Source organism: Pseudophryne corroboree, chromosome 4, assembly GCF_028390025.1.
Source record: "Pseudophryne corroboree isolate aPseCor3 chromosome 4, aPseCor3.hap2, whole genome shotgun sequence".
In the NCBI taxonomy this organism is placed as follows: Eukaryota; Metazoa; Chordata; class Amphibia; order Anura; family Myobatrachidae; genus Pseudophryne; species Pseudophryne corroboree.
In genome coordinates this window covers 208653386-208797564 of record NC_086447.1, presented here as the reverse complement: position 1 = coordinate 208797564, position 144179 = coordinate 208653386, and the positions used below count along the sequence as shown (strand labels likewise).

Here is a 144179-nt window from a genome sequence, read left to right as displayed (position 1 = left end):
TCATGTCTATTTGAGGTAACCCCCAAATGTCTATTTCCTTGAACACCTCCAGATGGAGACCCCAATCCCCTGGATGGAAATCGTGTCTGCTGAGGAAGTCTGCTTCCCAGGTGTCCACTCCCAGAATGAAGATTGCTGAGAGCACCAATGCGTGTTTCTGCCCAGAGGATGATTCTCGTCACTTCCGACAATGCAGCTCTGCTCTTCGTCCTGCCTTGTTGGTTTATGTAGGCTACTGTCGTTACATTGTCCGACTGCACTTGAATGGCCTGATTTCTTAGAAGATGGTCTGCCTGAAGAAGACTGTTGTAAACGGCTCTTAGTTCCAGGATGTTGATGGGCAGGCCAGCTACCAGACTTGACCACCTTCCTTGGAAAGTTACTCCTTGAGTGACTGCTCCCCAGCCCCGAAGGCTCGCATCCGTGGTTAGAAGGACCCATTTCTGAATCCAGAACCTGCGGCCCTCCAGAAGGGGAGGTAACTGTAGCCACTAGAGGAGCAAAATCCTGGCCTTCGGCGACAGACGTATTCTCTGGTGCATGTGGAGATGAGATCCTGACCACTTGTCCAGGAGATCCAGTTGGAAGGCCCGATCATGGAACCTCCTGTACTGGAGAGCCTCGTAAGAGGCCACCATCTTACCCAACAGGCAAATGCATTGATAAATCGACACCCGGGCTAGCTTCAGGACATCCCGGACCATTGTTTGTATCACCAATGCCTTCTCCGGCGGAAGAAACACCCTCTGCACTTGTGTCTAGGATCATTCCCAGAAAGGACAACCTCTGGGTTGGTTCCAAATGTGACTTTGGAAGGTTCAGAATCCAACCGTGGATCGTGAGGAAGTAGGTTGTGAGAAAAATGGACTGCAGCAGCTTCTCCTTGGACGATGCCTTTATCAGCAGATCGTCCAGATATGGAATGATGTTCATCCCTTGTTTGCGGAGAAGAACCATTATCTCTGCCATCACCTTGGTAAACACCCTCGGTGCTGTGGAGAGGCCAAATGGCAGGGCCTGGAACTGGAAATGACAGTCCAGTAATGCGAAACGGAGATAAGCCTGATGCGGCAGCCAGATCGGAATGTGTAGGTAAGCATCCTTGATATACAGGGATACCAGGAATTCCCCCTCTTCCAGACCTGATATCACCGCCCTGAGAGAATCCATTTTGAACTTGAACTCCTTTAGAAAGGGGTTCAATGATTTTAGGTTCAGAATGGGCCTGACTGAACCATCCGGTTTCGGTACCACGAAAAGGTTCTAATAGGAAGCTGTGGTTTGCGAATGAGGAACTGGCACAATGACCTGTGCTTCCACCAACTTTTGGACAGCTACTTGTAGGACAGTCCTGTCTGCCAGCAGAGCTGGTAAGCCTGATTTGAAAAAACGATGAGGGAGACTTTGAAATTCCAGCCTGTATCCCTGGGATACAATATCCATCACCCAGGGATCCAGGCCGGACGATATCCAGACATGACTGAATTATCTGAGTATCGTTCCCACTGGACCCACCTCCAGGCCGCACGGTCCACCATCATGCGGAGGACTTTGGCGTACCTGAAGCAGGCTTTTGTTCCTGGGAACCTGCAGCGGCAGGTTTCTTGGACTCAACACGACCTCCCCTAAAGAAGGTATTGGACGGTCTGGCCTTTCTAGGCTTGGTAGGCCGAAAGGACTGTGTTGCTGATGAAGAGAAGGATTTCTACGGAGCAGGTGCAGCTGAGGGAAGAAACGGAGACTTACCCGCTGTAGCCGTGGATACCCACGCATCTAAAGCTTCCCCAAAGAGAGCCTGACCTGTATAGGGTAGGGACTCCACACTCTTTCTGGATTCCGCTTCGGCCGACCACTGGCGCAGCCACAGTCCCCAACAAGCGGAAACAAACATGGAAGAGATTCCCGCAGCCATGGAACCCAGGTCTTTCATGGATTCTACCATAAAACCTGCTGAATCGTGAATGTTGGGTAAATATAATTCAACATCACCCTTATCCATCGCATCCAAATCCTCTAGTAAGGTAGCCGACCACTTTACTATAGCGTTTGCAACATGCACTAGCAATAGTGGGACGTAATATGGCCCCTGAAGCAGTGTACATTGATTTAAGTGTGTTATCAATCTTTCGATCAGCCGGCTCCTTTAAGGCGGTAGATCCTGGAACCAGTAAAACCACCTTCTTTGAGAGTCTGGACACAGATGTGTCAACAATCGGCGGGTTTTCCCATTTTTTTCTATCCTCCTCAGGGAAAGGAGACGCCACCTGTACCCGTTTAGGGATCTGAAATTTTTTCTTGGGGTTTTCCCATGCTTTCTCAAATATAGCATTCAATTCCTTTGACACAGGGAAGGTTAGCAAGGCTTTTTTATATTCAGTGAAAAAAAGCCTCCTCAACCTGCTCAGGTGTGGTATCATTAATATAACACATCCCTGATAGCCTCTATCATCAATTGCACCCCCTTTGCAAGAGATGCGGACCCCCACAACACATCCCCATCACAGTCTGTGGTGTCAGAATCGGTATCCGTGTCATCCTGCGTGACATGCACAAGGGAGACCCCTTTTCAGCACTGGATGTGTACCTTAATAGGATACACAGTCGTACTGCAGCCTCCCCCCCCCCCCCCCCTTCTACAACCCCCTGGTACCGTTTGCAGATAGCTGGAGTTGCTGTGGAGGGACCCGATTCTCCTCGTCAGCGCTGTGCAGGCAGGAAAATGGCGCTGAACGCTGCTGGGTCTGCTCTTAGAAGCTCCGCCCCCAAAATGGCAGTGTTCCCGCTCTTCATCAGATTATATTGGCCTGAGGATTTAGTGCTGACTGAGATCCGGGGACCCCTACAGGCTTCTGGACCAGTGTAGGGTGTCGAGCTGGCTCAGGGCGCCCCTCATAGCGCCGCACCATGTACCACTGAGCCATCCCCGGAGCAGTTAATACTTCGCTCCTACCCTTCTGCTGCCATCTTCACACCGACCCCCCGCTTGCTAGGGTGGTCGGTGGCTCACTTGACACAGATTCTTCAGCTCTGCAAGGGGGTGGCGGCATGCTGCTGGAGCGAGCGGTCCCCTGTGGCGGAGAATGATCAGACCTCTCTGGAGATCAGTGTCCAGTCAGCTGAGACAGTGGCTCAGACCCCGCAGGGCGGACACTGCTCCCCCCTCAGTCCCTCTCTGCAGGGAGGCTGTGGCCAGCAGCCTCCATGTAAAACAATAAACTCTAAAAAATAACTTTTACCAGGAAAACTCAGGAGAGCTCCCCTAGCTGTGACCAGCTCCTCCGGGCACATTTTCTAAACGGAGTCTGGTAGGAGGGGCATAGAGGGAGGAGCCAGCCCACACTCTCAAACTCTTAAATGGCTCCTGATGGACCAGTCTATACCCCATGGTACTAATGTGGACCCCAGCATCCTCTAGGACATAAGAGAAATATATACAATGCTCAAAAAAATAAAGGGAACACTAAAATAACACATCCTAGATCTGAATGAATGAAATATTCTTATTAAATACTTTGTTCTTTACATAGTTGAATGTGCTGACAACAAAATCACACAAAAATTATCAATGGAAATCAAATTTATTAACCCATGGAGGTCTGGATTTGGAGTCACCCTCAAAATTAAAGTGGAAAAACACACTACAGGCTGATCCAACTTTGATGTAATGTCCTTAAAACAAGTCAAAATGAGGCTCAGTAGTGTCTGTGGAGTCCGTGTTCCACAGCTGTCAATGTATATTGCTGATTTGCACCCAGTGTTCTTTCTTGTGCACAATGTATGAACTCCCGGGTAAATGACTGTGTATCACCAATTACCGTTCAGTTGTAAGTACTCTCAGGTGGGCTGGTCAGCGTACCGGGCGTCCCCGGTCGGATGTGCTGCGGTGCCCACAAGAAGCTGTGCAGCAGAGAGATGTGTCGCCGTGTATTGGAAGACTGGCTGAAGCGGCATGAATGGTGACCGCCGTTGTAGGCGGAATAGTAGTCCGAGATGCACCCGTCTGGGTGTGATGGAGTAGCACCGGCGTGAGACACATGAACAAGGTGTGTTGAGAAGGCGGGTCCTAACGCGTTTCGTCACGCTCCATGTGACTTTTTCAAAGGCCTGAAAAAGTCATGTGGAGCGTGACGAAACGCGTTAGAACCCGCCTTCTCCACACACCTTGTTAAGGTGTCTCACGCTGGTGCTACTCCATCACACCCAGACGGGTGCATCTCGGACTACTATTCCGCCTACAACGGCGGTCACCATTCATGCCGCTTCAGCCAGTCTTCCAATACACGGCGACACATCATCTCTCTGCTGCACAGCTTCTTGTGGGCAACGCAGGACATCCGACCGGGGACGCCCGGTACGCTGACCAGCCCACCTGAGAGTACTTACAACTGAACGGTAATTGGTGATACACAGTCATTTACCCGGGAGTTCATACATTTGCACCCAGTGTTCTTTCTTGTGCACAATCAGCAATATACATTGACAGCTGTGGAACACGGACTCCAGCTCTATATTATAGCTACAGCATAGTAGAATTTTTCCATCTGTCAGATACCCTGCTACAAGCTCTGTGGGTTATTTTAATATTTATTGTTTTGAACTGGTATTATAAATTTATACTCAGTTTTATTATGTAATACATTTTTAAATGATAAACGCTGGCTCTCTCTAAATCATTATTTCTGACATTCAGCGCAGCCGTTTTTTCTTGTTATCTTCCCCATTACAACACGACACATAGTTGTTCGGCAAGCGCAGTATCTCAGAAATTTGTTTTTATTATATATGTTTATTGCATGTTACATTTCCCATGTTGAGGCGCTTTTCCAGCAGTTAAGTTAAGTGGTTAAGTAATACCTCACTTAATTGGATTAAACCGTCTGTGTTGAGCCATGCATATATTTAATGCAGAGGTTTCCTAACAGTCCAGGTTTTAAGCATTACAAAATAATGTCACAAAATACACAAAATGTCACAAATATGCCAGTTATATTATTTGAAATCTTTTAATAAAAAGAAAATTACATAAACGGTAAAGGAAAAAAAAAAAAAAAAAGCAAATGGCTGTCTATCCCAAATAACTAGCGCACATTTCTCATAAGATTTTGAGCTGTTTGCAACTTAAAAACAAAAACACAAGGAGCTTTACTTATACAAGTTTGTACTTTTGTGTGAAATTAGATGAATGTAAATATGGCATAAGTGGTAAATTTCATAAAGGGCAACACTCAAATGACAGATAAATAACTGCTGATATAACTCAGCTTTACAGACACAATTACGTAAAATAAAAAATGCATTTTTATGGTACGATGTGATAACCAACCCCTAAAACAGACATTCTGATGTGTATCGCAATTAAAGAAGATAGCTGCTGAGGACTACCATGAACCATGGGCAAATCGGACACTGTCTCTGGATGCAAACGGTGAGGATGTGGTCTTCAATACTGGAAACTTCGTTTTGTCTGAATATCATCTAAAATTTGCTGGAGCTCCTCTTCTTCAAAGCGCCCTTCCAGACTGGAAAAACATAGGGAGCAATGTTGGAGGCTGTACTTCAATCAGCAGGAATATTAGGTTAGCCAAGAATGGGACATGAAAGGGGGAACTGCCAGCTGGAAACATTCTTATCAATTGTAAATGACTGTGCAAGGGTATTGGCTGAAGCAGAGGAGCTTAGGACTTCTCAAGCTGCAAGTCTAGAGGAGTACGGGAAAGTAAGAGCTTGCTGGGGTGAGTAACTCCTGACTAGTAAGGACGGGGATTCAGATGTGCTCGGCATAAAAAACAAAACAAAAAACAAAGCAGTCAGTTCACATACCTTGGGATTAGAGCTTTTGCCTCATCTGCTGTTTCTGGACACAAATTAGCTAAACAGGCCAGCTCAAACCTGTGCAGCTTTTTCTGCAACAACAAGCTGCACAGAGGAAGAAGAGTGTTACTACTGCTTTATATAGTTAAGTATTAATTATATAGTCATTATTAAAAAAAATATTTTGAATATAGCTATAAATAAAATAATTAGGTTGAAAAACATATCAGGACGGGGTCTAATTCGAATATCATTAAATAGATAATTTTATACTGTGTAAATGAGTGACTTGCTCACACTTCTACTCAGACATCATGTATGTCCTGGCAGCACAAGAGCCCTCCTGTAGTAGGTTAATCCAGTGGTTTGCATACCGGGTGCCTTGGGATGGTGGTTCAGGACCGATTCAAATTATTTACGGCCCATGTAATAGGCAAAACCAGTGCTGGTGGCTGCTAACCATAAAATGTGTAGGCAAACAGAAGTGAATTTTGTCCCTCACCACATAACTGAAACTAATAGGCCCTACATACTGGGCGATTTGACTGCAAGATTTGAATGATCTCGTTCATTAATGAACGAGATAACGTTCATATCTTTCAGTGTGGAGGCACCAGCGATGAACGATGCGTGGCCCCAAGCTCGTTCATCGCTGATGACCCCGTTGGCTGTGCATGCAAGCCAATATGGACGATCTCGTCCATATTTGCCTGCACTTCTATGGAGCCGGGTGACGGGGGGAGTGAAGAAACTTCACTCCCCCCGTCACTGCTACACCGCCGCCGGGTTGCCCGTATCCACCGGACAGCTCGGCGGCGGATCTTTAAATGTATAGACAGATAGCTTCAGTTAAATAAATGCACAAGATTCTTATTATTATGAGAGAATGCATTTATGGATCAGGGCTCTTATTAAGTCATACTTGTGATAAGAAAGAGACATCACAGTAGATGTTTAGGCCTAGGTATGCAAAAACTTACACATGTGCGACCCGAACCACAGCTACATGTAACTCTACAGATGTATACATTTATCAATTCACAGCAAAACATGTGCCAGGTTATTATATTAAGTACCAATTATTCTGCAAAGTGATTTAGTTTTTGTTACATCAGCATGAAAGGACATGACTATACGTGTAAGAGTTGTTAGGCATGAAGGCTACCTGTAAATAATAAAATGTGTAAAAAAATAAAAAGATTTTACTCACCGGTAAATCTATTTCTCGTAGTCCGTAGTGGATGCTGGGGACTCCGTAAGGACCATGGGGATTAGCGGCTCCGCAGGAGACTGGGCACAACTAAAGAAAGCTTTAGGACTACCTGGTGTGCACTGGCTCCTCCCACCAAGACCCTCCTCCAGACCTCAGTTAGGATACTGTGCCCGGAAGAGCTGACACAATAAGGGAGGATTTTGAATCCCGGGTAAGACTCATACCAGCCACACCAATCACACCGTATAACTCGTGATACTATACCCAGTTAACAGTATGATAACAACTGAGCCTCTCAACAGATGGCTCAACAATAACCCTTTAGTTAGGCAATAACTATATACAAGTATTGCAGACAATCCGCACTTGGGATGGGCGCCCAGCATCCACTACGGACTACGAGAAATAGATTTACCGGTGAGTAAAATCTTATTTTCTCTAACGTCCTAAGTGGATGCTGGGGACTCCGTAAGGACCATGGGGATTATACCAAAGCTCCCAAACGGGCGGGAGAGTGCGGATGACTCTGCAGCACCGAATGAGCAAACTCTAGGTCCTCCTCAGCCAGGGTATCAAACTTGTAGACTCTTGCAAGAGTGTTTTAACCCGACAAAGTAACAGCTCGGCAAATTTGTAAAGCCGAGACCCCTCGGGCAGCCGCCCAAGAAGAGCCCACTTTCCTCGTGGAATGGGCTTTCACAGATTTAGGGTGCGGCATTCCAGCCGCAGAATGTGCAAGTTGAATCGTGCTACAGATCCAGTGAGCAATAGTCTGCTTAGAAGCAGGAGCACCCAGCTTGTTGGGTGCATACAGGATAAATAGCGAGTCAGTTTTCCTGACTCCAGCCGTCCTGGAAACATATACTTTTCAGGGCCCTGACTACGTCCAGAAACTTGGAATCCTCCAAGTCCCAAGTAGCCGCAGGCACCACAATAGGTTGGTTCACGTGAAAAACTGATACCACCTTAGGAAGGAATTGGGAACGAGTCCTCAATTCCGCCTTATCCATATAAAATACAGATAAGGGCATTTGTATGACAAAGCCGCCAATTCTGATACACGCCTGGCCGACGCCACGGCCCACAGCATGACCACTTTCCACGTGAGGTATTGTAGCTCCACGGATTTAAGTGGCTCAACCCAATGCGACTTCAGGAAATCCAACACCACGTTGAGATCCCACGGTGCCACTAGAGGCACAAACGGGGGCTGACTATGCAGCACTCCCTTAAAGTCCGAACTTCAGGCAGTGAAGCCAGTTCTATTTTGGAAGAAAATCGATAGAGCCGAAATCTGGACCTTCATGGAACCCAATTTTAGGCCCATAGTCACCTCTGACTGTAGGAAGTGCAGAAATCGACCTAGCTGAAATTTCTCCTTTGGGGCCTTCCTGGCCTCACAGCACACAACATATGTCCACCATATGCGGTGATAATGGTTTGCGTTCACTTCTTTCCTAGCTTTAAATAGCGTAGGGATAACTTCCTCCGGAATGGCCTTTTCCTTCAGGATCCGGCGTTCAACCACCATGCCGTCAAACGCAGCCGCGGTACGTCTTGGAACAGACAGGCCCCCTGCTGCAGCAGGTCCTGTCTGAGCGGCAGAGGCCATGGGTCCTCTGAGATCATTTCTTGGAGTTCTGGGTACCAAGCTCTTCTTGGCCACCCGGAACAATGAGTATAGTTCTTACTCCTCTCCTTCTTATTATTCTCATTACCCTGGGTATGAGAGGCAGAGAAGGGAACACATACACCGACTGGTACACCCACGGTGTTACCAGAGCGTCCACAGCTATCGCCTGAGGGTCCCTTGACCTGGCGCAGTATTGTAGCTTTTTGTTGAGGCGGGACGCCATCCTGTCCACCTGTGGCCTTTCCCCACGGTGTACATTCATTTGGAAGACTTCTGGATGAAGTCCCCACTCTCTCGGGTGGAGGTCGTGTCTGCTGAGAAAGTCTGCTTCTTAGTTGTCCACTCCGGGAATGAACACTGCTGACAGTGCTAACACATGATTTTCCGCCCCTCGGAGAATCCTTGTGGCTTCTGCCATCGCCATCCTGCTTCTTGTGCCGCCCTGTCGGTTTACATGAGCGACCGCCGTGATGTTGTCTGACTGGATCAGCACCGGCCGGTGTTGAAGCAGGGGTCTAGTCTGACTTAGGGCATTGCAAATGGCCCATAGTTCCAGAACATTTATGTGTAGGGAAGTCTCCTGACTTTTCCATAGGCCTTGGAAGTTTCTTCCCTGTGTGACTGCCCCCCAGCCTGGAAGGCTGGCATCCGTGGTCACCAGGACCCAGTCCTGTATGCCGACTCTGCGGCCCCCTAGAAGATGAGCACTCTGCAGTCACCACCACAGCGACACCCTGGCCCTTGGAGACAGGGTTATCCGCCGATGCATCTGAGGATGCGACCCGGACCACTTGTCCAACAGATCCCACTGGAAGATCCTTGCATGGGACTTGGCGAATGGAAATTCTTCGTAAGAAGCTACCATCTTTCCCAAGGCTCGCGTGCATAGATGCACCGATACCTGTATTTGTATTAGGAGGTCTCCGTCTAGAGACGCCAACTCCTTGGACTTCTCCTCCGGGAGAAACCCTTTTTATCCTGTTCTGTGTCCAGAACCATACCCAGGAACAGTAGACGCGTCGTAGGAACCAGCTGCGACTTTGGAATATTCAGAATCCAGCCGTGCTGTTGTAGCACTTCCCGAGATAGTGCTACTCCGACGAACAACTGCTCCCTGGACCTCGCCTTTATAAGGAGATCGTCCAAGTACGGGATAAGTACTTCGGCCATTACCTTGGTAAATACCCTCGGTGCCGGGGACAGACCAACGGCAACGTCTGGAATTGGTAATGACAATCCTGTACCACAATTTTGAGGTACACCTGGTGACTAGGGTAAATAGGGACATGCAGGTAAGTATCCTTGATGTCCAGTGATACCCTGAAATTTTTCCAGGCTTGCAATAATCGCCCTGAGCGATTCCATTTTGAACTTGAACCTTCGTATATAAAAGTGTTCAAGGATTTCAATTTTAGAATGGGTCTCACCGAACAGTCTGGTTTCGGTACCACAACATTTTGGAATAGTAACCCCGGCCTTGTTGAAGGAGGGGTACCTTGATTTCACCTGCTGGAAGTACAGCTTGTGAATTGCCGCCAGTACTACCTTTCTCCGAGGGCAGCAGGCAAGGCTGATGTGAGGCAACGGCGAGGGGGAGTCGTCTCGAACTCCAGCCTGTATCCCTGTGATACTACTTGCAGAACCTAGGGATCCACCTGTGGGCAAGCCCACTGATCCCTGCAGTTCCCGAGACGCGCCCCCACCGCACCTGTCTCCACCTGTGGAGCCCCAGCGTCATGCGGTGGACTCAGAGGAAGCGAGGGAAGATGATTTGATCCTGGGAACTGGCTGCTGGTGCAGCTTTTTCCTTCTTCCCTTGTCTCTGTGCAGAAAGGAAGCGCCTTTGACCCGCTTGCTTTTCTGAAGCCGAAAGGACTGTATCTGAAAATAAGAATTTACTTACCGATAATTCTATTTCTCGGAGTCCGTAGTGGATGCTGGGGTTCCTGAAAGGACCATGGGGAATAGCGGCTCCGCAGGAGACAGGGCACAAAAGTAAAGCTTTTACAGGTCAGGTGGTGTGTACTGGCTCCTCCCCCTATGACCCTCCTCCAGACTCCAGTTAGGTACTGTGCCCGGACGAGCGTACACAATAAGGGAGGATTTTGAATCCCGGGTAAGACTCATACCAGCCACACCAATCACACCGTACAACTTGTGATCTAAACCCAGTTAACAGTATGATAACAGAGGAGCCTCTGAAAGATGGCTTCCTAAACAATAACCCGAATTAGTTAACAATAACTATGTACAAGTATTGCAGATAATCCGCACTTGGGATGGGCGCCCAGCATCCACTACGGACTCCGAGAAATAGAATTATCGGTAAGTAAATTCTTATTTTCTCTATCGTCCTAAGTGGATGCTGGGGTTCCTGAAAGGACCATGGGGATTATACCAAAGCTCCCAAACGGGCGGGAGAGTGCGGATGACTCTGCAGCACCGAATGAGAGAACTCCAGGTCCTCCTTTGCCAGGGTATCAAATTTGTAAAAATTTACAAACGTGTTCTCCCCTGACCACGTAGCTGCTCGGCAGAGTTGTAATGCCGAGACCCCTCGGGCAGCCGCCCAAGATGAGCCCACCTTCCTTGCGGAATGGGCCTTAACAGATTTAGGCTGTGGCAGGCCTGCCACAGAATGTACAAGTTGAATTTTGTTACAAAACCAACGAGCAATCGACTGCTTAGAAGCAGGTGCACCCAACTTGTTGGGTGCATACAGTATAAACAGCGAGTCAGATTTTCTGACTCCAGCCGTCCTTTAAATGTATATTTTTAAGGCTCTGACAACGTCCAACAACTTGGAGTCCTTCAAGTCGTCTGTAGCCGCAGGCACTACAATAGGCTGGTTCAGGTGAAACGCTGATACCACCTTAGGGAGAAAATGCGGACGCGTCCGCAGCTCTGCCCTATGTCGAATGGAAATTTAAATAAGGGCTTTTATAAGACAAAGCCGCCAGTTCAGATACTCTCCCGGCCGAAGCCAGGGCCAGTAACATAGTCACTTTCCATGTGAGATATTTCAAATCCACATTCTTTAGTGGTTCAAACCAATTGGATTTGAGGAAATCTAAAACTACATTTAGATCCCACGGTGCCACCTTAGGCACCACAGGAGGCTGTATATGCAGTACTCCTTTGATAAAATTTTGGACCTCAGGGACTGAGGCCAATTCTTTGTGGAAGAATATTGATAGGGCCGAAATTTGAACCTTAATAGATCCCAATTTGAGACCCATAGACAATCCTGATTGCAGGAAATGTAGGAAAACGACCCAGTTGAAATTCCTCCATCGGAGCACTCCGCTGCTCGCACCACGCAACATATTTTCGCCAAATACGGCGATAATGCTTCGCGGTGACTTCCTTCCTTGCCTTTATCAAGGTAGGAATGACTTCTTCTGGAATGCCTTTTCCTTTTAGGATCTGGCATTCAACGCCATGCCGTCAAACGCAGCCGCGGTAAGTCTTGAAAAAGACAAGGACCCTGCTGAAGCAGGTCCCTTCTCAGAAGTAGAGGCCACGGATCGTCCGTGACCATCTCTTGAAGTTCCGGGTACCAAGTCCTTCTTGGCCAATCCGGAGCCACTAGTCTTACTCCTCTTTGCCGTATAATCCTCAATACCTTTGGTATGAGAGGCAGAGGAGGAAACACATATACCGACTGGTACACCCAAGGTGTTACCAGCGCGTCCACAGCTATTGCCTGCGGATCTCTTGACCTGGCGCAATACCTGTCCAGTGTTTTGTTGAGGCGAGACGCCATCATGTCCACCATTGGTTTTACCCAACGGTTTAATAGCATGTGGAAAACTTCTGGATGAAGTCCCCACTCTCCCGGGTGAAGGTCGTGTCTGCTGAGGAAGTCTGCTTCCCAGTTGTCCACGCCCGGGATGAATACTGCTGACAGTGCTATCACGTGATTCTCCGCCCAGCGAAGGATCCTGGCAGCTTCTGCCATTGCCCTCCTGCTTCTTGTGCCGCCCTGTCTGTTTACATGGGCGACTGCCGTGATGTTGTCCGACTGGATCAACACCGGTCTTCCTTGAAGCAGAGGTTCCGCCTGGCTTAGAGCATTGTAGATTGCTCTTAGTTCCAGAATGCTTATGTGAAGAGACTTTTTCAGGCTCGACCACACTCCCTGGAAATTTCTTCCCTGTGTGACTGCTCCCCAGCCTCTCAGGCTGGCATCCGTGGTCACCAGGATCCAATCCTGCATGCCGAATCTGCGGCCCTCCAATAGATGAGCCTCCTGCAACCACCACAGAAGGGATACCCTTGTCCTCGGCGACAGGGTTATCCGCAGGTGCATCTGAAGATGCGACCCTGACCATTTGTCCAACAGATCCCTTTGCATGGAATCTGCCGAAAGGGATTGCTTCGTAAGAAGCTACCATTTTTTCCCAGGACTCTTGTGCATTGATGTACAGACACCTTTCCTGGTTTTAGGAGGTTCCTGACCAGGTCAGATAACTCCTTGGCTTTTTCTTCGGGAAGAAAAACCTTTTTCTGAACTGTGTCCAGAATCATCCCCAGGAACAGCAGACGAGTTGTCGGCATTAATTGGGATTTTGGAATATTCAGAATCCATCCGTGCTGCTTTAGCACCTCTTGAGATAGTGCTAAACCCATCTCTAGCTGTTCTCTGGACCTTGCCCTTATTAGGAGATCGTCCAAGTATGGGATAATTAATACGCCTTTTCTTCGAAGAAGAAATATTATCTCGGCCATTACCTTTGTAAAGACCCGAGGTGCCGTGGACAAACCAAACGGCAGCGTCTGAAACTGATAGTGACAGTTTTGTACAACGAACCTGAGGTACCCCTGGTGTGAGGGGTAATTGGAACGTGGAGATACGCATCCTTGATGTCCAAGGATACCATAAAGTCCCCTTCTTCCAGGTTCGCTATCACTGCTCTGAGTGACTCCATCTTGAACTTGAACTTCTTTATGTATAGGTTCAAGGACTTCAGATTTAGAATAGGCCTTACCGAGCCATCCGGCTTCGGTACCACAAATAGAGTGGAATAATACCCCTTCCCTTGTTGTAGAAGAGGTACCTTGACTATCACCTGCTGAGAATACAGCTTGTGAATGGCTTCCAAAACCGTCTCCCTTTCTGAGGGGGACGTTGGTAAAGCAGACTTCAGGAAACGGCGAGGTGGCTCTGTCTCTAATTTCAACCTGTACCCCTGAGATATTATCTGCAGGATCCAGGGATTTACCTGCGAGTGAGCCCACTGCGCGCTGTAATTTTTGAGACGACCGCCTACCGCCCCCGAGTCCGCTTGCGAAGCCCCAGCGTCATGCTGAGGCTTTTGTAGAAGCCGGGGAGGGCTTCTGTTCCTGGGAAGGAGCTGCCTGTTGCTGTCTCTTCCCTCGTCCTCTGCCTCGTGGCAGATATGAATAGCCCTTTGCTCTCTTATTTTTAAAGGAACGAAAGGGCTGCGGTTGAAAGGTCGGTGCCTTTTTCTGTTGGGGAGTGACTTGAGGTAGAAAGGTGGATTTCCCGGCCGTAGCCGTGGCCACCAAATCCGATAGACCGACCCCAAATAACTCCTCTACGCATCGCCTGTCCACTGTCGTGTCCATAAAGCTCTTCTGGCCGAAATGGACATAGCACTTACCCGTGATGCCAGTGTGCAGATATCTCTCTGTGCATCACGCATATAAAGAAATGCATCCTTTATTTGTTCTAACGACAGTAAAATATTGTCCCTGTCCAGGGTATCAATATTTTCGATCAGGGACTCTGACCAAACTACCCCAGCACTGCACATCCAGGCAGTCGCAATAGCTGGTCGTAGTATAACACCTGCATGTGTGTATATACCTTTTTGGATATTTTCCATCCTCCTATCTGATGGATCTTTAAGTGCGTCCGTCTCAGGAGAGGGTAACGCCACTTGTTTTGATAAGCGTGTTAGCGCTTTGTCCACCCTAGGAGGTGTTTCCCAGCGCTCCCTAACCTCTGGCGGGAAAGGGTATAAAGCCAATAACTTCTTTGAAATTAGCAGTTTTTTATCGGGGCACCCCACGCTTCATCACACACGTCATTTAATTCTTCTGATTCGGTAAAAACTACTGGTAGTTTTTTCACACCCCACATAATACCCTGTTTAGTGGTACCTGTAGTATCAGCTAAATGTAACATCTCCTTTATTGCCAAAATCATATAACGTGTGGCCCTACTGGAAAATACGGTTGATTCGTCACCTTCACCACCGGAATCAGTGCCTGTGTCTGGGTCTGTGTCGACCGACTGAGGCAAGGGACGTTTTACAGCCCCTGACGGTGTTTGAGGCGCCTGGACAGACACTAATTGAGTGTCCGGCCGCCTCATGTCGGCAAACGACTACTTAAGCGAGTTGACGCTATCCCGTAATTCCACAAATAAAGGCATCCATTCTGGTGTCGACCCCCTAGGAGGTGACATCCTCATATTTGGCAATTGCTCCGCCTCCACACCAATAACGTCCTCATACATGTCGACACACACGTACCGACACACAGCAGACACACAGGGAATGCTCTATACGAAGACAGGACCCACTAGCCCTTTGGGGAGACAGAGGGAGAGTCTGCCAGCACACACCAAAAAGCGCTATATATGACAGGGATAGCCTTATGATTAAGTGCTCCCTTATAGCTGCTTTTATATTAATATATTGCCATTTATTCTGCCCCCCCTCTCTGTTATACCCTGTTTCTGTAGTGCAGTGCAGGGGAGAGACCTGGGAGCCTTCCTGACCAGCGGAGCTGTGACAGAAAATGGCGCCGTGTGCTGAGGAGATAGGCCCCGCCCCTTTTTCGGCGGGCTCGTCTCCCGCTATTTAGTACATTTAGGCAGGGGTAAATATCTCCATATAGCCTCTGGGGCTATATGTGAGGTATTTTTAGCCTTTTTAAAGGTTTTCATTTGCCTCCCAGGGCGCCCCCCCCCAGCGCCCTGCACCCTCAGTGACTGCCGTGTGAAGTGTGCTGAGAGGAAAATGGCGCACAGCTGCAGTGCTGTGCGCTACCTTAAGAAGACTGCAGGAGTCTTCAGCCGCCGATTCTGGACCTCTTCTTGCTTCAGCATCTGTGAGGGGGCCGGCGGCGTGGCTCCGGTGACCATCCAGGCTGTACCTGTGATCGTCCCTCTGGAGCTTCATGTCCAGTAGCCAAGAAGCCAATCCATCCTGCACGCAGGTGAGTTCACTTCTTCTCCCCTCTGTCCCTCGTTGCAGTGATCCTGTTGCCAGCAGGAATCACTGTAAAATAAAAAACCTAAGCTAAACTCTCTAAGCAGCTCTTTATGAGAGCCACCTAGAATTGCACCCTTCTCGGCCGGGCACAAAAATCTAACTGGAGTCTGGAGGAGGGTCATAGGGGGAGGAGCCAGTACACACCACCTGACCTGTAAAAGCTTTACTTTTGTGCCCTGTCTCCTGCGGAGCCGCTATTCCCCATGGTCCTTTCAGGAACCCCAGCATCCACTTAGGACGATAGAGAAAATACGGTGCTTTCTTAGGCTTTTGTGAGGAAACCTGAGGTAAAAATTTTTTCTTCCCAGCTGTTGCTGTGGATACGAGGTCCCAGAGACCCTACCCCAAACAATTCCTCACCCTTATAAGGCAGAATCTCCATGTGCCTTTTAAATGCAGCATCACCTGTCCACTGCCGGGTTTCTACTACCCTCCTGGCAGAATGGACATTGCATTAATTCTGGATGCCAGCCGGCAAATATCCCTCTGTGCATCCTTTATATATATATATATAAGACAACGTCTTAAATATGCTCAATGTTAGCAAAATATTATCCCTGTCTTAGCGTATTAATATTATCTGACAGGGTGTCAGACCACGCTGCAGCAGCACTATTTATGCTGAGGCAATTGCAGGTTTCAGTATATAACCTGAGTGTGTAAATACAGACTTCAGGATCGCCTCCTGCTTTTTATCAGCAGGTTCCTTCAAGGTGGCCGTATCCTAAGACGGCAGTGCCACCTTTTGACAAACGTGTGAGCGCCTTATCCACCCTAAGGGATATCTCCCCACGTGACCTATCCTCTGGCGGGAAAGGGTACGCCATCAGTAACTTTTTAGAAATTACCAGTTTCTTATCGGGGGAAACCACGCTTCTTTACACACTTCATTCATCTGATGGGGGAACAAAACAGTGGCTGTTTTTTCTCCCCAAAAATAAAACCCCTTTTATGTGGTATTTGGGTTCATGTCAGAAAATGCGTAACACATTTTTTCATTGCCGAGATCATGTAACGGATGTTCCTAGTGGATTGTGTATATGTCTCAACCTCGTCGACACTGGAGTCAGACTCCGTGTCGACATCTGTGTCTGCCATCTGAGGTAACGGGCGTTGTTTGAGCCCCTGATGGCCTTTGAGACGCCTGTGCAGACGCGGGCTGAGAAGCCGGCTGTCCCACAGCTGTTACGTCATCCAGCCTTTTATGTAAGGAGTTGACACTGTCGGTTAATACCTTCCACCTATCCATCCACTCTGGTGTCGGCCCCACAGGGGGCGACATCCCATTTATCGGCCTCTGCTCCGCCTCCACGTAACCTTCCTCCTCCAACATGTCGACACAGCCGTACCGACACACCGCACACACACAGGGAATGCTCTGACTGAGGACAGGACCCCACAAAGTCCTTTGGGGAGACCGAGAGAGAGTATGCCAGCACACACCAGAGCGCTATATAATGCAGGGATTAACACTATAACTGAGTGATTTTTCCCCAAATAGCTGCTTGTATACATATATTGCGCCTAAATTTAGTGCTCCCCCTCTCTTTTTAACCCTTTGAGCCTGAAAACTACAGGGGAGAGCCTGGGGAGCTGTCTTCCAGCTGCACTGTGAAGAGAAAATGGCGCCAGTGTGCTGAGGGAGAAGCCCCGCCCCCTTTTCGGCTGACTTTCTCCCGCTTTTTCTGTGATACTGGCAGGGGTAATTTTACATCTATATAGCCTCTGGGACTATATATGATGTATATTTTGCCAGCCAAGGTGTTATTTCTTGCCCTCAGGGGGCCCCCCCCCCCAGCGCCCTGCACCCATCAGTGACCGAAGTGTGAGGTGTACATGAGGAGCAATGGCGCACAGCTGCAGTGCTGTGCGCTACCTTGGTGAAGACCGAAGTCTTCTGCCGCCGATTTTCCGGACCTTCTTCGTGCTTCTGGCTCTGTAAGGGGGACGGCGGCGCGGCTCCGGGAACGAACACCAAGGTCGGGTCCTGCGGTCGATCCCTCTGGAGCTAATGGTGTCCAGTAGCCTAAGAAGCCCAAACTACCACCTGTTAGGTAGGTTCGCTTCTTCTCCCCTTAGTCCCTCGCTGCAGTGAGTCTGTTGCCAGCAGATCTCACTGAAAATAAAAAACATAAATATACTTTCTTTCTAGGTGCTCAGGAGAGCCCCTAGTGTGCATCCAGCTCGGCCGGGCAGAAGAATCTAACTGAGGTCTGGAGGAGGGTCTTGGTGGGAGGAGCCAGTGCACACCAGGTAGTCCTAAAGCTTTCTTTAGTTGTGCCCAGTCTCCTGCGGAGCCGCTAATCCCCATGGTCCTTACGGAGTCCCCAGCATCCACTTAGGACGTTAGAGAAACAAGTATAAATTATGAATAGCATTCCACTGCTTAAAGTGTACACCATACTTGCCTACCTGACCCTCTCCATGAGGGAGAAAATGCTCTGTTGCTGGCCTTTCCTGGTAATGTATGATTGCCATCACCTGTGGTGAGCTAGTTAATTGATAAGAAAGGTATCTCACCACAGGTGATGGCATTCATACATTACCAGGCAGAGCATTTTCTCCCTCATGGGGAGGGTCATGTAGGCAAGTATGGTGTACAGCCTCATGAAAGATATTCAGACTACCACAAATGGTGCAAAACTCCTGCGTTGGTGTGATATTTACAATAAGATGATGACAGGAGATGTAACCTACAATGTAAGCAAGACATCACATTACATTACATTTCTGTGCTATACACAGGAGTGACGCAAAGTACCTTCGGACACTGGCGATTGTTTCTCTGTTCTTGAATCGGCTGAAACTTGCAGTGTAGCTGAGTGTTTTCATAAAGACTTCAGACAACTCCTGTTCTTTCTCTGCACTTTCATTCTGTTGTTTTCTATGCTCCAGTAACATGTTAACTTCAGAATTCAGTAGTGTCTCCGCACTTTCAAACTCTATGCAAAACAAAACATTTTACTGCTCAATTCTACAATTACAATAGATAATAGCTACAAACTCTTAAATTAGTTTTTTTTTTGTAAGACTACAAGTCGTTATCTTTTTTTCATTTTTATTTTAAATAATGTTTGAAAGATATATGGGGCCAATTCAATTGTTTTGGGCATCTAAACATTGTCTAAACAGGACTTTTTAGCAGCCTAAACATGTCTCAATTCAATTGTGTCTAGGCACCTAAGCACATCACGCATGTCGCACCAAAACAGATCAGGTTTAGCCGCCTAAACTAGGCAGAGGTAAAACAATTCATTTGGCCCCAGCTCATTGTGATTACCCTATCGGGTGTGAATCATAGGGTCGACCGTAACTAGGTCAACAGTCATTAGGTCGACACGGTCATTAGGTCAACAAGAGTTCTTTATATTTTTTGGGTGTCGTTTTCTTTGTAAAGTGACCGGGAACCCCAATTAGTTCCCCGTATCCCCTCGCACGGCAAGGTGCCTTGCTGCGCTCGGCACAGGTTACTATTCCCAATCGTAGTCCATGTGGATCGTAAAGTATGAAAAAGTAAAAAAAAAAAAATTGTGAAAAACACATCGACCTTTTCATGTGTCGACCTTTGCCACGTCGACCAATAGTGGTCGACCTAAAGTCCGGATACCACCCTAACACATACGTGACAAAATGTAGTGATCCAAAGTGCTTTGGAACCCTGCTATTCTTAGCTTGCACATTCACACTACAAGATCCTCCGTCACTTACTTTTTATGCTATCACGTCAGCACCAAGAAAATTGGTGTTTCGCTGACAGGATGGAATGTAGAAGTCATCCTCATTACACCCTTTAACGAATATCTTATGGAGACACTTTATAGGGGCAGATGTATTTAGCCTGGAAAAGTGATAAAGCAGTGTTAAGGGGGGTACACACAGAGATCCGTGCTTAAATTCTAAGCAATCTGACTAGATTGCTTAGAACTTAATCACGGATCTCTCCTCGTGTATGCCCCACAGTGAAATCGATGCGCGTCGCTATCGCCGGTGCTAGATTGGCCTCCATGCAGGCTCAATCTAGCACATCGCTCATTTCACTGCTGGGTGAAGTGAGTACCCCCCTCCCTCAACACACATTGCGCTGTGCTGAGCGGGGGGAGAGGTGTGTGCTGAGCAGTCTGTGACACATTGCTCAGCACACATCTCTCTGGTGCGTAGTGTTCACGCTAGGCAGTTTTAGCAGGATGCCGCGCCCTGACCGATTTTTTAAGGGCAAAACCGGCCCTACCCTTTCTGCGGCGCCCTGCTAAAACTGCCGCCCGCTTCCTGCCCTTACAGCGTGTAAAGATGCCGGGAAGCCCAGCACCTCTGTAGGTGCTGGGCACACCCCCAACAGTGATGCCGCCAGCCGCCCTCGCCCTCTTTTTTTACGTCTGCGGGATGAACCGCCCACTTTTATTACCCGTAATGACCACGCCCCCTATTTTGCATGACCGCGCCTTTTTGCCGCTAGCGCCCCTGTAGGTCCGGCGCCCTGCCCAGATTCTAGAGTGAACACTAGGTGTGTACTGCCCTTTACTGGTCATATCTGTTAAAATCTGGAGACAGTGAGTAGTCAAAAGGGGCCTGAATAAATACAGTCTATATCTATATAGATATTTCCCCTTATACAATGTCCAAAAACAGATATAATCCCCTACTGCAATAACGAAAGCTGAGAACCCACTAGCCTCACAAATTACTTATGTAACTGTGAAAGTATAAGAAAAATCACAGTGACCCAGCCAGAGCTAGAACAATACTTGCTGTCAGCCGATCCCCGCCTGAAACGAACAGGGTTAGAAGCTGATGTCCCCTTAATTCTGTGTGTGTGCGTGTGTGATGAGCTATCAGTAGCGCAGCATCCACCGCAGTGTCTCAGCAGTGTGGAGAAGATGGCGCTTGTAGTTCTAGTCCGCCCCCACAGACTGAGGTAGGCGGCACAGAAAACATCACCGGAGCGGAAGCGCAATGCGGGAAGAGATCCTTCCCCCTTCTGTGTAACCACTGCGGTTGGCCATTCCCCTTCAGCAAGGGGACCTAAGTGTCTATATGTAAAACGTGGTGCGAGACCGAGGCGGAAACCGCGTCCAGGGACAATATCCGCTTCAGTCACCGTACCGCTGGGGGAATGTCCCAATAACCCCTTCAATATTCGGGTGGCCGGAGAACTGTACCGCTGTTTCCCTGTTGCCCATCCAACCTGTGCGGCATGGACACAGCCGCGGTCTCTGTCAGACCGCCGCACACAACACATAGCGCGCGCCGCCGCTCATTGCACATCACAATAGTGAATAATAGGGGAAGAATAGCCCAACACTGCCTAGCCAGGTTGTGGCTCCCGGAATAACTATTAGGTTATGGAGCTTGTGCTACCTTCCAGTTGCCTCCTCTGATCACTTGTCCGGATAGAAGAAAGCCCCAGTGACCTCAGTATGGTGGCTTCCTCTGAGGCTGTATTGAGTGGGAATGCTCTATCTATCTAGCCCCACTCTAAACATACTTGTCACCTGTAAGACAGGGTAGATGCTAGATTCAAGTGGCCATAGGGCTGTAACACACACTCCGGTTTTTCCCGGATGGCAAAAAGCCGGACAAACTTTGTCCGGCTTTTTGCCATCCGGGAGAAACCGGCAGTGTCTGTCACACAGGACGGCTTTGAGCCGTGTGTGATGCTGTGCGCATGCGCAGCATCAGACACGGCTTCAGAAAAAAACGTTGTGTGTGAAAGCTCCCCTTCACACACATGGTTTACTGGCTCCAAAGACGGCCCAGCGGACGCCCGGCCGCCAGACCTTCCAGTGGTGAGACCCGGCTGCAACCCGGCAGCCAGGCCGGGGCCGTGCAGTGTGAAGGGACCCTAGCCCTCACACTGTTAACTACAATGCCGGCACGGAAAAAAGCCGTCCGGCTTTTTCCCGGCCGGCAAAAGCCGGGTAGTGTGTTTCAGCACTAAGGGACCTTTTACATCAGGGGGTGGAGCCACAACACAAGGGGGAGGAGCTAGGCCAGCGGGATAGCTCCTCTACTATCCACGCCACCAACTATTGCGAGCCACCGAGCCCAAAGCGTGGCGAGCTAAACGAACCCGCGAGGGTACATTTCAGGTACTCTGTTCGGCTGTGGCTCCTCCCCCTGGTGATGTGACTCCACCCCCTGGTGACGTCAGAGGTCCCTTACCCCACTTGGATTTAGAACCAACCCTGTAGACAGGGACTAAGTATATACAAAAAAAGTAAATAAAAAAAACCTAACTAAAAGCAAAGAGAACTGTGCCTACACTCTCCAGGAACATAACTAAAACTGAGGTCTTGATAGTCAGGCTGGAGATGAGGGGGGGGGGGGGGGGGGGGGTAGTTAGTTTTTATAGGTTCTGTGCCAAACTCCCTTCCGACACACTCTAACCCATCAGTAAGTGCACAGCGTCCCCCAGATGGATAAAAGAGAAAGGTTCATAATTTATGCATTTATGCGTACAAGTTACTACACATACAGAGAACTTCAGGCTTACACAGCTGGGTGCTCATTAATGAGATACAACTAATTATGCAATTGGATACCTCACTGAATTTAGACTCCTCATCACTGATCTCATATTCCTCTAAGACAGTGGTTCTCAAACTCAGTCCTCACGACCCCACACAGATCACGTTTTCCAGATCACCCAGCAGGTGCACAGGTGTAGTCATTGCTCACTGACATATTGTAAAAGATCCACAGGTGGAGCTGATTATTTAACTTGCAATTCAGTGAGGAGACCTGGAAAATATGAACTGTTTGGGGTACCGAGAGCTGAGTTAGAGAGCCTGTGCTCTATGAAAAAGCCTTGCTTCAACAGAAGATACACAGTCAGATATTAAAGGAGGAATAATTCTTTGCCCTACACTGTCAGAGAAACCCCAAGTATCAGCAATGTTTCGTAGGACGAATGGGTTAAGGGGGGCTTATCTGAAAACTGGTCCCACCCCCAATAGAACGCTGCCTACTACACAATGTACAGCTATTATGGGGCCACGTGTGTGCCAGGTACTGCTAATAGTGTGGACTTATGCTGCACACATCTTCTTACAGGACTGGGACATTGTACAATATCACTTTAAGAGACTGGCTTTCTCCATTGCGTGAGGCGTGGACTGACCAGGCGCTCACTATTACATTACACTAGAGAGGGAATAATTGTTGAAGCAGTTTATGTATCTATGTGCTTACAAAGCAATGTACTGCTCCCAAAACTGCACATTTAAATGATATTAGCCCAGCGGTATCTGATATATGGCATCATATGGATTATTATGTGATAGTTACATCGGATAGTAGGTTGCTATATAATAATACCGTTAGCTATGGGATTACGGTTTATATGTATACATTTAATCTTAGCCAATCTCTAGTAACAGTATACTGTATTTCCTTCCGAGTATACACGGCGCTGTGCTGTACGGCCCAGGGGTGCTATTTATACAAGTGAGGGAGAGTGTGGCTGTACTCCCTATTAGAGCAGCTGCTACACACACTATATTATATATCTCCAGTATATGGCCGTGTGTGTTACATGGAGGCATGCTAGCTACATCACATAGAGCAGACCAACCCTGATGCTGGGTCTTCCACTCACTGCCCCGTATCTGTAAGCTGTCCGGTGTCTATACCCACGGCGGCGTTCTGCTGCCCCCACATCTCCTTCCCCCGGATCTGACCTTTCGGGAACAGCAGCTGAGACGCGTCCTCCTCCGCATCACCGGCACGAGCCTCCGAGCCGCCTGCCGCCATGTTTGTTTCCTAGGCGGCGGAAGCGGAAATACTAACTATAGAGTAGCTGCGAGCGTTCGGACGCCGTCATCTTGGCGTCGCTTCTCGGTGCCGTCGTTCGAGCGTTGTTGAACGCTCTATGGTAGTTTAGGCTGGCCTGCCCGCCTGGCGTAACATCGCCAAATTCAAAACATGACCGATATTCGTCTGTGTTACTAGTGCCCCAGCCAGGCCGGTGGCAAGGCCTCCCAAGTCCTAATCAGCCCCTTGTACAGGTATCCCTGATTGTGAGACTCCCTGAGATAATAGCAATAAGTAGTAATCCATACCTCCCAACATGACCCTCTCCAGGAGGGACAGCATGCTCTGTTCCTGGACTTCCTTCTTAATTTATGATTGCCCTCACTTATGCTGAAACACCTTTCTTATCCATTAACCTGTTCAAAACAGATGATGGCAATCATAAATTAAGAGGAAAGTCTAGAAGCAGAGCATTGTGTCCCTCCTGGAGAGGGTCATGTTGGGAGGTATGGTAATCTCACCTATTGATTGTAAACTTGCGAGCAGGGTCTTCCTACCTCTGTCTGTTTTTACCCAGTTTTGTTCTATTACCATACCTCCCAACTGTCCCGATTTTCGCGGGACAGTCCCGTTTTTTGGGGACTGTCCCGCTGTCCCACCCGCGGGCCGCAGTGTCCCGCGGTGGGGGGGGGGCAGTTGGGAGGCTCTGCCTGTCGCTGCCCTGCTTAGCAGAGCAGCGGTGAACAGACGCTGTGCGCATGCGCACAGCGTCTATTCACTGAAGTCAGAGGGAGAGGGGGCATGCCAGCGGCTCACAGAGCGCTGGGTATGCCCCCTCAGTGACGAAAACGGGGGCGTGGCTCGCGATCGCGGGTCCTCCTGCGAAGCCACGCCCCGTTTACTTAGGCCACGCTCCTTTTCGGGAGCGCGCGCGGCTTCGCCGCGCGTGTGTCCCTCTATCAAAGGGGACAAAGTTGGGAGGTATGCTATTACTGTTCTAATTGTAAAGCGCAACAGAATATGCTGCGCTATATAAGAAACTTAATAAATAAATAATAAAGGTGAAGTCACCTTACCCTCATTATGTGTCTGTTATATTCTTTGGAAGTGTTTTTCAGAGATATGTGTATAACTTCAAAGGGGATCATCAATGCCTGTATTGGTTATAGGGCACAATGATATATATGGCGCTCTGCATACTGTACTTTCTCTAACGTCCTAGTGGATGCTGGGGACTCCGAAAGGACCACGGGGAATAGCGGCTCCGCAGGAGACTGGGCACAAAAGTAAAAAGCTTTAGGACTACCTGGTGTGCACTGGCTCCTCCCCCTATGACCCTCCTCCAAGCCTCAGTTAAGACTTTGTGCCCGAACGAGAAGGGTGCAATCTAGGTGGCTCTCCTGAGCTGCTTAGAGTAAAAGTTTAAACAGAAGCCCTCCCCCGCTTCTGCCAAGTCCTCAGCATGACGCTGGGGCCTTACAAGCGGACTCAGGCACGGTGGGGGCCCGTCTCAAGAATTTCAGCGCGCAGTGGGCTCACTCGCAAGTGGACCCCTGGATCCTGCAGGTAGTATCTCAGGGGTACAAATTGAAATTCGAGACGTCTCCCCCTCGCCGGTTCCTGAAGTCTGCTTTACCAACGTCTCCCCCCCGACAGGGAGGCGGTATTGGAAGCCATTCACAAGCTGTATTCCCAGCAGGTGATAATCAAGGTACCCCTCCTACAACAGGGAAAGGGGTATTATTCCACGCTGTTTGTGGTACCGAAGCCGGACGGCTCGGTGAGACCCATTTTAAATCTGAAATCCTTGAACACTTACATAAAAAGGTTCAAGTTCAAGATGGAGTCACTCAGAGCAGTGATAGCGAACCTGGAAGAAGGGGACTATATGGTGTCTCTGAACATCAAGGATGCCTACCTCCATGTCCCAATTTGCCCTTCTCACCAAGGGTACCTCAGGTTTGTGGTACAGAACTGTCACTATCAGTTTCAGACGCTGCCGTTTGGATTGTCCACGGCACCCCGGGTCTTTACCAAGGTAATGGCCGAAATGATGATTCTTCTTCGAAGAAAAGGCGTCTTAATTATCCCTTACTTGGACGATCTCCTGATAAGGGCAAGGTCCAGAGAACAGTTAGAGGTCGGAGTAGCACTATCTCAAGTAGTACTACGACAGCACGGATGGATTCTAAATATTCCAAAATCGCAGCTGATTCCGACGACACGTCTGCTGTTCCTAGGGATGATTCTGGACACAGTACAGAAAAAGGTGTTTCTCCCGGAGGAGAAGGCCAAGGAGTTATCCGACCTAGTCAGGAACCTCCTAAGACCAGGCCAAGTGTCAGTACATCAATGCACAAGGGTCCTGGGAAAGATGGTGGCTTCTTACGAAGCGATTCCATTCGGCAGATTCCACGCAAGAACTTTCCAGTGGGATCTGCTGGACAAATGGTCCGGATCGCATCTTCAAATGCATCAGCGGATAACCCTGTCTCCAAGGACAAGGGTGTCTCTCCTGTGGTGGTTACAGAGTGCTCATCTCCTAGAGGGCCGCAGATTCGGCATTCAGGATTGGGTCCTGGTGACCACGGATGCCAGCCTGAGAGGCTGGGGAGCAGTCACACAGGGAAAAAATTTCCAGGGCTTGTGGTCAAGCATGGAAACGTCACTTCACATAAATATCCTGGAACTAAGGGCCATTTACAATGCCCTAAGTCAGGCAAGACCTCTGCTTCAGGGTCAGCCGGTGTTGATCCAGTCGGACAACATCACGGCAGTCGCCCACGTAAACAGACAGGGCGGCACAAGAAGCAGGAGGGCAATGATGGAAGTGGCAAGGATTCTTCGCTGGGCGGAGAATCATGTGATAGCACTGTCAGCAGTGTTCATTCCGGGAGTGGACAACTGGGAAGCAGACTTCCTCAGCAGACACGATCTTCACCCGGGGGAGTGGGGACTTCACCCAGAAGTCTTCCACATGATTGTGAACCGTTGGGAAAAACCAAAGGTGGACATGATGGCGTCCCGCCTCAACAAAAAACTGGACAGATATTGCGCCAGGTCAAGGGACCCTCAGGCAATAGCTGTGGACGCTCTGGTAACACCGTGGGTGTACCAGTCAGTGTATGTGTTCCCTCCTCTTCCTCTCATACCAAAAGTACTGAGAATCATAAGAAGGAGAGGAGTAAAGACTATACTCGTGGCTCCGGATTGGCCAAGAAGGACTTGGTACCCGGAAATTCAAGAGATGCTCACGGAAGACCCGTGGCCTCTACCTCTAAGAAAGGACCTGCTCCAGCAGGGACCATGTCTGTTCCAAGACTTACCGCGGCTGCGTTTGACGGCATGGCGGTTGAACGCCGGATCCTGAAGGAAAAAGGCATTCCGGATGAAGTCATCCCTACCCTGATCAAAGCCAGGAAGGATGTAACCGTACAACATTATCACCGTATTTGGTGTAAATATGTTGCGTGGTGCGAGGCCAGGAAGGCCCCTACAGAGGAATTTCAACTGGGTCGTTTCCTGCATTTCCTGCAAACAGGACTGTCTATGGGCCTCAAATTGGGGTCCATTAAGGTTCAAATTTCGGCCCTGTCAATATTCTTCCAAAAAGAACTGGCTTCTGTTCCTGAAGTTCAGACGTTTGTCAAGGGAGTACTGCATATACAGCCTCCTTTTGTGCCTCCAGTGGCACCTTGGGATCTCAATGTAGTTTTGGGATTCCTAAAATCACATTGATTTGAACCACTCACCACTGTGGACTTAAAATATCTCACATGGAAAGTGGTAATGCTGTTAGCCCTGGCTTCAGCCAGGCGTGTCTCAGAATTGGCGGCTTTATCCTATAAAAGCCCTTACCTAATTTTTCATACGGACAGGGCAGAATTGAGGACTCGTCCTCAATTTCTCCCTAAGGTGGTTTCAGCTTTTCACTTAAACCAGCCTATTGTGGTGCCTGCGGCTACTAGGGACTTGGAGGATTCCAAGTTGCTGGACGTAGTCAGGGCCCTGAAAATATATGTTTCCAGGACGGCTGGAGTCAGAAAATCTGATTCGCTGTTTATCCTGTATGCACCCAACAAGCTGGGTGCTCCTGCTTCTAAGCAGACGATTGCTCGTTGGATTTGTAGTACAATTCAGCTTGCACATTCTGTGGCAGGCCTGCCACAGCCAAAATCTGTAAAAGCCCATTCCACACGGAAAGTGGGCTCATCTTGGGCGGCTGCCCGAGGGGTCTCGGCTTTACAACTTTGCCGAGCAGCTACTTGGTCAGGGGCAAACACGTTTGCTAAATTCTACAAATTTGATACCCTGGCTGAGGAGGACCTGGAGTTCTCTCATTCGGTGCTGCAGAGTCATCCGCACTCTCCCGCCCGTTTGGGAGCTTTGGTATAATCCCCATGGTCCTTTCGGAGTCCCCAGCATCCACTAGGATGTTAGAGAAAATAAGAATTTACTTACCGATAATTCTATTTCTCATAGCCCGTAGTGGATGCTGGGCGCCCATCCCAAGTGCGGATTGTCTGCATTACTTGTACATAGTTATTGTTACAAAAATCGGGTTATTGTTGTTGTGAGCCATCTTTTCAGAGGCTCCTTCTGTTATCATGCTGTTAACTGGGTTCAGATCACAAGTTGTACGGTGTGATTGGTGTGGCTGGTATGAGTCTTACCCGGGATTCAAAATCCTTCCTTATTGTGTACGCTCGTCCGGGCACAGTATCCTAACTGAGGCTTGGAGGAGGGTCATAGGGGGAGGAGCCAGTGCACACCAGGTAGTCCTAAAGCTTTTTACTTTTGTGCCCAGTCTCCTGCGGAGCCGCTATTCCCCATGGTCCTTTCGGAGTCCCCAGCATCCACTACGGACTATGAGAAATAGAATTATCGGTAAGCAAATTCTTATTTTTTAAAGTAAAGGGGGGTACACACAGAGTGATGTTCAGCTGATTTCTAAACAATCTGACTAGATTGCTTAGACATTAACTGAACATCGGAGGGGGGGGGGGGGTGATGCAGGCACAATCTAGCTGGTCGCTCATTTCACCACTGGGTGAAATGAGCACCCACACCCCCCTTCCAGCACATCGCGCTATGCTGAGTGGGGGGATAGATGTGTTAGACCGCTCAGCACACATCTCTGGGAAAATCTCCCCGTCAGTATGGCCCTTAAGGTTTCTTGTGGTCAGTTAGGTGGAACCACTTAGTGGTAGCATACAATACAAGCGCAAGCCCTGAAAAGTATCTGAGTCTTTTCATCAACAAGAAGATCTTACTAAAGGGCCGTACTGACGGGGAGATTTTCCCAGAGATCTAGCACCGGCGATAGCGACGCGCGGGACCAAGCACCGCTGTCGCCGGCACCCCTACACACACAGTGATGTTCAGCTAATTTCTAAGCAATCTGGTCAGATTGCTTAGAAATTAGCTGAACATCGCTCCGTGTGTACCCTCCTTTAACTGCTTGCCTTTAGGCTCATTTACATTTGGATGGAAGTGTTTTTTATGACACGTCTCTCAGACGTAGAAGTGTGCGACCACTTTAACACTGCGCTTATTGTTGTTGCTTTCAGAATCTCCCTATAGTGCTTTTTTAAATGTAGTCAAGTATGTAATCAGCCCCATGTACAAGTCTCCCAAATCCTCCTAAAAAGCCCCATGTACAATTCTCCTGTGTACAAGCCTTCCAAGTACTCCTAATCAGCCCCATGTACAAATCTCCCAGGTGCTCCTAATCATCCCCATGTACACGTCTCTCAGGTGCTACTAATCACCACCTCCGATTTCCAAATCTCCCAAGTGTTCCTAATCAGCCCCATGTTCAAGTCTCCCAAGTGTTCCTAATTAACCCCTCCCCTCCCTCATGTACAAAGGCCCGTACACACTGGTCGATATATCGGCCGTTCTCCTGAACGGCCGATATATCGCGGGACCGTCGGCCAGTGTGTACGGCCGATACGTCTGTGAACTCCGTTGTTACATCTCCGTCGTTACGTCGTTATATCTACCGATATATTGGCGCGTCGCTGTGTGTGTACGGGGCGGTCGGCCGACCGCCCGTACACATGCTGCGGCGGCCGGCGGTGATTGACAGCTGAACCGGGCGGGCTTGTGTACATGCCCGCCCAGTTCATGACGTCAGTCCCCGACGGATCGGGCAGTGTGTATGCTGAACACACTGCTCGATCCGTCCATAGATATATCTGCAGATCAATTGATCTGCAGATATATCTATTAGTGTGTACCCACCTTAAGTCTCCCAAGTGCTCCTAATCAGCCCCATGTAGAATTCTCCTCTGTAGAAGCCTTCCAAGTACTCCTAATCAGCACCATGTACAAGTCCCCAAGCCTCCTAATCAGCCCCATGTACAAGTCTCCCAAGTGCTCCTAATCAGCACTGTGTACTAGTCTTATTGTTCTTATGTTCCTCAGAAAGAGAACAAAAATGTCCATGCTATGGAATGTTTTCAACAAAGGTGTAATGGTTTCACCAAGTGACACAACTCCAAAGAAAGCTGTAGCATAAAAAATAAAATATGCATAGCATAATACTGCTTAAGTTTTATTTAAAATAAACATAAAACCAAACACCCATTTGTTCAAATGCCAACCAGCTAGCTAGTAGGACTGAGCAAAATCAGACAAGCATATATGAGTGTCCCGGTTACTACAAATAGTTGAGTCAGACAGTGCTCAGCGAACTCCAGGCATTAGAATCCAGATAGGGTCCCCACCAGCAACGCATTTTGATTTTCCTTCCTCAGGTTGTGGGTGTTTTGCTCTTGTCTTATACAATATTTATACCCCTCTAATTCACATCAAAAGATTATCAGCTGTGAGACACGTTAAATTGTTTTTGGTAAGCTGATAATGCTATCCTGTTTACTTCCAGTTTCTGGCCCACAGTGTAATGCAGGGTATGCTCCAAATCTCCACAATATGCGCAGCATAATTTCTCATACGTCCTAGAGGATGCTGGGGTCACTTCAAGAACCATGGGGTATAGATGGGATCCACAGGAGACATGGGCACTTTAAGACTTTCAAAGGGGTGTGAACTGGCTCCTCCCTCTATGCCCCTCCTCCAGACTCCAGTTTAGAATCTGTGCCCAGGCAGACTGGATGCACTCTGAGGAGCTCTACTGAGTTTCTCTGAAAATACTTTAAGTTAGGTTTTTTATTTTCAGGGAGCACTGCTTGCAACAGTCTCCCTGCTTCGTGGGACTTAGGGGAGAGAAGTCAGACCTACTTCTGTGAGTTTAAAGGACCTGCTTCTTTTGCTACAGGACACCAATAGCTCCTGAGGGTTTGGAACACTAGGTACGCCTAGGGGTTCATTCCCGGAGCCCGCCGTCACCCCCCTTGCAGAGCCAGAAGTCAGAAGACAGGTGAGTAGAAGAAGATCAGAAGACTTCAGTGACGGCTTTGAGGTACCGCACAGCGGCCGCGCTGCGCGCCATGCTCCCACACACGGCAGGGCGCGGGGGAGGGAGGGGGCACCCTGGGCAGCATATAAACCTCATTTATCTATCTGGCAACAGCGGACAAGGTGCCTGGGCACTGTCCGGACCCCCGCCAGTGTCAAAAAGTTTAAAAATGAGCGGGTCAAAAGCGCGACAGTAAGGGGGCGGGGCTTAGCCCTCACAGCACACAGCTCTGCGCCATTTCTCTTCACATGGCTGCAGAGACGCTGGTCCTTCCTCACACTGCTGTAACAAGTGACAGGGTGGAAAACGGGGGGGCACAGCAATTTTGGTGCATTATACTAGTTTATAAAAGCGCTGCAGGTCTGGGACATTGTCTGTAATGTTCAGACCGAGTTTTGGGCGCTGGGGTGTGGGCTGGCTATATCTCCCTCTGTGTCTCTCTGACAGGCTTTGCTGTAGGTCTGTCCTCTATAGGCCCAGTGTGTCTGCGTGTGGTAGGTGCACGTGTGTCGGCATGTCTGAAGCGGAGTGCTCCTCCCAGGAGGAGACTGTGTTGGGGACACAAAAGGCTGTGGGAGTGACCCTGTCGGCACCGCCGACACCGGATTGGGTGAATGTTTTGAATGCTTTTTGAGTGCTTTGAATGCAAATATGGCTCTGATTAATAAAAGATTGGATAAATCTGAGTCTCAGAACCAGGCTTGGAAGAAATCCGTAGGGAATGTGTTGTTTCAAGTCCAGACCCCTTCGGGGTCACAAAAACGTTCATTTGCCCAGCTGGCAGACACGGATACCAACACGGACACTGACTCAAGTGTCGACTATAGTGATGCCAGATTAGATCCAAAACTGGCAAAGAGCATTCAGTACATGAGTGTGGCTATAAAAGATGTATTACATATCACTGAGGACCCAGCTGTTCCTGATACTAGGGTCTGTATGTTTAAGGGGAAGAAACCTGAGGCAACTTTTCCTCCCTCTCATGAACTGAACGCGCTTTGTGAAAAGGTTTGGGAAAATCCTGACAAAAAGTTTCAGATTCCCAAAAGGATTATAGTGGCGTATCCGTTTCCCTCTGGGGATAGGGATAAATGGGAGTCACCCCCCATTGTGGACAAAGCTTTATCACGGCTGTCCAAAAAGGTGGCTCTTCCGTCCCCTGACACGGCAGCCCTAAAGGATCCTACGGATCGTAGGCAGAAAAATACATTGAAATCCATTTATATCTCCACGGGTACACTACTCAGACCAGCCATTGCATCTGCGTGGGTGAGTAGTGCTATCGAAAAATGGGCAGATAACCTGTCATCTGAATTGGATACCCTCGATAGGGTTAACATTCTCCTGACGCTAGGTCATATCAGGGACGCTGCAGTCTACCTAAAGGAAGCTGCGAGAGATATTGGCCTCTTGGGTTCACGGGCCAATGCCATGGCAGTCTCATCTAAGAGAGCATTGTGGATTCATCAATGGAATGCTGATGCGGACTCTAAGAAAGCTATGGAGTCTCTACCGTATAAAGGTGGTGTATTGTTTGGTGACGGCCTCGCTGAGTTGGTATCTACGGCTACCGCGAGTAAGTCATCCTTTTTACCTTATGTGCCTGCACCACAAAAGAAAGCACACCAGTATCAGATGCAGCCCTTTCGGCCCTATAAATACAGAAAAGGCTGAGGGTCTTCCTTCCTTGCTACTAGAGGAAAGGGAAAGGGTAAGCGATCACCGGCCGTGGCCGGTCTCCAGGAGCAGAAGTCCTCCCCAGCTTCTGCCAAGTCCACCGCATGATGCTGGGGCTCCTCTGCGGGAGTCCGCACCGGTGGGGGCACGTCTCAGGCTCTTCAGTCAGTTCTGAGCTCGTTCGGCCCTGGACCCATGGGTTTTAGAAATAGTGTCCCAAGGGTACAGACTGGAGTTTCAAGACCCCCCCCCCCCTCACCGATTTTTCAAATCAGCCTTACCAGCTTCTCTTCCAGACAGTGAGGTGGTATGCGCTGCAATACAAAAATTGTGTCACAATCAGGTCATTGTCAGGGTTCCCCCGTCACAGGGAGAAGGCTTTTATTCGAGCCTGTTCGTGGTCCCGAAGCCAGACGGCTCAGTCAGACCAATCCTGAACCTGAAATCCCTCAATTTCTACCTAAAAAAAATAAAATTCAAGATGGAATCTCGTCCCGGGCAGTGATCTCCAGTCTGGAGGAGGGGGATTTTATGGTGTCGGTAGACATAAAGGATGCCTACTTGCATGTTCCAATTTATCCCCCACATCAGGCTTACCTGAGGTTTGCAGTTTGGGATTGTCATTACCAATTTCAGACGTTGCCGTTTGGTCTGTCCACGGCTCCGAGGGTTTTCACCAAAGTAATGGCCGAAATGATGGTTCTCCTGCGCAAACAAGGAGTCACAATTATCCCGTACTTGGACTATCTCCTAATCAAGGCGAGATCCAGGGACCAATTACTGCAGAACATTACGCTCTCCCTGACAATTCTGCAGCAACATGGTTGGCTCCTAAACTTGCCAAAATCACAGTTGGTTCCGACGAGACAGCTGTCAGTTTTGGGAATGATTCTGGACACAGAATTACAGAAAGTTTTTCTTCCACAAACAAATTCTGAAACCAGCAAGAGTATCAATCCATCAATGCACTCGGTTGCTGGGGAAGATGGTGGCGGCCTACGAGGCCATTCAGTTTGGCAGATTCCATGCCAGAGTGTTTCAGTGGGACCTGTTGGACAAGTGGTCCGGGTCCCATCTGCACATGCACCGAAGGATAATCCTGTCTTCCAGGACAAGAATATCACTCCTGTGGTGGCTGCACAGCTCTCACCTCCTAGAGGGATGCAGGTTCGGGATCCAGGACTGGATCCTAGTGACCACGGATGCGAGTCTCCGAGGCTGGGGAGCAGTCACACAGGGGGAAAGCTTCCAGGGAAGATGGTCAAGCCAGGAGATGTGTCTACACATAAACGTTCTGGAGTTAAGGGCCATTCACAACGGCCTTCTGCAAGCGGAACATCTTCTTCGCAATCGGGCCGTCTTGATTCAGTCGGACAACATAACAGCAGTAGCGTACATAAACCGCCAGGGCGGAACAAGGAGCAGAGCGGCGATGGCAGAGGCCACCAAGGTGCTCCGTTGGGCGGAAAGGTATACAAGCGCTCTGTCAGCGATCTTCATTCCAGGAGTGGACAACTGGGAAGCAGACTTCCTCAGCAGACACGATCTCCATCCAGGAGAGTGGGGTCTTCATCAAGAGGTCTTTGCAGAAGTGACAAGTCTTTGGGGAATTCCTCAAATAGACATGATAGCGTCTCGCCTCAACAAGAAACTTCAGAGATATTGTTCCAGGTCGAGAGACCCTCAAGCAATAGCAGTGGACGCTCTGGTGACACAGTGGGTGTTTCAGTCGGTGTACGTGTTTCCTCCGCTTCCACTCATTCCAAAAGTGATAAAAATCATAAGAAGAACAAAGGTTCAAGCGATCCTCATTGTTCCAGACTGGCCAAGAAGGGCTTGGTATCCAGATCTGCAGGAATTACTCATAGGAGATCCCTGGTCTCTTCCTCTGAGGGAGGATCTGTTACAGCAGGGGCCGTGCGTGTTCCAAGACTTACCGCAACTTCGTTTGACGGCTTGGAGGTTGAACGCAGGATTCTAGCCCGAAAGGGTATTCCCAAGGAAGTCATCCCCACTCTTAATCAGGCCAGGAAAGGAGTAACGTCTACACATTACCACCGCATTTGGAGAAAATACGTGTCTTGGTGTGAATCCAAGAAGACTCCTACGGAAGAATTTCAGTTAGGACGTTTTCTCCATTTTCTACAAGCCGGTGTGGATGCGGGCCTAAAGTTGGGCTCAATTAAATAGACGTTATGGTAAGAACTTACCGTTGATAACGTAATTTCTTGTCCACAGGTATCCACAGGATAACATTGGGATATGCCGGAGCGACAGCGGAAATGGCACCAAACGGTCACGAGCTTTCTGGCCTCCCAAGATGCATCGGGGCTTCACCATATAATCCCGCCCACTGACTCAGTCAAATCAGTTCTTTCCACAGCGATTAGGCAGGAGCATCAGGTAGAAACCTATTTAGGCGATAAGAACACACATGCACACCCTTCCATACAAGAGGGAAGAGGTTTAGTGATTGTCAAGATCCTCAAATCAGGTGCATCAGGGTGGGACCCCTGTGGATACCTGTGGACATAAGAGAATTTACGTTATCAACGGTAAGTTCTTACCATAACGTCTATTTCTCTGGCTGGGTCCACAGGTTATCCACAGGATAACATTGGGATTCCCAAAGCCAGTTTTAGTGGTGGGGACACTCCTGATTACACAGAAGGACCTTTCGCCCGAAGTCTGCATCATGAGAGGCAAAAGTATCCAAGGCATCATGGGGGTAACTGTTAGCAGTTGGGCAAAACCATGGGGGGTAATTCCAAGTTGATCGCAGCAGGAAATTTTTTAGCAGTTGGGCAAAACCATGTGCACTGCAGGGGGGGCAGATATAACATTTGCAGAGAGAGATAGATTTGGGTGTGGTGAGTTCAATCTGCAATCTAAATTGCAGTGTAAAAATAAAGCAGACAGTATTTACCCTGCACAGAAACAAAATAACCCACCCAAATCTAACTCTCTCTGCAAATGTTATATCTGCCCCCCCCCCTGCAGTGCACATGGTTTTGCCCAATTGCTAACAAAGTTGCTGCTGCGATCAACTTAGAATTACCCCCAATGTCTAATGAATGTGTTTATAGAAGATCATGTGGCTGCCTTACAAATCTGTTCTGCTGAAGCACCCTGTTGTGCTGCCCATGAAGGACCTACCTTACGTGTAAAGTGAGCAGAGACATTAGCCGTAGTAGGGAGATCTGCATGAGAATAAGCTTCTGATATTACCATTCGGAGCCATCTTGCGAGCGTCTGTTTACTAGCAGGCCATCCTCTTCTATGAAATCCGTAGAGGATTAAGAGAGAATCTATTTTTCTGATGGCACTAGTACGATCTATGTAGATTCTTAATGCTCGGACTACGTCCAGCGACGCTTCTCCCGCAGAAAGTCCCGATACCTGAAAAGCTGGGACTACAATCTTTTCGTTAAGGTGAAACTCTGAAACCACCTTTGGAAGATAACCAGATCTAGTTCTGAGAACTGCTCTGTCTGGAAAAAAACTTAGGAAAGGAGACTTACACGATAACGCCATTGCCAGTAGAAAAAGTACTTTAGCTGTTAACCATTTAAGATCTGCTCTCTTAAGTGGTTCGATGGGAGGTCCCTGAAGAAATCTAAGAACTAGATTCAAATCCCAGGGAGCTGCAGGAGGAACAAATGGAGGTTGAATATGTACAACTCCCTGAAAGAAAGTACGTACATCCTGTAAATCAGCAATCTTTCGCTGAAACCATACAGTTAACGCTGATACTTGAACTCTCAAGGAAGCTACTTTCAAAGTTTTATCCAATCATGCTTGAAGAAAATCCCAAATCCTGGATACTTTAAAAGATCTTGGATTCAAACTTTTTTCAGTACACCAATGAATATAGGCTTGCCATATTCTATGATACACATGAGCTGAAGAAGGCTTTCTTGCTCTAAGCATAGTTTGGATTACTTGTTTTGAAAATCCTCTAGCTTCTAGAATAGAGGTTTCAGCAGCCACGCCGTCAAAGACAGACGATCCAGATGACTGTGACAACAAGGACCCTGCATCAGCAGATCTGGACGTTGAGGGAGCAGTATTGGTGCTTCCACGGACATTCTCATTAGATCTGTGTACCAAAGCCTTCTTGGCCAAGCTGGAGCTATTAGAATTATGGCTCCCTTTGCTTGCTTTATTTTTCTCACTACTCTGGGTAACAAAGATATTGGAGGGAACAGATACGCCAGATAAAATTTCCATTCTACTGACAGTGCGTCTACAAGGACCGCTCCGGGATCCTTTGTTCTCGATCCGTAGTTCGGAACTTTGTTGTTTAGACGAGATGCCATGAGGTCTATCTCTGTTAGACCTCATCTGTTCACTATTGTCTGAAACACTTATGGGTGTAATGCCCATTCGGTTTCCTGAATGGTGTGCCGAGAAAGTCCGCTTCCCAGTTCAATACACCAGGGACAAACACTGCTGACAATGCTGGGAGATGGAGTTCTGCCCATCTTAGAATGGGATTTACTTCCTCCATCAATCTTTTGCTGTGAGTTCCTCCTTGATGATTGAGGTACGCTACTGCTGTCGCATTGTCTGAGCGAATCTGGACCGGTCTTCCTTGCAGACTGTCCTTTGCCTGAACTAGAGCCATATAAATGGCCCTTATTTCCAACAGATTTATAGGCAGGCGACTTTCCCTTATGGTCCATTTTCCCTGGAACCAAAGGCTTCCGAGTACCGCACCCCAGCCTCGCAGACTGGCATCTGTTGTCAGGACTTGCCATTCTTTTATCCAAAAGGGTCTCCCCTTGATTAAATGGTCTGCCTGTAGCCACCACGCTAGAGACCTTTTTACGTTTACTGGAAACTTTATCATCTGCTTTTTTATCGTCTGATTATTTCCGTTCCATTTGGTCAGAATAAGGTGCTGTAATGGTCTGGAGTGGAATTGCGCATATTCCACCATGTCGAAGGTTGATACCTTCAGACCCAACAGTCACATTGCTGCATGGACTAACATTGTCTGGGTGTGCAACGCTTCCTGAGTCATGACCTGCACCTTGACCATCTTTTTCTCTGGTAAGAAAACTCTCTGTAGGTCTGAATCCAATATGACCCCCAAATGAACCATCCGCTGTGACGGATTCAGAGACGACTTTTCCCAATTTATGAGCCACCCATATCTCTGTAAACAAACTATTGTCTGTTGAAGATGGCTCAAAAGTAACTCCTGCGAATGTGCTAGGATTAACAGGTCGTCGAGGTATGGAAATATTCTTATCCCCTGCTTGTGGAGATAAGATGCCATAACCACCATAATCTTGGTAAACACCCTGGGTGCTGTTGCTAGCCCGAAGGGCAAGGCTTGGAACTGAAAATGTTCCTGAAGGATGGCAAACCTGAGGTAGCACTGATGAGACCGTGCTATAGGCACATGTAGGTAAGCATCCTGTACATCCAGAGATACCATGTAATCTCCCGGTTCCATAGCCAACATTATGGAGCGTAATGTCTCCATGTGGAACCTTGGGATCCAAATGTATTTGTTTAACATTTTCAGATTGAGAATTGGTCGAAATTACCCATTTGGCTTCTGGATCAGAAATAGATTGGAGTAAAAACCCTGTCCCCTTTGTGATGGAGGTACTGGGACAATCACACCTGATTGCAGTAATTTTTGGACTGCTTCTTGCAGGGCATTGGCCTTCGACTCTATACGAGACGGGCTGGTGCAAAAAAATCTTTGAGGAGGCTGCCTTCTGAATGGGAACCCATACCCCTGAGATACCACCTTCTGCACCCAAGCATCTGTTGTCGACTGTTGCCATATGTGTGCAAAATGAAGGAGTCGGTCCCCAACCCTGGAATCCTCCAGGCGGAGGCCTGCCTCTTCAGGCTGATGGTTTCTGTTCAGGCTTGGAAGCTGGCTTTCTACGAGCCCATTGCTTCCTACCCCTGGCCGATATATTGGACTGGGGCTGCTTAAACTCCTCTTTAGCTTTCGCTTTGCTTTGCCATCAAAATGGGCAAAACTTTGAACCCTTAGACTTAGGGTTATAACTAGCCGGAAATTTGACCTTCTTTGAGTCAGCCTCTGATTCTAGGATATCAGACAATTGTTTTCCAAACAATATATTATCAATGAAAGGCAATGCTTCCAATTCTTTCTTGGATTCCGCATCTGCTTTCCAGGTACGTAGCCAAACTGCTCTACGAGCGGCTATTGTCAAGGCTGAAGCTTAAGAAGCAACTGTACCCATATCAATTGCTGCTTCTTCCAAGTATTGGGCAGATTGTCTTAAATGGCTTAAATGATACTTTTGCTCCCTACTAGGAGAAGAGAGGCCATTCTCTAGTTCCTCTATCCATTCGCCCATTGCCTTTTCTATCCAGGCCGAAGCCATAGCAGGTCTTACCACTGCTCCTACGAGAGAAAATACATTTTTCAAGAAGCTATCTACCCTTCTGTCTGTGACATCATTTAGTGAGGTAGATGACAGTGGTAAAGCAGATTTATGCACAAGTCGCAGTACATGTGCATCTACTTTTGGAGGAACTTCTCTTTTCGAACAATCCGCAGCTGGAAATGGATAATAAGATCCCATCTTTTCGGAATCTTATACTTTTTACTGGGCGTCGCCCAAGATTCTTCCATCATTTCCGTCAGCTCATCTGATGCTGGGAATTCAGTTTTAACTGACTTTGTTCGTTTAAACACAGGTGCTTTAGACTTTGACACTGTTTTGACTGGCTCTTCCAAAGAGAGAACAGCCTTCACAGCATCAATAAGTTCAGCTACATCCTCTGAACTAAAACTCTGCGACTGATCATCATACAGAGTATTTGAATATACTGTATCATCATCTGTTGTATCATCTTGTGTAGTCTGCCACATAGACGCATCTGTCTTAGTCTTACCTGTCCCTTGGTTACTTGTAGAGGCTACTCGAACCAAGCCGTAGGAAGGGAGCTGCATGTATGGGTTAATAGTGTAACCTAACCCCTGGGGTGGTGCTACCGGAGTTAACCTGTCCGCTATTGAAGACAAAGTCTTTGCGAACATATTCCATGGTGGCTCTACTGGTTGTTGAACCAAATCCTGTTTTTTACTTTGCTGAAAAGCAAAACAGTTCACACACAACCCCTCATAAGTGACCAACTGGCCTATACCAATTAACCCTGTTTTACAAGATAAACATGTTAGGGATGTAGGAGTGCCTGATAAATTCTCCTCGTCACTTTTGCTGCTCACAGACATGGTAATAATCTGTTAATGACTACACAATTTGTGACTGAAAATCACCTATATATGGATATATAGAAGTGAGATCAATCTGACCACAACCGTGCACCTGAACTGAGGGTCAGAACAAGACTGTCAGAACAAGACTGACGACATAGGAAAGTCAGCACACATACTAGCAGTCAGTCACATGTTAAGGCATTAAACATTGTCATATGAGAATACAACCCCCATAACAACTTACAAGTAAGTAGGAAATTGTGGTGAAGGGAGAGGGAACCTTCAAGCAAAGTGTTCTTGTCTAGCAGCTCCATTGCGCACAAGTTTTATTCCTTCACCCCATTTTTTCTACTTCTTCTATCGGAACGCCATCCTGGAAGTCTTTAATTAACTTAGTGGCCCAATGCTCCACTGCTTTGTTCACCCAAGAGCTCATCAAGGCTGGTCGAATAAATGCAGCCGAATAAATGGTTTTCAGTATGGTATCCAGTTTCCGGTCAGATGGGTCTTTCAAAGAAGTTGCGCCCGTTACAGGTAATGCCGTCTTCTTTGACTGCCTGGAGAGAGAGGAGTCCACCCGAAGTGACTTTTCCAATTTATCCATCATAGACGATGGATTCGGATAAATACTGAGGAATCTCTTAAGCATCTGAAACCGTTTGTCTGTGTTTTTCCATGCCTTCCAGGATAAGTGATCGATGACCGCTGTTTTCTACCAAATAAAGCAGTATCTGGCAAATCCGGCGTCGTAGTCTTGGAAATGTTCAAAACCTCTCTTTTCTCTGACGTCCTAGTGGATGCTGGGGACTCCGTCAGGACCATGGGGATATAGCGGCTCCGCAGGAGACAGGGCACAATAATAAAAGCTTTAGGATCAGGTGGTGTGCACTGGCTCCTCCCCCTATGACCCTCCTCCAAGCCTCAGTTAGATTTTTGTGCCCGACGAGAAGGGTGCAATCTAGGTGGCTCTCCTGAGCTGCTTAGAATAAAAGTTTATGTTAGGTTTTTTATTTTCAGTGAGTCCTGCTGGCAACAGGCTCACTGCTACGAGGGACTTAGGGGAGAGAAGAAAACTCACCTGCGTGCAGGATGGATTTGCTTCTTAGGCTACTGGACACCATTAGCTCCAGAGGGAGTCGGAACACAGGTCTCACCCTGGGGTTCGTCCCGGAGCCGTGCCGCCGACCCCCCTTACAGATGCCGAAGTTGAAGAGGTCCAGAAACAGGCGGCAGAAGACTTTCAGTCTTCATAAGGTAGCGCACAGCACTGCAGCTGTGCGCCATTGTTGTCAGCACACTTCACCAACAGTCACCAACTGTCACTGAGGGTGCAGGGCGCTGGGGGGGGGGCGCTCTGGGCAGCAATGTATTATACCTTTTATGGCTAAAATACATCACATATAGCCCTTGAGGCTATGTGGATGTATTTAACCCCTGCCAGATCTCACAAACTCCGGGAGAAGAGCCCGCCGAAAAGGGGGTGGGGCCTATTCTCCTCAGCACACGGCGCCATTTTCCTGCTCAGCTCTGCTGTGAGGAAGGCTCCCAGGCTCTCCCCTGCACTGCACTACAGAAACAGGGTTAAAACAGAGAGGGGGGGCACTTATTTGGCGATATGATTACATATATAAAAATGCTATAAGGGAAAACACTTGTATAAGGGGTTGTCCCTGTATAATTATAGCGTTTTTGGTGTGTGCTGGCAAACTCTCCCTCTGTCTCCCCAAAGGGCTAGTGGGGTCCTGTCCTCTGTCAGAGCATTCCCTGTGTGTGTGCTGTGTGTCGGTACGTGTGTGTCGACATGTAGGAGGACGATGTTGGTGAGGAGGCGGAGCAAATTGCCTGTATTGGTGATGTCACTCTCTAGGGAGTCGACACTGGAATGGATGGCTTATTTAGGAATTACGTGATAATGTCAACACGCTGCAAGGTCGGTTGACGACATGAGACGGCCGGCAAACAAATTAGTACCTGTCCAGGCGTCTCAGACACCGTCAGGGGCTTGTAAAAACGCCCATTTAACTCAGTCGGTCGACACAGACACAGACACGGACACTGACTCCAGTGTCGACGGTGAAGAAACAAACGTATTTTCCTTTAGGGCCACACGTTTCATGTTAAGGGCAATGAAGGAGGTGTTACATATTTCTGATACTACAAGTACCACAAATAAGGGTATTATGTAGGGTGTGAATAAACTACTTGTAGTTTTTCCTGAATCAGATAAATTAAATGAAGTGTGTGATGATACGTGGGTTTCCTCCGATAGAAAATTATTGGCGGTATACCCTTTCCCGCCAGAAGTTAGGGCGAGTTGGGAAACGCACCTTAGGGGGAATAAGGCGCTCACACGCTTATAAAAACAAGTGGCGTTACCGTCTCCAGATACGGCAGCCCTCAAGGAGCCAGCTGATAGGAAGCTGAAAAATATCCTAAAAGTATATACACATATACTGGTGTTATACTACGACCAGCAATCGCCTCAGCCTGGATGTGCAGCGCTGAGAGGGCTTGGTCGGATTTCCTGACTGAAAATATTGATACCCTTGACAGGGACAAGATTTTATTGACTATAGAGCATTTTAAGGATGCATTTCTATATATGCGAGATGCGCAGAGGGATATTTGCATTCTGGCATCAAGAGTAAATGTGATGTCCATATCTGCCAGACGACAGTGGTCAGGTGATGCAGATTCCAGACGGCACATGGAAGTATTGCCGTATAAAGGGGCGGACCTGGTGGCCATGGCAACAGCTGAAAAATCCACCTTTTGTTACCCCAAGTCACATCTCAGCAGAAAAGGACACAGTCTTTTCAGTCTCAGTCCTTTCGTCCCCATAAGGGCAGGCGGGCAAAAGGGCCAGTCATATCTGCCCAGGGGTAGAGGAAAGGGAAGAAGACTGCAGCAGGCAGCCCATTCCCAGGAACAGAAGCCCTCCACAGCTTCTGCCAAGTCCGCAGCATGACGCTGGGGCCGTACAAGCGGACTCAGGTGCGGTAGGGGGTCATCTCAAGAGTTTCAGCACGCAGTGGGCTCACTCACAAGTGGACTCCTGGATCCTACACGTAGTATCCCAGGTGTACATTGGAAATTCGAGACGTCTCCCCCTCACAAGTTCCTGAAGTCTGCTTTACCAACGTCTCCCTCCGACAGGGAGGCAGTATTGGGAACAATTCACAGGCTGTATTCCCAGCAGGTGATAATCAAAGTACCCCTTCTACAACAAGGGAAGGGGTATTATTCCACACTATATTGTGGTACTGAAGCCAGACGGCTAGGTGAGATCTGAAATATTTGAACACTTACATACAAGCGTTCAAATCAAGATGGAGTCACTCAGAGCAGTGATAGCGAACCAGGAAGAAGGGGACGATATGGTGTCACTGGATATCAGGGACGCTTACCTACATGTCCAAATTTGCCCTTCTCACCAAGGGTACCTCAGGTTCGTGGTACAGAACTGTCACTATCAGTTCAGACGCTGCCGTTTGGATTGTCCACGGCACCCCGGGTCTTTACCAAGGTAATGGCCGAAATGATGATTCTTCTTAAAAGAAATATGGACGCTTTCCTGATAAGGGCAAGGTCCAGAGAACAGTTGGAGGTCGGAGTAGCACTATCTTAAGTAGTTCTACGACAGCACGAGTGGATTCTAAATATTCCAAAATCGCAGTTTTTTCCGACGACACGTCTACTGTTCCTAGGGATGATTCTGGACACAGTCCAGAAAAGGATGTTTTCTCCCGGAGAAGAAAGCCAGGGAGTTATCCGAGCTAGTCAGGAACCTCCTAAAACCAGGAAAAGTATCAGTGCATCATTGCACAAGGATCCTGTGAAAAATGGTGGTTTCTTACAAAGCGATCCCATTCGGTAGATTTCACGCAAGAACCTTTACGTGGGATCTGCTGGAAAAAATGGTCCGGATCGCATCTTCAGATGCATCAGCGGATAACCCTGTCTCCAAGGACAAGGGTGTTTCTTCTGCGGTGGCTGCAGAGTGCTCATCTATGAAAGGGCCGCAGATTCGGCATTCAGGACTGGGTCCTGGTGACCACGGATGCCAGCCTGAGTGGCTGGGGAGCAGTCACACAAGGAAAAAATTTCCAGAGAGTGTGATCGAGTCTGGAGACTTCTCTCCACATAAATATACTGGAGCTAAGGGCAATTTACAATGCTCTAAGCTTAGCAAGACCTCTGCTTCAAGGTCAGCCGGTATTGATCCAGTGGGACAACATCACGGCAGTCGCCCACGTAAACAGACAGGGCGGCACAAGAAGCAGGAGGGAAATGGCAGAAACTGCAAGGATTCTTCGCTGGGCGAAAAATCATGTGATAACACTCTCAGCAGTGTTCATTCCGGGAGTGGAAAACTGGGAAGCAGACTTCCTCAGCAGGCATGACCTCCACCCGGGAGAGTGGGGACTTCATCGGGAAGTCTTCCACATGATTGTAAACCGTTGTGAAAAACCAAAGGTGGACATGATGGCGTCCCGCCTGAACAAAAAACTAGATATTGCGCCAGGTCAAGGGACCCTCAGGCAATAGCGGTGGACGCTCTGGTAACACTGTGGATGTACCAGTCAGAGTATGTGTTCCCTCCTATGCCTCTCATACAAAAAGTACTGAGAATCATAAGAGGGAGATGAGTAAGAATGATACTCGTGGTTCCGGATTGGCCAAGAAGGACTTGGTACCCGAAACTTCAAGAGATGTTCACGGAAGACCCGTGGCCTCTACCTTTAAGAAAGGACCTGCTCCAGCAGGGGCCTTGTCTGTTCCAAGACTTACCGCGGCCGCGTTTGACGGCATGGCGGTTGAACGCCGGAGCCTGAAAGGGCATTCCAGATGAAGTCATCCCTACCCTGGTCGAAGACAGGAAGGATGTAACCGCAAAACATTTTCACCGCATTTGGCGAAGATATGTTGCGTGGTGTGAGGCCAAGAAGGCCCCTACAGAGGAATTCCAACTGGGTCGTTTCCTACATTTCCTGAAAACAGGACTGTCTATGGGCCTAAAATTAGGGTCCATTAAGGTTCAAATTTCGGCCCTGTCGAATTTCTTCCAGAAAGAACTGGCTTTAGTGCCTGACGTTCAGATGTTTGTAAAAGGGGTACTGCATATACAGCCTCCTTTTTGTGCCCCAGTGGCACCTTGGGATCTCAATGTTGTTTTGAGTTTCCTAAAGTCACATTGGTTTGAACCACTCACCACTGTGGACTTAAAATATCTCACATGGAAGGTGACGATGCTATTAGCCCTGGCTTCAGCCAGGCGTGTGTCAGAATTGGCGGCTTTATCATATATAAAGCCCTTACTTAATTTTTCATTCTGACAGAGCAGAATTGAGGACTCGTCCTCAATTTCTCCTTAAGGTGTTTTCTGTTTTTCACATGAACCAACCTATTGTGGTACCTGCGGGTACTAGGGACTTGGAGGACTCCAAGTTACTTGACGTTGTCAGGGCCCTGAAAAATATGTTTCCAGGAAGGCTGGAGTCAGAAAATCTGACTCGCTGTTTAGCCTGTATGCACCCAACAAGATGGGTGCTCCTGCTTCTAAGCAGACGATTGCTCGCTGGATTTGTAATACAATTCAGTTTACACATTCTGTGGCAGGCCTGCCAAAGCCAAAATCGGTAAAAGCCCATTCCAAAAGGAAGAGGGCTCATCTTGGGCGACTGCCCGAGGGGTCTCGGCTTTACAACTTTGCCGAGCAGTTACTTGGTCAGGGGAAAACACGTTTGCTAAATTCTACAAATTTGATACCCTGGCTGAGGAGGACATGGAGTTCTCTCATTCGGTGCTGCAGGGTCATCCGCACTCTCCCGCCCGTTTGGGAGCTTTGGTATAATCCCCATGGTCCTGACGGAGTCCCCAGCATCCACTAGGATGTCAGAGAAAATAAGATTTTACTTACCGATAAATCTATTTCTCGTAGTCCGTAGTGGATGCTGGGCGCCCATCCCAAGTGCGGATTGTCTGCAATACTTGTACATAGTTATTGTTACAAAAATCGGGTTATTCTTGTTGTGAGCCATCTTTTCAGAGGCTCCTTCGTTGTTATCATACTGTTAACTGGGTTCAGATCACAGGTTGTACGGTGTGATTGGTGTGGCTGGTATGAGTCTTACCCGGGATTCAATATCCTTCCTTATTATGCACGCTCGTCCGGGCACAGTATCCTAACTGAGGCTTGGAGGAGGGTCATAGGGGGAGGAGCCAGTGCACACCACCTGATCCTAAAGCTTTTATTATTGTGCCCTGTCTCCTGCGGAGCCGCTATATCCCCATGGTCCTGACGGAGTCCCCAGCATCCACTACGGACTACGAGAAATAGATTTATCGGTAAGTAAAATCTTATTATTACTAAAATAAGAGGTTCAACCCCCTGGGAAGATTCCGGAGAAACTTTGTTGTCTGCGTCAGTAATTTCGCCCAACTCACATTTGTCTTCTTCAGCTTCGTCCTGAGAGAGAAGTTCTTCTCCCGATTCATCGGACTGAAGAATTAATGGTACTGGACGTTTCTTAGCCCTAGACACTGTCCGTGGCCGTTTCCTGGACGTGTTCAAGTGTTTTGCGAGACCCTCAACCAACTTGGCTAGCCCTGCCACCCAGGGTGGTCCTGTAGCAATAGAAGGTACATCATTTTGAGGAAACTCACGAGTCTTCCGTAAATCAGCCAACTCAGTATGTAACTGTGAAATGGTTCCTGTGAGTGCTACCGCCCAGGGCGGAAAATGTGCGTCTTGGGACGGACTGACTAATGTAACCTCTGAAGCTCATGCTGCACACAGGGAGGAATCGTCTGTGTGAGCTTTTTTGTTACACTTTGCACAAACAAATAATTTTTGTGACGCCTTATTCACTGGGCCCTTGCCTGCCATTGTGACGGACAGAGTAGAGACACATATAATTCACACCAGCACTCTCAATAATACAGACAAAGAGAGAGGAATATCAGAAGGATAGAGATAGGTATAATATTTGTATTACTCCCCTATTCTAAACTCCCTCAGGCACCAGCCTGTATTCTATGTGCAGGCTTTCAGGTTTCTGTCAGTCTGAAGCAATGTGCACCTGTCTCTGCTAAAGGCCCGTACACACTGGCCGATATATCGGCCATTCTATTGAACGGCCGATATATGGCGGGTCCGTCGGCCAGTGTGTACCGGCGATATGTCTGTGAACTCCGTCGTTCACAGACATATCGCGTCGGCCCCGCAGCACAGTCGGCGGCCAATATATCTTCCGATATATTGGCGCATCCATGTGTGTGTGTACGGGCGGTTGGCCAGTGCACAACACACTGTCCGATCCGTCCATAGATATATCTGCCAATCAATTGATCGGCAGATATATCTATCATGTGTACCCACCATTACAGTGCTGCTTCCGGAGGAGAGAAGAAACATTGTTGCTATTACATGAACTGCCTAGCTGAGGATTTAGGCGCTGTTTTTTTGGTTGACAGGTTGGAAAAACCCTGCCAACTCCACCCTCCCCATGCACAGGCACCCTTCTTAACCAGGTCCTTAAGCGCCATTTTGAGTGGGTGCCTTACACAATCAATATCAGTTTTTGGCTACACTTAACCTACAAGGTGCCCCAGATGCTCTCTGCCAGAGTTAAATGCTCTGCGTTTTAGCCCATAGATCTGCTGCTGACCACGTAGATGCCCTAGTGAGATAACGCTGCAGTGCAGTGGAGACCGCACCGCTACCAGCGGGGATTAACCTCCGACTGAGCTGAACACAGGAAGTGTCCGGTCTCCTGTGAGGCATTGGACTTGGAGGAGAGGAGGCGGGTGGGGGGCTGGCCGCTGTGCTGGGCGCGAGCGCAGCTGCTTTATACAAGGATGATCTGATAACTCACCCAACCGGAGCCTCGGGATGGTGTGGCTTTCACTGGAGTGACAGTGCTTCTCATTTAAGTGCTGTTCTCCCTTGTGCAGTGTGTCGCTGCGGATGTCTAACCTGGACCCCACTTCTCAAATATAAGTGGTGTCGAAGTCGAAAATATTGCAGTACACACATCACGTACAAACTACACACAGATGGCCTCCGTGCACGCACATATTCGCAAGTTGCGTATGACCGCTCACGCGGTCCTGCGTATTAGCGCGTGGTATGAGTAATTACGGTAGCATTTGTAATCGCATGGAAAAGCCACAAAGACACATTACATATTTAATACACATAGCGCACAATTTACACATAGTCTACATGCACCACACCAGCGATTTACACTTGCTTAAAGGGTACAGTAACAAAGGGATTCACCTTTACAGGATATGAGGGGACAGAATTAGGTTAGGAGGTGGTGTTTGGTATCCAGCTGTAGGGTATTTTAAGAGCAATATTCCGGTGTTGGTTTGCGGTAGATAGCACGCTCTTGCGAATAGATAATATGCGCAGGAGCAGAATATTAATATCAACTGTATTTACTGTACTCCTGATATTCGGCGGGAACCCAGTGGAGACCGACTGCAAGTTCACCAGGACCAGACATCGCCCACCTATTCAAACCGACCTATAATCTCTCCTGTACTGTAAATGACCATCCCAGTGACCAATAGATGAAGAGATTACAGTTTCCATTGTGTTAGGTTTTGGACAAATGTATAAAAAGCCAGCTGCAGGCCCGGTCACACACAATCTCTGAAGGTCATCTACCTTGATGACTGAGGACCGGACCGGGAAGCGCAGGCGAACAAACGTATGTACCATTGACTGTAGCCTTTTTCTCATTGTATTGTATTATTGTTGTAACCCCCTGCTAGTAAAATAACCGTTGGTGGGTTGGACCCCAACATAGTTTTTGAAATACAATTGGTGTCGTGTCCCATTTCCTGCTAAGGTTTAAAGTGTATTTCTATGACACGTGTAGCTGCATTGTGCTCTCAGCGGGTCAGTGTGTGTGTGTCTGCACTGCGTGTAAGCGGGTCAGTGTGTGTGTGTCTGCACTGCGTGTACTTTGTACGTCCGTCGCGGCGTGGGTACGCACAGTGCGTACACGGTACGGGCCTTTGTACGCTAACTGTGTAAAAAGTACGTAGGGTAAGGATTACATACAGCGGCCGCAGCAGCTCAAATTTAAGTGTATTAAGGTATAGCTTTCTGTCCTGTAAAATAATCAGCATTCACAATTGGGGGCTCGATCCGGTTTTTCACACACTCAAGGGCTAGCAGATCATAGCAGACTTTAATCTATCAGCAAAAGATGGAAATACATCTTTACGTTAAACCTTTTTCTGGTTGCTTGGATGTTTTAAAATCCTATTTGTGTGCTGTTAGATTGCGTCTGCTCTGTCTGGTCTGCAGAGGTGCTGAAAGAACCCGGAGGTAAACAGGATAAAAGCTATTTAAAAATCTGTGTAATTTTTTTTGGCGCGAAAAAGCGTACACAGGGCGTACCGATACTTTGCATACCCTCTCACATGTTGTTGCCACAAGGTATAGATTTTTAGATCAGTTTAGATCTGTGTGAAATCGGATACATTTGTTTGCTATATAGATAAATTTGACATAGTATATTAAGGGAGTAATTACAAAAACGCAAAACGCAGTTCTGGCCTGGTTGTAAAGGGTTACACAGAACAAGTGTGGGTTGTGTTTGTGAGCGATTATAGTTTGTATTGCTCACATTTATAGAGACTGCGTGGTTTGTGTTATTGCAGACGCACATTTGTACACGTGGGCCGGACAAAAAACAGGACCGCGCACGCGGCGTAAAAAGGCACGCACGGTAGCATGTGTACGCAAGGTTGCGTAGGAGTGCGGACGCAAAGTACAAATCACACGATAGTTGTTGAATTAAAAGGTGGGATAGTATACCTTAAATACAAATAGCACATAACTATCCGATTTCAAAAGCAGATTAGTATAAGACTTTTGTCCAAACTGTACTGCCTCTGGGGTAAAGCTGGCGATCAGAAAGAGTGGAATTTTTTTTCTGTACAGAAAAACGCTGTGTATTTGTGTGAGCTGAAAGTAAGAGTGAGTGTATTGAACCCTGGGAATTCGGGATCCCGTCGGTGACACCAAGTAAGTGGAGGCTTGGCGGCGTGAGGCAGCTGACTCACGTTAATACAGATAGTGAAGTACGCAAATCATGAAGAGATTTGCAGAGGCGCGTAATAGGGAATTTTGCATTGTGTAGTATTGAAGTAAAGGTTTTTTGTTACGCTTCGGCTGAGGCAGCTTGTATATTCGACTCCAGTGGTCGTAGAGCGGATAGGTAACAAGTACCTATACGCTGTGCGATTGGACCACGCATTTGTGGGTGCGATACATGATGCAACTTGATACCCTTGTGCGAACTTTTTGCGCAAAACAGCGGTATCATTAGCGCCGCGTAGAGCATACGCAAGCGTGATTTGTGTATAAGTGTATAGGGAGTTTTCGCTGGTCTCTCTCAGGAAAATCTCCAACGGTACATATTCACTGGAAAAGGTAAGTCACTCCTAAAACTTCCAGTGAATAGAAGCCAGTTAGGGTCCTAAGTTGGGTACATTGCCTTCCACTATCAACAGTGTATCGTAGTACTGGCCAACGTGGGCAAGAGCAGGTGAAGAGCGCTCAGAGAACTTTCACTGTCTGCTTGCATTGTGTATTTTGGTGGTGTTTGTGGGAAAGGACCCACAATGGGAGCCAGTTGCTCAAGTAAGAGATGTATGGTAGCCAGGGTTCAGGCTGAAGAGCCACGACCCAAGGGGTCAGCGAGGTTTTTTATGTGTGGGAAATATGGTCCACACGCTGAAGCTTATTGTGATGAATGGGTACGTATGACTGCTGAAGATAGGGCATCATTCCCTAGGATGGGCAGCTTTGAACCAGAGGTACTGCAGAATGTAGGTATTAGAATATGTCTGATCAAATCTAGAAAACAAAGGATCAGACATAACGATTGTTTAAATCTGTGGCAACAAGAGGGGAAGGTGCAGAGGGAATTGGCTTGCACAGCAATTCCAAACCTGGCAGGAATGTGGTCATGAGCACACCATTACCGACACAAGTCGAAGGGGAGGAGGTGGCTACAATCAATGGTACATCTGTAAATGATAGAAAAGTGCAGAGTCAATGTGTTAACCTTAACCCTTGCAAGTTGTATCCTGTTTTGAATTCTCTCCAAGGTTATCGGTCAGAGGAAAATGATGCATCCATCCCACTCTCAGCCCTCATCCAGGCAGTCGCCTTACAGGAAATTCAGGTGGGCCCTGTCCAACCAGTAAGAGCAGTAACAGTATCCCCCACTGAAAGGACTGGTGAGATCACAGACATCGGTAAGTGTGAGACTGTTCATTGCACAGAGACATTAACACCTCACAGTGAGCAGATTAGGAATGGAATGGTTGGGTTACATCCTGTCTTGGAAATAGTAACTCCCAATGGGAGAACCGATAGTCAGGGTGTAACCTTAACCAGGAATAATGCAGTGTATTGCCCGTGGACCAGATCAGAACTGCGGTCAATCATTTCAGAATTCCCCGATCCCCGGAAGCATTTAGCCAGATGTCAAAAGTATGTAAAGGATCTGGGTAATGCCTATGAACCTGCAAATAAAGATTGGCGGATACTTTTGAAAGCATGCCTACCCCCTAATACTGACACCCAAAAATTTATAACAGAGTGTAAAATAGAGTCAGACGATCTTCTGACTGATGAATCCAATGTGGAACGAATTAACATGCAACTAGGATTGTATTTCCCCACTGCTGTTAAGTGGAGCAAAATTTTCTCCATAAAACAGAGAGAAAATGAAATGACATCTGAATATTTCCATAGGGCTTTGCAAATAATGGCTAGATACACTGGGGTATCAGATATAGGGAACTGTGCGAATTACAGGGAGGTGGCTGTCTCTGTGCTAATGGACGGGCTCAATAAGGCATTAAGGGACAGGGTGCAAACATCTTTGCCTAATTGGAGAGGGGTCACAGTAGCTTATCTTAGAGAGTGCGTTAGTGAACAACACAAGAATATTGTTAGGCGCAGAGAACAACAGGGGGAGAGGTTGAGGTCGGTAAGTATACTGGCACATACAGGAAAGACCCATCAGCTCAAACACCAAATCCCTAATGGTAAGTCAAGGTCAATAATATGTTACACTTGTAGGAAGGAAGGGCATTTTGCCAGAGATTGTAGGAGTAGTAGGACACATGGTCAATATAGACCCCTAGACAGAAAACACAAGCCACATTATTAAACACATAGACGGGACCAAGGGACATATAGTAAGGAATCACCAGCCATATAGAAAACACAGATTCGGCTAATGGGAAGAACAAAATAAACGCAACATTACCCTTTGACAAAACTTGCTGGGGTTGAGATGGAGCCTCAAAACTTTTGCTTCTTTTCCTAGCAGGAATGGCCCCTGATTAACATAACAGGAGCTTTGTTAGATATGATATACATATGATGTGCTCCCGCTCAGGAAGTACAAAGTATGTTAGCCACCCACAAAGACTAATGTTGCATTTCACTGTTCTAGATGCATGTCCATCACAGGTAGAGGAAATTATCTCACAGATACCGGGTTCCCTATGAATTTGGAATGGACAGGACATTGGATTGATGGCTGGGACAGTCCCAGTAGTGACACAGAATGCACAAGTTTTAAGGGGAGTAGACAAGTAGAGAACCACTTCCCCGTAGTGCCCAATCCAGTTGTCAAATTTTTATAAAATCTTCTTTACCTCTACAAACTTATGTCACTAACTTCTATGTGATTTTTTTCCCTTCACTAGTTTCCTCTTCATCTTATGTTCACCGACACGAGGGTACAATACATGGACCCGATTAGTAGTTCAAACGCCACATGCCTACTCGGTCCTTCAGAGTTCTGCCCAAACCCAGTATATCTCACCAGCACAATGACACCAGTATTACTGCAGTGTGCCTGGTCATGCACAAAGGGTGGATAATGGGAGTACTGGTGAAGGGAGACTGTGTACAGACACCGATATGCATGATGGTGTGACAGCCTGTTGGTGAATGCCAAACCTGATATTTTTCTTTTTTATTATTATTCCCCTTTCTTCTCTCATCCAGAGATGTTTTACTTCACACAACTGATAACACACGACAGTAAATTGAAATGCAAAAATAAGAATTTACTCACCGGTAATTCTATTTCTCGTAGTCCGTAGTGGATGCTGGGAACTCCGTAAGGACCATGGGGAATAGCGGGCTCCAAAGGAGACTGGGCACTCTAAGAAAGAATTAGGACTACCTGGTGTGCACTGGCTCCTCCCTCTATGCCCCTCCACCAGACCTCAGTTAGGGAAACTGTGCCCGGAAGAGCTGACACAATAAGGAAGGGATTTGGAATCCCGGGTAAGACTCATACCAGCCACACCAATCACACCGTACAACTCGTGATACTATATCCAGTTAACAGTATGAACAACAACTGAGCCTCACGAACAGATGGCTCATAACAATAACCCTTTAGTTAGGCAATAACTATATACAAGTATTGCAGACAATCCGCACTTGGGATGGGCGCCCAGCATCCACTACGGAATACGAGAAATAGAATTACCGGTGAGTAAATTCTTATTTTCTCTGACATCCTAGTGGATGCTGGGAACTCCGTAAGGACCATGGGGATTATACCAAAGCTCCCAAACGGGCGGGAGAGTGCGGATGACTCTGCAGCACCGAATGAGCAAACTCAAGGTCCTCCTCAGCCAGGGTATCAAACTTGTAGAATTTTGCAAATGTGTTTGAACCCGACCAAGTAGCAGCTCGGCAAAGTTGTAAAGCCGAGACCCCTCGGGCAGCCGCCCAAGAAGAGCCCACTTTCCTCGTGGAATGGGCTTTTACAGATTTAGGATGCGGCAGTCCAGCCGCAGAATGTGCAAGTTGAATCGTGCTACAGATCCAGCGAGCAATAGTCTGCTTAGAAGCAGGAGCACCCAGCTTGTTGGGTGCATACAGGATAAATAGCGATTCAGTTTTCCTGACTCCAGCCGTCCTGGAAACATATATTTTCAGGGCCCTGACTACGTCCAGTAACTTGGAATCCTCCAAGTCCCGAGTAGCCGCAGGCACCACAATAGGTTGGTTCACATGAAAAGCTGAAACCACCTTAGGAAGGAATTGGGAACGAGTCCTCAATTCCGCCCTATCCGTATGAAAAATCAGATAAGGGCTTTTACAGGACAAAGCCGCCAATTCTGATACACGCCTGGCCGACGCCAAGGCCAACAGCATGACCACTTTCCACGTGAGGTATTTTAGCTCCACGGTTTTAAGTGGCTCAAACCAATGCGACTTTAGGAAATCCAACACCACGTTGAGATCCCACGGTGCCACTGGAGGCACAAAAGGGGGCTGAATATGCAGCACTCCTTTAACAAAAGTCTAAACTTCAGGCAGTGAAGCCAGTTCTTTTTGGAAGAAAATCGACAGAGCCGAGATCTGGACCTTAATGGAACCCAATTTTAGGCCCATAGTCACTCCTGACTGTAGGAAGTGCAGAAATCGACCGAGCTGAAATTTCTCCGTTGGGGCCTTCCTGGCCTCACACCAAGCAACATATTTTCGCCATATGCGGTGATAATGTCTTACGGTCACATCTTTCCTAGCTTTAATCAGCGTAGGAATGACTTCCTCCGGAATGCCCTTTTCTTTTAGGATCCGGTGTTCAACCGCCATGCCGTCAAACGCAGCCGCGGTAAGTCTTGGAACAGACAGGGCCCCTGCTGCAGCAGGTCCTGTCTGAGCGGCAGAGGCCATGGGTCCTCTGAGATCATTTCTTAAAGTTCTGGGTACCAAGCTCTTCTTGGCCAATCCGGAACCACAAGTATAGTTCTTACTCCTCTCCTTCTTATTATTCTCAGTACCTTGGGTATGAGAGGCAGAGGAGGGAACACATAAACCGACTGGTACACCCACGGTGTCACTAGAGCGTCCACAGCTATCGCCTGAGGGTCCCTTGACCTGGCGCAATATCTTTTTAGCTTTTTGTTGAGGCGGGACACCATCATGTCCACCTGTGGCCTTTCCCAACGGTGTACAATCATTTGGAAGACTTCTGGATGAAGTCCCCACTCTCCCGGGTGGCGGTCGTGCCTGCTGAGGAAGTCTGCTTCCCAGTTGTCCACTCCCGGAATGAACACTGCTGACAGTGCTAACACATGATTTTCCGCCCATCGGAGAATCCTTGTGGCTTCTGTCATCGCCATCCTGCTTCTTGTGCCGCCCTGACGGTTTACATGGGCGACCGCCGTGATGTTGTCTGACTGGATCAGCACCGGCTGGTGTTGAAGCAGGGGTCTTGCCTGACTTAGGGCATTGTAAATGGCCCTTAGTTCCAGAATATTTATGTGTAGGGAAGTCTCCTGACTCGTCCATAGTCCTTGGAAGTTTCTTCCCTGTGTGACTGCCCCCCAACCTCGAAGGCTGGCATCCGTGGTCACCAGGACCCAGTCCTGTATGCCGAATCTGCGGCCCTCTAGAAGATGAGCACTCTGCAGCCACCACAACAGCGACACCCTGGTCCTTGGAGACAGGGTTATCAGCCGATGCATCTGAAGATGCGATCCGGACCACTTGTCCAACAGATCCCACTGAAAGATCCTTGCATGGAACCTTCCGAATGGAATTGCTTCGTAAGAAGCTACCATCTTTCCCAGGACTCGCGTGCAGTGGTGCACCGACACCTGTTTTGGTTTTAGGAGGTCTCTGACTAGAGATGACAACTCCTTGGCCTTCTCCTCCGGGAGAAACACCTTTTTCTGTTCTGTGTCCAGAACCATCCCCAGGAACAGTAGACGCGTTGTAGGAACCAGCTGCGACTTTGGAATATTCAGGATCCAGCCGTGCTGTTGTAGCACTTCCCGAGCTAGTGCTACTCCGATCAACAACTGTTCTATGGACCTCGCCTTTATAAGGAGATCGTCCAAGTACGGGATAATTATAACTCCCTTTTTTCGAAGGAGTATCATCATTTCGGCCATTACCTTGGTAAATACCCTCGGTGCCGTGGACAGACCAAACGGCAACGTCTGGAATTGGTAATGACAGTCCTGTACCACAAATCTGAGGTACTCCTGGTGAGGAGGGTAAATGGGGACATGTAGGTAAGCATCCTTGATGTCCAGTGATACCATGTAATCCCCTTCGTCCAGGCTTGCAATAACCGCCCTGAGCGATTCCATTTTGAACTTGAACCTTCTTATATAAGTGTTCAAGGATTTAAAATTTAAAATGGGTCTCACCGAACCGTCCGGTTTCGGTACCACAAACATTGTGGAATAGTAACCCCGTCCCTGATGAAGGAGGGGTACTTTGGTTATCACCTGCTGGGAGTACAGCTTGTGAATCGCCTCCAGCACCGCCTCCCTGTCTGGGGGAGTAGTTGGCAAGGCTGATTTGAGGAAACGGCGAGGGGGAGACTCTTCGAATTCCAGCTTGTACCCCTGAGATACCACTTGTAGAATCCAGGGATCCACCCGTGAGCGAACCCACTGGTCGCTGAAGTTCCGGAGACGGGCCCCCACCGCACCTGGCTCCACCTGTGGAGCCCCAGCGTCATGCGGTGGACTTAAAGGAAGCGGGAGAGGACTTTTGTTCCTGGGAACTTGCTGTTTGGTGCAGCTTTTTCCCCCTACCTCTGCCTCTGGGCAGAAAGGACGCGCCTTTAACCCGCTTGCCTTTCTGGGGCCGAAAGGACTGTACCTGATAATACGGTGATTTCTTTGGCTGTGAGGGAACATGGGGTAAAAATGTCGACTTCCCAGCCGTCGCTGTGGAAACGAGGTCCGAGAGACCATCCCCAAACAATTCCTCACCCTTGTAAGGCAAAACCTCCATGTGCCTTTTAGAATCCGCATCACCTGTCCACTGCCGAGTCCATAATACTCTCCTGGCAGAAATGGCCATTGCATTTAATCTAGATGCCAGTTGGCAAATATCCCTCTGTGCATCTCTCATGTATAAGACTACGTCTTTAATATGCTCTACAGTTAGCAATATAGTGTCCCTGTCAAGGGTATCAATGTTATCAGACAGGGAATCTGACCACGCAGCTGCAGCACTGCACATCCATGCTGAAGCAATAGCCGGTCTCAGTATAATACCTGAGTGTGTATACACAGACTTCAGGATAGCCTCCTGCTTTCTATCCGCAGGCTCCTTTAGGGCGGCCGTATCCGGAGACGGTAGTGCCACCTTCTTTGACAAGCGTGTGAGCGCTTTATCCACCCTAGGGGATGTCTCATCACATTTATCGGCACCTGCTCCGCCTCCACATAAGCCTCCTCATCAAACATGTCGACACAGCCGTACCGACACTCCACACACACACAGGGAATGCTCTGACTGAGGACAGGACCCCACAAAGTCCTTTGGGGAGACAGAGAGTATGCCAGCACACACCACAGCGCTATAAATCACAGGGATGTACACTATAATGAGTGATTTTACCCTATAGCAGCTATATATATATATATATAGTATTTGCGCCTAAATTTAGTGCCCCCCCTCTCTTTTTTACCCTAATGAGCCTGGAAACTGCAGGGGAGAGCCTGGGGAGCGTCCTTCCAGCGGAGCTGTGAGAGGAAATGGCGCCAGTGTGCTGAGGGAGATAGCCCCGCCCCCTTCACGGCGGACTTCTCCCGCTTTTTTTATGGATATATGGCAGGGGATTTTACACATATATAGTCTTAATGACTATATTATGTGTATTTTTTGCCAATGTAAGGTGATCTTATTGCAGCCCAGGGCGCCCCCCCCCCCAGCGCCCTGCACCCATCAGTGACCGGAGTGTGAGGTGTGCATGGGGAGCAATGGCGCACAGCTGCAGTGCTGTGCGCTACCTTAATGAAGACCGGAGTCTTCAGCCGCCGATTTCCTGGACGTTCTTCTTGCTTCTGGCTCTGCAAGGGGGACGGCGGTGCGGCTCCGGGACCGGACGACCGAGGCTGGGCCTGTGTTCGATCCCTCTGGAGCTAATGGTGTCCAGTAGCCTAGAAGCCCAAGCTAGCTGCAAGCAGGTAGGTTCGCTTCTCTCCCCTAAGTCCCTCGTAGCAGTGAGTCTGTTGCCAGCAGATCTCACTGAAAATAAAAAACCTAAATATACTTTCTTTTCTAGAAGCTCAGGAGAGCCCCTAGTGTGCATCCAGCTCGAGCCGGGCACAGATTCTAACTGAGGTCTGGAGGAGGGGCATAGAGGGAGGAGCCAGTGCACACCAGGTAGTCCTAATTCTTTCTTAGAGTGCCCAGTCTCCTTCGGAGCCCGCTATTCCTCATGGTCCTTACGGAGTTCCCAGCATCCACTAGGACGTCAGAGAAATTTGTGTTCCCTACAGGAAAAGGCAGTCTGGAAGGTGAAGGGATATGGTCAGGAGTCCTCAGGACTTTGGACAGATGGACATGGTAAGCCAGTGGCCCTCAGAGCATATCTTCCAAGTTTAGCTGAGGCGGCACACGGTCTGACTCATCTGGGCAAAGAGGGTATGTGCAAGCTGGTAAGAGCCTACTGGAGGGCGCCAGGATTCTCTTCTCATGCAGGTAAGAAAGCAATGACATGTCTTATTTGCGTGAGGAAGAATATTGGTAAGACAATACCAACGGAGCCATCCCATATCCCTCCTACAGACGGACCTTTTCAGGTAATACAAATCGACTTCATACAGTTACCACCCTGTAGGAATTTGAAATATGTGTTAGTATGTACTGATGTGTTTTCCAACTGGGTAGAAGCGTTCCCGGCTGCCACAAATACTGCCACGTTCACTGCAAAGAAAATTGTGCATGAATTTGTGTGCAGATATGGTATCCCTAGAATGATTGAAAGTGATAGGGGTACCCATTTTACAGGTGAAGTCTTAATAGCAAGCAACATACTCCATACCAGCCACAGGCGAGTGCAAAGGTGGAGAGAATGAACAGCACTATTTAAGTACAAGCTGAGCAAAGTGATGGCTGAAACTGGATTGTTGTGTCCAGAAGCTTTGCCACTAGTGTTGTACAGCATCAGAACCACTCCCAGGTCACAGCTTAACTTATCATCCTTTGAAATTCTTTTTGGTCGACAACCCCATGTAATGATAGACCCCCAGGATGATTTGAAATGCAATAATGAAATAACTGTGAAATATTTGGTTAGGATGAGCCAGCAGCTGAGAAATCAACAAAGAAATCTAAAGCTGGTGATTCCTGACCTACCGAACAGTAATTGTCACGACATTGAACCTGGGGATTATGTGATGATGCAAAATTTTCTACACTCAGGTTGCCTCATAGACAGGTGGGAATGACCGTACCAAGTCTTGTTAACCAGCACAACAGCATTAAAGGTCACCGAAAGAGACTTGGGTCCACTCGTCCCACTGCAAGAAGGTCGCTGACCCGGAGAAAACTCGTGACAAAGAGCAAGGTGAAGAGAACCTCATATCACTAGAGAGTCTATTCCGGGAAAGCTGAGAGGCAGAACTGTTGAACGGCACCTGAGCGCGGAGAGCAACAAGATCAAGGACGGTTGTCGCACCCCCCACTGCATTTCCTTTCTTTTCTCCTCCTTATTTTCCTTCTTTCCCCTAACGAAACGGATCTATCACAAGAGACTGCGTTTCGGGTTCTGCTGGTAATTTTGTTTTTGCTCAGGACAATTTGTTTTGGTGAGGGTCCCAGAGAGGTCGAGCAAGGGTCTGGAATGGTTTCTGATGGCGAGTACGAATTTGTAGGATCTCAGGAGCAGCACATCACTCGAGTAAAGGCTGGTATCAGTAAGCGCTCTGGTAGTCACGGAGCTCGGAGACAATGGGGTAAATTTACTAAGATTCGTGTTTTCCCGTTTGAGGTCAAAGTTCAATCACGAATGACATCGAAAGTGTAAATATGCAACTTTTTGAATTGATTACGACTAATTTACTAAGCTGCCGTATTCTGCATTTTCGGGTTTTCCGATGTCGATGTCATTCGTTTTTTTAGGCAGTGTTTTACGTGAGTGACTTGTAAAACACTGCCGACTTTAATACAATGAATCTCGGCCGGATCTGAGAGATCCGTGCTGGGCTTCATTGTGCACTTTGTTTAAAAAAAAAAATAAAGTTTAAATGTTAAAAAAAAATTCCGTGGGGTCCCCCCTCCTAAGCCAAACCAGCCTCGGGCTCTTTGAGCCGATCCTGGTTGCAGAAATATGGGAAAAAAATGGACAGGGGTTCCCCCATATTTAAGCAACCAGCATCGGGCTCTGCGCCTGGTCCTGGTTCCAAAAATACGGGGGACAAAAAGAGTAGGGGTCCCCCGTATTTTTGAAACCAGCACCGGGCTCCACTAGCTGGACAGATAATGCCACAGCCGGGGGTCACTTTTATACAGTGCCTTGCGGCCGTGGCATCAAATATCCAACTAGTCACCCCTGGCCGGGGTACCCTGGGGGAGTGGGGACCCCTTCAATCAAGGGGTTCCCCCCCCCCCCCCCAGCCACCCAAGGGCCAGGGGTGAAGCCCGAGGCTGTCCCCCCCATCCAATGGGCTGCGGATGGGGGGCTGATAGCCTTTGTGATAAGTGTTTGATATTGTTTTTAGTAGCAGTACTACAAGGCCCAGCAAGCCTCCCCCGCAAGCTGGTACTTGGAGAACCACAAGTACCAGCATGCGGCGGAAAAATGGGCCCGCTGGTACCTGTAGTACTACTACTAAAAAAATACCACAATAAAGACATTACACACACACCTTGACAGTATAACTTTAATACATCCATCCACACCTCCATATACACATACTTACCTTATGTTCCCACGCAGGTCGGTCCTCTTCTCCAGTAGAATCCATGGTGTACCTGTTGAAAAAATTATACTCACATAATCCAGTGTTTTCGGCTCCTCAGTAACTCCTTTTGTAATCCACGTACTTGAAAAAATAAAAAAAACGGATACCCGACCACGAACTGAAAGGGGACCCATGTTTTCACATGGGCCCCCTTTCCCCGAATGCCAGAAACCCACTCTGACTGATGTCTAAGTGGGTTTCTTCAGCCAATCAGGGAGCGCCACGTTGTGGCACCCTCCTGATCGGCTGTGTGCTCCTGTACTGTATGACAGGCGGCACACGGCAGTGTTACAATGTAGCGCCTATGCGCTCCATTGTAACCAATGGTGGGAACTTTCAGGTCAGCGGTTGACCGAAAGTGACCTTAGGAGGGGGGACCCCACGCAATTTTTTTTCTGTAAATTTAGAACATTTCACCCCCCTTCCCACTGAAAAACATGCACGGATCTCATGGATCCGTGCATGCCTATACAAACACGGGATAAAAAAGCAGGTGTGTTTTTTTTTAGCACTTTTTCACGATTTGTATTTTATCACGGCAGTGTTTGGCTATTGTCGGCAGTGTTTGTGTTTTGAACTTTTTAGTAAATTCACGATTTCTACCAAATTGCAGGCGTATTTGACCGATGGTGTATTGATTTGTGATTTTTTCCTAGGACTTCCAAAATATTACGAATGCCCTCATCACTGCCGTGATTTTTGCTTAGTAAATTACCGAGATGACACTTTGATGAAAAAACGGCATCTCGGTCAAAATCAGGACCTTAGTAAATATACCCCATTGTGAGGGGTTATTGTCTGACGAATATTGTATTTGTAGATATTGCGAGAACATAGTCGAAGATGGGTGCATCCAGAGATGTCAGTCCAACATTAATATCGACATGGACCGACATCCGTTGAGTGATTACCACTCATTAGTGGGTAAGGTCTTAAACCAGACAGAATGTTGGGTGTGCTCCCAAGTACCTCAAGGACAGAGTAAGTCGGGATTAGTGCCATATCCTTTAACGTTAGATGAGGTACTCGAATTACGGGGTGGGAGACCGGTGGACAAGAAATTCAATATATCTAGGTCCCCTAGCTTGAAGCTCCACCAGTATCATGTAGATAGATCACTAATATGCTTTAATGTCTCCAATTTCCAAAAACCCGGAAATTGGGAAGCAACCTGGAATAACGAGACAATTACCTTCTCACACAGAGCTGATAGGATTCCTATTGACTCTGAACTTGTACGCAAGATAATAGTGGGAGGTATTTTAGGCATAGGTATACACGTGGGAGCAAGACCATGTGGGTTGGAAAGGTATCACAAGGGTATTGTGCCCACATCATCCAGCCTGATACTTGTACTGAGCAGATGAGAGAACTGGGGATTGGTTTCTTTACCTGGAAAATTTGCAATATGGTGTTGTTACATTTTGTCCCCTATGTTCTCCCAGATGATGCCTATTTCATATGTGGGAGGAAAGCGTACAAGTGGCTCTCTCCGAGCTCTGAGGGATTGTGTTACATTGGAAGGGTACTACCAGAGGTCATGACCTTAGAGCACGATAAAATGAAAGACATTCACCGCAACGCTCAGACTCCTTATACTCATACTCACTATGAACACATCATCAAGAGACACATCATAGATAGGGCAGAACACGCAGCCTCCGATTTGATCTATGAATCCACCGGGATTCAAATTCTTCTCGCATTAGACATCACCCGTACTGCCAGAGGAATTATAAATGTTAAGTATATCCATGCGCTTGCGAACTTGATAGATAATTTCACTGAGATGTATGATGACACCTTTAGGTATACGGGCAGGGAGTTACAAGCCTACAAGATGGAGTTGGTCCAGCACAGGTTGGTCCTGAATTATGTCACGGCTGTGACGGGTGGGTACTATGTCACTTTGGCAACTCAATATGGTATGAAGTACTGTACGTACATTACGAACAGCACTGACAACCCCACGGAGATCATCGATCAAAGGATGGACGAGATCTTGCAGTTGAAGTGGGAATTCTGGAGGAGACACAATCTTACCCTGACAGCTGTGGGTAATGAATTGACCGGCTGGGTCTCATGGTTAAACCCACTCAAATGGTTTTCTGGATTAGGAGAGTGGGTGCAGAATGTAATTGCAAGTGTAGGAAAGTTTCTCCTGTGTATTCTAGGTGTCGTCATAATTATTGGTTTGATATTCAGGTGTGTTCGAATTCTGACGCGGCACAAGCACAGCACAAATTTGATGAGTCTAAGGAGCGAGGGCGTTGTTACAGTAGCAGATTTAATTTATGATCCATCCATAGAGACAGTGTTATGATAAGGATTGCAAATGAATTTCATGGCCTGTTTCTTTCACCATTTTTCTCTGTTTCTCCCTTTACCCAGAAAACATTCAACCGGAAAAGACGTCAGCCCTACCCAAATGTTTATGTGAATGTATATACACTGCTCTAAAAAATAAAGGGAACACTTAAACAACATAATGTAACTCCAAGTCAATCACACTTCTGTAAAATCAAACTGTCCACTTAGGAAGCAACACTGATTGACAATCAATTTCACATGCTGTTGTGCAAATGGAATAGACAACAGGTGGAAATTATAGGCAATTAGCAAGACACCCCCAATAAAGGAGTTGTTCTGCAGGTGGTGACCACAGACCACTTCTCAGCTCCTATGCTTTCTGGCTGATGTTTTGGTCACTTTTGAAAGCTGGCGGTGCTTTCACTCTAGTGGTAGCATGAGACGGAGTCTACAACCCACACAAGTGGCTCAGGTAGTGGAGCTCATCCAGGATGGCACATCAATGCGAGCTGTGGCAAGAAGGTTTGCTATGTCTGTCAGCGTAGTGTCCAGAGCATGGAGGCGCTACCAGAGACAGGCAAGTACATCAGGAGACGTGGAGGAGGCCGTAGGAGGGCAACAACCCAGCAGCAGGACCGCTACCTCCGCTTTTGTGCAAGGAGGAACAGAAGGAGCACTGCGAGAGCCCTGCAAAATGACCTCTAGCCAGCCACAAATGTGCATGTGTCTACTCAAACGATCAGAAACAGACTCCATGAGGGTGGTATGAGGGCCCGACGTCCACAGGTGGGGGTTGTGCTTACAGCCCAACACCGTGCAGGACGTTTGGCATTTGCCAGAGAACACCAAGATTGGCAAATTCGCCACTGACGCCCTGTGCTCTTCACAGATGAAAGCAGGTTCTCACTGAGCACATGTGACAGACGTGACAGAGTCTGGAGACGCCAAGAACGTTCTGCTGCCTGCAACATCCTCCAGCATGACCGGTTTGGCAGTGGGTCAGTAATGGTGTGGGGTGGCATTTCTTTGGGGGGACGCACAGCCCTCCATGTGCTCGCCAGAGGTAGCCTGACTGCCATTAGGTACCGAGATGAGATCCTCAGACCCCTTGTGAGACTATATACTGGTGCGGTTGGCCCTGGGTTCCTCCTAATGCAAGACAATGCTAGACCTCATGTGGCTGGAGTGTGTCAGCAGTTCCTGCAAGATGAAGGCATTGATGCTATGTACTGGCCCGCCCGTACCCCAGACCTGAATCTAATTGAGCACATCTGGGACATCATGTCTTGCTCCATCCACCACAGACTGTCCAGGAGTTGGCGGATGCTTTAGTCCAGGTCTGAGAGGAGATCCCTCAGGAGACCATCCGCTACCTCATCAGGAGCATGCCCAGGCATTGTAGGGAGGTCATACAGGCACGAGGAGGCCACAGACACTACTGAGCCTCATTTTGACTTGTTTTAAGGACATTACATCAAAGTTGGATCAGCCTGTAGTGTGTTTTTCCACTTTAATTTTGAGTGTGACTCCAAATCCAGACCTCCATGGGTTAATAAATTTGATTTCCATTGATAATTTTTGTGTGATTTTGTTGTCAACACATTCAACTATGTAAAGAACAAAGTATTTAATAAGAATATTTCATTCATTGAGATCTAGGATGTGTTATTTTAGTGTTCCCTTTATTTTTTTGAGCAGTATATATATATATATATATATATATATATATATATATATGTATGTGTCCTATCTTCATCTCTGCAATCTCCAGTTAATGGCACACATAGTCGACAGGTGTTATCCACATATAATAGCACTCACATATGTTTCCCCTCCATGTATCATCAACTAAATGTGCTCCCCATTTGTTGGTATTAGAAGCCGAAGAGGCGAGGGATTAAAAGCCCTTGCCCAAATGAAGCTCGGTAGTGTTTGTTTGCCCAAGTACAGACCCTTAATACGGGATAAGAAGGATTTAGTGTATACTTCGCAATACCTCAAAGCTTATTTAGAACATATACAGCACGATGATACATGCCCCTCAGACATTGATTCATACATACATGCTTTTTACTATCCCAATAGGCTATACATTTCCCACCTACAACTCTCCCCTGATCATCCAAACTTGTATATATTGTGTAGATAATATTTTCTGTTTAGTAGTCAAGTGTGGCAGTTATTGATGACTGCCAAAGGGTGGACTGTCGAAGTCAAAAATATTGCAGTACACTTATCACGTACAAACTACACACAGATGGCCTCTGTGCGCGTACTGGTTCTGCCGTGCGTGCACATATTCGCAAGTTGCGTATGAGCGCTCGTGCAGTCCTGCGTATTAGCGCGTGTTATGAGTAATTACGGTAGCATTTGTAATCGCATGGAAAAGCCATAAAGACACATTACATATTTAATACACATAGCGCACAATTTACACATAGTCTACATGCACCACACCAGCAAGTTACACTTGCTTAAAGGGTACAGTAACAAAGGGATTCACCTTTACAGGATATGAGGGGACAGAATTTGGTTAGGAGGTGGTGTTTGGTAATCAGCTGTAGGGTATTTTAAGAGCAATATTCCGGTGTTGGTTTGCTGTAAATAGCACGCTCCTGCGAATAGATATGCGCAGGAGCAGAATATTAATATAAACTGTATTTACTGTACTCCTGATATTCGGCGGGAACCCAGTGGAGACTGACTGCAAGTGCACCTGGACCAGACATCGCCCACCTATTCAAACCGACCTATGACCTCTCCTGTACTGTAAATGACCATCCCAGTGACCAATAGATGAAGAGATTACAGTTTCCATTGTGTTAGGTTTTGGACAAATGTATAAAAAGACAGCTGCAGGCCCGGTCACACACAATCTCTGAAGGTCATCTACCTTGATAACTGAGGACTGGACCGGGATGCGCAGGTGAACAAACGTATGTACCATTGACTGTAGCCTTTTTCTCTTATTGTATTGTATTATTGGCGGTAATTCCAAGTTGATCGCAGCAGGAAATTTTTTAGCAGTTGGGCAAAACCATGTGCACTGCAGGTGTGGCAGATATAACATTTGCAGAGAGAGTTAGATTTGGGTGGGTTATTTTGTTTTTCTGCAGGGTAAATACTGGCTGCTTTATTTTTACACCGCAAATTAGATTGCAGTTTAAACACACCACACCCAAATCTAACTCATGTTATATCTGCCTCCCCTGCAGTGCACATGGTTTTGCCCAATTGCTAACAGAATTCCCGCTGCGATCAACTTGGAATTACCCCCATTGTTGTAACCCCCTGCTAGTAAAATAACCGTTGGTGGGTTGGACCCCAACATAGTTTTTGAAATACAATTGGTGTCGTGTCCCATTTCCTGCTAAGGTTTAAAGTGTATTTCTATCACACGTGTAGCTGCATCGGGCTCTCAGCGGGTCAGTGTGTGTGTGTCTACACTGCGTGTACTTTGTACGTCCATCGCGGCGTGGGTACGCAAAGTGCATACACGGTACGGGCCTTTGTACACTAAGGGGTATATGCAATTCACGGCGAATCGCGGCAAATTATCGCCGTTTTTTAATTCGACACAATTCGACAGGTGAATTCCGGCAGGTGGCTGCCGGAATTCACCATATTCAATGAAAAACGGATTCGACAGTCCCGCGGGCGAAAAACGGCCGATTTGCCGGATTTTGCCGCAAATTAAAAAAACGGGAAAAAAGGGGAAAAACCCGGAAAAAAATGGCGTGGGGTCCCCCCTCCAAAGCATAACCAGCCTCGGGCTCTTCGAGCTGGTCCTGGTTTTAAAAATCCGGGGTCAAAATTGACAGCGGATCCCCCGTATTTTTAAAACCAGCACCGGGCTCTGCGCCTGATGCTGGTGCAAAAAATATGGGGGATAAAACGAGTAGGGGTCCCCCGTATTTTTTACACCAGCATCGGGCTCTCCACCAGCTGGACAGATAATGCCACAGCCGGGGGTCACTTTTATACAGTGCCCTGCGGCCGTGGCATTAAATATCCAACTAGTCACCCCTGGCCGGGGTACCCTGGGGGAGTGGGGACCCCTTCAATCAAGGGGTCCCCCCCCCAGCCACCCAAGGGCCAGGGGTGAAGCCCGAGGCTGTCCCCCCCATCCAAGGGCTGCGGATGGGAGGCTGATAGCCTTGAGAAAAATGTCTGAATATTGTTTTTTCCAGTAGTACTACCAGTCCCAGCAAGCCTCCCCCGCAAGCTGGTACTTGGAGAACCACAAGTACCAGCATGCGGGAGAAAAACGGGCCCGCTGGTACCTGTAGTACTACTGGAAAAAAAATACCCAAATAAAAACAGGACACACACACCGTGACAAGTACAACTTTATTACATACTGCCGACACACACATACTTACCTATGTTGACACGAAGCAGTCGGTCCTCTTCTCCAAGTAGAATCCACGGATACCTGAAAATAAAAGATAATTATACTCACCTTCCAGCGTCCAGAGATACATCCACGTCCAGAAAATAATCCAGGTACTTGGCAAAAAAAAAAAACGCAATGACCCGATCCTGCGGACTGAAAGGGGTCCCATATTGACACATGAGACCCCTTTCCCCGAATGTGCCGGGACCCCACGTGACTCCTGTAACTGAGGTCCCTTCAGCCAATCAGGAAGCGCTACTACGTGGCGCTCACCTGATTGGCTGTGCGCTGTCTGTGCTGTGACAGCGCATCGCAAAGCCTCTCCATTATATTCAATGGTGGGAACTTTGCCGCCAGCGGGGGGGTTACCCGCGGTCAGCCGCTGACCGGCGGGTGACCCCACCGCTAACCGCAAGGTTCCCACCATTGAATATAATGGAGAGGCTTTGCGATGCGCTGTCTGAGCTCAGACGCGCAGAGCCAATCAGCAGAGTGCAAGGACGTTGCACTCGCTGATTGGCTGAAGAGACCTTTCAGTGACAGCTGTCACGTAGAGGTCTCTGCATTCGGGGAAAGGGGTCTCATGTGTCAACATGGGACCCCTTTCAGTCCGCTGGCACGGGTTTTTGCGTTTTGTTATTTTGCCAAGTACCTGGATTATACTCTGGACATGGATTTATCTCTGGACGCTGGAAGGTGAGTATAATGTTTTAACAGGTACCCTCGGATCGTCGGAGACTGTGGCAGTTGGCGTATCAACATAGGTAAGTATGTGTGTGTCGGCAGTATGTAATAAAGTTGTACTTGTCACGGTGTGTGTGTCCTGTTTTTATTTGGGTATTTTTTTCCAGTAGTACTACAGGTACCAGCGGGCCCGGTTTTCTCCCGCATGCTGGTACTTGTGGTTCTCCAAGTACCAGCTTGCGGGGGAGGCTTGCTGGGACTTGTAGTACTACTGGAAAAAACAATATTCAGACATTTTTCTCAAGGCTATCAGCCTCCCATCCGCAGCCCTTGAATGGGGGGGACAGCCTCGGGCTTCACCCCTGGCCCTTGGGTGGCTGGGGGGGGGACCCCTTGATTGAAGGGGTCCCCACTCCCCCAGGGTACCCCGGCCAGGGGTGACTAGTTGGATATTTAATGCCACGGCCGCAGGGCGCTGTATAAAAGTGACCCCCGGCTGTGGCATTATCTGTCCAGCTAGTGGAGCCCGATGCTGGTGTATAAAATACGGGGGACCCCTACTCTTTTTGTCCCCCGTATTTTTTGCACCAGCATCAGGCGCAGAGCCCGGTGCTGGTTTTAAAAATACGGGGGATCCCCTGTCAAATTTTCCCCCGGATTTTTAGAACCAGGACCAGCTCGAAGAGCCCGAGGCTGGTTATGCTTTGGAGGGGGGACCCCACGCCATTTTTTTCCTTGATTTTACCGTTCCAGCTATAAAAAATAAAAATAAAAAAAATATTTAAAAAAGTATATAAATAATACTTGTGCCTCCAAAAAAGACAAACCAAGTACCTAATCCCTTCTAATATAAATAGATATGCTATTACCAAAAAAAAAAACACCAAAAAAAACATGTTTTAATTTTTTTTTATTGGTTTCACCCTCCAAAGTGTGGCGGATTGAAAATGACGAATTTACTGTCTAAAAGCACTGTTGTCGAATTTCCAAACTTGAATTGAATAGACTTTGGTCGAATTGCAGCATGTGTATCATTGCAAAAAAGTCGAATTTGTCAAAAGTCGAATTTCAAAAAGTCGAATTTTGAAAGTCCGTTTTTTTTTGTCGGAAAGTACTGAATTGCATTGTTGATTTTTTTTTGGGGCGAAAAATTCCCGAAATTCGACAATTTCGGGAATTCGACCGCAATTGCATATACCCCTAACTGTGTAAAAAGTACGTAGGGTAAGGATTACATACAGCGGCCGAAGCAGCTCGAATTTAAGTGTATTAAGGTATAGCTTTCTGTCCTTTAAAATAATCAGCATTCACAGTGGCAAAGGGTTCCTGAGGCTTAGGGAACTAAGTTCCGTGAAGAAAAGGAATAAAATAAAGTAAATTAAAGTATAATGTAGACTGAGCTGGAGCTCAGTCAGCGTGACCAGCTCCCTCGGCACAAATTCAAAACTATGGGGTGATGGGGGATAGAGGGGGAGGAGCCTTTTACACTTGTTAGATTATTTAAAGTGCCAGCTCCCTGTAAGCCACCATCAACACCCCACAGTCTTGAAGATGTGCCAGTGTCCCCTAGTGGCAGAAAAAAGGTAATTGCTGCACACAGTAAGACAGCAGGGGTATACCTCCCAACCAACCCACAAGTCAGCCCAAATGTTGCCAGGATTCTGGTGCAGAAACGACTCCTTCACATGATTTTAGGATACCGAGCAAAACATGATTACATGGCATCCTTAGGTGCAGTTACACGGTGGTGGACACAGTTGTGCTTCCATTTGTCCCTGACCATTCTGATTGGCATCAGGGCCGGTGCAAGGTTTCTCAGCACCCTAGGCAAATAGTCTATTTCAAGGACACAATGGGATTAATTTTAAAAGCTGATCTGCAATGTAGCAAATGGACAAATGCCAATATGATACCACAAAGTACCACCTACAAAGTTGTGTATCACTAATCATCAATATCAGGTCCTACACATGGATTTGTTAATCGTAATGCATCAGGAATCACAATGGTTTTAGGCGTAACGGTAAATCAGACTTGTTGATTAAGAGTACATGTAATGACTTCACACAGAAAACGTTGTGCTGAGAGAATATGCAAAGGAGGAGGAGAATTGAGCTTAAGTGGAGGAGATACCAAGCAGTGCATCCTGTGTACTGAGCACGGTCATTCCACAAGCACGCCTGCCTGTACATTCTGCTTCAAAAGTGGATGATGCAGATGGGGTTGGTTTAGCATGGCTTGGAAGGCCACATGACATACAGTACATGATGGAGTGCTAGCAATCTGTCTTTACTAAATCTCCAGAAAGCTTATGAGCGAAGCATAAAATGGCCATTGAAGCCTCACAATGGCCTATAGGTTGTGGACAAATAAATGGAAACAGCAATATAAAGCACATAGTAGAGTGTTGAGCCAACATAGGCAGCCAATACAGCCTTTATTGTGCCGTGGCATTGGGCCTATGGGCCTAATTCAGACCTGATCGCCAGGCTGCGTTTTCGTACAGGTCGTGAAATGCGCAGGCGCATCGGTCCGCAGCTACGGGGATCGGCGGGAAGCGACGGGATGGTGCGAGAAAAGTGATCGCATGGGCGATCGCAAGTTGACTGACAGGAAGAGGCCGTTTGTGGGTGGCAACTGACCGTTTATAAGGAGTGTCCAGAGAAACGCAGGAGAGACCAGGCGTTTGGCGGGAGGATTCCTGACGTCAGCTCCGGCCCCATTCATCGCAGTGGCTGAGTAAGTCCGGGGCTGTGCAGAGACTGCACAAACTTCTGTTTGTGCAGCTCTCCTGCGCATGTGATCGCACCCCTGCACAGCGATTTCCCCCTCCCCCTGTAGACGGCGACTACCTTTTCGCAGGGATGCAAAAAACGCACCCTAGCGATCAGGTCTGAATTACGCCCAATATGCAGTATCATGCCTGGTTGATGCTGGTGGAAGATGCTGTATCAGACATAGTTCTAGACTATCCCTTAATTTCTCAGTTGGCTTCATATATGGTGACTGAGAAGACCATAACACATGAACATCATCAGTGTCATGGGCTCAGTTCAGGTTTTTACGTAAACCTGGGGGATGCAGAACATTTTGGTACGCCCCAACCCCCGGTCTAGTTATGCACCTGGTGACAAGTATTGGTCTTGCATCCTAAGGTAATGGCTACATCCAAACCATGCACGGAACCCCCCCCTAATAACTCAGATCCACCTGGATGATTCACTTCTGGAAGCAAGCTACCAGGCTGTAGAGTTCAATAGGTTGCTGCTACATATCCACACATTTATTATATTCAGGGACTGGTGAAATATGGGCCATCCTCCCCTGCTCACTGGTCTATTGCCTGTGCCCAATGCACCACTGTACTCGCAAAGGAGCATTGCACGGTGTGACGGGCAGTTTTGCACATTAACATGGATATGATATCCTGGTCTTTGCACTTCTATTTAGATTGTTTTCATTTATAAAGTGGCTTTGTGGGAAGTGACAATGTACAGTAAGTCTACTAACAGCATGACCTTTTCACCATTGGAATTCCCTCAGGTATAACTTTCAGTGTAGGCAGCACTCCATCTGCACATCCTCTGCTTTATATAAAATGACTTCTAAATCATGACAGCACTACGTTCCATTGACTGATTCAACCAGTTCAATTTATTCTCAGCAGCATGAAAGGAAAAACAATCTTCCGTGATTCCTCAGAGGATGTGGGGGGAGGATGCTCTTGGGGGAAAGGGGAATAGGGAACACTTATCAATCTACTTATCAGTCTGCTGCAAGAGATGCCGGGAACTGGATTTGTTGTGCTGGCTCCTCAAGTAGCAAAACGATAAAGACAGAGCTTGGCATAAAGGAAGTCTGACATTTCATGTGCAAAATCCATCCTCTCCCTGTTTCTGCCACACAGGTTACACTCTTCCCCTGAGCTGCATCTCCAGTTTGCCAACGGGCATAGTAAATGTCATAAAATATAATCATCTAAACATAGAGTTCATGAAATACAATTGGGATTGTAATGGCTAAAGTTGTTTACCTATAAGGACAATAAAGTTATTATTACACTCCCATGAAAGTGAACGAGAGTTTCCCTGTGTACTGTTCCGAATTTACACATCAAGGCTTCTTTAAAAACTCAAGGGAGATGTAAGCATCAGATTGTAGCTGTCATTTCGCAAATGAAAGCTGCTATTAGACTGTGTGGTGTGGGCTACTGTACAGTTGTGCATAATGGACCTAATTCAAGGTTGATTGCAAAAGCAAAATCTTCCTCTAATGAGCAAAACCATGTACACTGCAGGTGGGGCAGATATAACATGTGCAGAGAGTGTTAGATTTGGGTGGGTTATTTTGTTTCTGTGCAGGGTAAATACTGGCAGCTTTATTTTTACACTGCAATTTAGATTTCAGTTTAAACACACCACACCCAAATCTAACTCTCTCTGCACATGTTATATCTGGCCCCCCTTTAGTGCACATGGTTTTGCCCATTGGAGGAAGATTTTGCTTTTGCAATCAACCTTGAATTAGGCCCATTGTGTATGAGGTTTTACACATTACTTTGCTATATCATCACATGTATGAGGAACATAACATACATAGGTATAATTCCAGAGTGTATACAGAAGCAATCTGTATTTCATAATACCACAGGGAAACTGACGTCCTGGCATTAAGGATTTCTGAATGGTGTCAAACCAATCTGCACTACTCCAGCTCTCAAAGGGCGTTGCAGTTACAGCACAAGATCTGGTTTAGTTGAACTGTTCCTGTTGCAAAGTAACACACAAAGCCTGTGTGGCCCCAATCAAGTCAGGCTCTAGAGGTACGGGAGCACTTTTCACAAAGTTGGGATTTTTCTTGAGGTTAAAAAAAAGATATATAATATACGTATATAAAAAAATCAATATAAGGAGTTCAGAATGTAAAAACCTAAAAGTGCTTTTTCTGGGGTGAGTGACCCCTTACACTGCAGGGGTTGGAGGAGACCGTAGCATCTCACTTTGCTCTCCCACCCACTCAAAAGTCCCTGGAGAGCGCGGGGGTGAGGTAAGGCTGCATGTGTCTGCGAGTCTCTGGGCACTGCTCCCCCCTCTGGTGAAGCTCATAAGATGGTGCAGTAGTATAGGTAACTGGACCAGGAGGAGGGAGCCGAGGAGGAGTCAGATGTCAGGAGGTCACAGGCATTGCCGGCGAGCGGGGGACAGGGCTGCGGCAGGGGCAGCGCTGTGTCAGGAGTAATGCGTATAATGAGGCAGTGCATGCACAGTGCCGTTTTGCTGTGCGGGTTGGCGGGAGGCCATGTATTCCATGTAACTGATTGTCACCTTCTCACTGCGGTACCTGTACCAGAAAACACAGTGTTACAATCCCAACAGGTCTACACATGGGTGGTCATTCCGAGTTGTTCGCTCGCTGCCGATTTTCGCAGTGCAGCGATTAAGTAAAAAAAACTGCAAAAATGTGCATGGTACGCAGCGCGCATGCGCTAAGTACTTTCACACAAAACTTTGGAGATTTACACAAGCTCGAGCGACGTTTTTTCAACGCTCGAGTGATCGTAGTGTGATTGACAGGAAGTGGGTGTTTCTGGGCGGCAACTTGGCGTTTTTAGGGAGTGTGCTAAAAAACGCAGGCGTGCCAGGAAAAAACGCAGGAGTGCCAGGAAAAAACGCAGGAGTGGCTGGAGAAACAGGGGAGTGGCTGGCCGAACGCAGGCGTGTTTGTGACGTCAAACCAGGGACTAAACGGATTGAGCTGATCGCAGTCTAGGAGTAGGTCTGAAGCTACTCAGAAACTGCAAGGAATTATTTAGTAGCAGTTCTGCAAACCTTTCGTTCGCTATTCTGCTAAGCTAAGATACACTCCCAGAGGGCGGCGGCCTAGCGTTTGCAATGCTGCTAAAAGCAGCTAGCGAGCGAACAACTCGGAATGACCACCATGGTCATTAACATTTTTACTATAGCTTAATATAACATCAGTAGGGGAATTGCCTGTACACGGCCAGTCACCCACGGATATGCACCAATTTTGTAGGCCGAACTAACATTTATGATAATGCACTGATCAATTCTGGCGATATCCCAGTTCCTAGTGAAATGAGTGGCAGCAATTTCATAGCATTATACAGGTCTGTCTCCAATGTGTGTGAAGGCAAAGGTTGTCTCTCAGTAGCTGTCACCTCTGTCGAGATGTTAGACTATTTGCACTTACTGTACAATTAAGAAATTATGGGACGGTCAGACCACTTAGGAGGATTTTATAAATACACATTATAATAAATAAATCAGACAAAACTGTACGTCCACAGAACAATCTATTCTATACTGTACCTGGGTGAGTGATCCTCTAGTGGAGATTACAGGTACTGTTTGTATAATCATTTTTGATGATAAGGAGTAACTCAGATTTTATAGACTGTACTGTAGTTTGATGGAGTGAGCAACTGAGCAGAAAGAGTATAAGTGGGGAAATGCTAAATATAGGTCACGGAATAATACGTACTGCTGAGAATGAAATGGATAGTACTATTTATTAGCAATCTACTAAAGTATGGTTTTACAATGACAGACATTCTGTAACTAGGACTATATCAGGGCCTCATACACTATAATATAGTTAAAGTTATTTACTTGTTGATTGGAAATTACTCACCTTGTTAGCTTGATGCTTTTTCTAAACTCATTAGTAATGGGAGCTTTGAAACCACCTTTCCTGAGCAGGGAGTCTACTGTCTGAATCTGATCCCAGTCTGAAAGGAGACATAGACAAACACAATCAGGCTTGTTAAGCAATCTACATGTTTTCTGCACTTTGAACCTGGCAAAACCATGTTGCACTGCAGGTAGGGCATATGTAACATGTGCAGAGAGAGTTAAATTTGGGTGTGATGTGTTCAAACACTGGGGCAGATGTATTAAGCCTGATGAAGCAGTGATAATGCACCAGACAAACATGGGGGATATTCAATTGTTTGAAAAGTTGGCTGGGTGTCTGTTTTTTCCTGTCTATTAGATAGGAAAAAATAGACACCCAGCTGACTTTTCAAACAATTGAATACCCCCCCATGTGTTTGAAAAATGACAGTCAGGAGCTGATTGGCTGGTGCGTTATCAACTCCCACTAATCACTGCTTTATCACGGTTTTATCACTTCTCCAGGCTTAATACATCATCTATGAGCTACATGCAAAAGCAGCCAGTATTTACCCTGCACAGAAAAAATATATAAATGGATTTGCTCCCCTTGCATGGCAACATGTTTTTTTTACAAACATATAGTACCTTGCTTATTTGGTTTTACTTACAAATCTGAATCAGGCCCTTTGTACTGAGGTTCCCCAGCTTCCAGTAAGCTATGAATACTATTATGCTGCTTTCACATCGCAAAACCTGCTTTTGAAATGGTATTTGAAACGGTTCTTAAAACGGGTCTGAGCAGTTAAACCCCTTTCACATCTCATGTTGTAACCAGTAAATTACCATTTCATTCCCGTTTTGGTACCTTTCACACTGAACCCGTTTCACCCATAGAAAACAGTGGTTGTCATTATAAATGGACTTTTCTGGCCCACACATTATTATTAATCACTAATTAATTCATTATTAATAATTTGGATAGTCGTACGATGGAACCCAGCAGCTTGAAGCATATCTATTTTTATTAGATGGGATTAGGTACTTGGTTTGTCTTTTTTGGAGGCACAAGTATTATTTATATATTTTTTTAAATTATTATTTTTTTTTTTAGATGGAATGGTTAAATACAGGAAAAAAATGGCGTGGGGTCCCCCCTCCAAAGCATAACCAGCCTCGGGCTCTTCGAGCTGGTCCTGGTTCTAAAAATGCGGGGGAAAAATTGACAGGGGATCCCCCGTATTTTTAAAACCAGCACCGGGCTCTGCGCCTGGTGCTGGTGCAAAAAATACGGGGGACAAAACGAGTAGGGGTCCCCCGTATTTTTCACACCAGCATCGGGCTCCACTAGCTGGACAGATAATGCCACAGCCGGGGGTCACTTTTATGCCGTGCCCTGCGGCCGTGGCATTAAATATCCAACTAGTCACCCCTGGCCGGGGTACCCTGGGGGAGTGGGGACCCCTTCAATCAAGGGGTCCCCCCCCCCCCCCCAGCCACCCAAGGGCCAGGGGTGAAGCCCGAGGCTGTCCCCCCCCATCCAATGGGCTGCGGATGGGGGGGCTGATAGCCTTTGTTGTAAATGAAAAGATATTGTTTTTTCCAGTAGTACTACAAGTCCCAGCAAGCCTCCCCCGCAAGCTGGTACTTGGAGAACCACAAGTACCAGCATGCGGGAGAAAAACGGGCCCGCTGGTACCTGTAGTTCTGGAAAAAAAATACCCAAATAAAAACAGTACACACACACCTTGATAGTAAAACTTTATTTCATACGTCGACACACACATACTTACCTATGTTCACACGCCGACATCGGTCCTCTTCTCCATGTAGAATCCAGGGGTACCTGAAAATAAAAGATCAATATACTCACCTCAACCAGGCTCCAGAGATAAATCCACGGACTTGGGAGAAAAAAACAAACCGGACAACCGACCACACGGACTGAAAGGGGTCCCATGCTGACACATCAGACCCCTTTCCACGAATGAGACCTGTCAGTGACAGCTGTCACAGAAAGGTCTCTTAAGCCAATCAGGAAGCGTTACTTCCGTGGCGCTCACCTGATTGGCTGTGCGCTGTCTGTGCTGTGACAGCGCATCGCACAGCTTCGTCCATTATATTCAATGGTGGGAACTTAGCGGCTAGCGGTGAGGTCACCCGCCGGTCAGCGGCTGACCGCGGGTGACCCCACCGCTAGCCGCAAAGTTCCCACCATTGAAAGTAATGGAGCGGCTTTGCGATGCGCTGTCTGACAGCTCAGACAGTGCACAGCCAATCAGGTGAGCGCCACGGAAGTAGCGCTTCCTGATTGGCTGAAGGGACTTCAGTGACAGGAGTCACGTGATGTCCCGGCATTCGGGGAGAGGGGTCTCATGTGTCAGCATGGGACCCCTTTCGGTCCGCAGATCCGGGTGTTCGTTTTCTTTTTTTGCCAAGTCCGTGGATTTATCTCTGGACCATGGCTGAGGTGAGTATATTGAACTTTTATTTTCAGGTACCCCTGGATTCTACATGGAGAAGAGGACCGATGTCGGCGTGTGAACATAGGTAAGTATGTGTGTGTCGGCAGTGTGTAATAAAGTTTTACTGTCGACGGTGTCTGTGTCCTGTTTTTATTTGGGTATTTTTTTTCCATTAGAACTACAGGTACCAGCGGGCCCGTTTTTCTCCCGCATGCTGGTACTTGTGGTTCTCCAAGTACCAGCTTGCTGGGACTTGTAGTACTACTGGAAAAAACAATATCTTTTCATTTACAACAAAGGCTATCAGCCCCCCCATCCGCAGCCCATTGGATGGGGGGGGACAGCCTCGGGCTTCACCCCTGGCCCTTGGGTGGCTGGGGGGGACCCCTTGATTGAAGGGGTCCCCACTCCCCCAGGGTACCCCGGCCAGGGGTGACTAGTTGGATATTTAATGCCACGGCCGCAGGGCACGGCATAAAAGTGACCCCCGGCTGTGGCATTATCTGTCCAGCTAGTGGAGCCTGATGCTGGTGTGAAAAATACGGGGGACCCCTACTCGTTTTGTCCCCCGTATTTTTTGCACCAGCACCAGGCGCAGAGCCTGGTGCTGGTTTTAAAAATACGGGGGATCCCCTGTCAATTTTTCCCCCGCATTTTTAGAACCAGGACCAGCTCGAAGAGCCCGAGGCTGGTTATGCTTTGGAGGGGGGACCCCACGCCATTTTTTCCCGTGTTTTTCACATTTAAACGTGTATAAAGCCACTCTCTCATGTGTCTCCTATGTTTTCCAAGCTGTTTCCTGGTTGTGGCTGGTGACATCACACATGGAGACAGCCTATCATCTTCTGGGGCTTGCAAATACCGTTTCAGACCCTTTCACACTGCACAGTGAAATGGGACTGAAACGGGTAGGACCCTGCTTTTTTACCGTTTCAAAATACCGGTATTTTGAAAACGGTAAATTGAAGGGGACCCTTTCACATCGCAGCTTGACCCGTTTAGGAAGCCAGTTAAAACGGCAAAATACCGGGTATAAGCTGCGGTGTGAAAGGGGTATTATATTCAGCCAGAAAGTGGTTATTGTAAACAGTGTTTTGGTATATAATAACGATATTAACAACAACACATATATATATAGTTTTAAAAAAAATTTAATTTGAGTTTTTGTTGTTATAATTTCAAAACGTCCACAGTATAGATGCGAACATGACCTTTAAAATAAGCAATCAAGAAGAGGGGATGATTAATAAGAGACTGTCAGAATACAGAATTTCACGGGTAACATGATTACTTCAATGGGTTAATTCAACCACTTGATACATTTTTTTTTCAAAATCAACTCAGTCAATTTTTTTTAAATGTAATTAAGGTCAGAAAATATATTTTTTAAATATATTTCAATACTTAAAAAAAAAAAATTAAATAGTGTCCATAGGCCTCAAATGTGACTGCACCTCCCGCCCCCCCAATATTAGCAGATCCACCAGTGGAGATATAGAGCCTCAGTAGAATTACCCCCCCTCCCCCCACCTAATGATAATAGATCCCCAGAGGTAATGCCCCTCACCCACCAGTGTAGATAGGTCCCAACTGTGGTAGTACACTCCCTCTACGGTCTATACCGCCTTCAGCATATATGCACAGTGACAGCTGGGGGATGTGCTGCCCATCCAAAGGCTCCCACTGCTAGGGAGGTGGGACAGACCCAGGCTGAGAGGAGTAGGACCACCTCGGGCGCCGTGAATGGGATAAGCATAAGGTGGAATGGGACAGAGCAGCAACCATACCCACAGGTTGAACATCATATAATAAGGGGGCGGACCCCTCCTTTATTAGTGTGTGTATATATATATATATATATATATATATATATATATATATGTCCACAGAAAAGAGATGTGTACAGGTGCGCTGGTGATTAGTTAGTCTCAGTCCACAGGTAAAAGCACAACACTGGGCTGTAGCACCGGAGTATATTCACAACGCAGCAGTTCTCCTCATATAGCTCTGACTCTCAAGAGCAAAGTATCTGGAAATAGCAAAAGAAGGAGAATGTGCTCATATGCAAATCAATTTAATTCATAAACCACATATATACACAGGATAGGTCAAATGAATAGCAGTGGACTCGTACCATGATAGCCCACTCTGTGGGCTGTGTATCACATGAAAAGTAAAACCACCTGACGAAGTGATTACGAGATACATTGAGGTGGGGCTTACCAGGCGATTCCTGTTCCACATTAGCTGTCATCCCCGACTTCACCTGGTACAGGTGTCCTGACGGATCGGTCGCTGAAGCTGGTGCAGTGCGTGGTCCCAGATCCAGGCTTTTGCCTTGTGGTTTTACTTTTCATGTGATACACAGCCCACAGAGTGGGCTATCAGGGTACGAGTCCACTGCTATTCATTTGACCTATCCTGTGTATATATGCATACCTCCCAACTGTCCCGCTTTCAGCGGGACAGTTTCGCTATTCGGACCCTGTCCCGCTGTCCCACCCGCGGGCAGCGGTGTCCCGCGGGTGGGGGGGGCAGTTAGGGGAGGCTTTGATCACCCGCTGCTCTGCTCTGCAAAGCAGCCGGTGATCACTGAATACATGCTGTGCGCATGCGCACGGCATGTATTCAGAGCTAGGAGGGGAGCGGAGGCTGCCCAGCTGCTGTGAGAGCGCTGGGCACGCCCCCAAAAGGAAAAAAAAACAGACCATTTGAAGAGGCCACGCCCACTCAAGTGAGGCCGCGCCCACTAGTCGAGACCACGCCCCCTTTTCAGATCGCCGCGCAAGAGTCCCGCTATCGACAGGACAAAAGTTGGGAGGTATGTATATGTGGTTTATGAATTAAATTGATTTGCACTATGAGCGCATTCTCCTTCTTTTGCGATTGTATTATGAGTAGGAAACAGTACATCTCACCCACACATGCAGTTACATGAGCTAGGTCAATGCAGCATTTCGGAGCCGCAGCAGGCCCCTTCCTCAGGACACAGAGTGAAGTGTACACACAAAAGAAATAAAGATAAACAGCATACAATGACAGCAACTTACCTTTTAAACCATCTCAATGACAGCGTGTAAGAGGTAAGATCCTGTAACTGTGTGCGGTTTACCTTTACTTCTTTTGGTATCGAAAAAGCTGCATTAACCTACTGTATATACATAATCCTGAGGACGTTATACAGTCCACATTGGTGGAGCAGGACGAGATGCACCAGTTGTTTTTTGGTTCAGGCTGGTGACAACAGTGCCTCATATCCAACGTTTAGCTTTATGAGCTAAGCCCTAATGTTTTTTTTACGCATTGTATGTGTCCCTCCCCTTCCTCAGTTACAGGAAGGGGAGGGACACACAATGGCACAGTGGTATGGGATGCTGGTGGTGGTGGTGGTCGCATCCCATGCGAATGTGCTAGTTAAGTTCCATTATCTGGATTTTCCTGACATAATTTACCTAATAATGGCCTCCCATGTTATTTCTACATTCCATATAATTTTTTTGTATATATTTCAAAAACAATAAAGGGATAGTCTTTACTTTATCATTGGGCTTTATCTAAGTTGCTATTTTTTGTGTATGTTAGGATAGCACTGTATTACTCAGGATTCTGTACTAAGGGGCTAATTCAGCATCACATGCTGATCAGCACATGCGTGAGGTCTAAAATGGTGTTCTCTTCGGAATGCAGTCTAAGACCTGGAGGGAGGCCGTAACGGGGCGTCAAAGTCAAACTTTGTGGGAGTCGATGCTCCTTTTAAGCAATGCGACCCGGACAATGGAGGCATGCCCGGACCGCTGCTGGGGCATGTTGCTGCGGCTGCGTTATGTCACACGCAGCCGCAGTGATCAAAAAGGTGACGGGCAGCCATCTGCCTTTGCAGCTAGGCTGCGTAAGCAGGGGGCAACTCTAATCATGCGATATGACAGGACCCGGCATACGGGGCAGACTTGCCCTGTGCTGGGAGTCTCCCCACCTGTTAGAGTAATGGGTTGTAGATGTGAAATTTTTCGCACATCTACAACCCATGCTGAATTAGGCCCTAAGTACTAATGTTACAATCTCTAATGGAACAAATCTATTCTCATTAACAAAAGCATTCTTACATTACATAAATGAACGATTATGTTTCTCTTACGTCCCAGAGGATGCTGGGGTCCACATTAGTACCATGGGGTATAGACGGGTCCACCAGGAGCCATTGGCACTTTAAGAGTTTGAGAGTGTGGACTGGCTCCTCCCTCTATGCCCCTCCTACCAGACCCAGTTTAGAAAATATGCCCGGAGGAGCCGGTCAAAGCTAGGGGAGCTCCAAAAACGAGTTTTATGGTAAGAACTTATTTTTGTTAAAACTCTTTCTGCGAGGTACACTGGGCTCCACAAGGAATGGACAATGGGGTGTAGAGTAGGATCTTGATCTGAGGCACCAACAGGCTCAAAGCTTTGACTGTTCCCAGAATGCATAGCGCCGCCTCCTATATCACCCCGCCTCCCTGCACAGGATCTCAGTTCTTAGTCAACCAGTCCAATGCAGTAGCAGGAAAAGAGACGACAACGGTTAGTAGCCACAACACCGCATTCTCATGACAGGAGACGTGTCAGCGGCTAATGCCATACCAACCCAAAGATGTCCTAAAGCAGTTCCTTATGGGAGGGGACGCACTGTAGCGGGCACAAGAAACCGGCGTCCAAAGGAAGCATCCTGGGAAGCGGCAGTATCGAAGGCATAGAACCTTATGAACGTATTCACAGAGGACCACGTAGCCGCCTTGCACAATTGTTCAAAGGTCGCACCACGTTGGGCCGCCCAAGAAGGTCCAACAGACCGAGTAGAATGGGCCTTAATGTGATCAGGAGCAGAGAGACCAGCCTTCACATAAGCATGTGCAATCACCATTCTAATCCATCTGGCCAGAGTTTGCTTGTGAGCAGGCCAGCCCCGTTTGTGAAACCCAAACACAACAAAAAGAGAATCAGATTTCCTAATAGGAGCAGTTCTCTTCACATAGATACAGAGAGCCCGTACCACATCCAAAGACCGCTCTTTGGGAGACAGATCAGGAGAAACAAGTGCCGGAACTACAATCTCCTGATTAAGGTGGAACGAAGAAACCACCTTAGGTAGATAGCCGGGACGAGTCCTAAGAACCGCCCGGTCACGGTGAAATATCAGATATGGGGAACTACAGGACAAGGCACCCAAATCCGACACTCTTCTAGCTGAAGCAATAGCCAGCAGAAACACCACCTTAAGGGAAAGCCACTTAAGGTCAGCTGAACCAAGAGGTTCAAACTGAGACTCTTGTAACGCCTCCAAAACCACCGACAAGTCCCAAGGAGCCACAGGCGGGACATAGGGAGATTGGATACGCAACACGCCCTGAGTAAAGGTATGCACATCAGGTTAGGTCGCAATTTTTCTTTGAAACCACACAGACAAGGCAGATATTTGAACCTTGAGGGAGGCCAGACGCAGGCCTAAGTCCAGGCCCTGCTGAAGAAAAGCCAACAACTGGGCTATACTAAACTTGGAAGCGTCATAATCGTTAGATGCGCACCAAACAAAGTAAGAATGCCAGACCCTATAGTAAATCCGTGCCGAAGCCGGTTTCCGGGCCCGCAACAGAAAACCCTTTAGCCCTTAAGACGGAAGCTTCAAGAGCCACGCCGTCAAAGACAGCCGGGCTAGGTCCTGGTAGACACAGGGGCCCTGAACGAGGAGGTCTAGGCGTTGTGGAAGTAGAATTGGACGCTCTGACGATAGGCCTTGCAGGTCTGAGAACCAGTGCCGTCTGGGCCACGCTGGAGCTATGAGAAGCAGAATTCCTTTTTCTTGCTTGAACTTCCAAATTACCCTGGGCAGGAGTGACACCGGAGGGAACACGTACGGCAGCCAAAACCTCCACGGTACCGCCAGCGCATCCACGAATGCTGCTTGAGGATCCCTTGTCCTTGCTCCGAAGACCGGAACCTTGTGATTGTGTCAAGACGCCATCAGATCTACGTCTGGAAGGCCCCATATTTCCACTAGGAGTTGAAACACTTCTGGATGGAGGCCCCACTCGCCGCCATGCACGTCCTGACGACTGAGAAAGTCCGCTTCCCAATTCAGGACTCCTGGAATGAATATTGCCGATATGGCCGGTATATGGCGTTCTGCCCACTGTAGAATCCGTGAGACTTCCTTCATTGCTAGGCGGCTTGGAGTGCCGCCTTGATGATTTATGTAAGCCACTGTGGTGGCGTTGTCCGACTGTACTTGAACAGGACGGTTCTGAATTAAATGCTGGGCTAGGTTCAAGGCATTGAAGACCGCCCGCAACTCCAGAATATTGAACGAGAGGAGGGACTCCTCCTTGGTCCACCGTCCCTGAAGGGAGTGTTGCTCCAGCACCGCGCCCCAACCTCTTAGACTGGCATCTGTCGTCAACACGACCCAGTCGGATATCCAGAACGGACGGCCCCTGCACAGTTGTTGGTCCTGGAGCCACCAGAGCAGCGACAGACGGACCTCCGGAGTCAATGAGATCATTTGAGACCTGATCCGGTGAGGCAGGTCGTCCCATTTGGCTAGAATCAGCCTCTGGAGAGGGCGAGAGTGAAATTGAGCGTACTCCACCATGTCGAATGCTGACACCATGAGGCCCAGCACCTGCATCGCCGAATGTATCGATACTTGCGGACGAGATAGGAAGCAACAAATCCTGTCCTGAAGTTTCAGGACTTTCTCCTGAGACAGGAACAACCGCTGGTTGTGAGTGTCCAATAGTGCTCCCAGATGCACCATGCTCTGAGCAGGGATCAGGGATGACTTCTTCCAGCTGATGAGCCACCCGTGGGCTTGCAGAAACCGGACCGTCACATCTAAATGACGCAGGAAAAGTTCTGGGGAATTTGCCAGGATTAACAAGTCGTCCAAATACGGCAGTATCCTGACCCCTTGACGGCGGAGTACCACCGTCATCACCGCCATGACTTTTGTAAAGACTCGCGGAGCCGTTGTTAAACCAAAAGGTAATGCCCGAAACTGGTAATGGCAGTTGCCAATCGCAAATCTCAGGTATTGCTGATGAGACACTGCTATAGGAATATGCAGGTAAGCATCCTGTATATCCAGGGAGACCATGAAGTCCCCAGGTTCCAAGGCCAGAACTGTAGAGCGAAGGGTTTCCATCCGGAACCTGGAAACCTTCACAAACCTGTTCAGTGCCTTGAGGTTGAGAATGGGCCGGGAGGACCCATTCAGTTTCGGGACTAGAAACAGCGGAGAACAGTACCCCCGGCCCCTCTGCGCAAGAGGCACCTGTACTACGACTCCTGTATCCAGGAGGGTCTGTACCACCGAATGTAGAGTGTTTGCCTTTGTCTTGTCCAACGGGACATCGGTCTGGCAAAATCGATGAGGGGGTCGGTTTTTGAAGGCTATGGCGTAACCTCGCGTGACGACTTCCCGTACCCAGGCATCTAAAATGGTCTTCAACCATTCCTGGGTATACCCTAGAAACCGGCCCCCCACCCTGGGATCCCCCAGTGGGAGGCCCGCACCGTCATGCGGCAGGCTTATCTGTCTTGGAAGCTGGCTGACGGGCCGCCCAGGCTCTTTTGGGCTTAGGCTTACCAGGTTTGGAAGTGCGGGCCTGCTTGTTGTACGCCTGACCTTTTGCTTTACCTGAAGGACGAAAGGGGCAAAAGGAAGTACCTTTAACCTTCGACACAGAAGGAGCAGTACTTGGCAGACAGGCAGTTTTGGCAGTAGTCAAGTCAGCCACAATCTTATTTAAATCCTCCCCAAACAGAATATCTCCCTTAAAAGGGAGTACCTCCAGGGTTTTTCTAGAGTCCAGATCCACAGACCAGGATCTCAGCCACAATATCCGGTGAGCCAGGAATGACGTAGTAGAGGCCTTGGCTGCCAGGATACCGGCATCAGTAGCCGCCTCTTTAATATAACGAGAATCTGTGACAATATAAGACAAGCATTGTCTAGCATGGTCAGAGGAGATTTCAGCATCTAACTCCAAGGCCCATGCTTCAATGGCCTCTGCAGCCCAAGTAGCTGCAATAGTGGGCCTTTGTGCAGCACCCGTGAGGGTGTAAATCGCTTTTAGACAACCCTCCACACGTTTATCCGTAGGCTCTTTTAGAGACGTGACGGTGGTGACCGGTAGAGCTGAGGAAACCACCATCCTAGCCACATGTGAGTCCACTGGAGGAGGCGTTTCCCAATTCTTAGACAGCTCCGGCACGAGGGGATAGCGAGCCAGCATCTTCTTTTGAGGCACAAACTTCGTACCCGGGTTTTCCCAGGGTTCCTGACGTACTGTATATCAATTAGGTGGTCAGAGTGAGGTAAAACTTGTTTAATCACCTTCTGACGCTTGAACCTATCTGGTTTCTTAGGAGGAACGGATAGCTCGGGATCATCCGTAATCTGTAAAATTAATTTAATAGCCTCCAAAAGATCAGGAACATCCACATGTAAACCACCCTCCCCATCAGCCGTATCGGAGTCAGAACCTGTGGGGTCAGTGTAAGTGCCATCTTCATCCGACGAGGTGTGAGTGACAGCAGTGGATTGTGAGGAGACAATCGCTCGCTTAGAGGACCCCTTGGACGTAGGCGAGCGACGGTCAGACTTTTTAGTAGTCAGGTACTGGTTAAACTTCTTTATTTGAGCAGATAAATCGTCCGCCCACGGCAGGTTAGCTGCAGGGACCACAAACGGTTGCACCGGCATTGGGGGTCCCATAGGGGGTGTTAGTTTATGAACTAGCGTATGCAGAAGCGTGGAAAAAGCGGACCACGGCGGGTCATTATTTGCCCCCGTTGCCACCGTCCCACTGGGGGCAAGGAGCCCCCAGAACCAGAGCCCAAAGTTGCTATATTCTCCTCATAGGTATCGGCGGCTTCAGCAACACTGGCAGTGTGTTCAGCCCCAGAACCGTTACCCTCAGAAGCAGACATGATATAACTTGCAGTATCAGGTAACACAGTACAATTTGTCAGCAGCACAATACCTCTAGCCCAAACTCCTGCGCAGTGTAGTCAGCACCAGCAGAGATAAAGGAGAGATATGGTGACTAAATCACAGAGAAAAATACGTAATACAGTATATCTTTGTGAAAATACTATATTAGATAAAACCTGATGCACCAAGCCCCCTTAGGTTATAGAATATAGGGATAACAGGTTGATTGACAGACACGAAATGGATACCACTCAGCTATCAAATGCACACACAAATAGTCACAGTCTGTACAATGCAGAGGTTATTACTAACAATACTGCTGCACTGGACTAGCTTACACAGCTATATAACAATAGATATAACAGTACACAGTAAGAACTGGATGTATATCACAGGGTAATTGTACTAGGAAACCCTGACTAAGTGCACTCTTTCTTAACTAACACTGACTAAAAAAGGCAGGTAGAATACTTAAGTGTCTTGTAAAGTCACAGCACTGACAACCAGGCGGCTTTACATAGGATTTGCCCAAGCATTCCCAGGAACAGTGAGCTGAGGGATAATGGCGCCGCAGACACTGCCAGGGAGTCAGGGAGAGACAGATATGCAGCTCCAGGGCGGGAACATTTGCAGAAAATGGCGTCCTGGGGCAGGGGGAGGGGCTTCAGATCCAAACTCTATCCCCCTGCTGGCAAAACCACCGGGTACTGCGGGCTCTAATAAAACGGTTTATAGAGAAAACCTGACCTGTCCCATGCCCTGGTGATCTAGTGGGATTGCCTGTACTGCCACAGTGTCCACCGCCAGCGCACGCGGCCCGTCTCCCACAGACCGCGCCGGATCGCGATAAAGACCGATTACCACCTCCCGAAGCGCGGCCATGCGATCCCGGAGAGCCCCCGCCGTGTGTGCCTGACAAGAAGAAAAAAGGAGCCTCCTGCTGTAGTTACCCGGCAACCAGGGCTTGGGAGTGTACAGCGCCGCTGGGGAGAGCCGGAGCTGCAGCCGTGAATGTCCACTGACATGTAACACTGCTGCTGCCCTTGAAGTCTTCACTTTTTTCCTCAGAAAAAAAGCTCTTCTTAGGGCTGCCTGGAGCAGCCCCTCTGTTAAGTGCCTGCTACTGCAGCACCAACTACAAAACTGAGATCTTGTGCAGGGAGGCGGGGTGATATAGGAGGCGGCGCTATGCATTCTGGGAACAGTCAAAGCTTTGAGTCTGTTGGTGCCTCGGATCAAGATCCTACTCTACACCCCATTGTCCATTCCTTGTGGAGCCCAGTGTACCCCGCAGCAGAAATAGGAGTTTCTTTAGTTTTTTTTTATTCTAAACAGAGTTTAGGCACAGGGAGGCTGCTGGCAACAGCCTCCCTGCTTCGTGGGACTAAGGGGGGGGAGTAGTGTCCGCCCTGAGGGGTACGAGTCATTTTCTCCGCTGATAGGACACTGAACTCCTGAGGGGACAGATCGATCGCCGCCACAGGAAATCGCTCACCCCAGCAACATGCCGCCAACCCCCTTACAGAGCCAGAAGACGACGGTGGCGAGTTAGTCACCGGCCCCCTGACAAGCAGGGAGCCGGTGTGAAGATGGCGGCATCAGGGTAGGGAGTGCAGTACTAACTGCACTCTGGGGCTCAGCAGTACATGGTGCAGCGCTGTGAGAGGCGCCCTGAGCCAGCGCCTACACCCTAAACTGGTCACACAGCCTGTCGGGGACCCCGGATCACCGCCAGCAATTCACCTCAGGCCAGTATAAAAATTCAGATATGAGCGGGAGCCAGCGCCATGGAACGGGGCGGAGCTTCTCCTCAGAGCGGACCCAGCAGCGTTCAGCGCCATCTTTCCTGCATGCAGACGCTGACAGGGGAGAGCTGAACCTCCACATCGACTCCAGCTGCCTTGTAACAGTACCAGGGGGTTGTAGAAGGGGGGGGTGGGGGGGGGGGGAAGGCTGTGATTTACACTGTGTAACCTATTAAGGTACACAGTTAGCGCAGGTAAAGGGTGTCCTTATCTCCCAGGGCGTTGTGTGTGGGTTGGCTCCAAACTCTGTGTCTCTCTTGGCATTCTTAGTGGGGGAACTCTGTCTGCCATTTCCCTGTGTGTGTGGGGGTGCTTGCTGTCTCACATAAGCCATGTCTAGGGATTCTGTGTCATATGCTGTGGAAGATATGTCATCTCAGGATGATCCCATTCCATGTAATCAGGATTGCTCTGGTTTGGAGTGGTTAACCTCTTTCAAGAGTATGATTTCTCAGATTTCTACTAGAGTAGCACAAAATGAAAATGCAACTCAGGTATTACAGACCTCTATGGCTGTTTGGTCCCGGTCGGCACCTTCAGGGCCCCATGGCACTCACTATCAAAAATGTGCTCTTGCCCAGATTATGCATGACCCAGACACCGACTCTGACACGGTAGACGGTGATGGAGACGTGTTGAGGGGGGCGGCATCTCTTGCAAAAGGGGTGCAGTTAATGATTGAAGCCATTAGACATGTGTTAAATATTGTTGACACAATACCTGAGCAGGTTGAGGAGGCTTACTTCACCGATACTAAGAAAGCCTCTAACCTTTCCTGCGTCTAAAGAATTAAATGCTATATCCGAAAAATCCTGGGAAAACCCAGAGAAAAAATTCCAGATCCCAAGAAAGGTTCTGGTTGCACTCCCCTTCCCTGAGGAGGATAGAAAGAAATGGGAAACCCCACCCATAGTTGACGCATTGGTGTCCAGACTGTCAAAAAAGGTGGTTTTACCTGTCCTGGGATCTGCCGCGTTGAAAGAACCGGCTGATCTCAAAATTGACACTACGCTCAAATCCATATACACGGCTTCAGGGGCGATATTACGGCCTACTATTGCCTGTGCATGGATTTCTAAAGCTATAGTAAAGTGGTCTGGCACGTTACTTGAGGAATTGGATACAATGGATAAATGGGACGTTGAATTGTTCTTACGTAACATACAGGATTCTGTGGGATTTACGGTGGAATCCATGAAGGACCTGGGTTCGATGGCTGCAGGGATATCTTCCATGTCGGTCTCAGCTCGTAGAGGACTCTGGCTGCGCCAATGGTCTGCTGACATGGAATCCAGGAAAGGCGTGGAGAACCCACCCTACACAGGTCAGGCCCTATTTGGGGAAGCGCTAGATGTGTGGATCTCCACAGCAACGGCCTTTCTTCCTTCAGCTGCGCCTGCCACGAAGAAACCTTTTTCTTCAGCTACGTCACAGTCCTTTCGGACTCCTAAAACTAGAACAAAAAAGCCGCATAACACCTTCTTTAGAGGAGGGTGGGCAAAATCAAAAAAACCTGCTAATGCAGGCTCCCAGGACCAGAAGCCTGCTTCTGGTACATCAAAATCCTCAGCATGATGGTGGACCGCAAGGCCTGGAGGATTGACCGCTGGGGGCGAGACTCAGTCACGTTTGGGTGACGACGGGCCTGGACCCCTGGGTGCAAAATATTGTGTCCCAGGGGTACAGGCTGGAATTTCGGGAGCTCCCGCCTCACCGATTCTTCAAATCAGGCTTGCCAGCTTTGCTGCCAGACAGGGCTATCCTACAGGAAGCCATCAAAAAATTAGAAGGGTCACAGGTCATTGTCCCAGTTCCACCTCATATGCACAACAAGGGTTACTATTCGAACCTTTTCGTGGGAGTTCAAATTCAAAATGGAATCTCTGAGAGCGGTGATCTCAGGTCCGGAGGAGGGGGAGTTTCTGGTATCCCTCGATATCAAGGATGCGTACCTCCACATTCCGATTTGGCCGCCGCACCAGGCTTATCTTAGATTTGCACTGTTAGACAGTCACTATCAGTTTCAGGCTGTGCCATTCGGCCTCTCCACAGCACAGAGGGTGTTCACCAAGGTGATGGCGGAGATGATTATTCTCCGCAGGCAGGGAGTAAACATAATTCCATACCTGGACGATCTGCTGATGAAGGCAGTATCCAGCGAGAGGTTGTACAGTCGATTACTCTTACGACTCAACTGCTCAGGAATCACGGTTGGATCCTGAACCGTCCGAAATCACATTTGGAGCCGACAAGGAGATTCTTTCCTGGGGGTGGTCCTTGACACGGAAGTGCAGAGGGTGTTTCTTTCAAGGGAGAAAGCGTTGGTGATACAGTCTATGGTCCGGGATGTCTTGAAGCCTGCCCGGGTATCGGTTCATCAGTGCATTCGCCATCTGGGGAAGGTGGTGGCCTCATACGAGGCTCTACAGTACGGATGATTCCATGCTCGACCATTCCAATTGGATCTCCTGTACTAATGGTCGGGGGTCTCATCTGCACATGCACCAGAGGATACATCTGTCGCCGAAGGCAAGGATTTCGCTCCTCTGGTGGTTGCAAATGCCTCACCTTCTGGAGGACCGCAGGTTCGGAATTCAGAACTGGATCCTTCTGACCACGGATGCAAGTCTCAGAGGTTGGGGAGCGGTCACCCAGGGGGAAACCTTCCAAGGAAGATGGTCAAATCAGGAAGCCATTCTTCCAATAAATATTCTGGAATTAAGAGCCGTGTACAACAGTCTTCTCCAAGTGGCTCATCTTCTACAAGATCAGACCATTCAAGTACAGTTGGACAATGTAACGACGGTGGCCTACATAAACCGTCAGGGAGGAACAAAGAGCAGAGCTGCAATGTCAGAGGTGACAAGAATCCTCCTCTGGGCAGAAAGGCACGCGTTGGCGCTGTCAGCGATCTTCCTTCCGGGCGTGGACAACTGGGAAGCAGACTTCCTCAGCAGACACGATCTCCATCCAGGGGAATGGGGCCTCCATCCGGAGGTGTTCACAGACGTGACCAGTCGTTGGGGCGTGCCTCAAATAGACATGATGGCCTCACGTCTCAACAAGAAACTTCGGAGGTACTGTTCTAGGTCCAGAGACCCACAAGCAGTGGCGGTGGATGCCCTGGTAACTCCGTGGGTGTTCAAGTCAGTGTATATGTTCCCTCCACTTCCACTCATTCCAAGAATCCTAAACCTCATAAACAGAACAAGGGTTTGGGCAATTCTCATTGCTCCGGACTGGCCAAGGCGAGCTTGGTACGCGGGTCTTCTGGACCTATTGCTGTAAGATCCGTGGCCTCTTCCTCTTCGCGAGGACCTTCTGCAACATGGGCCGTTAACTTATCAGGACTTACTACGGCTGCGTTTGACGGCATGGCGGTTGAATGCCAGATCTTAGCCCGAAATGGTATTCCGACCAAGGTTATTCCTACCCTAATACGGGCTAGGAAAGGGGTAACGTCTAAACACTACCATCGCATTTTCAAAAAAATATGTGTCTTGGTGTGAATCCAAGAAGTTTCCTACGGTGGAGTTTCAACTTGGACGGTTTCTCCTTTTCCTGCAAGCAGGTGTGGATATGGGTCTACGTTTGGGATCCATAAAGGTCCAGATTTCGGCCTTATCCATTTTCTTTCAGAAACAATTGGCTTCCCTTTCTGAGGTTCAGACCTTTTTGAAAGGGGTTCTGCATATCCAGCCTCCCTTTGTGGCGCTGATGGCGCCCTGGGATCTTAACATGGTGTTGCACTTCCTGCAATAGGATTGGTTTGAGCCTTTACAGGGGGCTGAGGTTAAGTTTCTTACGTGGAAGGCTGTCACTTTGTTGGCCTTAGCTTCTGCTCGACGTGTGTCGGAATTGGGGGCCTTGTCCTGTAAAAGCCCCTATTTAATCTTCCATGAAGATAGAGCTGAGCTCAGGACACGTTAGCAGTTCCTTCCAAAGGTTGTGTCGGCTTTTCACATCAACCAACCTATTGTGATGCCAGCGGCTACCGACTCCTCAATTACATCAAAGTCCTTGGATGTTGTAAGGGCTTTGAAAATCTGTGTGAATAGGACTGCTCGTCATAGGAAAACGGACTCTCTGTTTGTCCTGTATGATCCCAAGAAAATTGGGTGTCCTGCTTCGAAGCAGACGATTTCTCGCTGGATCAGGTTCACTATCCAGCATGCATATTCTACGGCAGGTTTGCCATGTCCGAAATCGGTTAAGGCCCACTCTACTCGTAAGGTGGGGTCTTCCTGGGCGGTTGCCCGGGGTGTTTCGGCTTTGCATCTTTGCCGAGCGGCTACTTGGTCTGGGTCGAACACGTTTGCTAAGTTCTACAAGTTCGATACTTTGGCCTCTGAGGACCTAGTTTGGTCAAGCAGTTCTGTAGGAGCCTCCGTGCTCTCCCTCCTATTCTGGGAGCTTTGGTACATCCCCATGGTACTGTGGACCCCAGCATTCTCTAGGACGTAAGAGAAAATAAGATTTTACTTACCGATAAATCTATTTCTCGTAGTCCGTAGTGGATGCTGGGACTCCGTAAGGACCATGGGGAATAGCGGCTCCGCAGGAGACAGGGCACAAGAATAAAAGCTTTAGGATCAGGTGGTGTGCACTGGCTCCTCCCCCTATGACCCTCCTCCAAGCCTCAGTTGGGATACTGTGCCCGGACGAGCGTACATAATAAGGAAGGATATTGAATCCCGGGTAAGACTCATACCAGCCACACCAATCACACCGTACAACTCGTGATCTGAACCCAGTTAACAGTATGATAAAACGAAAAGGAGCCTCTGAAAAGATGGCTCACAACAATAATAACCCGAATTTTTGTAACAATAACTATATACAAGTATTGCAGACAATCCGCACTTGGGATGGGCGCCCAGCATCCACTACGGACTACGAGAAATAGATTTATCGGTAAGTAAAATCTTATTTTCTCTGACGTCCTAGTGGATGCTGGGACTCCGTAAGGACCATGGGGATTATACCAAAGCTCCCAAACGGGCGGGAGAGTGCGGATGACTCTGCAGCACCGAATGAGAGAACTCCAGGTCCTCCTCAGCCAGGGTATCAAATTTGTAGAATTTAGCAAACGTGTTTGCCCCTGACCAAGTAGCTGCTCGGCAAAGTTGTAAAGCCGAGACCCCTCGGGCAGCCGCCCAAGATGAGCCCACTTTCCTTGTGGAATGGGCTTTTACCGATTTTGGCTGTGGCAGGCCTGCCACAGAATGTGCAAGCTGAATTGTATTACAAATCCAACGAGCAATCGTCTGCTTAGAAGCAGGAGCACCCAGCTTGTTGGGTGCATACAGGATAAACAGCGAGTCAGATTTTCTGACTCCAGCCGTCCTGGAAACATATATTTTCAGGGCCCTGACAACGTCAAGCAACATGGAGTCCTCCAAGTCCCTAGTAGCCGCAGGTACCACAATAGGTTGGTTCATGTGAAATGCAGAAACCACCTTAGGTAGAAATTGAGGACGAGTCCTCAATTCTGCCCTGTCAGAATGAAAAATTAAGTAAGGGCTTTTATATGATAAAGCCGCCAATTTTGACACACGCCTGGCTGAAGCCAGGGCTAACAGCATCGTCACCTTCCATGTGAGATATTTGAAGTCCACAGTGGTGAGTGGTTCAAACCAATGTGACTTTAGGAAACTCAACACAACATTGAGATCCCAAGGTGCCACTGGAGGCACAAAAGGAGGCTGTATATGCAGTACCCCTTTTACAAATGTCTGAACTTCAGGCACTGAAGCCAGTTCTTTCTGGAAGAAAATCGACAGGGCCGAAATTTGAACCTTAATGGACCCTAATTTTAGGCCCATAGATAGTCCTGTTTGCAGGAAATGGAGGAAACGACCCAGTTGAAATTCCTCTGTAGGGGCCTTCTTGGCCTCACACCACGCAACATATTTTCGCCAAATGCGGTGATAATGTTTTTCCCCTCAGGATCCGGCGTTCAACCGCCATGCCGTCAAACGCAGCCGCGGTAAGTCTTGGAACAGACAAGGCCCCTGCTGGAGCAGGTCCTTTCTCAGAGGTAGAGGCCACGGTTCGTCCGTGAGCATCTCTTGAAGTTCCGGGTACCAAGTCCTTCTTGGCCAATCCGGAACCACGAGTATAGTTCTTACTCCTCTCCTTCTTATGATTCTCAGTACTTTTGGTATGAGAGGCAGAGGAGGGAACACATACACTGACTGGTACACCCACGGCGTTACCAGAGCGTCCACCGCTATTGCCTGAGGGTCCCTTGACCTGGCGCAATATCTGTCTAGTTTTTTGTTTAGACGGGACGCCATCATGTCCACCTTTGGTTCTTCCCAACGGTTTACTATCAGGTGGAAGACTTCTGGGTGAAGTCCCCACTCTCCCGGGTGGAGGTCGTGTCTGCTGAGGAAGTTTGCTTCCCAGTTGTCCACTCCCGGAATGAACACTGCTGACAGTGCTATCACATGATTTTCCGCCCAGCGAAGAATCCTTGCAGCTTCTGCCATTGCCCTCCTGCTTCTCGTGCCGCCCTGTCTGTTTACGTGGGCGACTGACGTGATGTTGTCCGATTGGATCAATACCGCCTGACCCTGAAGCAGGGGTTTCGCTTGACTTAGGGCATTGTAAATGGCCCTTAGTTCCAGAATGTTTATATGAAGAGATGTTTCCATGCTTGACCACAAGCCCTGGAAATTTCTTCCCTGTGTGACTGCTCCCCAGCCTCTCAGGCTTGCATCCGTGGTCACCAGGATCCAATCCTGAATGCCAAATCTGCGGCCCTCTAGTAGATGAGCACTCTGCAGCCACCACAGAAGAGACACCCTTGTCCTTGGCGACAGGGTTATCCGCTGATGCATCTGAAGATGCGATCCGGACCATTTGTCCAGTAGATCCCACTGAAAAGTTCTTGCATGGAATCTTCCGAATGGAATCGCTTCGTAAGAAGCCACCATTTTTCCCAGGACCCTCGTGCACTGATGCACTGACACCTGGCCTGGTTTTAGGAGGTTCCTGACTAGCTCGGATAACTCCCTGGCCTTCTCCTCCGGGAGAAACACCTTCTTCTGGACTGTGTCCAGAATCATTCCTAGGAACAGTAGACGTGTCGTTGGAATCAGCTGCGATTTTGGAATATTTAGGATCCACCCGTGCTGACGTAACACTACCTGAGATAGTGCTACTCCGACTTCTAACTGTTCCCTGGACCTTGCCCTTATCAGGAGATCGTCCAAGTAAGGGATAATTAAGATGCCTTTTCTTCGAAGAAGAATCATCATTTCGGCCATTACCTTGGTAAAGACCCGAGGTGCCGTGGACAACCCAAACGGCAGCGTCTGAAACTGATAATGACAGTTTTGTACTACAAACCTGAGGTACCCTTGGTGAGAAGGGTAGATTGGGACGTGGAGATAAGCATCTTTGATGTCCAGAGACACCATATAGTCCCCTTCTTCCAGGTTTGCTATCACCGCTCTGAGTGATTCCATCTTGAATTTGAACCTTTTTATGTAAGTGTTCAAGGATTTCAGATTTAAAATTGGTCTCACCGAGCCGTCCGGCTTCGGTACCACAAACAGCGTGGAATAATACCCCTTTCCCTGTTGTAGGAGGGGTACCTTGATTATCACCTGCTGGGAATACAGCTTGTGAATGGCTTCCAAAACTGCCTCCCTGTCGGAGGGAGACTTTGGTAGAGCAGACTTCAGGAACCGGCGAGGGGGAAACGCCTCGAATTCCAGTTTGTACCCCTGCGATACTACCTGTAGAATCCAGGGGTCCACTTGCGAGTGAGCCCACTGCGCGTTGAAATTCTTGAGACGGGCCCCCACCATGTCTGAGTCTGCTTGTAAAGCCCCAGCGTCATGCTGAAGACTTGGCAGAAGCAGGGGAGGGCTTCTGCTCCTGGGAAGCGGCTGCATGGTGCAGTCTTTTTCCTCTTCCTCTGCCCCGGGGCAGAAAGGAGTGGCCTTTAGCTCGCTTGTACTTATGGGAACGAAAGGACTGAGTTTGAAAAGACGGTGTCTTTTTCTGCTGATGTCAAGTGACCTGGGGTAAAAAGGTGGACTTTCCAGCCGTTGCCGTGGCCACCAGGTCCGATAGACCAGCCCCAAATAACTCCTCCCCTTTATACGGCAATATTTCCATATGTCGTTTGGAATCCGCATCCCCTGACCACTGTCGCGTCCATAACGCTCTTCTGGCAGAAATGGACATAGCACTTACTCTAGATGCCAGGGTGCAAATATCCCTCTGTGCATCACGCATATATAGTAATGCATCCTTCAAATGCTCTATAGTTAACAATATATTGTCCCTATCCAGGGTATCAATATTTTCAGTCAGGGAATCCGACCACGCGACTCCAGCACTGCACATCCAGGCTGAAGCGATTGCTGGTCGCAGTATAACACCAGTATGTGTGTATATACTTTTTAGGATATTTTCCAGCCTTCTATCAGCTGGTTCTTTGAGGGTGGCCGTATCAGGAGACGGTAACGCTACTTGTTTAGATAAACGTGTGAGCGCCTTATCTACCCTAGGGGGTGTTTCCCAACGCGTCCTAACCTCTGACGGGAAAGGATATAGTGCCAATAATTTTTTAGAAATTAGCAGTTTTTTGTCGGGGGAAACCCACGCTTTATCACACACCTCATTTAATTCATCTGACTCAGGAAAAACTATTGGTAGTTTTTTCACACCCCACATAATACCCTTCTTTGTGGTACTTGTAGTGTCAGAAATGTTCAATGCCTCCTTCATTGCCGTGATCATGTAACGTGTGGCCCTACTGGACATTACGTTTGTCTCCTCACCGTCGACACTAGACTCAGTATCTGTGTCTGGGTCTGTGTCGACCCACTGAGGTAACGGGCGTTTTAGGGCCCCTGACGGTGTCTGAGACGCCTGGACAGGCACTAATTGATTTGCCGGCTGTCTCATGTCGTCAACCGTTTTTTGCAAAGTGCTGACATTATCACTTAATTCTTTAAATACGATCATCCAGTCAGGTGTCGACTCCCTAGGGGGTGACATCACTAACCCAGGCAATTGCTCCGCCTCCACATCATTTTCCTCCTCATACATGTCGACACACACGTACCGACACACAGCACACACACCGGGAATGCTCTGATAGAGGACAGGACCCCACTAGCCCTTTGGAGAGACAGAGGGAGAGTCTGCCAGCACACACCAAGCGCTATATATATATACAGGGATAACCTTATATAAGTGTTATTCCCTTATAGCTGCTGTTTATATTATTTTTAGCTGCCAATAGTGCCCCCCCTTCTCTTTTTTACCCTGATTCTGTAGCAAGTCTGCAGGGGAGAGTCAGGGAGCCGTCCTTCCAGCGGAGCTGTGGGGGAAAATGGCGCTTGTGTGCTGAGGAGATAGGCTCCGCCCCTTCACGACGTCCTTATCTCCCGCTCTTTTCTGTAAAAATGGCAGGGGTTAAAATACATCCATATAGCCCAGGAGCTATATGTGATGTATTCTTTTGCCAACCTAAGGTATTATCTGTTTATATTGCGTCTCAGGGCGCTCCCCCCCCCAGCGCCCTGCACCCTCAGTGACCGGAGTGTGAAGTGTGCTGAGAGCAATGGCGCACAGCTGCGGTGCTGTGCGCTACCTTAGTCTGAAGACAGGACCGTCTTCTGCCGCCGATTTCACCGGACCTCTTCGCTCTTCTGGCTCTGTAAGGGGGCCGGCGGCGCGGCTCCGGGACCCATCCAGGCTGAACCTGTGATCGTCCCTCTGGAGCTAATGTCCAGTAGCCTAAGAAGCCCAATCCACTCTGCACGCAGGTGAGTTCGCTTCTTCTCCCCTTAGTCCCACGATGCAGTGAGCCTGTTGCCAGCAGGACTCACTGAAAATAAAAAACCTAAAATACACTTTTATTCTAAGCAGCTCAGGAGAGCCACCTAGCCTGCACCCTTCTCGTTCGGGCACAAAAATCTAACTGAGGCTTGGAGGAGGGTCATAGGGGGAGGAGCCAGTGCACACCACCTGATCCTAAAGCTTTTATTCTTGTGCCCTGTCTCCTGCGGAGCCGCTATTCCCCATGGTCCTTACGGAGTCCCAGCATCCACTAGGACGTCAGAGAAAATAGGATTTTAATTACCTACAGGTAAATCCTTTTCTCGTAGTCCGTAGAGGATGCTGGGCACCCGCCCAGCGCTTCGTTTTCCTGCAATGGTTCTTTGGTTCAGTACAACTTTCTGTTAGTTACGCACTGCTTTTGTTACTTGGTAAGTAATGTTTCAGCGGTTTCTGAGTTTCAAGCAAGTTAGCTTGGTTTGCCTTGTATGTGTGAGCTGGTGTCAATCTCGCCACTATCTGTGTATAATCCTACTCTCGAAGATGTCCATCTCCTCGGATGACTGGGTCTGGTAGGAGGGGCATAGAGGGAGGAGCCAGCCCACACTCTCAAACTCTTTAAGTGCCAATGGCTCCTGGTGGACCCGTCTATATCCCATGGTACTAATGTGGACCCCAGCATCCTCTACGGACTACAAGAAAAGGATTTACCGGTAGGTAATTAAAATCCTATTTTTACGTGAGCTCATGTTGACAATATTTTCATTGTGTGACCTAAAACAACAAACTCTAACAATAAGGTATTTCCACATGCCTGTCGTAGAAAGATAAATGTAATTTACAAACCTTCGTGTTACAGCAGTGTGATGCCCCATTACTCCCGTGTAGATTTACTGCTGGTTTAACAATCCTAGTTAAATAATAACAGCGAGAGAGAGACACACCTTGTTCCTTGGCTACTTCAGGCAGGTAGGTGGCTGTGCGTTTTACCCCCTTCTCATTTAGGAACTCAATCCGGATCCCATGAACTCCAACCTGAAAGAAGGAAACCATCAGATTTATACATTTTATCTTCATACTGGAAATAATAAGGATGTGGTGGAATTTGTCGACATTCAGAATGTCGACAAGGATGGGAGGCTGATATGTCACATATTGCATTCACAGTGTTGACACTGACATAACGTCGACATTGCCAGAATGTCTACACTGTCAATCTTGACAGGCGGCATGTGGATTCCAGAGGCGAGTATGCCTTATCCTACCCCCTAACATCGTTCAAATTGTCTTTCAACATTCTATTGTCAAAATGCACAATTAATTGGACAGGACCTGTCCCAATGTTCTCACACATAAATCTCTATTTTCTCCAAGGTGCAAGCTTCACTGGATCCTCCAGACATTATAAAGGAAAATCACAGTACATCCTCCATATAATACAAAGTAGATCAATGGCATCCCCCAGGTACTATAACATGCCTCACTACATCATCCAGATAGATTCAGCGAATCTCCCTTCAGATAGGACAGATGATCTCATTATATCCTCCAAAATCGACAGAGAAGCGCACTACAATATCCATAAACTACAGAGGTCCTCACTACATCATCCAGATACTACAGAGAATCTAATTACATCCTCATGATACTACAGAGAAACTATTTATTTTCTCTAGTTAATACAAAGAGACTCACTAAATACTCTAATTACTACATCCTGCAGGTACTACAGAGGATCTTGCTTCATGCATTTAGATGCAACAGAGAGTAACACTACATAGCGTCTCGCTACATACTTCAGACAATATAGTGGATCACACAACATTTTCCACATAATACACCATCCGGAAACTATAGGTCAGTATTTCTCAAAACTTGGTCATGGAAACATCATTGATTGTTTTCAAGGTATCCTCGGGACTAATTGATCCCACCTGTAGATCTATTGTGCTAGTCAATTAATGCACCTGTGATTTAAGATAGATGATCTGGAAAACAAGCACTACTAGGGTTCCATGAGGACTGGATCTGAGAAACACTTCTATAGGGGATCACATTACACACTCTACATACTACAAATGAGCTCACTACAGTCTTGTAGGGTATGGATTCAGGCCTGGGTCACATGGAGCTTCTCACCTCCCAGTCCAGGAAGTCACTTACGTCCTCAAAGTTGGTGAGCAGAGACACGGAGCAGGACAGCTTGGGCAGCTCCTCACGGGTTAGAGGAGGGAAGCGGCTGTCCTTAAGGGCACTGTAAGGCGACAGTATTATATACTAAGTGACATCTAAACTGTGTATCTGTGTACACTAGATTTCCAACTATAAATGATACAATTACAGCATACTGTAAATAATGTATACACAATAACTATATAATCATGTATTTCTAATTTTGGCACACATCACAATTTCTCCTAATACACCTTTTCCACCTAACTTCCGTGTTTGACCCGAGATTTGGAATACAGTTCCAAACCGGGTAGACTAAGGACTGACCCCTTTCCACCATGGCTCAGACTCCGATTACTCAGCAGCACCATTATCCCCAGTAGAGACTCCGGCTAATGTCACTGGCCCCGCCCCCGAGTCAGTGTAAGCGCTGCAGGAACTAGCATCTCCGTAGATTTTCCCATGCTGTAAACAGGACCAGGTCAGATGACCCAGTTTACCTGTTTACACAGCCCCTTAATCCGGGTCCTTTTCCGGGATCAACCCTGCAAGCTAGCTGGGTTGGATTCTCGGGTTTCTGGACCCAGATTAACCTGTTTCAACTGAGCCACGACCCAGGTCATCAGGACAATAACCTGGGCGGCAGTAAAAAGGGGTAATGATTTTGTGGCAGGGTCCCAGTCCCGAACCAGCTTCCCTCCGCGTGTTTAATGGTGGCCGTTGCACTGTAGGCGTTAACCCCTGTGCTGCGGCACCATTTTCAAATGAACAGTAGGCGCTCTGTGTAAATGTATTCCCGGCGATAGGCGCCGGGTGGGTTAAAAATGTATTCTCACTTTTCATTGCTCTATCTCTGCCCGAACCCTCTCCAGCAGCCTCGGCAGTACAGACTGTTAATCTCTGGTGTGCGGTGCCGGGGGAGACGGTATGTGAGTAGCCGCTGCAGCTGGGAGACCTGTCCTAGGCTGCAGTTCATGGTGCCGACCGCTGGGGCCAGGGGCTCCGCGCCAGGCGCCTCAGCAGCACAAGGCGGCAGTGGAGTGTAACCCCGGTGCGCTGCACCGGAGAAAGTCGCTGCAGGAGAGAGCGGCCAGGGGGTGCACAGTGCTGTGGCTAGGGATCCGGGACCTCTGGCTCACAGTGTGGCGAGACTGGGCAGTGTGATGGGCCGCAGACCCTCATATCACTACTGGAGGCTGCAGCGAGGCAGAGGTAGCTAGTCGGCTCCCCGGGTGGCGCTAGATAACCCCAGGAGGGGGCTGCAGAGCTGAAGGCTGAACGCTGGGGAACAGAAGCCCAGCTTCTGGATCCCCAACTCTTTAAGATGGGGGCAAACCATGCTGCTGCACGTGGGAAGACAGGGGAAGCCAGCTCCCTGTACCTCCAGCACTGGGAGTACCCTGGCCTGCAAGGGAGCCCAGCGCTGATCGCTGGGCACATTATAAACAAAAATGTTTAAAAGTAATTTAAAATTGTATGTATAACACTGAGCTGGGGAAAGCAGATCCCCAGCTGCAGTGCCTGGGTATGTTGAGCCTAATTCAGTGCACAGGCTCAGTTTAATGATGTGTAGAGTGTATTTATGTTTAAAACTGAAATGTACTTACTTGGTTACTTGTGTCCCAGGGGGAATCCAGGGCTCTGTTTGGGCGGCTGGATTCCCCCTGCCCTCTCCTACAAAAACGGAACACCTTCCCAAATAGCCTACTAGCTGGGAGTTGCATGGGAAAGCAGAGGAAAGAGTCAGCTTCCCAGCTAGCTAACTGTTTTCCTGGAGCTCCATAGGGCTCCCACTCCGTGGACAGGAAGCCCTACCAGGGGATCTGGGCTGCCCATCTCTGGAGCTCGGTTTCAGGCTAGAGATGGTGAGCTGGGTCCCATGGCATATTCCTGTAGAATATTTTTGGTGGGAAACTTCCCCCAACCCTAGACGAACTGACTCCTGGGTGACGACCAAAACCCCGGGTGGGATCAGACACAGGGGAGTGACCACTCCTCACTGTCAATGGGGGACAAAAGTAACTGTGCATGTATGCAAGGCATGCACAGCACGTGCACATACAGTGATTGGTTAGAGAAAACAGGGAGGGCTTACCCCCTGTGGTTTGGTGTGTAGAACGGAGATTAAAAAATGGCCATGCGAGCCTCAGAGTACATTCTATTCTATTCCATTCTGCTGTGAACATCTTTTTGTATGCAGTTTCCCCTGGCAACTTGGAGGGTCCTTTTCAGGACTTTATTTGAGCAATAAACATCCTTGCCTCAAGACGATCGCCTTCATCTTGTGACAAGCAGGAATGCGCAGTCCCATTTTCCGCCTGTCCTAGTATGAGCCTAGCATCTCCAAGTTCTGCCTTCTGCCACGCTACCGTACAGAGGCCTGGTCAGCGACCAGTGGGAGTCAGCCAATGACAACCAGGTGGTGTGACAGCAGCGTGTCTACACATACACAGCTGTAAGCGGTATCCAGGTGCCGGTGGTAGGAGCCTGAGCAGAACCTGAGCATCATACCCACCCACTGCGCAGTGGGTGGAGTCAGTAACAGGCAGTTACTGACGGTAAGAGAGAATCCCCTATTGGCCAGGTCCCACTAAAACCCATTCTGTGTGTAGCCAAGGAGGGCTGAAGGCGTCCAGTCACAGCTGTCCTTTTTATAAAAGATGCCATCAGGACCTCTGATCATTCATCTTCAACTATAGCAGCTGGTAATACACAGGTTTCAGAAGCACTAGTTTGACAACAGCCTCATAATAAGGAATAGATAAGTAGCTGCACTGAGCACTTAGAAAATGTACACATATAATATTCTGCACTCCTGGTACGTGCGTTGCAAGATACATAATTTTGCTGTCGTGGTACCTGGTTAAGGTGTATTCCCTGAGTCCTGAGTGTAGATTCATGGCAGAAAAGGTCCCAATGCAGCCACGTAGGCGTTTGTCACGTCCTGCCTTCCATGTGACAAACAATGGGCTGGGGATGAGAAAGGTGAATAAAATACCATACAAACAAGACAAGCAATAAATAACAAGCACAATATGTATTGCTATGCACAGATACATGACAAGCGGTGACTGCTGCATTCCTGACTGCCATGTGCAGTATAGATGCTTCCAGCAGCGAATAAGAAGGGAGCAGCATAGCATTTCAGAGTGGTATGTGTAGTTTACAAGGGTATGGAGCGAGAGGGGTCTCTCCAGGTACTTCATGCTCCCCAGTAGCATTAGAAGCTGCCTATAAAGTCATCCATATGTGAAAAAGCTTTAATAATGTAAAAAAAACACAAATAACCCCCCTCTTATAGACAAAGCACATATTATTCTGTGAACTATCAGTATTAGCACCAGATATGGCTGTGCAAATTAGTTGTTTCTCTGGATATGACATGAGATACAGCTCTGCATATTAGGCTTGCTGCCAGATAAGCTCTGCACATTAGTAATTGCACCAAATACGGCTGTGCAACTTGACAGCAGGAATAGACTCCGTCAGAGCTTCCCTCACTGGCTGTTGAATGGATCAGTAGCTGAACCTAGTAGCTGCTGAAAGAGACATGCAGCCAGCTCTGGTATAAATAGCTTGTGTCACATCAAGCACCAGTCAATGAGGGAAACAAGAGATGGCTACTATAACGTTATTTATTACCATTTATTTATATAGCGCACACATATTCCGCAGCGCTTTACAGAGTATATTTAACCATTCACATCAGTGCCTGCCCCAGTGGAGCTTATAATCTATTCCTCACACCCTTGTACACACATTCACGTTAGGGTTAAATATGATGGGAGCCAATTAACCTACCAGTATATTTTTGGATTGTGGGAGGAAACCAGAGTACCCGGAGGAAACCCACGCAAGCACTGGGAGAATATACAAACTCCACACAGGGCCATGGTGGGTATCGAACCCATGACTGCATGTGAGGCAGTAACGCTAACCATTACACCATCCGTGAATTATAAGAAGTAATGTACTAAGATACCCTCTCAAACCATCTGTTATATAATACAGTACACCCGCGCATCTCATTACACACTACGGCAGCTCACACATAATTAGGATCCTGCTTCATTATACTATGGCGATGTAAACAGGCTTACCCATATAGTGCACAACAGAAAAATAGAGACCAAGACTTAACTAGCGCGTTCTCAGTTTCTTCTGATTCTTAAGATCCCATGGAATTTCTTTGCTCAGGATCGAATCCCATATGAAACAAAGGATATGTGTATATAGTGAAATACTATTTTAATAGTAAACATATAACACATGTCCAAAGGAGGAACATTGAACCTGCCATAGGACACCGCCAGAACGGAGCGCTTCGAGCGTCCGGTCCCCATGACAACGGGACCGGAAGTGACGTCGTGCTACAGTGTGCGGAAGGGAATAATACAAGGAGAAGCGGGTTGGCATGGCAACGAGCCACTACACGGACTAAGGGGGCGGTGCAGCAAAAGGTATGCTTATACAGCCCTTGGCAGCCATACGAGATGTATGTGTAGAGGAAGTTGAGGTTGTTATGGCAACAAACCCGCCCAGAATCTGTATAAAGGATTAGGAAGTTGCTATGGACGCTCTGGCAGAGGATCATGGGACTTGTAGGAAATGATGATGTATAGGATTCAGCTAGGCGCCTAGCCTTCTGATTGGGAGATTGTGGTTTAAATAACAGGAGCAGGAGGAAGGGAATCATTCAGCTTGCAAACCTTGAAAAAGACCCCAGGCAGGGGTAGAAACGCGTAGGTTGTTTCCTGAACAAGCCCAAGGACGGACGTAAGGACCAGGCTCTCAACAAGATCTGAGTGGCATGGTGGGAAGATCCGGTAACCCCACATTACATCTTTCATGCGCTGTTTGAACTGTCTAAACCACAGTTCAGAATCATCTGGTAATTAGCCCGTCCTCATATGTATGCTTGAAGGGATTGTGCAATATATTGGATTGCTTATCAATTTTTATCAACTTTTTATAATTTTTTATCAATTGTCTTGGATGTATTTGCATGTGTATTATGTTTACTATTAAAATAGTACTTCACTATATACAGATATCCTTTGTTTCATATGGGATTCGATCCTGAGCAAAGAAATTCCATGGGATCTTAAGAATCAGAAGAAACTGAGAACGCGCTAGTTAAGTCTTGGTCTCTATTTTTCTGTTGTGCACTATATGGGTGAGGGGTGAAGGAAAACCTCCTTAGAAACTTTGAGACTACACTAGCTGCTAAACTTGCGCACGACGGTATCCTATTCAATTTTGTATTGTAGGCTTACCCATAAGTTATAACGGGATCCGGTCTGAAGGTCGACACTGTCTAGGTCGACAGTCACTAGGTCGACATGGATGGAAGGTCGACATGTGCTAGGTCGACAGGTCTAAAGGAGTTTTTCACATTTTTTTATTTTTTTTTATTTTTTAATACTTAACGATCCACGTGGACTACGATTGGAACGGTAATCTGTGCCGAGCGAAGCGGTAGCGGAGCGAAGGCATTATGCCCGAAGTATGGCGAGCGAACGCGGTGCACTAATTGGGGATCCCGGTCACTCTACGAAGAAAACGACACCCCCAAAAAAATTAAACCTCATGTCGACCTTTAGACCTGTCGACCTAGCACATATCGACCTAAAAACCCTGTCGACCTTCCAGCCATGTCGACCTAGTGACTGACGACCTATAGTGGTCGACCTAAACATTGTCGACCTACATACTGTCGATTTGATGAACCACACCCGTTATAACTACATCTCCATTTTTTAACTTCCGTCCTGGAAGCAGGTATTTTGGCTATGTTATTAATGTAGTTTTCTGTAAGGCGCTACGTGCCCCTGTATAGCTCTACCTCCCCTCCCAGCAGGATACTAATCATTTGCAAGGTTTCCCTTTTGTAGATTCAGCTCTGTGGCCAATAATAAGAAAGTGCACGTTCCAAATTTCAGCGACAGAAGAAAATGCTTTGTGAATATAATGGATGACCTTTGTCTTAGGCAAGACGATATTACTATAACCATAACACTTACTAGGGATCATTGGTAAAACGTGGCAAACGTGGCTGTGGGAAGCCATGCAGGTGGCAATAAAGGACATCAAAGCAGTAGCAACCCATTTCAGCTGTCACCACCAACTGCTCCCTGCCGCTTGTGGTCCCATTGGGGCGGGAGAGTGGGGTGAGGGCACCTGGACCCACCGTCTTGTCTTCAGGGGGCTGGCAGTTATGTGGGACTGGGGTCTGAACACTGCCTGCAGGTGATGGACACAGTTTGAGTTTCTTCACTCCACAACAGCCTGAAGATGGCTTGTTCTCTGCAGTCGATACACAACGTCTCTTCCCCATGCTGTGAGACAGCCTGCAAGTAAAACAAGAGCAAATCTTAATAGCAATGTTTTATATTTTTAGAATATAGCAGGGTCAGTTTTCACCAAATAAGCTTTCAATTTTAATGGAACATTATAATGTTCCGTTATATAGGGCTGAATGTAATGCTACCCGCTGAACTTGGACGTTTTTTTTAAAGGGGCAATCACTTACATGGCAAAACCATGCCTTGTAAGTGATTGCCCACTGCAATGCGACCTGAATAACCCCCATAGTCTGGTGATGATAAATTGGGTGAGTGCAAATAAATGGGATTGCAATAAGTGAAAGGGACATTGGTGAATGAAAGACATTTCATTAAGCAAAAACAAACAAATGTGCCAAGTAAGAAATACTTTAATGAGTGAGGAATAATGTCAGCAAATGATAATAAGCTAGAAACAAAAAGGACATTGAACAAAATATAGGGCCTAATTTATGTTTGTATGCAGATGCAATTGTGATTTTCTAGGCTATGGAACTGCTAATGTTAACAAGTGAAGCTGATGCCCACCAGAGATATCGCAAACTCATTCATTCACAATTACGTACACATCTGCAGTCTATACGCAAAAACGAGGTACTGTACATCGAGGTTGTGGGTTGGCCTATGGCTAGGCCAACTGGACACAGTAGTAGCTATGCAGGCGCCATGTTTTTGCATGTACGAGCTCATAGCGGACAGCAGATACACTCCCCGAAAATGGCCATGACACACCTGTGCTTTCCAACCATTCCCCATTAACCTCTCTAAATGGTCCCTTCCTGTCAATCACTTCTCCATGAAATACTCATTGTGAGCAAGGCCACAGTGGCAGCTTGATGCAAGCGCACTGCGATCACAGCTTGTTGCACTGTGTGGAGGGAGTAGAGAATGGGTATTATGTGGCAGGAACGGGGCTGGTTAGTTTAAAGCCAGGCAGCTGCATTTTGTACCAGCTGCAAGCAGTGCAACTCTCTTACTGAGAGTCCCAGCAGGTAGAGGGCATTGCAGGAGTCTAAGCGAGATGATACTAATGCATGTATGACTTTAGGCAGATTTTCTGTGGGAATTAGTTACTTATTTTGGCTATGTTCCTCAGATGATTAAGGATCTGATTGTGGTGGCTTCTCCTTTGTTTACAGTAGTCACAGGTGTCTTGTATCCTTGTACAGCACTTTCTGCTAGCCACTCCTACACATCAAGCTACTTCTCTACATCCTCATCTAGGAAGCAGGCCTGGAAGCTTACATTATTCACGTGAGGAGCAAACAGGGGCCGCTGGGCACCGGTCCGCAGGAAGTGTGCGAGACACATAAAGCAGTGGGCCCCTTCGTGGAGTTGTTTGACCACTGTTTATTTGGAACTCTATATTATCAACAAATATCCTTAAGTGTGCACTTGTAGTTCTGGCACAAGAGAACTTGGAAGCAAGTATAGTAAACTCAGCATCCAGGTCAGAACCAACAACGAGGCTCATTGGTACCATAAGGTGATACAATCACAGGAGCCGTGAAATTGCATTAAGCAGCTGCTAGGAAATGTAGTTGAATGTGTGATATCAGGAGTCTTTCCAATTGTGGGAAGACTCCTGATATCACACATTTAAAAGGACTAGAGTCAGTAGGGAAGTCCTAATCTAAATACTGATGCATGTCATTGTATGGGACAATTTCATCAGAGGAGAGATCTTTCAACAGAGTTATTTTATACTATATAAGACCAATTTGTAAAAGTGAATTTATGGTAGGTGGCCAAATTATTAGCAGAATCTATTGACATCAAACAATCCATATACATTATAGAGTTTGCAATTGTGTTAATTTAGCAGATTATTTCATTATTAGCAATTGTATGTAACAGGGTTATTGTTATAATAAATGTTTATTCTTCAATCCTCCATGGCAGTAATACTGTGTGTTAGTAACACAGCTACCCCCAGAATAGAGGGGGATCCTGGTTGATTTTGCCATGTAAATGATTGCCACTTTATAAAAACAAGAGAACTCTCCCAAAATCTTTCACTTCCTGATTCTCACACCCTATTACATGCCCCCCAGGGAATCATTTGTTGTTTTCTACCAGACGGGCTTACCTTTGCTATTCAGCCCCTCGACTCAACGCAACTCTTTCTAGCACAAAACTAACAGAAATGGGTGGTTCCCAGGAGAAAGCTAAATGCGCGATTCGGTGCAAACACAGTATTTGGAGTGAAAGTAAGGCTCTGTGCACAGCCACTATGTGCATGCATACACACATGACACCGGTTCAGGGTGTAAAAATTGGAGCTGGGATCAGCCTCCATCTTCCCAGGATTAAAAGTATGAATTATTAAAATTAATCACAGCAAGAAGCAGAGCAGGATCTGCTGTTGGAGAATCTCACCAGAACGGCAATGTGTTTCTGGTTTATGAAGGAAATGGAGCTAAAAGAGTGGCAGAATCTGGACAAGCATCAAAGTAGGTTTGTCCAAGATTTAACGTATGTATCTGGTTAAAGATGTAGAATTTTTGACCTGGTGTCCAGTGCCTAGAATGCTAATTTTATTTCTAAGACTACCATTCCGTTGGAAGATGGGAGAATCCTTTAAAGATCCAATGGATTAAAACAAACAAACAAACACGGAGAGTTGCTTTAAGAAGCTACATGTTTCAACAGCAGTTATGTTAGGCATCAGTGTGGTGGCCAGAATGGATCTTTGGCTATGCCCATAGGCTGTAGATGTGCATTCCAAAATCAGGATGGCTACGTTGCTTTTTGAAGAATCTCCTTTACTTGGCAACAAGTTGGAGTCTATGATCCAGAAAATGACTGTCTGAAGGTCAAATAGACTTCCACAGGATAAGCAAATTAGATATCCATTTGGGTTCAGTATGAAAAATCGATGGCCGGGATGCCAGCCATCAGTATACCAACAGCGGCATCCCGGCCACTAGTATGCCGGCATCGGGGCAAGCACTAGAAACCCTTGCGGGTTCGCTGCGCTTGCCACGCTGCGGACACGGTGGCTCACTGCGCTCGCCACAGGTTATATTCTCGCCACAGGCTATATTCGTGGACACCCACAGCATAGCCCGTTCCGGCATTGTGCCACTGTGCGGGATTCCGGCATCAGCATTGTGATCGCCGGGATCCTGTGCGGCGGTATCTTAACCGCTTCCCCTCCATTTCCCTCAGAACAGTAATACAGGAAATCTATAAGTTATAAACCAGGCTATCACTATGGCAGATAAATAGTACATCAAGGCAGTCCTTTTTATACATCAAAAGTTCTGACCATAAATCAGAACAATAATTACGTTCAGCCCATGCCTTCTATTCCTGTAGGGGCAGACTCTTAAAACGGGTTAAAAAAATTTAAACCTGAAACAGTGTACTGTATTTTTGGTATCAAGTGCTGCTTTTGTTTCTACCCATGTCTGTGCCTTCAGGGGCTTTGAGCACTATAATAGATCTAAGACACTTAAACAGGACATCCAGGTAAAGCACTTTCAGGGGTATATGCAATTGCGGTCGAATTTCGGGTATTTTTCGCCAAAAAAAAAAATTCGGCAATGCAATTCAGTGCTTTCCGTCAAAAAAACGGACTTTCAAAATTCGACTTTTTGAAATTCGACTTTTTGCAAATTTGACTTTTCTGCAATGATACAAGTGCTGCAATTCGACAAAAGCATATTCAATTCAAGTTTGGAAATTCGACAGCAGTGCTTTTAGACAGCAAATTCGTCATTTTCAATCCGCCACACTTTGGAGGGTGAAACCAATAAAAAAAATTTAAAACATGTTTTTTTTGTGGGGTTTTTTCGTGGTAATATCAGATCTATTTATATTAGAAGGGATTAGGTACTTGGTTTGTCTTTTTGGGAGGCACAAGTATTATTTATATATTTTTAAAAATAATATTTTTTTATTTTTTTTTATAGATGGAATGGTGAAATCCCTGAAAAAAATGGCGTGGGGTCCCCCCTCCAAAGCATAACCAGCCTCGGGCTCTTCGAGCTGGTCCTGGTTCTAAAAATGCGGGGGAAAAATTGACAGGGGATCCCCCGTATTTTTAAAACCAGCACCGGGTTCTGCGCCTGGTGCTGGTGCAAAAAATACGGGGGACAAAACGAGTAGGGGTCCCCCGTATTTTTTACACCAGCATCGGGCTCCACTAGCTGGACAGATAATGCCACAGCCGGGGGTCACTTTTATACAGTGCCCTGCGGCCGTGGCATTAAATATCCAACTAGTCTTTGCAATTGACACCGAATATACACCCTTCTACTGCATTGCTATATACATACATAAAAAAATCCATTGATTGGGAATCTACTCAGACGGGACTAGTAAAGTGGCTATCAGACTTCCCATCCATTGATGTTTCCACCATGCTTACGGCCTTTAATAAGATTAATAAAACCCTTATATCAGCATCCTACGCAGAAATGAACTATCAAATCCTACACCGATCCTACATTACACCAAAACTACGGTTCCAAATGGGAACAGCCTCTGACTCCAAATGTTTTAAGTGTGGCATGATAGATGCAGATATTTATCATTGTTTGTGGAGTTGCCTTGAAGTACGTAAATTCTGGAACCTAATTCAAACATATGTTAGAGATAAACTGCATCTCAACTTAGATGTCTCCCCGGAATGGGTTATGTGGGACTTACACTTATATCACCCTGCCTCTAAGCTGCCGATCGGTAAACGCCAATTACTAACCAAAATAGCAGCAGCAGGAAAAAAAACAATACTGTCCCAATGGATAGCTACAGATTCACTATCCATAGCTATATTTTTGCCAAGAATATCATACCTCTTCCATATGGAATGGTTGGAAATGCTATTAGATAAGGCGAACAAAATAACAAAATTCTTTGACATATGGCTCCCTTATGTGCAAACACTAGACAGTCCTGTCAAAACATCCCTACGCCAAGCCATATATCACACTACATGGTATAACCTAGAAATATTAGACCTAGGACACCCACCCTTCTAAAAGGCCCTTACTGTGGTACTCTCTGATAGACCTGACCTGGTTATGTTGATTGTTTTGTTTAAAACCAACTGTCTCGAATGTATAGTTATGTTACTATATAATTATACCCTGTTTTGAGATAATGTATGCAAATGTTGTACAGTTGTCCAATAAAATACTTTTCAAATAAAATATATCCAACTAGTCACCCCTGGCCGGGGTACCCTGGGGGAGTGGGGACCCCTTCAATCAAGGGGTCCCCCCCCCCAGCCACCCAAGGGCCAGAGGTGAAGCCCGAGGCTGTCCCCCCCATCCAAGGGCTGCGGATGGGAGGCTGATAGCCTTGGTAAAATGTCAAGAATATTGTGTTTTTCCAGAAGAACTACAAGTCCCAGCAAGCCTCCCCCGCAAGCTGGTACTTGGAGAACCACAAGTACCAGCATGCGGGAGAAAAACGGGCCCGCTGGTACCTGTAGTTCTACTGGAAAAAAAATACCCAAATAAAAACAGGACACACACACCGTGACAGTAAAACTTTATTTCATACGTCGACACACACATACTTACCTATGTTCACACGCCGACATCGGTCCTCTTCTCCAAGTAGAATCCACGGATACCTGAAAAGAAAAGATCAATATACTCACCTCAGCCAGGGTCCAGAGATAAATCCACGTACTTGTTAAAAAAAAAAAAAACGGACACCCGTACCATGCCGGACTGAAAGGGGTCCCATGCTTACACATGGGACCCCTTACCCCGAATGCAGAGAGACCTCTCAGAGTGACAGCTGTCACAGAAAGGTCTCTAAAGCCAATCAGGAAGCGCAACTTCGTTGCGCTCACCTGATTGGCTGTGCGCTGTCTGAACTCAGACAGTGCATCGCACAGCTCCGTCCATTACTTTCAATGGTGGGAACTTAGCGGCTAGCGGTGAGGTCACCCGCCGGTCAGCGGCTGACCGCGGGTAACCCCCGCAGACGGCAAAGTTCTCGAGAGGCTTTGCGATGCGCTGTCTGACAGCTCAGACAGCGCACAGCCAATCAGGTGAGCGCCACGGAAGTAGCGCTTCCTGATTGGCTGAAGGGACTTCAGTGACAGGAGTCACGTGGTGTCCCGGCATTCGGGGAAAGGGGTCTGATGTGAAAGCATGGGACCCCTTTCAGTCCGGTGGTACGAGTGTTCGTTTTTTTTTTTTTTAACAAGTACGTGGATGTATCTCTGGACGTGGATGTACCTCTGGACGCTGGAAGGTGAGTATAATTTTTTTCACAGGTACCCTCGGATCGTCGGAGACCGTGGCAGTCGGCGTGTCAACATAGGTAAGTATGTGTGTGTCGGCAGTGTGTAATAAAGTTTTACTGTCACTGTGTCTGTGTACTGTTTTTATTTGGGTATTTTTTCTCCAATAGAACTACAGGTACCAGCGGGCCCGGTTTTCTCCCGCATGCTGGTACTTGTGGTTCTCCAAGTACCAGCTTGCGGGGGAGGCTTGCTGGGACTTGTAGTACTGCTGGAAAAAACAATATTCTTGTCATTTTTCTCAAGGCTATCAGCCTCCCATCCGCAGCCATTGGATGGGGGGGACAGCCTCGGGCTTCACCCCTGGCCCTTGGGTGGCTGGGGGGGGGGACCCCTTGATTGAAGGGGTCCCCACTCCCCCAGGGTACCCCGGCCAGGGGTGACTAGTTGGATATTTAATGCCACGGCCGCAGGGCACTGTATAAAAGTGACCCCCGGCTGTGGCATTATCTGTCCAGCTAGTGGAGCCCGATGCTGGTGTAAAAAATACGGGGGACCCCTACTCGTTTTGTCCCCCGTATTTTTTGCACCAGCACCAGGCGCAGAGCCCGGTGCTGGTTTTAAAAATACGGGGGATCCCTGCCCAATTTTTCCCCGCATTTTTAGAACCAGGACCAGCTCGAAGAGCCCGAGGCTGGTTATGCTTTGAAGGGGGGACCCCACGCCATTTTTTTTACGGGTTTTTCCCGTTTTTTTAAATCGCGGCAAAATCCGGCAAATCGGCCGTTTTTCGCCCGCGGGACTGTCGAATCCGTTTTTCATTGAATATGGTGAATTCCGGCAGCCACCTGCCGGAATTCACCTGTCGAATTGTGTCGAATTAAAAAACGGCGATAATTTGCCGCGATTCGCCGTGAATTGCATATACCCCTTAGATGGAAACATTGAGATCAATATTGACCGAATAAAAGCAACTTCGTAGCCTTCATAGAACTCTAATAAGACACTTACTTCCATATTCCCATTGCCAAGTTACATTAAGCTTATTCCAGGTTTTGAGCCCTGAGCAAACATTATCAGTTTACATGTCACCCATTTGGCCTGGCAAAGTAACTGAGAATGTTTACAAAAGTTCTGTCACAGTGGTGCTATCAGAGGCACTGCTAGCCAGGTCTTCATTTGGGTCTTCACGTAACTAGCAAACAAACTTTGTGGTGGAATTCCACCATCAAATAACCGTTCTTCCGGGAAAATTACACACAGAAGTAATAAAGAAGTCTGGATATCCACAGATTGACCTCATCGCAGCAAATCTTAATGCTAACTTCTTCTCATGACACAAATTTCCTTGGACTTAAATGTGTGAATGCTCTTTCCCTTCCGTTGAACTTCCAACTCGACTATATCTTTTTCCTTTTTCACTGATAGCTTGCACCTTGAAGAAAATCGGGAATGAACGGACAGAAGAAATAGCATTCTACTATTTTGGCCTGGTTCACAGCTGCTCACGAGATGTGATTAGAGGAGCTCTGACCGGCGTGTCTGACAAGAGGTAATGACTGTGCACAGCAATGAATACCCCCGATTACAGGGTTGAAAAAAACAAAAACGTTTTTTTAAAAGATACAAAAATCCCGCTTTTTGGGTTTAAACCAATTTTTTTTTTTGGCATTAATGTTTTCATGAAAAAAAAAGAATCATGTATTAGCAACCTTGATCAATCATGTTTTAATGCTTTCTAACATTAATAATGTTATTAGGCGTTGCTTTTATTTATTTTACATATTTCAATAAAACCATTTTTTACAGCTTATTATTTCTATTACATCTGAATATATGTAGATAGACTTGGGGGTATATGCAATTGCGGTCGAATTCCCGAAATTGTCGAATTTCTGGAATTTTCCGCCAAAAAAAAAAAATCGTCAATGCAATTCAGTGCTTTCCGTAAAAAAAACGGACTTTCAAAATTCGACTTTATGAAATTCGACTTTTGTCAAATTCGACTTTTCTGCAATGATACAAGTGCTGCAATTCGACCAAAGTGTATTCAATTCAAGTTTGGAAATTCGACAACAGTGCTTTTAGACAGTAAATTCGTCATTTTCAATCCGCCACACTTTGGAGGGTGAAACCAATAAAAAAATTTTAAAACATGTTTTTTTTGTTTTTGTTTTTTTAGGGTAATAGCATATCTATTTATATTAGAAGGCATTAGGTACTTGGTTTGTCTTTTTTGGAGGCACAAGTATTATTTATATATTTTTAAAAATATTTTATTTTTATTTTATTTTTTTTATAGCTGGAACGGTAAAATCAAGGAAAAAAATGTCGTGGGGTCCCCCCTCCAAAGCATAACCAGCCTCGGGCTCTTCGAGCTGGTCCTGGTTCTAAAAATGCGGGGAAAAATTTGACAGGGGATCCCCCGTATTTTTAAAACCAGCACCGGGCTCTGCGCCTGGTGCAAAAAATACGGGGGACAAAAAGAGTAGGGGTCCCCCGTATTTTTTACACCAGCATCGGGCTCCACTAGCTGGACAGATAATGCCACAGCCGGGGGTCACTTTTATACAGTGCCCTGCGGCCGTGGCATTAAATATCCAACTAGTCACCCCTGGCCGGGGTACCCTGGGGGAGTGGGGACCCCTTCAATCAAGGGGTCCCCCCCCCAGCCACCCAAGGGCCAGGGGTGAAGCCCGAGGCTGTCCCCCCCATCCAAGGGCTGCGGATGGGAGACTGATAGCCTTGAGAAAAATGTCAGAATATTGTTTTTTTTCCAGTAGTACTACAAGTCCCAGCAAGCCTCCCCCGCAAGCTGGTACTTGGAGAACCACAAGTACCAGCATGCGGGAGAAAAACGGGCCCGCTGGTACCTGTAGTACTACTGGGAAAAAAATACCCAAATAAAAACAGGACACACACACCGTGACAAGTACAACTTTATTACATACTGCCGACACACACATACTTACCTATGTTGACACGCCGACTGCCACAGTCTCCGACGATCCTAGGGTACCTGTGAAAAAATTATACTCACCTTCCAGCGTCCAGAGATAAATCCACGTCCAGAGTATAATCCAGGTACTTGGCAAAATAAAAAAAACGCAAAAACCCGTGCCAGCGGACTGAAAGGGGTCCCATATTGACACATGAGACTCCTTTCCCCGAATGCAGAGACCTCTCCGTGACAGCTGTCACTGAAAGGTCTCTTCAGCCAATCAGCGAGTGCAACGTCCTTGCACTCTGCTGATTGGCTCTGCGCGTCTGAGCTCAGACAGCGCATCGCAAAGCCTCTCCATTATATTCAATGGTGGGAACTTTGCGGTTAGCGGTGGGGTCACCCGCCGGTCAGCGACTGACCGCGGGTAACCCCCCCCACTGACGGCAAAGTTCCCACCATTGAATATAATGGAGAGAGCTGTGCGATGCGCTGTCACAGCACAGACAGCGCACAGCCAATCAGGTGAGCGCCACGTAGTAGCGCTTCCTGATTGGCTGAAGGGACCTCAGTGACAGGAGTCACGTGGGGTCCCGGCACATTCGGGGAAAGGGGTCTCGTGTCAATATGGGACCCCTTTCAGTCCGCTGGCACGGGTTTTTGCGTTTTTTTATTTTGCCAAGTACCTGGATTATACTCTGGACGTGGATTTATCTCTGGACGCTGGAAAGTGAGTATAATTTTTTCACAGGTACCCTCGGATCGTCGGAGACTGTGGCAGTCGGCGTGTCAACATAGGTAAGTATGTGTGTCGGCAGTGTGTAATAAAGTTGTACTTGTCACGGTGTGTGTGTCCTGTTTTTATTTGGGTATTTTTTCCCCCCAGTAGTACTACAGGTACCAGCGGGCCCGTTTTTCTCCCGCATGCTGGTACTTGTGGTTCTCCAAGTACCACCTTGCGGGGACTTGTAGTACTACTGGAAAAAACAATATTCTGACATTTTTCTCAAGGCTATCAGCCTCCCATCCGCAGCCCTTGGATGGGGGGGACAGACTCGGGCTTCACCCCTGGCCCTTGGGTGGCTGGGGGGGGGACCCCTTGATTGAAGGGGTCCCCACTCCTCCAGGGTACCCCGGCCAGGGGTGACTAGTTGGATATTTAATGCCACGGCCGCAGGGCGCTGTATAAAAGTGACCCCCGGCTGTGGCATTATCTGTCCAGCTAGTGGAGCCCGATGCTGGTGTAAAAAATACGGGGGACTCCTACTCTTTTTGTCCCCCGTATTTTTTGCACCAGCACCATGCGCAGAGCCCGGTGCTGGTTTTAAAAATACGGGGGATCCCCTGTCAAATTTTTCCCCGCATTTTTAGAACCAGGACCAGCTCGAAGAGCCCGAGGCTGGTTATGCTTTGGAGGGGGGACCCCACGCCATTTTTTTCCGGGTTTTTCCCGTTTTTTTAATTCGCGGCAAATCGGCCGTTTTTCGCCCGCGGGAATGTCGAATCCGTTTTTCATTGAATATGGTGAATTCCGGCAGCCACCTGCCGGAATTCACCTGTCGAATTGTGTCGAAATAAAAAAACGTTGATAATTTGCCGCGATTCGCCCGCAATTGCATATACCCCTAAATATATTAATACATACAAAGTACACTCATAGATGTCTTACTTATTATAATTAAATAAATCTGAATAGTAATACAAAATGGAAAATGCAAAAGCACTTTTCAGAGACACACACACACACACACACACACACGAGGAGTTAATCACTAGCACTGGGCATGTCACTGGCATTAAACATTTGAATAAAAACACTATTTTTTTTCCGTGTATTAGGCTTTTTTTTTTTTTTTAAATAAGTCACTGCACCGTGCCTGTACTAACAGCATAAAAAAAACCATGTGCTTTAAACCAGCCAACTCTGCCCCTGAATATGCACCCTCTCAAACCCTTTTCGCTACAATTATCTGGCAGATCTGCCCGATATCAGCGCATCAGCTAGGTAACTGCAGCGTGTATGTGACTGACCGACCCGAAAATATTGATAGATCGGGCATGCCGGTTCGTCCAGCATGCCCCTCCGATGTAAAATTTTCATGTGTCCGCTCGGCCGCATTGGGCAGTGTATGCCCTACCGGAGCCAACCAACAGATATTTCCCTGTTCCTTCACAAGAGAAGGAATGAGAAAATGTCTCCTCCCCAGGAACAGAGCACCAATATCACGTGACATGCACTGTTCGACATAGGGCAGGCCATCGGTGTGGTCACCATTGATGGCAATATTGTAAGTGGCCATCGATGGCAGTCTACTATGTAATGGATGACCATTGATGGTTTCACCATTCGAAGGTCATCCCTTTCTTTGACTGGCCCGTGGGCCAATCAGAACCTTGGGGTGGGGCTTCGTCAGAGGCAGGGCTATGCTATATGTCCCGGCATCTTGGGGTAAAAAATAAATAAAATTGGTTATACTGTACCATAAATGGAGGGAAACAAATCTGGTTCTCCCCCATGGATGGCAAAAATATTCTACATTGGCCATAAACCATACATGATTATGAATCATCGATGGACGATGGCCATCCCTAGTGAGAGATCTCACAGGGATTGTCCCGGAAATTGGCAGGGTCAGATAAAATGACTGTCTGACAGGCATTTTATCTGACTGTGTATGCCCAGCATTAGGGAGGATTTTTATACTTCTGTTAAAGCCTTTTCTTATAGTGGTGTTTCTGGTAAAGTGAGGTCACTTTAAAATCTATCACTTGTCCACAGCTTCCACCCACATATACCCCTCGCCTGCCGGGAAGCCTCAGTTGCTTTTAACAAAGTCACACAGGACAGAATAGAGGAATGAACGATGAGAAAAAGAACAACCATCTCCTAAAGTATTAAGAAATGTAACATAGAACAAGAGCGTAAAGGGTGTGCGTAGAGTGTTCCCCAATGGACTTTTAACAGAAGTATAAAAATCCTCTTTTCTTAGTTATCCACTGGGGACACTGAATGAAGACAGACCTCTTATTCAGGAGACCTATGATGTTATAAAGAATATCCTAATTAATGTGAAAACTGGAAATCACGTTTTGCTGAAAGGAAGGCTTGGTCTATAGAAAGACAGTCCGCATGGAAAAAGAGACAAAAGAAAGTCTCTGAAACACTCCTAACTGTTGAAAACCTAAAGGACAAAGTAAGAAACCCCTTCCTCCAACAAGGGATGTATGTCGCTGGTAACTGTGATACATAAGCTTTGGCTTAAACGGTCTGGCCTTAGTGGAAGCAACCAAGACAGCACCACTATCATATTGTGACTATCCATGTACCACCGTACGCTGCCAATGCAGAGCTACCAAAATTACTGGAATGTCTTCTCCTCTTTTGCTAACTTAGCATGTCCATCAGAAGGAACAAATATATGAGGTGACAGTTCCACTGTACTACCAGTATCACCCTCAGATACCTTGTTGCAGCACAGAACTTTTGCACATTATGGTTGAAGCAAGATGTCACCATGCTGATGTCTACCTGACCCCACCTTGCCAGCAGCTGAAAAAAGAGATAAAGTACTTTGAAGTTTGGAATTCCCTGGGGTCCAATGACCACTTAAACAAGCTTGACCAATCCCCAACCCAAAAAAAGTTGGCATATATTGGCAACGTTCAATTATAAAAATGTAAATGCTGCCCTCCAGTGAAGTTCTCGCTCAACCACCAAACAAATGACTAACTTGTAAGGAGACAAACTGACTTCTTATAACTGATAAATCATCTATGTGATTCTAGTTCCTTTAGTAATTCCAGCACACAGGCCTGAAGTAAATATGGAACACTGGATTTTGTTAGAAGATCGTCCAGATAGGGAACGATAATAATCTTCCTGCACTGCATAAGAGACACCATCACAGAAACTTCTGCTAGTGCCAATGGAAATAACCGAACCTGACAAGGCTGGTTTTGAGCTGGAAACTGGAGTAGGCTCTGATGTCCCTCCCATATAGGGATATGAAAAAATACATACTGGATGTCCATAGATAACAAGGGCTATGGTAGACTTACCATTGTAAACTCTATTTCTCCTAAGACCACAGTATCCACAGGATTTACATTGGGTTGAAGGTGGCATCAGAGGATCGGGCACCAAACAGTTAAACTTCTGGGCTCCCACCATGCATCAGTCTAGCCTCCCTATAACCCTGCCTCCTGCTCCAGGGAATTCAGTTTGTCACACAGCCCAAAGCAGGAGCAGGATTAGAGTGAGAAGGAAGACCTACTTAGGCGAGAAAAACACACACACTTCCATACCAGGAGGGAAGAAGGAAGGGATAAGTAATGGAGAGATTCTCAAATCAGGTGCATCAGAGTGGGTTCACTGCGGATACTGTGGACTTCGCAGAAATAGAGTTAACAATGGTAAGTCTACCATACCTCTTGTTTTCTACTTCAGGGTCCACAGTAGATCCACAGGATTTACATTGGGATGTAATGCTCCCATTGGGAGGGGACGCTCCCGATTAGACAGGAGAATCTTACGCCCAAATGCAGCATCCTGAGAGGCAAAGGTGTTAAAGGCATAATGTCTAACAAATGTATTTATTGATGACCATGTGGCTGCCTTACAGAGTTGCTCAGCTGAGGCACCACAGTGGGCTGCCCATGAATGACCGACTAATTGGGTATAATGGGTAAAGACATTATCCGGGATAGGGAGACTGGCTTGAGAGTAGGCTTCTGAGATAGTCATCCGAAGCCATCTAGCCAATGTTTGCTTAGTGGCAGGCCATCCTCTCTTGTGGACTCCATATTGGGCAGAGAGAGAGTCTGTTCTTCTAATGCCACTGGTACGATCCACATTGATCCTTAGTGCACAAACTACGTCCAATGATGCATCTCCCACAGAAAGATCCGGCAATTGGAAGGCCGGAACTACTATTTCTTCATTAAGATGGAACTTTGAGACCCCCTTAGGAATATATCCAGACTTGGTTCAGAGAACCACCCTGTCTGGATGGAATACCAGAAATGGAGGGTGACACGAAAGTGCCCCTAAATTTGATACTCTTCTAACTGAAGCAATTGCCAGTAGAAAGAGAACTTTAGTTGTCTACCATTTGAGGTCCACCCTTTTCAAGGGTTCAAATGGGGCATCTTGAAGAGCCCTAAGGGCCCGTCCCTGGTCCCAAAGGGGCTGTTGGAGGTACAAATGGAGGCTGAACGAGAAGCATTCCTTGGAAAAATGTGCACACATCCTGTAGATATGCAATTTTCCTTTGGAAACATATGGTCAATGCTGACACTTTTACATTCAGGGAAGTTAGGCAAAGACTTGGTCCATTCCAGCTTGAAGGAATGCTAAGATTCTTGAAACTCTTAAGGACCTTGGGTCATAGTTTCTGGCAAAGCAGCATTGAAAATATGCATGCCATATCTGGTAATAGATGCGAGCAGAGGATGGTTCCTTGCTTTAATGCTTATTTTGAAATACCGTCTGTGAAAAGCCCTTTGCTTTTAGGATGAATATTTCAAGTGTCACGCCGTAAAAGACAGCAGATCCAGGTGTACGTAGAGACAGGGACCCTGAATCAGAAGATCTGGTGGTTGAGGCAGAAGAAACGGAGTGTCCACAGATAGCCTCTGCAGATCCATGTACCAATTTCGTCTGGGTCACACCGGAGCTATTAATATCACGGCGGCTCCTTCCTGCTTTAATTTTCGAATCAGGGCAGGGAGATTGGAGGGAAGACATATGCCAGATGAAACTTCCATGTTACTGACAGGGCATCCACAAAGATTGCTTTGGGATCCCTCCTTCTTGACCCGTATACTGGTACCTTGTTGTTCTGACATGAAGCCATAAGGACCACTTTCGGCATTTGTTTACCAGAACCTGAAAGACTTCTGGGTTTAGGGCCCATTCGCCTGCCTGAATGTCGTGGCGTGAGTAAGTCCGCTTCCCAATTTAGTACTCCCGGTATGAATACAGCAGACATGGCTGGATGATGAAGTTCTGCCCACTTTAATGTGCGGCTTACTTCCCTTATTGCCATCCGACTGCAAGTGCCTCCTTGGTGATTGAGGTACGCTACTGCAGTGGCATTGTCCGACTGAATCTGAATCGGTTTGCCACGAAGCACTTATTTTGCCTGGGCGAGTGCCATGTAGATGGCCCGAAGCTCCAGGACATTGATTGGCAGACAACTTTCTTCCTTGGTCCAACACCCCTGGAGAGAGTACTTTCCTGTTATGGCTCCCCAGCCTCAGACACTGGCATCCATTGTTGGAAGCACCCAGTCTGAGATCCAAAAGGGTCGACCTTTGTTCAAGTGGGACGTCTGTAACCACCAGGCTAGTTACTGACGAACTTCCTGAGGAAGTGTCATTGTCTGACTTTTTATCATCTGATGCTGTCCATTCCATCTGGAGAGAATCAGATGTTGAAGGGAACTTGAATGGAACTGGGCATCTTCTACCATGTCGAATGTCGAGACCATTGATCCCAGCATCCGCATCGCTGCATGGATGGATACTCTCCGATTGTGTAGCAATCCGCGAATTCTCATCTGTATTGTGGATATTTTGTTCAGAGATTGAAAGATTTTCTGAACACTGCAATCCAATACAGCTCCTAAATGCGTCATCCATTGGGATGGGACTAGGGAGGACTTTGCCCAATTTATGAGCCAGCCGTGAACCTGTAGGCAGGCTATTGTTATTTGTAGATGGCAGTGGAGAGTATCCTAGGATTGTGCCAAGATTAGCAGGTCATCCAGGTACGGGAAATTCCTTATCCCCTAACGACAAAGGTGAGCTGCCATTACCACAATTTTTGTTAACACCCTTTGGGTTGTGCCTGAAACTGAAAATGTTGCTGGAGGATTGCGAACTTAAGATGTGAGAGTACTATTGGTACATATAGGTAAGCATCTTGAATGTCCAGGGACACCATGAAATTCCCCGGCTCCATCGCCAGGATAATGGTCCATAATGTTTCCATATGGAACCGAGGCACCCAAATATATTTGTTCAGAGCTTTGAGATTGAGAAAGGGCAGGTGAGACCCATCAGACTTCTGAATAAGGATCAGGGTAGAATAGAAACATAGCCCTCGTTGTGCTGAGGGAACTGGTACTATCACTCCTGATTGTAGCAATTTTCAAATTGAATCTTGTAATGCCCTGGCCTTCGTTGCTACTGACGGCGGGCTAGTACAAAACAACTGTTGAGGAGGTCATTTCTTGAAGGAGAAGGCATACCCACGAGACACCGCCTCTTGCACCCAGGTATCTGGGGTGGACTGCTGCCAGACCTGTGCAAATTGAAGAAGTCGGCCTCCCACCCTGGGGTCCCCCAGGTGGATGCCCGTGTCATCGGGCAGGAGACTTGTCTTCTGGTTTAGAAGTCAGGCGTCTGGCTGACCAAGCCTGTTTGGCCTCAGTCTTGACAGTTTTATTTGATTGAAACTGTTTGACATAAGCCTTTCCCTTTTGCTTTACCTTGGGCTGAAAGGGCCGGAAAGCAGGGTATCTAGGTTTTGATGTAGATGTCGAGAGAAAACCCAGCTGATTTAGAGTTTTGCTTCAGACATTAGAATGTTGTTCAATTCTGTTCCAAACAGAATATTTACGACAAAATGTAGGGATTCCAATACCTTTTTGGATTCTGTATCAGCCTTCCATAAACGTAGCCAAACTGTTCTGCGAGCTGCTACTGAGGAAGCGGACGCTTGAGAAGCTAATATACCCATATCTAGGGCTGGTTCTTCGATATAGGCATCTGCTTGCTTTATAATTAGATATATATAATTGTTCTCTCGTTCCATAAACTGAGATATCATTCTACAAAGCTTCCGCCCAGCCTGTCACGGCTTTAGCCATCTATGCTGTGCCCATAGCTGGTCTTGTACTTGCCCCTGTTAGGGAAAATACAGCCTTAAGATAGCTATCAATTTTTCTGTCTGTTACATCATTTAATGATGTTGAAGGCACAGGTAATGTAGATTTGCTCACCAGTCGAACTACGTGAGCATCTACCTTGGGAGGTACTTCCCTTTTAACATAGTCCACAGGCGAGAGAGGATAGTAAGAGACCAATTTTTTGGGTAACTTAAACTTCTTACTAGGTGTCACCCATGCCTCTTGTATAACTTTCATCAACTGATCCGAGTTGGAAAATTCAGCTTTTACTGTTTTTGGACGTTTAAAGATTGGAGCTTTAGACTTTAGTAGAGGCTCTTCTATATGTTCCACTGACAATATGGATTTTACTGCACAAATTAACTCAGGTACTGAGATGCAGTGCTCCATTTCTCTTGAGGTAGATAAACAGTGGCCCGGCTCCTGCCACACCAAACAAAAAACTGAATTCCCTGGGCCAGGAGGCAGGGTTATAGGGAGGCTGGACCGATGCTCCAGCCTTTGTCAAGATGTTCCAAACTGCAATTTAACGGTGTGTGAAGCATTTATGATAGTGTAGGACTTGCAGTGATTGGGGTCCCATGACGATGGCCTGCACGCTGAAATGTTTGGATCAAAATTCCCATGCTTTTATTCGCTAAACACACATTTAAATGTAGATGTAGTGATAGCACCTTCAGCAATTGTCTTTCCATGATTAAAAAACATCTTGGTGAGGACTCAACGAGATAGATATATCCTTTGCTCATAATGCCTCTTGCCCTTGTAGTAAAACTGAACCACTGGCCCCCAGAACAGAAGCAGACATGCTACCACATCAGAAACATGTATACCGTTTCTAAACCTTCTTGTAAACAGGTGTCCAATACTGTCTGCATTTACTTGCCCCCACCCCCCTCGATGTACTGAAAGGCCTGACCTTCTACCGATACCAGAGTTGCGTAAAGGCAGAAACCTGTGAGCCGTCTGTCTAGGGACATTAAGTATTATGTGTGCCAAGACAATTGATGCAGAAAATTCTCACACTATTATGACAAGAATAAAAAGTCACATCACACAGGTCCTCCAAGGCATTCCTATGACAGTTCCGCCAAATCAGGCAACTCTGCTCTTGCTCAATAAGCCCACAGTGAGCTATAAACATTTGTCTGTCCAAAACAGGCATAACAAAGGACCGGATGTCCGCCACTCCCCAATCTGTGACATCTTTAAGGGACTGCACCCTCATAGAATTGTGTGGAACTGGACAACCAATGCTGACGAAAGGTGTCATTCTCAATTGAATGGAAAACTCCAAGTCTAAATCAGGCACTACTTAACCCTCCTTATGAGATGAAACATCACATCCTCATACCATGTGTGAAGCTCAGGTAGTCACTTATGTTTTCATGAATAAATGAGGACTTTCAAAGTCTTTTGCAAGGAGGCAACAATTCGTTCACAGATCAGGCAAACCTCAAACCAAGGTGATTCTGTCTGAGCTGATATCACAGAATCTGTATGCTCATGCCCAATAAAACTTGGACGAATAAAGACTATCACAGAAGTCCAAGCTTGGATCAGCTGGCTGAAGGGAACACACACTAAAGTCCCAGGAGCTAGATACCAGCTGAAGAAAGTGAGGAATGGAGTCAGTCATGAACTAGGCCACGGTGGTCCAATCACCTTGGATGCAGCATCTTCTGTCACAGGGAACAGCTGATCTCCAGGCTAGCAAGCTGCCTAGATTCCAAAACACTGGAAGTAAGAGTGGCAGTTAAATCCTGTAATAGAAGTTTACTCCCAGCTTTATTTTCCTGGGACATGATGGAGAACACCAACAAGCAGCCACAGAACAAAAATACAACACTATCAGAAAAATTAAAGCGAGCTTTCAAGAAAGCCCACAGATCCCAATTAAGTGAGGGAACTAACGAGTCTGAAAAACATACACCCAACCATGGTATCTCATTGCAGACAAGGTATAGAAGGGGAGTGCTGCAGCTCTGAAACTGGCTGCTGGATCAAGCATGCTTCTACAGAGTGTAAGAGCCAAGAAGGAGATTAATGCAAAGGGAGAAACCACCTCCCCTCAGGATCCAACTCGATAGCAGCCTTCCAAAAGAAACCCCCCCTCTGCCCATCTTAGGGTTATATTTACTAAAGTGTGGATTTTTAGATTCCACTTATCTATAAAGCTTAAATCTAAATAACATTGTAAAAATAAAGCAGCCAGTATTTACCCTGCACAGAAACAAAATAACCCACCCAAATCTAGCCCTCTCTGAAAATGTTATATCTGCCACACCTGCAGTGCACACGGTTTTGCCCAACTGATAACAAATTTGCTGCTGCCATCAACTCTGAATTACCCCCAATATCCACTGCCTTCCCTGGCCGCAGAGGAGGAAAGAGGTATGGTACCTCCAGCTGCGATCCAGAATAAATAATGTTGAAAGAAACAGAAATACCCTAAGCAGAGAAAAAAGGTCATACACTATTGAGAACTTAAACTAAACTCAGGCCTTAAAGGAAAGTGTGGGGTACAAGGAGGAAGAGCTATGGACAGTCCACCAGGATCACCACCATACTTCAACATTCCCATTGTTCCCAAATAGTTGACGGATGATTAGAAAAGATGTACCAATGTTAGGGAGTGAGCCATGGAGACCACTTAATAATGCACTAAACAGAAGGCATGCATTGCAGAGTATGGGACAAAGAAAATAAGAATTTACTTACCGATAATTCTATTTCTCATAGTCCGTAGTGGATGCTGGGGACTCCGTAAAGGACCATGGGGAATAGCGGCTCCGCAGGAGACTGGGCACATCTAAAAAAAGCTTTAGGACTATCTGGTGTGCACTGGCTCCTCCCCCTATGACCCTCCTCCAAGCCTCAGTTAGGATACTGTGCCCGGACGAGCGTACACAATAAGGAAGGATTTTGAATCCCGGGTAAGACTCATACCAGCCACACCAATCACACCGTATAACCTGTGATCTGAACCCAGTTAACAGCATGATAACAGAGGAGCCTCTGAAAGATGGCTCACAACAATAATAACCCGATTTTTGTAACAATAACTATGTACAAGTATTGCAGACAATCCGCACTTGGGATGGGCGCCCAGCATCCACTACGGACTATGAGAAATAGAATTATCGGTAAGTAAATTCTTATTTTCTCTAACGTCCTAAGTGGATGCTGGGGACTCCGTAAGGACCATGGGGATTATACCAAAGCTCCCAAACGGGCGGGAGAGTGCGGATGACTCTGCAGCACCAAATGAGAGAACTCCAGGTCCTCCTCAGCCAGGATATCAATTTTGTAGAATTTTACAAACGTATTTGCTCCTGACCAAGTAGCTGCTCGGCAAAGTTGTAAAGCCGAGACCCCTCGGGCAGCCGCCCAAGATGAGCCCACCTTCCTTGTGGAGTGGGCATTTACAGATTTTTGGCTGTGGCAGGCCTGCCACAGAATGTGCAAGCTGAATTGTACTACAAATCCAACGAGCAATAGTCTGCTTAGAAGCAGGAGCACCCAGCTTGTTGGGTGCATACAGGATAAACAGCGAGTCAGATTTCCTGACTCCAGCCGTCCTGGAAACATATATTTTCAGGGCACTGACCACGTCTAGCAACTTGGAGGCCTCCAAGTCCCTAGTAGCCGCAGGCACCACAAATAGGTTGGTTCAGGTGAAACGCTGAAACCACCTTGGGGAGAAACTGAGGACGAGTCATCAATTCCGCCCTGTCCGAATGGAAAATCAGATAAGGGCTTTTTCAGGATAAAGCCGCCAATTCTGACACGCGCCTGGCCCAGGCCAGGGCCAACAGCATGACCACTTTTCATGTGAGATATTTTAACTCCACAGATTTAAGTGGTTCAAACCAATGTGACTTTTGGAACCAAAAACTACATTGAGATCCCAAAGTGCCACTGGAGGCACAAAAGGAGGCTGTATATGCAGTACCCCTTTTACAAACGTCTGAACTTCAGGGACTGAAGCTAGTTCTTTTTGGAAGAAAATTGACAGGGCCGAAATTTGAACCTTAATGGACCCCAATTTCAGGCCCATAGACACTCCTGTTTGCAGGAAATGTAGGAATCGACCCAGTTGAATTTCCTCCGTCGGGCCTTACTGGCCTCGCACCACGCAACATATTTTCGCCAATTGCGGTGATAATGTTTTTGCGGTTACATCCTTCCTGGCTTTGATCAGGATAGGGATGACTTCATCCGGAATGCCTTTTTTCCTTCAGGATCCGGCGTTCAACCGCCATGCCGTCAAACGCAGCCGCGGTAAGTCTTGGAACAGACAGGGTCCTTGCTGGAACAGGTCCCTTCTTAGAGGTAGAGGCCACGGATCCTCCGTGAGCATCTCTTGAAGTTCCGGTTACCAAGTCCTTCTTGGCCAATCCGGAACCACGAATACTGCTTACTCCTCTCCATCTTATCAATCTCAGTACCTTGGGTATGAGAGGCAGAGGAGGGAACACATACCCTGACTGGTACACCCACGGTGTTACCAGAGCGTCTACAGCTTATTGCCTGAGGGTCCCTGGACCTGGCACAATACCTGTCCAGTTTTTAATCATGTGGAAGACTTCTGGGTGAAGTCCCCACTCTCCCGGGTGGAGGTCGTGCTGAGGAAGTCTGCTTCCCAGTTGTCCACTCCCGGAATGAATACTGCTGACAGTGCTATCACATGATTTTCCGCCCAGCGAAAAATCCTTGCAGCTTCTGTCATTGCCCTCCTGCTTCTTGTGCCACCCTGTCTGTTTATGTGGGTGACTGCCGTGATGTTGTCCGACTGGATCAACACCGGCTGACCTTGAAGCAGAGGTCTTGCTAAGCTTAGAGCATTGTAAATGTCCCTTAGCTTCAGGATATTTATGTGAAGTGATGTCTCCAGGCTTGACCATAAGCCCTGGATATTCCTTCCCTGTGTGACTGCTCCCCAGCCTCGCAGGCTGGCATCCGTGGTCACCAGGACCCAGTCCTGAATGCCTAATCTGCGGCCCTCTAGAAGATGAGCACTCTGCAACCACCACAGGAGGGACACCCTTGTCCTTGGTGACAGGGTTATCCGCTGATGCATCTGAAGATGCGACCCGGACCATTTGTCCAGCAGGTCCCACTGGAAAGTTCTTGCGTGGAATCTGCCGAATGGGATTGCTTCGTAGGAAGCCACCATTTTACTCAGAACCCTTGTGCATTGATGCACTGAGACTTGGCTCGGTTTTAGGAGGTTCCTGACTAGCTCGGATAACTCCCTGGCTTTCTCCTCCGGGAGAAACACCTTTTTCTGGACTGTGTCCAGGATCATCCCTAGGAACAGAAGACACGTCGTCGGAACCAGGTGCGATTTTGGAATATTGAGAATCCAATCGTGCTGCCGCAACACTACCTGAGATCGTGCTACACCGACCTCCAACTGTTCCCTGGATCTTACCCTTATCAGGGAACTGTCCAAGTAAGGGATAACTAAAATTCACTTCCTTCGAAGGAATATCATCATTTCGGCCATTACCTTGGTAAAGACCCGGGGTGCCGTGGACCATCCATACGGCAGCGTCTGAACTGATAGTGACAGTTCTGTACCATAAACCTGAGGTACCCTTGGTGAGAAGGGTAAATTTTGACATGAAGGTAAGCATCCTTGATGTCCCGAGACATCATGTAGTCCCCTTCTTCCAGGTTCGCAATCACTGCTCTGAGTGACTCAATCTTGAATTTGAACCTCTGTATGTAAGTGTTCAAAGATTTTAGATTTAGAATCGGTCTCACCGAGCCGACTGGCTTCGGTACCACAATAGTGTGGAATAATACCCCGTTCCCTGTTGCAGGAGGGGTATCTTGATTATCACCTGCTGGGAATACAGCTTGTGAATGGCTTCCAAAACTGTCTCCCTGTCAGAAGGAGACATCGGTAAAGCCGACTTTAGGAAACGGCGAGGGGGAGACGTTTCGAATTCTAATTTGTACCCCTGAGATATCACCTGAAGGATCCAGGGGTCTACTTGCGAGTGAGCCCACTGCGCGCTGAAATTCATTGAGACGGGCCCCCCACCGTGCCTGATTCTGCTTGTAAAGCCCCAGCGTATACTGAGGGCTTTGCAGAGGCGGGAGAGGGTTTCTGTTCCTGGGAACTGGCTGATTTCTGCAGCCTTTTTCCTCTCCCTCTGTCACGGGGCAGAAATGAGGAACCTTTTGCCCGCTTGTCCACGAAAAGACTGCGCCTGATAATACGGCGTCTTCTCATGTTGAGAGGCGACCTGGGGTACAAACGTGGAATTCCCAGCTGTTGCCGTGGCCACCAGGTCTGAAAGACCGACCCCAAATAACTCCTCCCCTTAATAAAGCAATACTTCCAAATGCCGTTTGGAATACGCATCACCTGACCACTGACGTGTCCATAACCCTCTACTGGTAGAAATGGACAACGCGCTTAGACTTGATGCCAGTCGGCAAATATTCCGCTGTGCATCACGCATATATAGAAATGCATCTTTTAAATGCTCTATAGGCAAAAATATACTGTCCCTATCTAGGGTATCAATATTTTCAGTCAGGGAATCCGACCACGCCAACCCAGCACTGCACATCCAGGCTGAGGCGATTGCTGGTCGCAGTATAACACCAGTATGTGTGTAAATACCTTTTAGGATACCCTCCTGCTTTCTATCAGCAGGATCCTTAAGGGCGGCCATCTCAGGCGAAGGTAGAGCCCTTACAAGCGTGTGAGCGCTTTATCCACCCTAGGGGGTGTTTCCCAACGCACCCTAACCTCTGGCGGGAAAGGATATAATGCCAATAACATTTTAGAAATTATCAGTTGTTATCGGGGGAAACCCACGCATCATCACACACCTCATTTAATTTCTCAGATTCAGGAAAACTACAGGTAGTTTTTCCTCACCGAACATAATACCCCTTTTTTGGTGGTACTCGTATTATCAGAAATGTGTAAAACATTTTTCATTGCCTCAATCATGTAACGTGTGGCCCTACTGGAAGTCACATTCGTCTCTTCACCGTCGACACTGGAGTCAGTATCCGTGTCGGCGTCTATATCTGCCATCTGAGGTAACGGGCGCTTTAGAGCCCCTGACGGCCTATGAGACGTCTGGACAGGCACAAGCTGAGTAGCCGGCTGTCTCATGTCAACCACTGTCTTTTATACAGAGCTGACACTGTCACGTAATTCCTTCCAACAGTTCATCCACTCAGGTGTCGACCCCCTAGGGGGTGACATCACTATTACAGGCAATCTGCTCCGTCTCCACATCATTTTTCTCCTCATACATGTCGACACAAAAGTACCGACATACAGCACACACACAGGGAATGCTCTGATAGAGGACAGGACCCCACTAGCCCTTTGGGGAGACAGAGGGAGAGTTTGCCAGCACACACCAGAGCGCTATAAGTGTTTTTCCCCTTATAGCTGCTGTATAGTTAATACTGCGCCTAATTAGTGCCCCCCTCTCTTTTTTAACCCTTTCTGTAGTGTAGTAACTGCAGGGGAGAGCCAGGGGAGCTTCCCTCCAACGGAGCTGTGAGGGAAAATGGCGCCAGTGTGCTGAGGAGATAGGCTCCGCCCCTTTTTCGCAGACTTTTCTCCTGCTTTTTTATGGATTCTGGCAGGGGTTAAAATTCATCCATATAGCCCTGGGGGCTATATGTGATGTATTTTCGCCAGCCAAGGTGTTTTTATTGCGTCTCAGGGCGCCCCCCCCCCAGCGCCCAGCACCCTCAGTGACCGAAGTGTGAAGTGTGCTGAGAGCAATGGCGCACAGCTGCAGTGCTGTGCGCTACCTTGTTGAAGACAGGACGTCTTCTGCCGCCGATTTTCCGGACCTCTTCTGCCTTCTGGCTCTGTAAGGGGGCCGGCGGCGCGGCTCTGGGACCCATCCAAGCTGGGCCTGTGATCGTCCCTCTGGAGCTAATGTCCAGTAGCCTAAGAAGCCCAATCCACTCTGCACGCAGGTGAGTTCGCTTCTTCTCCCCTTAGTCCCTCGATGCAGTGAGCCTGTTGCCAGCAGGTCTCACTGAAAATAAAAAACCTAAACTAAAACTTTCACTAAGAAGCTCAGGAGAGCCCCTAGTGTGCACCCTTCTCGTTCGGGCACAGAGATCTAACTGAGGCTTGGAGGAGGATCATAGGGGGAGGAGCCAGTGCACACCAGATAGTCCTAAAGCTTTCTTTAGATGTGCCCAGTCTCCTGCGGAGCCGCTATTCCCCATGGTCCTTACGGAGTCCCCAGCATCCACTTAGGACGTTAGAGAAAAGATAATAAGAATTTACTTACCGATAATTCTATTTCTCGGAGTCCGTAGTGGATGCTGGGGTTCCTGAAAGGACCATGGGGAATAGCGGCTCCGCAGGAGACAGGGCACAAAAAAGTAAAGCTTTTACCAGATCAGGTGGTGTGCACTGGCTCCTCCCCCTATGACCCTCCTCCAGACTCCAGTTAGGTACTGTGCCCGGACGAGCGTACACAATAAGGGAGGCAATTTGAATCCCGGGTAAGACTCATACCAGCCACACCAATCACACCGTACAACTTGTGATCTAAACCCAGTTAACAGTATGATAACAGAAAGAGCCTCTTAAAGATGGCTCCTTAACAATATAACCCGAATTTGTTAACAATAACTATGTACAGTATTGCAGATAATCCGCACTTGGGATGGGCGCCCAGCATCCACTACGGACTCCGAGAAATAGAATTATCGGTAAGTAAATTCTTATTTTCTCTATCGTCCTAAGTGGATGCTGGGGTTCCTGAAAGGACCATGGGGATTATACCAAAGCTCCCAAACGGGCGGGAGAGTGCGGATGACTCTGCAGCACCGAATGAGAGAATTCCAAGTCCTCTTTTGCCAGGGTATCAAATTTGTAGAATTTTACAAACGTGTTTTCCCCCGACCACGTAGCTGCTCGGCAGAATTGTAATGCCGAGACCCCTCGGGCAGCCGCCCAAGATGAGCCCACCTTCCTTGTGGAATGGGCCTTAACAGATTTAGGCTGTGGCAGGCCTGCCACAGAATGAGCAAGTTGAATTGTGTTACAAATCCAACGAGCAATCGTCTGCTTAGAAGCAGGGGCACCCAACTTGTTGGGTGCATATAGTATCAACAGCGAGTCAGATTTTCTGACTTCAGCCGTCCTTGAAATGTATATTTTTAAGGCTCTGACAACGTCCAACAACTTGGAGTCCTCCAAGTCGCCAGTGGCCGCAGGCACCACAATAGGTTGGTTCAGGTGAAACGCTGATACCACCTTAGGGAGAAAATGCGGACGAGTCCTCAGTTCTGCCCTATCCGAATGGAAGATTAGATAAGGGCTTTTATAAGATAAAGCCGCCAATTCAGATACTCTCCTGGCGGAAGCCAGGGCCAGTAACATAGTCACTTTCCATGTGAGATATTTAAAATCCACCTTTTTCAATGGTTCAAACCAATGGGATTTGAGGAAATCTAAAACTACATTTAGATCCCACGGTGCCACCGGAGGCACCACAGGAGGCTGTATATGCAGTACTCCTTTAACAAAAGTCTGTACCTCAGGAACTGAGGCCAATTCTTTTTGGAAGAATATTGACAGGGCCGAAATTTGAACCTTAATAGATCTCAATTTGAGACCCATAGACAATCCTGATTGTAGGAAATGTAGGAAACGACCCAGTTGAAATTCCTCCGTCGGAACACTCCGATCCTCGCACCACGCGACATATTTTCGCCAAATGCGGTGATAATGTTTCGCGGTGACTTCCTTCCTTGCCTTAATCAAGGTAGGAATGACTTCTTCTGGAATGCCTTTCCCTTTTAGGATCTGGCGTTCAACCGCCATGCCGTCAAACGCAGCCGCGGTAAGTCTTGAAAGAGACAGGGACCCTGTTGTAGCAGGTCCCTTCTCAGAAGTAGAGGGCACGAGTCGTCCGTGACCAACTCTTGAAGTTCCGGGTACCAAGTCCTTCTTGGTCAATCCGGAGCCACTAGTATTGTTCTTACTCCTCTTCACCGTATAATCTTCAATACCTTTGGTATGAGAGGCAGAGGAGGAAACACATATACTGATTTGTACACCCAAGGTGTTACCAGTGCGTCCACAGCTATTGCCTGTGGATCTCTTGACCTGGCGCAATACTTGTCCAGTTTCTTGTTGAGGCGAGACGCCATCATGTCTACCATTGGTCTTTCCCAACAGTTTATTAGCATGTGGAAGAGTTCTGGATGAAGACCCCACTCTCCCGGGTGAATATCGTGTCTGCTGAGGAAGTCTGCTTCCCAGTTGTCCACGCCCGGGAAGAACACTGCTGACAGTGCTATTACGTGATTCTCCGCCCAGCGAAGAATCTTGGCAGCTTCTGCCATTGCACTCCTGCTTCTTGTGCCGCCCTGTCTGTTTACATGGGCGACCGCCGTGATGTTGTCCGACTGAATCAACACCGGTTTTCCTTGCAGGAGTGGTTCCGCCTGGCTTAGAGCATTTTAGATTGCTCTTAGTACCAGAATGTTTATGTGAAGAGACTTTTCCAGGTTCGTCCATACCCCCTGGAAGTTTCTTCCTTGTGTGACTGCTCCCCAGCCTCTCAGGCTGGCGTCCGTGGTCACCAGGATCAAATCCTGTATGCCGAATCTGCGGCCCTCCAATAGATGAGCCTTTTGCAACCACCACAGAAGATATACCCTTGTCCTTGGCGACAGGGTTATTCGCAGGTGCATCTGAGGATGCGACCCTGACCATTTGTCCAACAGATCCCTTTGGAAAATTCTTGCATGGAATCTGCCGAATGGAATTGCTTCGTAAAAAGCCACCATTTTTCCCAGGACTCTTGTGCATTGATGTACAGACACCTTTCCTGGTTTTAGGAGGTTCCTGCAGGTCGGATAACTCCTTGGCTTTTTCCTCGGGAAGAAAAACCTTTTTCTGAACCGTGTCCAGAATCATCCCTAGGAACAGCAGACGTATCGTCGGAAAACAGCTGCGATTCTTGGAATATTTAGAATCCAGTCGTGCCGTCGAAGAACTACTTTAGATAGTGCTCTTCCGACCTCCAACTGTTCTCTGGAACTTGCCCTTTTTAGGTCGTGCAAGTAAGGGATAATTTAGATGCCTTTTTTCTTTGAAGAAACATCTTTTCGGCCATTACCTTGGTAAAAAGGCCCGGGGTGCCGTGGATAATTCAAACGGCATCGTCTGAAACTGATATTGACAGTTCTGTACCACGAACCAGAGGTACCCTTGATGAGAAGGACAAAATTTGGACATGGAGGTAATCCTTGATGTCCAGGGACACCATATAGTCCCCTTTTTTCCGGTTCGCTATCACTGCTCTGAGTGACTTTATCTCGATTTGAACCTTTTATGTAAGTGTTCAAAACATTTTAGATTTAGACTATGTGTCACCAAGCCGTCTGGCTTCAGTACCACAATATAGTGTGGAAAAATAATACCCTTTTCCTTGTCGTAGGAGGGGTACTTTGATTATCACCTGCTGGATATACAGCTTGTGAATTGTTTCCAATGCTGCCTCCCTGTCGGAGGGAGCCGTTGGTAAAGCAGACTTCAGGAACCTGCGAGGAGAAGATGTCTCGACTCTCCAATCTTTACCCCTGGGATAATACTCGTACGATCTAGGGGTCAACTTGCGAGTGATCCCACTGCGCCCTGAGACTCTTGAGACTACCCCCCCACCTTGAGTCCGCTAGCACGGCCCCAGCGTCATGCTGAGGACTTGGCAGACGCGGTGGAGGGCTTCTTTTCCTGGGAAAGGGCTGCCTGCTGCAGTCTACTTCCCTTACCTCTATGTCTGGGCAGATATGACTGGCCTTTTGCCTGCATGCCCTCATGGGAAAGGAAAGATTGAGGCTGAAAAGACGGTGTCTTTTTTAGCTGAGATGTAACTTGGGGTAAAAAAGGTTGGATTTCCCAGCTGTTGCTGTGGTCCCCAGGTCCGATGGACCGACCCCCAAATAACTCCTTCCCTTTATACAGCAATACTTCCATGTGCCGTATGGGATCTGTATCACCTGACCACTGTCGTGTCCCTGACATCTTCTGGGAGATATGGACAACGCACTTATCTTGATGCCAGAGAGCAAATATCCCTCTGTGCATCTCACATACATATATATAGAATGCATCCTATTAAATGCTCTACATGAATAAAATATTTTCAGTCAGGGAATCCGACCAAGCCAACCCAGCACTGCATCTCCAGGCTGATGGCGATCGCTGGTCGCAGTATAACCACCGTATGTGTGTATATACTTTTAGGATATTTTTCCAGCTTCCTATCAGCTGGCTCCTTGAGGGCGGCCGTATCTGGAGACGGTAACGCCACTTGATAAGCGTGTGAGCGCCTTATCACCCTAAGGGGTGTTTCCCAACGTACCCTAATTTCTGGCGGGAAAGGGTATAACGCCAATATTTGCTATCGGGGTAACCCTACGCATCATCACACACTTCATTTTATTTTATCTGATTCAGGAAAAACTACAGGTAGTTTTTTCACTCCCACATAATACCCTTTCTTGTGGTACTTGTAGTATCAGAAACACGTAACACCTCCTTCATTGCCCTTAACGTGTGGCCCTAATGAGAAATACGTTTGTTTATTCACCGTCGACACTGTATTCAGTGTCCGTGTCTGTGTCTGTGTCGACCGACTGAGGTAAAAGGGCGTTTTTAAAACCCCTGACGGTGTTTCTGAGACGCCTGGACCGGTCCTAATAGATTGTCGGCCGTCTCATGTCGTCAACCGACCTTGCAGCGTGTTGACATTCTCACGTAATTCTCTAAATAAGCCATCCATTCCGGTGTCGACTCCCTAGAGAGTGACATCACCATTACAGGCAATTTCTCCGCCTCCTCACCAACATCGTCCTCATACATGTCGACACACACGTACCGACACACAGCACACACACCGGGAATGCTCTGACAGAGGACAGGACCCACTAGCCCTTTGGGGAGACAGAGGGAGAGTCTGCCAGCACACACCAAAAACGCTATAATTATATAGGGACAACCTTATATAAGTGTTTCTCCCTTATAGCATCTTTTATATATATACAATATCGCCAAAATCAGTGCCCCCCCTCTCTGTTTTAACCCTGTTTCTGTAGTGCAGTGCAGGGGAGAGCCTGGGAGCCTTCTCTCCAGCTTTTCTGTGAGAGAAAATGGCGCTGTGTGCTGAGGAGATAGGCCCCGCCCCTTTTTCGGCGGGCTCGTCTCCCGCTATTTTTGAAGTTAGGCAGGGGTTAAATATCTCCATATAGCCTCTGTGGGCTATATGTGAGGTATTTTTTGCCTCTAATAAGGTTTTTATTTGCCTCTCAGAGCGCCCCCCCCCAGCGCTCTGCACCCTCAGTGACTGTTGTGTGAAGTGTGCTGAGAGGAAAATGGCGCACAGCTGCAGTGCTGTGCGCTACCTTTATGAAGACTCAGGAGTCTTCAGCCGCCGATTTTGGACCTCTTCTCTCTTCAGCGTCTGCAAGGGGGCCGGCGGCGCGGCTCCGGTGACCATCCAGGCTGTACCTGTGATCGTCCCTCTGGAGCTAGTGTCCAGTAGCCAAGCAGCAAATCCACTCTGCACGCAGGTGAGTTCACTACTTCTCCCCTAAGTCCCTCGTTGCAGTGATCCTGTTGCCAGCAGGACTCACTGTAAAGTAAAAAACCTAAGCTAAACTTTCTCTAAGCAGCTCTTTAGGAGAGCCACCTAGATTGCACCCTTCTCGTTCGGGCACAAAATCTAACTGGAGTCTGGAGGAGGGTCATAGGGGGAGGAGCCAGTGCACACCACCTGATCTGGTAAAAGCTTTACTTTTTTGTGCCCTGTCTCCTGCGGAGCCGCTATTCCCCATGGTCCTTTCAGGAACCCCAGCATCCACTTAGGACGATAGAGAAAATTAGTGTAAGTTAAGGCGTGCCAAACAAAAAGTGATCAGTGACAGGGAGTATGTGGAATACAAGTGTCTGGGAATGTATGTTAGAAGATGGTCAATTACAGGGAGTGGGTGACACAGGGATGGTCAGTGTCAGGGAGTGTGTAACACAGGTATGGTTGTTGTCAGGGAGTGGGTGACACAGTGTCAGGAAGCAGGTGACACAGGGATGGTCAGTGTCAGGAAGCAGGTGACACAGGGATGGTCAGTGTCAGGAAGCAGGTGACACAGGGATGGTCAGTGTCAGGAAGCAGGTGACACAGGGATGGTCAGTGTCAGGAAGCAGGTGACAGGGAGTGGGTAGAAGGGATGGCCAGTGACAGGGAGCACGTGACAGGTTGGTGTCAGGGATTGGATAACAGGGATGGTCAGTGTCAGGTAGTGGGTGACACAGGGATGGTCAGGGAGTAGGTTACAGGTCAGTGTCAGGGAGTGGGTGACACAGTGATGGTCAGTGACAAGGAGTGGTTGACATGGAGCTGGTCAGTGACGGGTGTGGTATGTTAGATAAACTCAACTTAGGTCGACAGTAAGTAGGTCGACATGACAAAAGGTCGACATGAGTGTTTTCACTTATTTGGGTGTTTTCTCTGTACAATGGGCCTAATTCAGAGTTAATCGCAGCAGCAAATATGTCAGCAGTTGGGGAAAATCATGTGCACTGCGCGGGGGGGTTGATATAACATGTGCAGAGAGAGTTAGATTTGGGTGGGGTGTGTTTAAAAGGAAATCTAAATTTCAGTGTAAAAATAAAGCAGCCAGTATTTACTCTGCACAGAAACAAAATAACCCACCCAAATCTAACTCTCTCTGTAAATGTTATATCTGCCCTCCCTGCAGTGCACATAGGGGGTCATTCCGAGTTGATTGCTCGCTTGCAAGTTTTTGCAGCGCTGCGAACAGATAGTCACCGCCTATAGGGGAGTGTATGTTTGCTTTGCAAGTGTGCGATCACAAGTGCAGTCGAGCGGTACAAAAAAGTTTTGTGCAGCTTCTGACTTGCTGAACTTACTCAGCCGCTGCAATCACTTCAGCCTGTTCTTGCCCGGAATTGATGTCAGACACCCGCCCTGCAAACGCTTCGACGCGCCTGCATTTTTCCAAACACTCCCAGAAAACGGTCAGTTGACACCCACAAACGCCCTCTCCTGTCAATCTCCTTGCGATCGGCTGTGTGAATGGATTCTTCGTAAAATCCATCGCTCAGCAACGATCCGCTTTGTACCCGTACGATGCGCCTGCGCATTGCGGTGCATACGCATGCGCAGTTCTGACTTGAGCGCAGCGAAAAATCCTAGCGTGCGATCAGGTCAGAATGACCCCCATGGTTTTGCCCAACTGCTAACAAATTTGCTGCTGCGATCAACTCTGTATTACCACCAATGACAGGGAACCCCAATTAGTGCACCGCATCCCCTCGCTTCCCAATTGGTGAGTGTCAGGGAGTGGGGGACACAGGTATGGTGTGTGTCAGGGAGTGGGGTGACACAGGCATGGTGGGTGTCAGGGAGTTGGGGAACATAGGCATGGTGAGTGTCAGGGAGTGGGGAACATTGGCATGGTGGGTGTCAGGGAGTGGGGGACACAGGTATGGTGTGTGTCAGGGAGTGGGGGGACACAGGCATGATGGGTGTCAGGGAGTGGGAACATAGGCATGGTGGGTGTCAGGGAGTGGGGAACATAGGCATGGTGGGTGTCAGGGAGTGTGGAACATAGGCACGGTGGGTGTCAGGGAGTGGGGGGGGGCACAGGCATTGTGGGTGTCAGGGAGTGGGGGGGACACAGGCATGGTGGGTGTCAGGGAGTGGGGGCCAGAGGTATAGCGGGTTCCAGGGAGTGGGGGACATGTATGGTGGGTGTCAGGGAGTGGGTGACACATATGGTGGGTGTCAGTGTGTGGGCGACACAGGTGGGGTGGGTGTCAGTGTGTGGGCGACACAGGTGGGGTGGGTGGCAGGGAGTGGGGGACACAGGTGGGGTGGGTGGCAGGGAGTGGGGGACACAGGTGAGCTGGGTGGCAGGGAGTGGGGGACACAGGTATAGCGGGTTCCAGGGAGTGGGGAACACATGTATGGTGGATGTCAGGGAGTGGGTGATAAAGGTATGGTGGGTGTCATGGAGTGGGTGACACAGGTATGGTGGGTGTCAGGGAGTGAGAAACACAGGTAGGGTGGGTGGCAGGGAGTGGGGGACACAGGTAGGGTGGGTGGCAGGGAGTGGGGGACACTGGTATGGTGGGTAGCAGGGAGTGGGGGACACAGGTATGGTGGGTGGCAGGGAGTGGGTGACACAGGTATGGTGGGTGGCAGGGAGTGGGTGACACAGGTATGGTGGGTGGCAGGGAGTGGGGGACACAAGTATGGTGGGTGTCAGGAAGTGGGGGGACACAGGCATGGTGGGTGTCAGGGAGTGGGGGGACACAGGCATGGTGGGTGTCAGGGAGTGGGGGGGACACAGGCATGGTTGGTGTCAGGGAGTGGGGAGACACAGGCATGGTAGGTGTCAGGGAGTGACGGGACACAGGAATGGTGGGTGTCAGGGAATGGAGGACCCCGGGCACAGTCTATGTTACTGCTCTATGTTAACAGTGCTGCATGTGTGATATATTGAACATCTCCTATAAGAATAAACATACACAATCTCACCCGCTCCACCCCGTGCTGGCTCCGGTTCCGGTCTTTTCCAGCACTCAGCCCGGACTCTGCCATCCGCAGCCGAACCGAACCGGGCCGTACCCAACCGGAACCGGAAAACAGCTGCCGGCTACGTCACCGCAGCGAAGCACCAATAGCCGCCTAGCGTGATGTACTCAGGTGACCTATCTGGAGCCGGTGTGTAGGAATGAGCAGCGGGGGATGGGATCGGATACAAAGAACTCGGCGGCCCGGTACTCGCAGTATGTGCTCCGTACTCCCTGTATACATACCAGGGTGCACAGTGCTCTCCCCCGGGCGGGGGTTCCTGGCAGCACAGCAGGGCCCGACTGCGCCTTACAGCGGTGCAGCAAGTGGTCGTGCATATGTGTTACATGGTGTCTCTGATACATTGACTGGGGTGATGCAGAGATGAGCGCAGATCGGCCGTGCACAGAGTTGTAAACCCTGCTCACAGTACTTGCTGTGTCTTTATTTCCAGCTCAGAATCAGATCCTTAGCCCATGTCCAAATAGGCTGTCACTGGTTACCTTACAGAGTGCTTGGAATTTATTTGCTAAGTGTCATGTTTCCAAACTCTGCGCTTCTGATATTTATGCCTGAAATTTAAAAGGTAAATGATTTTCTCTATCGTCCTAAGTGGATGCTGGGGTTCCTGAAAGGACCATGGGGAATAGCGGCTCCGCAGGAGACAGGGCACAAAAAAGTAAAGCTTTACTAGGTCAGGTGGTGTGCACTGGCTCCTCCCCCCATGACCCTCCTCCAGACTCCAGTTAGATTTTGTGCCCGAACGAGAAGGGTGCAATCTAGGTGGCTCTCCTAAAGAGCTGCTTAGAGAAAGTTTAGTTTAGGTTTTTTTTTCTTTACAGTGAGTCCTGCTGGCAACAGGATCACTGCAACGTGGGACTTAGGGGGAAAGTAGTAAACTCACCTGCATGCAGAGTGGATTTGCTGCTTGGCTACTGGACACCATTAGCTCCAGAGGGATCGAACACAGGCCCAGCCGTGGAGTCCGGTCCCGGAGCCGCGCCGCCGACCCCCTTGCAGATGCTGAAGCGTGAAGAGGTCCGGAAACCGGCGGCTGAAGACTCCTCAGTCTTCATAAGGTAGCGCACAGCACTGCAGCTGTGCGCCATTTTCCTCTCAGCACACTTCACTGGGCAGTCACTGAGGGTGCAGAGCGCTGGGGGGGGGCGCTCTGAGAGGCAAATATAAACCTTATACAAGGCTAAAAATACCTCACATATAGCCCATAGGGGCTATATGGAGATATTTAACCCCTGCCTGACTGGAAAAATAGCGGGAGAAGAACCCGCCGAAAAAGGGGCGGGGCCTATCTCCTCAGCACACGGCGCCATTTTCTGTCACAGCTCCGCTGGTCAGAACGGCTCCCAGGTCTCTCCCCTGCACTGCACTACAGAAACAGGGTAAAACAGAGAGGGGGGGCACATTAATGGCTATATATATATATATTAAAGCAGCTATAAGGGAGCACTTAATATAAGGATATCCCTTGTATATATAGCGCTTTGTGGTGTGTGCTGGCAGACTCTCCCTCTGTCTCCCCAAAAGGGCTAGTGGGTCCTGTCTTCATTAGAGCATTCCCTGTGAGTTTGCGGTGTGTGTCGGTACGTGGTGTCGACATGTATGAGGACGATATTGGTGTGGAGGCGGAGCAATTGCCAAATATGCAGATGTCACCCCCCAGGGGGTCGACACCAGAATGGATGCCTTTATTTGTGTAATTACGTGATGGTTTATCTTCCCTTAAACAGTCAGTTAAGGACATGAGGCGGCCGGACAATCAATTAATGCCTGTCCAGGCGCCTCAAACACCGTCAGGGGCTGTAAAACGCCCTTTGCCTCAGTCGGTCGACACAGACCCAGACACGGGCACTGATTCCAGTGACGACGGTAGAAATTCAAACGTATTTTCCAGTAGGGCCACACGTTATATGATTTTGGCAATGAAGGAGACGTTACATTTAGCTGATACTACAGATACCGTAAAACAGGGTATTATGTATGGTGTGAAAAAACTACAAACAGTTTTTCCTGAATCAGAAGAATTAAATGACGTGTGTGATGAAGCGTGGGTTGCTCCTGATAAAAAGTTGATAATTTCAAAAAAGTTATTGGCATTATACCCTTTCCCGCCAGAGGTTAGGGCGCGCTGGGAAACACCCCCTAAGGTGGACAAGGCGCTCACACGCTTATCCAAACAAGTGGCGTTACCCTCTCCTGAGACGGCCGCACTTAAGGATCCATCAGATAGAAAGATGGAAGTTATTCAAAAGAATATATACACACATGCAGGTGTTATACTACGACCAGCTATAGCAACTGCCTGGATGTGCAGTGCTGGAGTAGTTTGGTCAGAATCCCTGATTGAAAATATTGATACCCTAGATAGGGACAATGTTTTACTGTCGTTAGAACAAATAAAGGATGCATTTATCTATATGCGTGATGCACAGAGGGATATTTGCACACTGGCATCTCGGGTGAGTGCTATGTCCATTTCAGCCAGAAGAGCCTTATGGACACGACAGTGGACAGGCGATGCGGATTCAAAACGTCACATGGAGGTTTTGCCGTATAAAGGGGAGGAGTTATTTGGAGTTGGTCTATCAGACTTGGTGGCCACGGCTACTGCCGGGAAATCCACTTTTTTACCTCAAGTCACTCCCCAACAGAGAAAGGCACCGACCTTTCAACCGCAGCCTTTTCGCTCCTACAAAAATAAGAGAGCAAAGGGCTTGTCGTACCTGCCACGAGGCAGAGGAAGAGGGAAGAGACACCAACAGGCAGCTCCTTCCCAGGAACAGAAGCCCTCCCCGGCTCCTGCAAAAACCTCAGCATGACGCTGGGGCCTCTCAAGCGGACTCGGGGACAGTGGGGGGCCGTCTCAAAAATTACAGCGCGCAGTGGGCTCACTCGCAGGTAGACCCCTGGATCCTGCAGATAATATCTCAGGGGTACAGGTTGAAATTAGAGACGGATCCTCCTCATCGTTTCCTGAAGTCTGCCTTACCAACCGTCTCTTCCGAAAGGGAGAGGGTGTTGGAAGCCATTCACAAGCTGTACGCTCAGCAGGTGATAGTCAAAGTACCCCTATTACAACAGGAAAGGGGTATTATTCCACTCTATTTGTGGTACCGAAGCCGGATGGCTCGGTAAGGCCTATTCTAAATCTGAAGTCCTTGAACCTCTACATAACAAAGTTCAAGTTCAAGATGGAGTCACTCAGAGCAGTGATAGCGAACCTGGAAGAAGGGGACTTTATGGTATCCTTGGACATCAAGGATGCGTATCTACACGTTCCGATTTACCCCGCACACCAGGGGTACCTCAGGTTCATTGTTCAAAACTGTCACTATCAGTTTCAGACGCTGCCGTTCGGATTGTCCACGGCGCCTCGGGTCTTTACCAAGGTAATGGCCGAGATGATGATTCTTCTTCGAAGAAAAGGCGTATTAGTTATCCCATACTTGGACGATCTCCTAATAAGGGCAAGGTCCAGAGAACAGCTGGAGACAGCTTTAGCACTATCTCAAGAGGTGCTAAGACAACACGGGTGGATTCTGAATATTCCAAAATCCCATTTAATCCCGACAACTCGTCTGCTGTTCCTAGGAATGATTCTGGACACGGTTCAGAAAAAGGTTTTCCTTCCAGAGGAAAAAGCCAAGGAGTTATCCGATCTGGTCAGGAACCTCCTAAAACCAGGAAAAGTGTCAGTACATCAATGCACAAGAGTCCTGGGAAAAATGGTGGCTTCTTACGAAGCAATTCCATTCGGCAGATTCCATGCAAGAATATTCCAAAGGGATCTGTTGGACAAATGGTCAGGGTCGCATCTGCAGATGCACCTGCGAATAACCCTGTCACCAAAGACAAGGGTGTCACTTCTGTGGTGGTTGCAGAAGGCTCACCTATTAGAAGGCCGCAGATTCGGCATTCAGGATTGGATCCTGGTGACCACGGACGCCAGCCTGAGAGGCTGGGGAGCAGTCACACAAGGAAGAAACTTCCAGGGAGTATGGACGAGTCTGGAAAAGTCTCTTCACATAAACATTCTGGAACTAAGAGCAATCTACAATGCTCTAAGCCAGGCGGAACTTCTCCTGCAAGGAAAGCCGGTGTTGATTCAGTCGGACAACATCACGGCGGTCGCCCA

At 47.8% G+C, this 144179-nt stretch overlaps 2 protein-coding genes across 5 annotated transcripts; both read right to left on the bottom strand.

The window, feature by feature from the left end:
- Nucleotides 1-4984: 4984 nt before the first annotated feature.
- Nucleotides 4985-24022, bottom strand: POLR2D (RNA polymerase II subunit D). Of its 2 annotated transcripts, none has more exons than XM_063915889.1 (4): nucleotides 23962-24022; nucleotides 18666-18846; nucleotides 5821-5916; nucleotides 4985-5519 (listed from the first exon to the last, which is right to left on the bottom strand). In XM_063915889.1, the coding sequence occupies exons 1-4, from the start codon at nucleotides 23993-23995 to the stop codon at nucleotides 5441-5443; spliced, it is 390 nt and encodes a 129-aa protein (XP_063771959.1). In that variant the 5' UTR covers nucleotides 23996-24022; the 3' UTR covers nucleotides 4985-5440. The 2 variants fall into 2 exon arrangements, with proteins under 2 accessions (XP_063771959.1, XP_063771958.1); XM_063915888.1 differs by lacking the exon at nucleotides 23962-24022 and adding an exon at nucleotides 23581-23844.
- A 48636-nt stretch (nucleotides 24023-72658) lies between these two features.
- Nucleotides 72659-140127, bottom strand: AMMECR1L (AMMECR1 like). Of its 3 annotated transcripts, none has more exons than XM_063915887.1 (7): nucleotides 139981-140127; nucleotides 106022-106348; nucleotides 102858-102968; nucleotides 99990-100080; nucleotides 98771-98861; nucleotides 74804-74900; nucleotides 72659-73492 (listed from the first exon to the last, which is right to left on the bottom strand). In XM_063915887.1, exons 2-7 carry the CDS (start codon nucleotides 106333-106335, stop codon nucleotides 73381-73383), a joined length of 816 nt encoding a protein of 271 aa, XP_063771957.1. In that variant the 5' UTR covers nucleotides 106336-106348; nucleotides 139981-140127; the 3' UTR covers nucleotides 72659-73380. The 3 variants fall into 3 exon arrangements, with proteins under 3 accessions (XP_063771957.1, XP_063771956.1, XP_063771955.1); XM_063915886.1 differs by having other exon boundaries at nucleotides 99966-100080; nucleotides 139991-140126; XM_063915885.1 differs by having other exon boundaries at nucleotides 99966-100080; nucleotides 139981-140125.
- Nucleotides 140128-144179: the final 4052 nt, after the last annotated feature.

Coding starts and splice junctions, on each gene's coding strand:
- POLR2D (XM_063915888.1), bottom strand. CDS start 23,653: ATGGCGGCAGGCGGCTCGGAGGCTCGTGCCGGTGATGCGGAGGAGGAC. Junction 5,917..18,665: donor ACAATCGCCAGTGTCCGAAG/GTACTTTGCGTC, acceptor TCCTCTGTGCAG/CTTGTTGTTGCAGAAAAAGC. Junction 5,520..5,820: donor GCAAAAGCTCTAATCCCAAG/GTATGTGAACTG, acceptor ATGTTTTTCCAG/TCTGGAAGGGCGCTTTGAAG.
- AMMECR1L (XM_063915886.1), bottom strand. CDS start 106,335: ATGGGGAAGAGACGTTGTGTATCGACTGCAGAGAACAAGCCATCTTCA. Junction 74,901..98,770: donor TGAAGTAGCCAAGGAACAAG/GTGTGTCTCTCT, acceptor GTCTCCTTTCAG/ACTGGGATCAGATTCAGACA. Junction 73,493..74,803: donor AAAAGCATCAAGCTAACAAG/GTGAGTAATTTC, acceptor TTTCTGGTACAG/GTACCGCAGTGAGAAGGTGA.